Genomic DNA, 107,726 nt, shown 5'->3' on the forward strand with positions numbered 1-107,726 from the left:
CTGAGATTGGAACTTGAGAATAATGTTTTATCTCTTTCTTGGTCAAGTAAAGACCTGGATAGTGCAATGAAGACAATATTGAAGCTGCAAGATAAGCAGCCGATGTCATATTCTGCTAAATTTGAATGGGTTACAGGGTTACTGATAAAGGCCATGGAAAATGGAGAATGGATAGTTCTAGAGAATGCAAATCTTTGTAATCCAACGGTATGTGAAATGTTTTTAAAACTCTTAGCCTTTATCTTCTTAAATCCTGTTTGCACCAACTATCTGAGCATTATCTGATTTGCTTTTTCATTTCTAGGTTCTTGATAGAATCAACTCTTTGGTGGAGCCCAGTGGTTCTATTACAATCAATGAGTGTGGGACTGTTGATGGAAAACCGGTGGTTCTCCATCCGCACCCCAATTTTCAAATGTTTCTCACAATTAATCCAAGCCATGGTGAACTGTCCAGGGCAATGCGAAATAGAGGTGTTGAGATATATATGATGCCTCCATATTGGCTATTTGATGAAGAAAAAGGCTTCACCTTTGAGGATAGTGAGCTGAATGATGCAAAGAAATTTGTTGCTCTTTCCGGTATTCCTTCTACCAAGTTGGTTGAGTCAATGGCTAAAGCGCATGTCTATGCTATTCTTAAAGGTTTGCAATTTAATAAACGGATCACAAATCTAGAGTTAGCACGGTGGGTTCAATTATTTCAGCAGCTTATTGTGAATGGCAATCAGGCTCTGTGGAGCCTCCAAATAAGTTGGGAGCATACTTATCTTTCTTCTTTAGGTGAGGCTGAAGAGAGAAAATATAATTAGCCATGCCAAGAACACATTTTTGTCAATCATTGAATTGTCTGAAACTGATTCATCATTGGGATGTTCTTTGTGTTTGCCTGGAGGATGGCCAATGCCTTTGAATTTAAGAGACTTGGTATGGTATTCAAAAGAGGCATCTGTCAAACAGAACTGTATGTATTTGGAGTTCCTGGGGGCTCAGTATGCATCTTGTGAAGTACAAAATCATTGGAATGATAGTTCTTTGGATCAAGCTTTGTCTTCCAGTGACAGTGCAGTGACATACTTGATAAACATGAAGAATCTTCAGGGGATGTTTCCTATGGTTTCAAATGGGACAATGTCCAGTGGTGGGAAGATAGGATTTAACTCAAATTTGGTTAACAAAATGTTGTTATTTGCTGCGAACTGGGCTATTGAACAAGCGACAGAAAGTGACTTTCCGTTGCATATTATCTGGTTTAGCTGGTTTAATTCTCAATTGAAGCCCTACTGCCCATTTTCAATTTTTTCCTGGCTTCACTCCAGAAGGAGCTGGAGGATCAAATCTGGAAAGATATATTTCACTTCCACAAGGAGCTTACATCAGATCATCTAGTCAATTTAGGTTCTCATCCACTTCCAGTGCTTTCAATGGAGCTAGTTGAATTAACCGCATCAAGTGATATGTCAAAGGTGCAGAGTAACCATCCATAACGCAATTAACTGTGTTGACCTTCTGAGGCTTAGTTATCAGCAGTGGAACGCAGAGAGTGAGCATGACTACACTGATGAAACTTGTTATTTCCAACCATTTTTGAAATCTCTAAGAAATTTGGAGAACTCAGTCCTGAAAACGGTTGTCAATTCTCCTTCATTTGATAAGCTGATACAATTTTACACTGATCTTCTTGAAAATCACATACTATTTTGGAGTGGTGTTACCTCATCTCAGGTTGATTGTTTGCTGATTTCTTGGCGATCTTTGATGAAGAATGTTACCAAGTTGCACAACTTTTGTCCGAGAGAAGTTGACATTGTCCTGGTATTCTCACCATGATATGCTATACTACCCATGTCTTCGAATTTGTTTCTTGTAATGTGAGTAACATATCAAGTTTTTCTTTCTTTCTGTATAGATGGAGGGCAAGAACCTGGGTAAATTTTCTTCTTGGCATTTTCAATCACAAAGGTCTTTACTATGGGTTCATGGTGGTCATCCATTTTTGCCTCGGTCTTCTAAGTTATATCATCAACAGCATCAGCTTTTAAGTTTCTGTGAACTTTTGTGGAAAAAGCAAGGTATGCTCATAATATTCTGATTCTGAGATAGAATGGAAACTAAAAGTTGTAATTTTTGTGTTTTAATCATCTGGTGGGTATAATGTAGAAGATATTGCAACATTGAGTGACCGTCTTGATGTTGTTGCTTCTTCCGATCCTGAACTCCGCTTATTGGCATTGCAAGGTATGGTTTCATCTTTGTGATATTTTTTTGATGTGCTTACTGTATGATTTCGATTATAGGTTTCTTTAGTTTTGACTTGTGTTCATACTTCTAGGTGTGAGTATGTCATCACATATAGCATGCAAATCTGATGAGTATGATGAAAATATTGCCCAAAAGTTGGAGGAGATTTATCAGGTCATTACCCTTGATGTTTCTAAATTTTACTTTCATCTGCACAGTCCATGTGGGATATTCACCAGGTGTAGTTTGGTTTCTTTCAGATGCTTGTAAAGAGGTTTGAATATGAAAAACGCAAACTAGGGGAACAATTGGGACCTGAGCGTGCGACACTTGATGCAAGTGTAATTTCTTGCTGTCTTTTTGAACCTGAAATATTGCATCAGAAGCTTGGCTTTGACAGTTGGTTGGAGTCGCTTCCTATAAATGATAGCTCAAGCTGGTTCCTGGATTTAAATTTACTTGAAGAGTTATCACAGATCCCTATAGTTGATCACAAAGAAATGCAGCTAGTAAGATCAGTCACTTCGTTCTGTGCTTTATTATGGTTTTTCTTGTTATTGATAAACTTTCACTGCATCTTTTTGTGCAAATTGCCTGATTAATAAGTTGTTCAACTGTTCCACTCAGTGTGTATATGGAGTATCGGATTGTGGTTATCTTGCAAATTCCATGCACATTTTTCTTGCTTAATATTTTCTGTTGTAGATTCTCTGATGTCTTTTTCATATGCAAGTTTTGATCTGTTTGCTGATCCTCAACCACAGGAACTGGGTAATGTATCTGGTCTTCTGGAGTCTGCTTTGAAATATTCATTGACTTGTTCAAGAAGACCACCTCAAGCTTTTGTACCGCATCAAAAACTCCTGTGGATGCTAGATGCTTGGACATTAGTGGATGCAGGTTGGTGTACTTGTTAAAATGATCCCTGTATGAAATATTTTAACTCATGAACGTTTATAGACATGCTAATGATCTGTTTCTTTTGAGTTACAGTGAATGTGAAAGTTGCCAGTTTTGTTCTTGAGATGTGGTTTTGGTGGCATTCATTTTTGTGGAGTTATAATCCTGCTGCATTCATGGTTAGCATAGTGAACTCAGTTTTTTAGCACTTTATGTTGTCAGCAAAATGTGATTGTTAAATTTAAAAGATTTTGTTTTTGATATGGTTTTTGACATGTAGAACTTTGCAAAAATCGGCAAACATGATCTTCCTCTTCCTGCTCCGCTTGTCCAGCCAGTGAAAACAGCGGTTGTCTCTCAGATTCTGTAAGATAATTACTCATACTATGTTAGTCATTCATGATCTTCTTCATTCATTTTTCTAATTAAATGAGACATAAATGGATATTTAGATGCATAACTCAATGCATTTATATGTGAAGGCGCACTGTCTTATGTTGAGTTTCATATGCACTCTATTGGTATATCCATGGCCTTGGTTTTAATATGACAATGATATTGGATGAGACCTTGCACCAAGCTTTAAGATTTTTTTTGGTGGGGTATATAATGATACATAAAAATTAGAATCCTTTTTACTGTGAGATGGTAAAAATGAGATATTTCTGTGTCATGGTGCTTTATTGTCCCAAAGTATGTTTCATAAAACAAATGTAAATGAGCTGAATCTTTTGATAGATGTTTCTTATGTATCTAGATTGTGATAAATTATAAAGGAATACATTCTTAACTTTTATTTTGTTGGACTAAATACAGGCAAAGCATATTTGCCATCAAAGATTATACTGTGTACTCCTTGAAGCTCAAAGTGGCTTCTCGAAATCTCTGGCAAAGTCCTCCACATAAAAAAAAATTAACTACTTCTCTCTTATCTGTTGCTTGTTCGCTTTTCCATCAGGTATTTATATTCTTTTTTTATAAATAAATTCTAGTGTATTTAGTGATTCTATAATTTAAAATCTAAAGATATGATGATTCCAGATTGTATACGCACACAAAAATTCATTTGATACTGATGCATTTGCTGAAATCAACTCCATGCTTTGTGCCTTTGAGAAGAACACTGTTACGGTATAATTGTTTTTCTAAATTATATTTCTTTGGCATCACATTTATAGCACCTTACTGACCCTTAATTTATCATAGTTCTATTTGGTCTTCATTTTAAATAAATCTGACTCTTGGGCAGCAAGATAAAATTTATCAATTGAGCTCACTTATTGCATCTTCAAGCCATCAAAGGTTGAAGTCTTCGGTGCGATTGTTTATTGAGCCACTGCTTAGAGAACTCTTTCTACACTGCTTTTCCACTGGTGATGGTATGTCTCTTTGCTTATGCTCTTATGAGTTCTTGGATGTATGACAATATTTCTTTTTTCCGTTTCTTGCTTATTTAAAATTAACTCTTATCTTGTAATTTATTCTATCGTTTTAGCTTTCCACTCCAATCTTGGTTATGCATGGTTAAGGATTGGGGCATTACGTTTTCATCTCTTGATCGGTTGTGATGTTTTGGATCCTGCCATGAAATACTCTTGGAAGTGTTCACAGCTGGAAGAGAAGATATCATTGCTTAAACTTGAAATTAAGGTTCCCTTCTTGACTTACTTTGTTCCATTTCATGATCAATTTAATTGTTGTATGTAATGCTGATGTTGTGATCAATGTTTAGTGTTTTTTTTCCTTCAACTGTTATCTCAGTAGTATATTTTGTGCTCTCAAATTTTATATCCTCTCACTCTTTTCATCTGCTGCACTTTTGGCTATTTATTACTTGTTATTAGTAAGTTGTCAGTTTGCCTCAAGCTTTATACTAGAGACTTTTGAGGTGTGCCTCTTTGTACACGGTACTATGCCCTGCTTTGATGAATGTATTGAAAATTCAGTTTCAATTGGATGACCCCATTCCTTGTTGTCACAAGTTTCCTTCTTTTTGTAGTTTTAAGCCAACTTCCTCTATTTGACTATTTCTAGGTACGACAAGAATGTGAGTATCTAGCTGGTTGGTCATCTTCAAGAGCAGCTGATAAAAAAAGAGCAGTTGCACTACAAAAGCTTGAAGCTGAGTATAAGAGACTACAAAGAAAGGTTTGGAAATATTGACTTTAGTTTATGTAAAATAAGCTTTTTGTTGGAAAAAATGAAACTATTTTACTTGATTTCATTGATAGGTAAACTGTGCAGTACAATATATAGTAGTGAGCCTATTTTTAAATAATAGAAAAAATATTTATGCAATATAAATATAAATGGGAGATATTCTCTATAATAGTCAGAGATATTTTAGGGAATAAATAGGAGATATTCTCTATAATGATAGGAAATATTCTTCGGATGCTAATGAGAGATATTAGTTATTTCAACAATCTCCATCAACTTGGTGAGTGGATGTTTTACAGTCAGTTATCTCTTTAAACCTTGGAGCTGGCAACTCTTTTAGTCGATACTTCAGCCAACTGGTTTGTTGATGACACATAAGGAGTTGTGATAAACTCATTTTCTAGTCTTTCTTTGATGAAGTGTCAGTTAATCTCAATATGCTTGGTTCTATCGTGTTGAATTGGATTACGTGCTATACTAATGGTTGACTCGCTATTACAAAATAACTTCATCGAACTACTCACTCTGATCTATTGGTCATTTAGGATTATTTTGAACTATAAAAGTTCACAAATTTCATACCCATAGCTTGAAATACTGCTTCTACACTTGATCGGGCTACACTGTTTTTTTTTTTTTCTTCTTCAAGTGATTAGATTCTCTGCAGTATAAGTATGATATCCAACTGTAGATATCCTATCAGTTAGAAATCAACATAATTTGCATCAGTGTATCTTTCTATAGTCCTTTTTTAAACAAGATTCCTTTCCTAGGTGTAGACTTTAGGTATCAAATGATTTTCTCAACAGCTTGAAAGTGCTTCTTCTTTGAGCCATGCATGACCTGACTTACTACACTCAAAGCATGTGCACTGTCTAGTTGTGTATGTGAAAGTCACAAGGGGACTAATTTAATCAATATAACGCTTTCCAGAGCTTTTATACTTTTTCAAACTTCTTATTTCCATCAAATCTTAGTGGTATCTCCATGTGGACGGTTTCAATCTTTATAATGCTTTCTAGAGCTTGCATACTTTGCCTAACTTGTTATTTCCATCAAATATTAGTGGTATCTCCATGTACATTTCTTCTTTCAAATCTCCATGAGGAAATGCATTCTTCACATCAAATTGTTGTAGATCCCAATCAAATTGAGTAGCAAGTGATAGGAGGATTCTCACAGTGTTTATTTTGGCCATAGGTGCAAAAGTCTCTTGAGAATCTACTCCATAAGTTTGTGTAAACCTCTTTGCAACAGCTTTGTTTAATAACTTTCTAACTTTCACCTTCTTTAAATTTTATAGTGTATACCCATTTGCAACAAACCACTCTTTTCCCTTATGGTTGGTGACTATGTTCTATACCCATTTGTTATATTTATGTTGGTACATCATTCTTTTGTCTTTGCCTTTGGTGGATTAATGTGTTTATAATTGCTTCGTTGTCTTTCCTGTGTACCTAATTGAAAGAATTTCTTCTTGCATGAAGATTGTATATCGCCCCGATCCTTTGAAGTTCAAGGCATTGAAAAAAGAATGTGACGAGTTTCTTGAACTTGTTAATTCCTCCATGAATTTGGTGCATAATATTGCAGTCATGGACCTTCAACAGGCTATTGAGCAAGTGTGCAACTGGCAGGTACTTATCTTTATTAGTTGCCTCTGATTTGTCTTTGTTGAATGTTTTTGATTGTTTAGAACCTTGTACTTTCCAAATTGTTATCTATTTTGATTTCCTAGGAAACTGCATCCTGTTTTATCAACCGACTGTCAGAGGATTATGCTGAGTTTGTAGATATAGCTCAACCGGTTCAAGTTGCAATTTATGAAATGAAATTGGGTTTTTCTGTTGTGATGTCAAGCACCTTGCAAAATGCATTTCTGGACAGCATCAAGGAGGACAGTATGGATAGAATTTTGGTAAATCTATTTTTTTATTTTGTTTTAATGTTTTGAAATTAACTTATATGCATCTGTGTTTTATTTATTGGATTTAAATGGCTGTCTTATGCCTGGCAGGACTTGGTTTATTCATTTATGAGATTTCCTAGAGGCTATGGATTTGATTCAGTAACAGTGAACCTCAAAAACAGGGTGCCTGAGTATTATTTCTTTGACGTAGATTCTTCTTCAAACCTCTTTGCAATAGATATAAGTTTGCTGGAGAAGTTGGTCACTTCTTCAAGGGATGTCAATACTGCAAGAGTAATTGATCTTGAATAATTTCTTCATAATGATAATTATTGTTCTTTCGAGTTGTCATTTTAGGAATGCCAACTTTCTTGTTGTCTTTTGTGTTCCTAATTTCCATAAACTCATTCTTTATGATGATGGGATTTAACATCTAATAAATATATTTTTTTCTTTTTGCTCCTTGAATGTTTTCCCATTGTAGGAGGGTTCTGTCTTACAGCTTAGAGCTTCTGTTCATCATAATGCTCTTATTCGTATTGCATACTTTGTAGCTAATTCTCAACTTATGGATAAGGCCTCTTTCATGGTTAGATTTCTTTTATTCTTGTTGAGTTGAATTTCATGTGTTCTTATAGTGGATTTATTTCTAATATTTCAATTTATGTTCTGGATCAGTTGTTGGATAAAATTTTCTGTGAGTTTGCAAGCATTTGGATGAACATGAAAGTCCAAGTAAAAACCAGGGAAGATCATGATTCTCAACAATACAAATTCAGAACTCGTGCCTTTACAATTGATAGAGTTTTTGAAGTTGATAAATCAACACTACGCAAGTTGTTTGCAAATGAAACTTTTTCAGAATGGCAGGAGCTTCTTACTGGAGAAGAATTGACTGAAAAGGTGATGCTTTTTGGAAACTGTTCATGCTTGTATATTTTCAATTTAATGTTGTTATTCTGCTTCATGTTTTAACATATTTGTAATGCATTCAGGTGGAAGCTGATGATGAATTTGAAAGTTTGGAGGATGAATGGAACCTTATGCAAGAATCTATCCTGAACAACATCGTCCAAACACACAATCAATTGTTTGGATCTGCTGATCTTGTCTTGAGAGTAAGTCATCTTTGAAAATTACCGTTACACTGTTGACTTAATTTCAGGATAGAATTTTTTATGATAATTTTTTACAGTGAACACCATCTACAGTACTGTCTCTTTCCATTTATTCTGATTAATAAGCCTCAGACATCACATTCTTTATGGCAAGTGTCTTTATTATGTGGTGGATGCTTTAGTTTTGGTGAAATTTAGGAGTTTGACTATAGATGTTTTAGTTTTATAAGTTCTTTGAAATGATGTATCACTGGGCTGTCTATTGATTATATGCTCTATGGAGTAGCTCTCATGACTACTAAATGGAAAATATAACCATCGTATTTTGCTGTATTTTTAAAAATTTTAGTAGTTATCCTCTACACATTTGCATGGTTTGGGGAAACTTGCTTCCTGTCTTTTTCTGTGTATGTGTGTGTGTTGCCTGTCTTGTAAATATCCATGTATTCTGGGTGATCTTTGTGATGTTCTTATACTAAAAAATTGTCCTCCCCCAGCCTGGGACATTCAAAATATCTGATGCAGACAGATTGTATTCTTTCACGAGCTCTTATGCATTGGGAGTTGAAGTGCTGAAAGGTAATTTGTCTTTTTGCTTTCTCAAATTACATAATTGATCCACTGTTAATCTGAGGAATAATAGTTACCATCTCATTGCATTTACAGGTTTAGGGGCTCTAAGTTCTTCCAATTTAGATGCCAAACTTTCCCCTGAGCATTTATTGCGCCTTTGCTTGGAGCACGAGCAGATATTTGTTTCATCAAATCCCTTAGCTTGCAAATACAATTTTTACAAGGTTTTCAAACTTAATCATCATACAGCTTTACTTTTATTTTTTGTTTCATCTTTTTATTTTTATTTTTTCTATTCCCATAACCATTTGTATAGGAGTCAAATGTTCCTGTGATGACAAAAATGGTAAAATTACTTACATCTCTTCAACAACGGGTTCTTACACTTCTGAGCGAATGGGAAGATCACCCAGGTCTGCAGAAGATCTTGGATGTTGTTCAAACGCTGTTGGCTATTCCTATCACAACTCCTCTTGCAAAGGTAGTGACTCTAGATATTTATTCCTCTTTACATGGTTCTTTTTATTAATGATGGTTTTGGAAAGAAAGATTAAGTGTAAAAGGAGAGGATGGTCAACTTGTCTAGTAGCTTGCACTGTGAAGCTGAATGATGAGAGAAACTTTTGCTCCTCCAATATTTGTACATTTAATGTTCTTCAAAACACTGAAATTTTTGTATTTTTCTGTAAAGGCTCTCTCAGGATTGCAAATCCTGCTTAATAGGACTCAGATATTACTGGAAAGTGGCACAAAATTTCCTCTTTCTGGTATGTAAATTTCCAACGCTTTTATGCTGTTTAAACTGTTGAAATTTTATAAAAATTTGTTCTACTATGGCTTACAGAGCTGATGGAACCCATAGCTGCCCTGGTATGTTCATGGCAAAAGATGGAGTTTGAGTCTTGGCCTGCATTGCTTGATGAAGTGCAAGATCAATGCGAGAGTAATGCTGGGAAGGTATATCAATTTGGCTGATAAATGATAGTTCTTACTGAAATAATGAATGTTGAGAGTAAACTTTCTCATTTGTGTATGACCTTGGGATATTAGTGATTATCATACCAGTATTTTTGCCTATACCATAATGAAACTACTAATATGCACACGACAACTTGCATCTATTCCTGTTCTACCCAAGACCAAAAATGCTAATCTTGGGATATAATATATACAAAAGAGATATGCTACACATATAGACCATATTAATTGCATGGATCAGAGAGCCTATAAGGTCTGGGATTTCATTTTTCTCCTATTCTTTTTCATTTGTATATTTTCTTGCAGTTATGGTTTCCACTATTTTCTGTTCTTCATAAACAGCCCCCCACTGATGCTGCTGGATATGATCAATCTACAGTCCAAAGGCATGTGTTAAACTATTTGGTGGTCTGAAGTTTAATTCAAATTTGATTAACAACAGTTTCATGAATGTAGTTAGTTTGGAATTGTTTCTTTAACTCAAAATGAAATGGATCTTTCAGTTTGGAGGAGTTCATTCAAACGTCCAGCATTGGCGAATTTAGAAAACGCCTCCAACTTCTTTTTGCTTTTCTTGGTCAATTCATGATTGGTAGATTGGGAACTTATTCCAGGTAAGTAATGCTAGTTTCTGGATTTTGCTTTTGTATTTTGTGCTTCTTAACAACAGGAAACAATTTAATAGCATTCTTACCTTGTAAAATAGAATAAAAAAACTGGAAAAAAGAGCAATAGGAGTTTTTAGTCGTATAAACATGAATATTAGTTTTAGGAGTGAATACAATATTATTCATGTTTTGTGTGCTCTTTCAAATGTATTTGGATGATCGGGGAAGCTGCTACACTTATTAGGTTTTTTATATATTTTTTATTGAGTTGTGCACTTGTAAACTAAAGTTTATTTTTGAACAAGTTTGAATGGAAAATTATTTTTTTGTTCATATTCATTGTTATAACGATACACGTATATATACAAATTAAGAATCCTATATTAAGAAAACAAAATATTTGATTTCCTATGATTACGATTCTATAATCAAATCCTACTATATTTAAATCTCTATAATCTAGTCCTATATGGTAATACATGATTTACATATTTTGTAACACTACCCTCAAGCTTGGTAATAGGACTGTGATGAAGACCTAATCAAATATCTACAGTAGTCTTGCCTCCTCTTCACAGTCACTCAACACTCTCCCCAACAACATACATAACAAACACAATACATTCCAAATAATTCACAGGATTGTATACACATACAATAAATATGAAATTCTAGTTGCATATATGTATTCAAATAAGGTTTACAAAAGAGTTTTATTACATGATAAAGATTACAATATCACAGCCAGAGATTACAGTAACCAAACAGAACAAACTGCAATTACACTACAAAAGACCAAAAGCACTCAGCTTACAACAGGCTTTGAGAGGCTTGTACTCTCCCTATCAACCTTCTGTTCCTGCTTTTTACCTGCCCTCGTTTTCCTCTGCTGCCTTTCTATCTTTTTTTTTCCATTTGCCAACTGCCTCCCTTCCAATATTGTGCCACGTAGCTTTTCTTTTTCAGATTGGCTTTGCAACAAAATAATTGCTGACTGTTCTGCTTGCTCACTCCCCTGTTACCATCTGTACTAACTCTTGTTCCTTCCTTCCTTTTGCGTGTAGTGTACACGTGGGTTCTAACAAACTGGTTCAAGACATGTATTTGAAGGTTGTTGACGTCTGAAATATACCTTGGCAATAGGCAGTCTAGAGGTTGTACAATCATTATGTGAAGAAACCTTTGAAGAACCATTAGGATTAGGTGGAAACACCTCTAATGAACTAGATGGTGTAACAGTATCTACCGACAAATCATTATCCTCCCTCTGAACTAAATAGACAGGGGAGGTGGAAAAGAAATGAGTGATTTCCAAGAAGGTAACATCAGTTGACACAAGATATCGGTTAAGAGTAGGACAAGAATACTTATAACCTTTTTGAAGACGAGAGTACTAAGAAATACATTTTTAATGATTTTGGATCTAACTTTGTGACATATGGATGAATATCACGAACAAAACAGGTATTACCAAATATTCTAGGTTTAATAAGAAACAAAACTTTGTTTGAAAAAAGAACACTATAAGGAGTTTGACCTTGAAGAACAGATGAACGCATGCGATTAATCAAAAAACAGGTTGTGGAGATTGCATCAACCCAAAATTGTTTGGGAATGTGCATTTGGAATAAGAGAGCTCAAACTGTCTCTAAAAGATGTCTATTTTTCCTCTTAGCTACACCATTTTGAGATGGTGTGACAGCACAAGATGACTGATGAAGCATGCCATTCTGAACCTTGTATGAGTGGAAGGATTCAAAAAAATATTCCTTAGCATTATCAGTTTGTAACGTTTGTATAGAAACATTAAATTGTGTTTTTATTTTAGCATAAAAGACACAAAAATGAGAAAACACTTCAGAACGATTTTTCATTAAATAAAGCTAAGTCATATGAGAATAATCATCAATGAAAGTAATAAAATACTTAAATCTAGTTTTACACATAACAGGACAAAGACCCCAAACATCAGAATGAATTAGTTGAAAAGGAAAACTAGCTCATTTATTGATTCTAAAACCTGAAGACAGACGATGATATTTGGCAAACTGACACGATTCACATTCTAATGAAAATACATGACGAAATTATAACATCTTTTTAATAAAGGTAGAGAAGGATGCCCCAATTGACAATGTGCTTTGAATGGAGCTAAAACATTGAAACAAGCAATGGGTCTTAGTATTTCCATGTCAGGATGTATAGACCCCTAGATTCATGTCCTTTACCAATAATTTGCTTCTTGTAAGATCTTGAAATAGACAATGATCAAAGAAAAATGAGATACAATAATTAAGGGCATGAGTGAGCTTACTTACAGAAAGTAAATTGAAAGAAAATTTTGGTTAACTTAAGGTAGATGAGAGAGATTAATGGAGTTAGATCAACAGTGCCAGAACCAAGAACATGTGATGTTGATCCATCTGTTGAAGTAATACTAGAAGGAGATGCATGAGACTGGAAAGCAGAAAAGAGACTAGGGTTACCTGTCATATGATCTATGACACTAAAATCAATAACCCATTTGGGTAATGAGGAAACAAGACATGTGTTTGGTTTACCTAACTCAATGATAACAGTGATAAGAGTAGATGAAAACTTCAATGATTCCTAGTACTGAGAGAATTTAGCAAATTCATTTGCAGAAATCGTAGTAGTATCATCAGTTGTAGAATTGGTGGTTGCAATTTGTGCTGAATAAGATTTTTGAGTCCAATTCTGCAATTTTCTATAAGTGTGCTTTGTTTGTCCAGACTTATGACAGTAATAACAGACAATCCCTCTTGAATACTAACTGCGATTATCAGCACCTCTTTCACGATTTTTAGGTCCTCCTCTATTATTATTTTTGTTATATGAATGCCTTGTGTCGGATGCACTACTTTGACCAATAAGAGCACTATTATTCTGAAACGATGAGATACTTTCTGTGTGAAGTACCCTAGTAAATGTGTCATGCAATGATGAAATCTCAGGACTAGCAAGAATCTGAAACTTAGCAATTTCAAAGTCAGGAGGGAGACTACCTAGGAAACTCATAATGGCCATCTGTTCTCGTTGAGCTTGTTGAACTTTTACATCTGAATTGAATGATAACAACATATTGAGTTCTTCATAAGTTCTTTTAAAGTCTATAAAGTAAGAAGTAATCGTCTTGTCTTGTTTTTCTGCATGATAAAAGGCTTTGCACACCTCATATACACGAGAAATATTTCCTCTCCCAGAATACAGGAAATCTAGATACTCCATCAATTCCTTAACGAATTCACAGTGATTAATTAAGCTAATTACCTCACTTTTGATGAAGTTTCGCATCTGTAGAAATAATCGGGCATCATCTCTCAGCCATGCCTGTCTAATACCATCCATAGGAGGAGTTTCTATAAGATGATCATCTTTCTCAAGGCTTAACAGATAAAGTCGAATTGTCTTGCTCCATTCAGGTAATTAGAGCCATTAAGTTTGTGCTATATGATTTTTGACATTACAGGAACCATATCCCTCATAATTATAGGTTTATTATTAGTCATCATATGTATTCAAAGCAACAAGAAGTCAAATCTAGTAAGAAAGTGCGTGATCGAATGATTTTTGCATCAATAAAGGATCAAGATGAGCTGTATGAAGAGAGACACAATCGGAAAAGAATGAACTAATGTTGAACAAGGAGAAAATCTGACGTCAACGATTGTTCTGGCAACGGTGACGACACGTGCGATGGTGAACGGCGACAGGCTTCTAAGTTTACGATCGTCGACAGCTTCTAAGTGCAATGGTGTCGGTGGTGAGACTTCACGCTCACCAAAGAAGGAGATCGGCCACTGTCGTTGCCGAGAAAAGAGGCGGTGCGTGCGGCTCACGTGTTGGTTTTCTGATGACCAGATTTTGGGAATTGGCTAGTCTTCAGGCGACGCTTCTTCCTATGCCAACGGTGAGGTGAAAACGTCACTCTACAGGGGTGACCCAAAGCGTTTGCTCACTAAGGCACTAGGACAAGGTGAAGGTTGCACACTAGGGCAAACCTAGCTCTGATACCACGAACAATTTTGAATGGAAAATAATTTTTTTGTTCATATTCATTGTTATAACGACACACGTATATATACAAATTAAAAATCCTATATTAGGAAAACAAAATATTTAATTTCCTGTGATTACAATTTTATAATCAAATCCTACTATATTTAAATTCCTATAATCTACTTCTATATGGTAATACATGATTTACATATTTTGTAACAATTTCAAGATTTCTAATTATTACAAATTATGCAGTCCATGGCAGGAGGAAAAGCAGAAGATCTTATACAATTTATTTGGGTTCTATGTCCAATTCTTGCCAGTGTAAGTTCTATATAAATACTTTCATTTCCATAATATCTGTATATTGGTTTTAAAGTTTCTTACCACTGTGTTTATTCAGAATAATGGAACATATTGGGGCTAGTCGAAAAAAATATTGAGAAAGAGGTGAAAGGGCTTTTGAAGTTGTGCCGGTGGGAGCGTTTTATGCTTGTTGATAATTTGAAAAGGGTCCGACAGAAGCTCCGAAAAATAGTGCAGAAGTATTCTGTAAGTGAATCTAATATGTGATCTTCAGACGATTGCATTGTTAATCAGGTGTAAACTCAAAAGCCAGTCAAACAAACTTGGTTTCTAATGCAAAGTTTGAAGATAATTTTTTGAAGGCTCTTTAATGATCCATGGTAGTGTGGATGATGCATTTTCTTGTTTGATGGCGCTTTCAAACCTTGTTATATGTGTCAATATAGATAATTCATGAGGTGCAAAATTACCACATATAGTTCACCAAGTTGACAGTGTGCAAGTGCATAGATTAGAGCCACTTTACTGTTCATTATTATTCATCTTCTTTTCTTAGTTTGCGATGTAGTTATCTTCCTACTTGTGTTCTTGACACGCTTCTCAGTTATTTGTATGCAATAGGCTGTAACTGTAAGCAATGTCGATATAATTTGTTGAACAGGAACTGCTGCAACAGCCTGTGATGCTTATCCTTAATCTACAATCACCACAAAAAGGTTTGAAAGCTCTGTCAGTGCAAGGTCCAAAGGCCCCTGGTGAGATCTCAGAGGAGAGTCTGGGTTTGTTAAATGCTATTTTAGATCTATCACATTTCAATGATGAAAAGAGGTCAGATGGTTTGTACACTCTCTATCTTTAGAGTTCTATAAATGACTTTGGTTTTTGACTCTAGTTCGATGTTAATGTATAGATCTCCCTGGTACAACAATTGGAGGAAAAAAGTGTGTGATACATTACAAAATTTGGTCCTTGAGGGGACACCAGAGTTATGCTTCCTTGATGCTCAAGGTTTTTCGCTTATGTTATGCTTACTTCTTGTTAATAGTTCATAACTGTTAATTTTTCTCTCTTTCACGGTGATTTTTCTTAAATATTTAGGAGTTGCAGATAGCATTAAACAATGGTTGGCATCCCAGTCAGAGAACCAATTATACCTGGAAGAGTGGAAGGATTTATGGCAAACACTTGAAGTTATATGTAAAACCACAATGGATTGTGGTAATCTGTGGAAGGATGCAAACAAAAGTTTGGGGAAGAGGAGGGCTTTCTCTGAACTTCTAAAACTGTTGGAAAACAGTGGGTTGCACAAGCACAAGTTTGAGATTATGAGGGTAACAGAAATACCACACGTTTTTTTTTGGTTACATTTGTTTTGCAGATTATAATGACTGACTGCTGTTTTTTCTCTTAATAGATATCCAATCAGTCGAATTGGTTGTTCCTTCAGCCTTGTTATGACTTGGAGCATCTGCTGCTGGCTGATAACAGACTGTCTCTAGCTTCTGGAGAATTTCAGTGTTCTCCTAGTGGAGCACTGGATCCTGAATGGAAAGCCATAAATGAATTCTACTTTAAGAGCTTGGCATCTGTGCAGCTTTTGCAGCATATTTGCCTGAAACACCATGAAGATTTTACATCTGAGCAGGTTGGTCATGGTTACATAACAATTTCACATTATATAGTATATATATCCCCTGTGCATTTAGATGAGTTAATGGGCGCCTTAAATCACCAAAATTGTGCTGATATTTTTTCTCATGGTTGCCTTCACATTCTTGTTTATCATATTGTTTTATGCAGATTTGTAGGTCAATCTCTTTTCTGAACCATCTCATAGTTATACAACAGATGCAACGAGATGCTGCCTATGCTTTTTCTAAGAATTTAGTGCTATTACGTGAATGTACATCTGGTTTTGGAAGTTTGTATTCTAAGGGCCCTGATTTAAACAAGAGGATTGGCAATGAGTACGCTTTTGCACAAAGCCAACGCGACACAATCAAGTGCATTTGGCAACAGAAAGTAAGTTCTTTCTGTTGTGATTTCTTTGTTTTGGTGTTTCTTTTACTTTTGAAAGGAATACAAAGTTTATTTTCTCTTTCAATCTGCAGCAATTGTTTGATAGTTTGCATTCCATGCTGGTTGAAGAATCACTCTTACTGAGAAAAGTAGAGAGCACTCATTTAAATAATTGTCAAAGTGTCAGAGCTACAGCACATAATGTTCTTTCTTTCATTGAAAACTTTATTCCTATCATCCAGAAATCCAAGGTGCGCAAAAATATTTTTATTTGTGTTGCTCTCAAACTTTTGTACTGGCTCTTTGCTTATTTCCTTGAACTCTATTACAGGAATTATTGGATAACTATCTTCTTGGCCCCAGTGGAGCTATAACTCTCGTGCCTAGATCCTTCCATCATTTTGCTATTTCAAAGCAAACAGAACAGTTGGTATTTAAAAACTTCCAGGTTATTGATGAATTTCAGGAGCATCTATCTAGTTTCCGTCAGCAAGACTTGGGTAAAAGTTCTGTCATACAGACCCTTCTCAGTCACTTTGACGATTTGTTAAAGAAGGTACCTTTGATATACAATATACTTGTTGCTAATTTGCTAGTCCTAAGACTCTGTTGGATAAATTTTGTAGGACTAGTGTTTTATGTATTCTACCAAATCTGTTTCACTGGGATGGAAATCATCTGGACTTAGCATTTATGCTAGTCTTTGGCAGTAAAATATTGAGCTGAAATTTTCATGTTTTCTTTAAGGGAAATTGATTGCTGAACAGTTCAATTCTGCCCTGGAAGCTCAAAATCACTCAGGAAATCCAAGTGAAGATGCCAGTTATTGCAATGGGGATTATTCTGAAGTTGAAGCTAAGTTTGGTGAAGCCCTCAAAAGTACACGGGCAAATATTATGGATGTGTTGCAAAAGCTAAGTTCATTAAGCAATGATCTTGTTCCTTCAGAAAAGTCTTTCGGGAGTGTTACCTCATGGGAAAGCATACTTAAGTCATCTGTAGGAAGTTTGAGTTTGGACAAATTAAATGATCAACTTCTTGAGATTGTTTCTTGTGCGGTAGGATATAGCATTAGTGAAATTTTTCTTTCCTTAAGAATTTCTTGTGCTATGTAATTTATGGTTTACCTGCTCTGATATTTTGTTTGTTTGCTCAGGAGAAATTGGTGGAACATTCTGGCAAGGGATATCCTGGTCTCTCTTCCCATGTTGGAGCACAATTTTACCATCTTTATTTGCTTTTGGACTTAGTCTTGAGCTTTGCTGTCAGCTTCCTGCAGGATTTCCTTGCAATGCTCAAAACTGTATGCTGTTCACTTTAAATCTGCACACATTTCTTTTTTTTTTTCCCTGTGAACACACTCTATTAGCAGCAATGCAAATTTTTCCATCAGTCATCAATCATTTTGTTATTCTCTTAGGTTTTCCAATAAAAACTTGGTTTCTTATTTGAAGATCTCTATGATATTTTTGCCTGCAGGTATCTGTAATGACTCATACACTTGCCAATGTTTTATCTTCATTGTTTTCAAAAGGATTTGGTATTTCTGCAAAAGATCAACAAGATGATGATAGTCATGATAAATCTCAAGATGCGAGTGGAACAGGTATGGGGGAGGGTGCAGGACTGAAAGATGTCAGTGATCAAATAACCGATGAAGATCAACTCCTTGGGGCTTCAGAAGAGGTGTGTTCAAACAAATTTCTGTTAGATTCTTTCCTGTTGTAGTCCTTGAGTCTAATATATTAATTACCTAAATTATCAACTTTTTCTTCTTGTGCTACAACAGGCAGGTGAAGAGCAAGATGCATCAGATCAATTACCAAGTAAAGATGATAAAGGAATTGAGATGGAGCAGGATTTTGCAGCTGATACATTCAGTGTTAGTGAGGATTCTGGCCAAGAGGATAATGATGAAGATGGTGAGGATGAGCAACTGGAGTCTGCAATGGGTGAAACTGGAGCTGATAGTGAAGTTATTGATGAAAAGCTTTGGAATAAGGAAGAAGAAGAAGAAGAAAATCCTAAAACTGAAAAGGAGAAGTGTGAGCCTGGGCCGTCAGTTAAAGAAAACGATGAAAGTAATAGACAACTTAGAGCCAAGGAAGATTCTGCTTCCATGGCTGATGAATTTGGGGAGCTTAATTCTGATGTAAATGATGGACAAAAGGATGAGAATGGAGATCAGGATGATCTTGGCAGCGATACTGAAAATATAGAGGACTTGAATATGAACAAGGAAGAAGCATCGCTGAACCAACTGATCTGAAATTTGATGAATCAAATGAAAATTTTGATGAAGATATTGACATGGATGAAAAAGATGGCACAGACACCAATACAGAAGTGGATCCAGAAGAGCATGATGAATCTACCGAGAATGGAAACCATGAGGAGATGAATGAGAATCCTATTGATGAAACAATGGAAGAGGCAGAGAATGAACAAGCAGGTGGAACTTCTGAAAAGGATGATGCAAACAGGGATTCTGAAGAGAATATTGAAACAGATTTAATAGCTCCAAGGAAAGACATGTTTGAAGTGGGAATGTCTGACTTCATGCCTAACGCTGAATCTGCAACTCAACCAAATGGTGATTCCCAGTCATCAAATTTGAAATATGTTGCACAAGAAGCAAATTTCTTCAATAACAATGAAATCAGCAATGACATTGTTCCTCTATCAAGCTTACCTTCTGGAAGTGCCTCTCAGATGGATATGATGGTTTCTGGCACATCTGACAGTGGGAAAGTCACTGATGATCAACCAAAAACTCAATTGCCCAAGCAGAAATCTTCTCCTGTTCTGAAAACCCAAGCAAACCCGTACAGAAATGCTGGTGATGCACTTGAGGAATGGAAGGAAAGGGTAAATGTGTCTGTTGATCTTCAGACAGATAACAAAGAGACACAGGGTGATGTTGAGGATGAGAATGCAGACGAGTATGGATATGTTTCTGAATTAGACAAGGGAACTGCTCAGGCTTTAGGTCCAGCTACATCTGAGCAGATTGACATGAACGTTGATGGCAATGAACCTGATTCAGATAATCTTGCAGCACATAAAGAGGATGCAACTGAGCTGGAGTCTGAAAAGAAAATTCCTGAGACAATCACTACCGAGCATCATTCCACAATCCTCAGAAGTAAGACAGAGGAGCAAATACAAATCTCAGACTTAGGGAAGTCGCCCATGGAGGGATCCCCAGAAGCTCGTGGAGATGTTGATGGTGATCCAGAAAGTCAGTCTGAGAGTCTGGTCTCTATGAAGAAGTCATACTTGAGTGAGGATCTATATCAGCTCAGTAGACTATCTGTAAATGACGACAAGATGGGGAAAGCCCTAGAACTTGATGAGGTTTCTGATGATATGAAAAATAATGCTAGTGCTCTTTGGAGAAGATATGAACTTCGAACTACAAGGTTGTCTCAGGAGTTAGCTGAACAGTTGCGTCTCATTATGGAACCCACTCTAGCCAGCAAGCTCCAAGGTGATTATAAGACTGGGAAAAGGATTAACATGAAAAAGGTAAAGCACCATCTATTGCACAGTCGGATGTTCACTTTCTACTCTAAGCTTGCACTTCCATGTGTTGTATATTCTTTTAAATTAGTCTCACTTGTGCTTGGAAAATTATCAGGTAATTCCCTACATAGCGAGTCACTACCGGAAGGATAAAATATGGTTAAGACGAACCAGGCCAAACAAACGTGATTACCAAGTTGTTATTGCTGTGGATGATTCCCGTAGCATGTCTGAGAGTGGATGCGGGGATGTTGCAATTGAAGCCTTAGTGACTGTGTGTCGAGCCATGTCTCAACTGGAAATGGGAAACTTATCTGTTGTGAGCTTTGGAAAGAAGGGCAATATTAGGTCGCTGCATGATTTTGATCAGCCGTTCACTGGGGTTGCTGGCATCAAGGTTAGTCTTCTGATATCACCTGTTTTCTTTGGTTAATGAGGTTGATGGTGTTAATTGCTCTCTCATTTGTCTTTACCTCGGCCTTTTTTTCCTGTACTGAAAATGTCTTTTTGTTTATTTCACAATCAATTGGGTGCAGATGATATCAGGTCTGACATTCAAGCAAGAGAATACCATTGCAGATGAACCAGTTGTTGATCTATTGAAGTACTTGAACAACATGCTTGATACTGCAGTTGCAAAAGCACGATTACCTTCTGGACAGAACCCACTACAGCAACTTGTTTTAATTATTGGAGATGGCGGTTCCATGAGAAGGTACATTTCTTTCAATTTTTGATGAACGCTTGAGAGATTTCGTGATGATAATATGGCAACTTCTTATTGTCTTGATGATACATCCAGTTATTGATTGTGTTTAATTACATCTATGCAGGAGAACTTGAAGCGCTGGGTCAGAGATCTATTAGTAAGGAGGCGAATGGTCGCGTTTCTGCTCATGGATAGTCCAAAAGAATCAATAATTGACCTCCAGGTACTTTCCAATATTATACTTTATCTAGTTAGAGAAGGATTATTAATGCCTCTAAATACATAATTTTAATTTTCTTGACGAGTTATCTGCCTTGCAGGAATTATCATTTCGAGGTAAAGAGATCAAGGTTTCAAAGTATCTAGATTCTTTTCCCTTCCCATATTACATCGTCTTGAGAAACATTGAAGCCCTGCCTAGAACTCTTGCGGATTTACTGAGACAGGTAAATTCATTTCCAAGTGAATCCCTGCTTTTTGTGTTGGTTCTTTACTTGAAGCTGACCTCTCGTTTGCCAATTTCAGTGGTTTGAGCTTATGCAGAATACAAGAGAATAACATAATTTTGAGGCTTGGCATGAGTTGTCTTCACCTTTTCCTTCCAAGAGCACAATGGAATATTCATTCTCGACTTTGAAGAGTGGACTCAGATAGAAGAAAGTAAATTTCTTTGTGCAAGCCTACGTCGGAATATAGTAGCTAAAAAAATGTAAGTCCATCAAGCTCTAGAGTCAGAAAGTGGGATAATGTTGTACAGAAAAATGTTGTATTATAGCTCTCAAATTTTGTTTTGAGAATTGAGTATAATTTTATTGGCCATATTTTACGGCTCTTATGATGACATTTTCTGTTAGTTATTACTGTTTAGGAGTGTATCAACTTTGATAAATGAATTAACTGCTGATTTGATTTAGGGAAATGTTTGAATGCATTAAGTAACTACAGAGAGCAAAAATTTTTGTAGCAGATTAATGACTGATCAAGAAATTTTGATCATTGAACTTTGAAATTTTAATCTGGTTACGCTCATTTGCAGCCCTTATTTAGGGTATGAATATTACTGAAAATATATTAGTTCTCTTATGGTTGGATGTAGTAACTTGTGGTAGGATAGAAACATGCAGTAAAATTAGACTAATGACAGATGTTTTGCACCATTAACTGCACAAAAGTTCCAATTCCGAAGGAGGGAAGTGCATTGCAGTCTCCTTAAACAGTCTCCGCAAGCTGAGGATGTGGCTGTTTGTTCCTACAACAGCAACATTCGACTACATATATCACACCCAGGAACAGCTGCTTCACCACCTGCCAATAAAATCTAAGTAAATGAATCAAAATTATGGCTGCAAGAAACATGCCCAAAGCTCTGGGTACCGGTAAGTGATAAGACCAAATATTTTATCATCTTCCTGTGGCACCACCAAGCTATACACAGCACAGTTGCCCACATTCCTACCTGCAAAATGCACACTGAAACCCTATGCCTGAAAGGTACCTTGCTTATGAGCAACAATATAACTTGCCAGTGTCCACCTGGTGGATTTGTTGCCACTAGGATACTCATGTTGGCAATCAAAGTGGCCACCACCATAAAGTTGCCTCTTGCTTCTTCATAATACTCACTATTGTATTTCAGTGACTTTTTCCAATTTGTTAATGCTGATTCTGCTGCAACTTCAAAATGATATAGGAAGCTTGGATGGATTATCTTGGACCAAAGCGAAACCCTGAATTATGCAGTGAATTAGTTACTGTATCTCAAGGTTTATCTATTTGGTGAAATTGGGCAGATTCCCTGGTCATAAAAGAAATTATATTGTATGCTAAATTGAAGCAAAGCAAAAGACACGGCTGGTACCTCAAATTTCTTCAACATGGCAGAGACTTGCAAGATAGTGTTGCCTAAAGGTTTTCAGAGTTGAGACTCCTCATCATACTGAAGCCACCAATACTTTTAGTGCATCCAAATGATTATGCCTAACACACAAATGTAAACAACTCTTTGACAATCTCCCTGTGGCCCTCAGCAGCAGCCAAATGAAGAGGTGAGCGTTTGAAAGAGTCCAACTCTCTGACAAGTTGAGGCTTTTGGCTCACAACAGGCTTGGTGAACTCAACATGACCAAGAAAAGCTGAGATGTGTAAGGGAGTTTCAGTGAACGCATTGATACAGAATGATCCATTCATTCTCCATAAAATTTCACTCACTCCCTTTTCTGAAACTCCCTTGCACATCTCAGCTTTGCTTGGTCATGTTGAGTTCACCAAGGCTATTGTGCGCCAAATGCCTTGGCTTGTCACAGAGTTGGACTCTTCCAAACGCTCACCTCTTCACTTGGCTGCTGCTGAGGGCCACAGTCAAATTGTCAAAGAGCTGTTAATAGCAAATAAGGATGTGAGTATGGTTGCTGACCAAGAGGGGAGAATTCCTCTCCATTTGGCTGCAATGAGAGGGAGAGTTGAGGTGATACAATAGCTTATGACTGCAAAACCTGAGTCAATTCTTGTGCAAATCCATGGAGAAACAGCTCTACATTTATTTTTTAAGCATAACCATTTGGATGCACCAATGAGGAGTTTCTCAGAAGGAAACTCTATCTTGCAAGTATCTGTTATATTACAGCAATACGAGGTAAATCTTCTTATCTCTTACTTAATTTGTTTAAATTCTAGCAGAATTATCACGTTGCACACTCAAATTTGGTTCAGTTACTAGGTCTATAAGTGTAAAGATTCGAGACCTATATTATACAAAAGCAATTGACTTGTGTTAAGATTTAATTCACTACATTTATATACCACTCACTTATATTGTATTTATTAGATGTGAGATTTTAGTCTCTAATATTATTATATCAATTCGGTTGAATCTTATAATATTTTCTCATCCGTCTTTCTATTATTATAGGAAGATCATGAAAGTTATGCATGTATATGCTTTATGCAGACCGCTACATACTTGCTTTCAGTGCCAAAAATAAGAGTGGATCTGAACTCCTTGACCAAAAATGGCTTTCCAGCCTTTGATGGAATCAGCAGAAATGGCACAATTCAAAGGAATTTACGGAAGAATCCCATCAAAGAAACAAACACCAAAGTTAAAACCATCCAAGCACCTCGAAAATTACAATTCAATTGAGAAAGCTCATCAAGACCATGAGCGGCCGCTATGAAAAAACGAGAGGCAACTTGATGGTGGTGGCCATTTTGATGGCCATCATGAGTTTCCAGATTGCAACAAACCCACCAGGTGGCAACTGGCAAGCAGACACCACTAATCTGTAAGGTGAAGGGTGCCCAGAGGGGGTTTGCAGAGCTGGAACTTCAATTCATGCATACACTAATAAAAATGAGTACCACAAATTAACAATCGTGAGCACAATTCTCAGCATCTCTCGGCATAATTTTGTGGTTCATTAGTGGTGTTCCTCTCAGGAATAAAGTTTCTGTGGGGATTTTGCTGGTGGGAATGTGGGTTACAACCGGTGCATACTATTTGTCAATAAGCTTTGTGGCGCCACATGATGAAATATTTGATAGCATTAGTAATTATTATTACACAGGGATTTGGGCTTCGTTGCTTGTGGCCATACTTTATATACATGCAACTAGATTTTGCTGGTGGGTGTTGAAGAAGCTGTTCATGGGGGTGATTTTTTGCGGCTAAATGTTAAGAAGAAAAACCAGCTTCATCAGCCTGTGGTGACTGTTTAGAAAGATCAGAAGTGGACACATTTGATCAATATGAACAATAAAATTTTATGAAATCTATTGATAGACTTGTTATATTCTATCAGTCAATGTTGCATTTATGAGTTCTTATTTTGGATGGAAATTTAATAAATGTTGGATTAATTATCTATTTGTCTTAAATCTTACTTTTGATTTCTCATATCATATTATATATAAAAACAAAGAGTAACACCATGTGTATAATATTTGTATATATAAATGATGTGTTATCATATAATTAGACATTACTTTATCACTTAATCACTTGATGACACACATTAAATAAATACTATTTTTGTATTAAAAATAGGTACATATAATTTTATTAATAAAAAACACATAGAATTTTGTATTAATCGAAATATTATTATAATGTGTAGGGTCTATTATTCACTATTTTTTTAATGAGAAATTCTTATTTAAGTCAAACTGCTGTTTTAATATTGAATTGATCACATCAAATAAATAAAATTTCAAATTTAATGACTGACTCCACATATGTCTTCTTTATTGTTTGGATGAAAGCATTTTTGCCACTTAAACTATCTATTCGAAGCTATCATTCACTGTTTTTAGTACTCAAAATCATAGAATAAGATATTCTTAAGAACAATGTTATATATATACATTTTGAGTATATAATTATGTATATAAATTGTGTCATTATATAATTAAAGGTTATTTTATCATTAACTGAGTAACACCATACATGTCCGTATGGTGTGGTCGGTGTAACAATCCAAAATTAACATAAACGTATAATAAATTAAATAAATAAAGCCCTGAATACATAGTTTTTTTTTTAATCTCAAAACATTATGACAAAATAATTATCCTTAATAACATAACATATAATCAAATGAATATTAATCTTTCCTTTATTCAGACTCCTCAATTAACTCTTTTTTATTCTTTATTCCTCAATTGCTAAATAGTAGCTCACACTTTATGTCAAACTCTAATTTGCAAAAAGTTAATGATGAGGGGGGTGAGTTGTCAACTCGGTAAGCAGAAACTAGACGTGATATATGCACGCAAAAACATTTAATTCAAATGTTGATAATAGAAATAAAACGAAATAATATATTTAAGCATATGAAATGATGTATAAATGCCAAAATATATCTTCACTTTTCATATACCAATTTTAAGCCAAAAAAAGATTTATGTCACATAGTGTCACCCATACTCTTGATAACTTAGTCAAAATTCAAAAGTGTACATAACAAAATAGATAATCTAACTGAGCCAAATTTATAATTTCAGTTGTTGGGAATAATCAAACATGTCAGGATCAAATTCTATGAATTCTGTAAATAAGGATTTGCATACCATAAGTAATTTTTGATGAAACTTCTTCGAATATGATGCAAGGTATCGACGTTAGTCTATTCCCACGACCCAATTTGCATTATGTATCTCTTTTCAATTAGGGAGACAAAATCTGTGCATTACATTGATAGGAGAATAGGGGAGAAAATTCTGCTCTCTAATAATAAAAATTAGCGTAATCTCTCTTTTGGGGGAGGCAGTTAGGAAAATTTATATATGTCCAACTACCCTCAAACTCCCTCTTATAACTGCCCTTGGCAGTTATATTAAACCAGGTCGGGTCGACCTGTCATAGGTGGACCCGGATCCAATATCTTCCACCCATACATTATGTAAGACCCGAGCCAAATACTTAGCCAAAAATCCTATATAGCAGTACGTTCTATACCTGCAAATGTGTCATGCGACCTCGCAAGTAACCTGTACTTGGGAGCTAAATACTATGCATCTAATAGGAATAACATAATCACTTCAACTCAAATAAAACAAAAATAAAGCGTTAGACTCGTAGCACCACAAACTTACTCGATAACATTAGCTCCCTTTAATCTCTCATTTATCATTGTATTATTTTCTTATGTATCCATGATCAAATTCAATCTCTTATAGAAGTGAATTGATTGGCTGACCAATGGACACATATAACATGTAAGTCTTCCTCTCCTACTTGAAATTCTCAATTTAAAATTAGTTGTTTTTCTAGTCATGTTCTATAAACCGAATTATGCAAGACCATAGGTCCTAAGCTAAGATAAAACACTAAAAGTAAATATCGAATAACAACAAAGAGTGAAGGGTACCAATATGAGGTAATCCTCATAAAGTCTCACAGTGAGGGAGCAGAGATTCTACTTTAACTGGTCGTCTTACTTATGCACACATGGTATGAATCATGTGCTACAGTGTGTATTTTCTTTTCAAATGTCATTCACAATACTGTATATATCTTAGTTCAGTTGCTACACCTAGCGCCTAACCTGAGTTTTTAATCATCTTCACACTTGCAAGTATTTATCTATATTAAGAACTCATATCTGACATTCACAAGTTATTTGAATATGAGGAATCCAAATCGATCATTTTCAAATGTATCTATTCATGACCTCATTTTGATCAATCATTAAGGCAACATTTTAAACTTTAATAAATCTTTTCTTGAGAAATTTGTCTCTCATTGGTATGCTCTCTCAGCATCACATTTTTCAAGAATAATGTCTCATCTTTGCTCGCTCTCTCAACGCTAAAGGCGATTACTCATGTGCGTGAGCTAATTTTTAACTTGTGTGACATTACAATCTTGTTAAGCTAAAAACGATGTGTATGCAATGAAAACCCAAAAATTTCGAGATGTAAGTTCAAAACATAAAATGAACTTGAATTCATGGTTTTCAATATTGTGTTATCAGTACAATATATAAGCTTAACACTTATCAATCATAGTCTACGTAATCCAAGAAATTTAACATATACAAGATATACTTTTCTTAGAACAATCTCGGTCAAAGGATCAGTGATCGTACAATGCGTATAATTACATTATACATTCATTTCCCTCTTGGAAATTGAGTCTCTTATTACGTTGTGTCTAGCGTCGATATGTTTGGTTATCTTATAAAAAATTCAAGATCTTTTATTTAAACAAACAACTATTGCTTCGACAATATCGTCATATTTACTCAGATTCATGAAGAATCTTCTTAACAAAACAGTTTCTTGTACATTTACTGAACATACTATATACTAGGCTTCCGATGTGAATAAGACTACACATCTCTATTTGTTATTGCTCCAAGATATGGACCCTTTTAGAGTAAGAAACATAGCTATTATTTAATTTGCGTTGGTCTAAATTCTTTCTCCAACTAGCATCTCAATAGCCAGTTAAACGTAAGTTGGATCCTTAATCACATAATCAATCATCCACAGAGCCTTTTAAAAATATCAAAAAAAAAAAAAAATTCTACATACAACCTTTCAGTGCTCTTTTCAATATTTATTTATATCGACTAACCAGCCCAATAACATAAATAAATATCTGGGTATGTACGCACCATAGCATACATAATACATATAATGACATCTGAATAGGTAACCTTTGACATTTCTCTACTTCTATCTTAAGTTTTGGAACATATCTCTTTTGGCTCAATAATTCATCATTTGACATAGAAATATCAACAAGTTCACAGTATACCATATTGAATTGTTCTAGAATCTTTTGAATATTATGTTCTTATGACATAGTCAAAAGTTTCTTTGAACGATTCCTCTAGATTTAAATTCACAATATGTAATCTGTTTTATCACATCCTACAAGTCAAAAAAAATATGGACAATCATTCTTTGATGATTATCACTTACTTCAAATCATTTCTAACTATCTATACATCATTACACACATTGATAAAATTACAAATTTATCATCAGACTTCGTCACATAGACATGATGGTCTTGATTAATCATTTCAAAGTTATAAGGTATTAACACTTATGAAATTTCAAATACCACTATCTAGATGACGGTTTTAGGTCATTCAACGTCCTTGAAGCTTACACACTCTGCGCTTCAGATTTATTCATGCAAATTTCTTTGTGAAGTTTTTCACTAAGAAAAATTGTCTTAACATTCATCTGGTGTAATTCTAAATTCAAATGTGTTACTATAGTTAGAATCAAACATATTGAAGTAAATCTTATAATAAAAATATCCTTCTACACAATCTATACTTTCTCATTAGGTATAAGTTTTCGCTATAAAGCGAAATTGTATCCATTTATTGAATCATCCGTCTTACGATTGATTCAGGAAAGCCATTCATTCTCAATGAATTTTTGATTCGGTAGTAAGTCAACCAAAACCTAAATTGGTTTGTTTTCTTTATATTCCCTATCTTCTTCTAATGTATTTCAAAATTTTCTTATCAAAGGATGAGACAATTATTTTAGGTTCTTCATCATCTTGGGGAGTGGTTATGAAAACCTCGTTTTCACTTTAAAACGTCACTTGAATACTTTTGGACATCCACCCTTATGCAATTGAGAATTAATGCTCCCACTATCTAAAATAGATTAAAACTTAATCTCAATGCTCCCACTAGGTTGAGATGAACGAAACAAGCAATTGAGGATCATTACTCCCACTATTCGAAATAGGTTGGAGTTCAATTACATTTGTTCTCACTATCTAGAACAAGTAGAGGTCTTATTTCTTAAGACTCAACTAAAGGTCGCTAAGATATACCCGTTCTCATTCTTTTCTCATCTCATTCAGATGAAACCTTTTATCAACTTCATCTATATTAAAAAATATCATCTATGAATTTAATATCTCATAATACAATTTCAATTAATATTCAAGCAGAATCCTCCCTAATGAACACATACCTTTTAGAGTGCTCAATGTATCTGATATACAAAACATTCATTTTTTCTCAGTCCCAATTGTTCAAACTTATAAGAAAAGTTATGGGTAGACATTGCTAACCAATAAGTTTGTAATCAATTAACTCAGATTTTCTATCTGACTATAACTCATAGAGAGTGGAAGTAACTAGATTAGTAGACAATCGATTAAATATACAAGCAGTAATAAACATCATATCATCACAAAGTGACTTGACGTTTTGCTTGCGTCTTCATTGACTTAACCATTTCAAATAGAGTTTAAATACTCTTCTCCGCTACACTTGTTTGTTACGAAGTTTTTTTGGAATTACTGTTTGCCAAACTATTTCTTTTTCATTTCTCAGTTCCTTGAATTTATTTTGGACAAATGCTCAAGATCTCGGTGAGTTCTTAAAACTCTTATCCATCTTATCTAATTGATTCTTAACCTGAATTATATATATATAGTGTCTAAAGCAGTCTATTGTTTATGACTTATGGGAGATCAAGTAGACAAGACTGAATCGAGTATTGCTATCATCACTAGTAATTAAATATAAGATACATTCTCAAACTTCACATTCATAAGAAAACATATATCTAATTATATATATTGCAAAAGAAGTCAAACTCTTATAACTTTGTCGAATGGTTTTCTAGAAGTTTTTCCAACTATGTATTGCTCACATGTGGACAGTTTTATTTATGTGAAAGTTTATAATAAACTTTTATAGGTCAATTTATTCAACCCATCTTGGCCAACGTGTCTTAATTCAACATGTCATATATTTGTATTTATATCTATACATATAGAGAAATAAATAATGAAAAATTTGACATTATCAGAATGTAAGGTGACAAACACCATATAACCATTCAACCAACAAACCAAAGTTATAGAAGTTAATTCTATCGCATTTCAATAAAACACCCAGAGAAATTCAAATTATATCATAGTTCAAGAAGAACAAGTATTTTGACCAATATTAGTTGAATATTTAGAGTATATTAGATTTCGTGTAGGTATAGGATTTGACCATCTCGCAAAACTCATTTGCGAGTGTCTATTTCTCTTATTACAACCCTGTGTTGTTGCCTACATACATCTAATTAATTTTATTCAAAATTTGACAGGAATCTACTAAAGATCTTCTATCATGAGCTACTTGGTCGGTGGCTTCTGAGTTCATAATCCACGTAAGATAATACTCAGTTAATATCATAGTACTAGAAAATAAAGTTTTATCACTTTATGTTGAATAAGACTATCATTTTCAGCTTCGTTCATTCACAAGCGATATAATTCTTGTTACTTCTATTGCAACTATTAATCTTGTTTCCGTCTCTTCTTCTAGTACTTTTGCCACTTTTCCATTTCAATTCCTTGTTCTTATTCTTTGAGCATTATACGATCTCCTTCCCGTATTAGGACTTAAGCCACTCACTTATAAAACTTGATTCTATAATATATGCACAAATACCAAGTTCAGTTGCCTCAAGGGCGTTTGTCCTTTAATTCTATGTAGCAAGCACAACTAACAAAAGTCATTCTTTATTCATTTTAGGTCATATATACCTTCATATGCTCCTACTATTGGAAAGAGATCGCTTCTCAAAATGAACCTACTATCCATGTATCAGGTTACACGTAGCTGACTTCAGCTCCATAATCAGATTTGACATTCAATCAAATTCAACAATCAACTGTCTTTATTTAGAGACTGCATTTCCTCTAAACTTTCAATTAAAACCATACTTACGACATATATAGTTGAACATTAATGGTACTCATATACCAGATCGTTATTCATGAAACTAATCGAGATATCACACGAAGTGAGTTTTGCTTTTTGCATGCGTGATGTGTGTCCACATCACTTTTGTGTAAGGCACTGATTAAGTTTCTATCCCTTAGTCAGCCATAACTCTATCTTAACCTGATCTACAGCCTCTAAAGCCTTATGCATTTCAAATGCCATACATTGTAATTCTCTCTATTCAGTATCATTCTCATTCAAATTGGCCATCATTTTCTAGGATGTTATGGTTAACTAGATCACAGAGACATATCTATCAGATACAACGCTATCAAATACACATCAATTATCACAACTACGTATTAAAATTTAAATTATCTCACATAAGATATAGAATCGAAAGTTCACTATGTTCCCAGTCATCTTCCATGACACAAATGCTTGACATTTTAAACTTTAATCTAATTGCTCTAATATTAATTCTGGATGAGAATTTCACTAAATTCTATCAATCTCAGAATTTTCACATTTAACAAATATATATGATACAATGAATGTATCATCTATTTTGACTAGAACCATTTCATCAACCCGTATTGATCTTTGAGTCACTTTATCCATAATAAAGTCTCTATTACATTTGCATTAGATCAAATACCTCGCATTATGTTAGTTTTGGGAATAACGTCAAAGTAGTGGATATTCTTTTGTACATTATTAAGCATTGCTTTATAGCAAGCTATAATGAATCCACCTATCCCAAAGATTTCAAATTCTTGTCCCGAACAAGATCATTGATTACAGGGGTCATATTCATGCATGGATATTATCTCTTTTCTAATTAAGAGAATTCAACAGAATATTGATAGTTTCAATATGTAATGTGTTGGTCCTTGTCAACAAACTTGTAAAGTAGAAACATGTATTTCAAAACACCAATATGTGTTTTCGGAGAGTTGGAATGAAGTATTACATGTCTTTATGCACTGTAAGACCCATGGAACACATCTCATATACAGATCCGAGTACTACACCACTTCCAAGGACAGAAAAATAGGTTTCACACTGGAAAGGGTGTTCATGCGTTATCGCACACCGAAATAAATTCATACACTCTTTCACGCGTCGAGTCGAGGTCACAAGCGCTTTCACACGTCGTAAAGTCTTTGCAACGAGCCTTCATGAGCCAGGACGAGACGAACGCACCAACTATGACCGTCACACACTGTCACCCGTCAGATGAAATATGTTATGCTCATCCATGCACGCACATGCATCTGTCAACGGTATGGTCAACCTTTTGACATTGATCGGTCAACTAACCCGATGGGCATTAATCGGTTCGGGTTTAACCTGGATGACTCAATGGGTTGACCTATTGACCGATGGGTCTTGACCAACCCGTTGACTAACCGATCAGGTAATCGAGTTTTTTCAACCTGATTTTGATCCGATTCTATGCAATGAACCTTAGTTTTTTGTCTTTCTAATTCATCATTTTTGGCTATTTTTTGATGATGTCACCATAGGGCTTTTGTAACCCAGTCGACGGCGAGACATATCGTTCCAAGTTCTAGTGCCAATGGCGTTGGAATCCATCGAAATGGCGAGAAAGAAAAACACGCCTTAGGTCTCGTTTTGTGTCAATTTTCATCAATTCCGATGTTAATTCGAGTCATTTTTCAATTTAAAACATGTAATACCATTCTAATTATTCATCCAACATGTTTTCCAACACCAATTTCATGCAAGTTTATTCTAATTAAATTCATGCCCAAAAACAAAATTTTTAAATCAAAATTCAATATACATATTCTAATTTGCACAATCTACGTAATACGATTCATATAAAACATAGCAAATACGCATCCTAGGCTCTGATACCAATGTTGAGAATAATCAAACATGCTAAGATCAAATTCTATGAATTCTGTAAATAAGGATTTGAGCACTCGAAATAATTTTTGATGAAGCTTCCTCAAATACGACACAAGGTATTGACATTAGTCTATTCTCACGACCCAATTTGCACTACGTATTGTTTTTCAATTAGGGAGACATGATCTGTGCATTACATTGCTAGGAGAAGAGGGGAGAGAATTTTGCGCTATAATAATAAAAATTAGCGTAATCTCTCTTTTGGGGAGGTAGTTAGGAAAATTTATATATGTCCAACTGCCCTCCAACTCCCTCTTATAATTACCCTTGGTAGTTTATTTAGCCGGATCAGGTCGACTCATCATGGGTGGACCCGGATTCAATATTAATTTTCAAAGTAGACCTCAAAGACCATAGACAACAAGTCAAAACTTATATATATACAAACTTTCATATCATAAATGAAAAATAGGTCTTTCTTTTCTTTTTGAAAATTTATCAAGAACAATTTTATTTTATTTTGCAAAAATAAATTTATAAATCAATATGTAATTAAATAAAATTTGAGTTAAAAAATAATAACATTTATAAATATATTTTCTAACTTACAAAGCCATTATATATATAAATAAAACGAAATATTTATGTAATTTATAAAAATATTTATATATTATCAAAACGATATATATATATATATATATATATATATATATATATATATATATATATATATATATAAACTCAGGAAAACATTTATTGCCAAAAGACTTATTTCCACCCATGGTTTAATGTTTTACCGAAATCCCACCAGTTAAGTTTTGAAAGCTCAAAATCCCACCCATAGTATTAATTTAAACAGTTGCCATTAGTTTAGGGTTTAAATGACTAATTTACCCTATACCCACTGAAATAACCAAAATGACCCTCTAACGAAAGGGAGGTTTAAAATTTTCCTGATAAAAGTAAATTATCCGTCACCAAAAGCCAGCCCCTTCGGCGGAGAACTTAAACAGCCTCTTGCTGAATTTCTTGCAGCTTGCGAAACCAATTGTGTGTGCGCCCAACAGAACCACCATTTCTTGAGTGCCGAAGCCCCTGTGCTCAAAATATTCAATCATTTGATCTACATTCATGCCTTCATGTGGAAGACTTCCGGTGACATGGGAGGCGTTAGAAAACAGGCCGTCTTTGCGGCCGAGGTGGACGGGGTAATGAGTTCCACCAACAATCACCACAAGGTTACGTGTGGCGGCGGTGAGAACATCAGCACATGAGACAACGCCACGGCAGATCATCTCCAACGCCGTCTTGATTCTAAAGATGATATAAAAAGCGTCGCCGGGGACTGAAATGTTGTCTTCGTGTTTGTTCTCAGCCTGATTGTCAGAAGTTGAGTCGATGAGAATAGATTTATTGTAGCCTCCAGTCATGCAGTCGTGGAAGTAGAGACGGAGGGTGGCGGCGACGGTGACACATTTCATTCATAAGTTAGTCCAAAGACAAAGCAAGATGGAAACAGAGAAGGAAAATTTTGTTAATTTTTTTTTTTTTTACATTATTTTTTTCTCATTTCTCAGGAAGATTAATTTGTATGTTCACTGGCAAAAGAATGTGCTTCTTTTCCATACTTCTCTCAGTTGTTCTCTTGAATCTGATCTTCCATATCTTGATATGATTTAATTTCCTTCCTTGGCATGTTGACCTGCTTATATCTCCTTGTTCTGAGACATCTCCCACCCGAGAAATGGCCAAATGGGTGCTTTCAACTTAATAGAAATCCTTCTATACAAAGTGAAAATCATCAATTTAAGTGAATCAACAATTATTTTTAGTCCAAATTTTATCTGTACGAGACCGAGAATCAACAAAATATTTGCTTAAATAGAGTTGGATATGTCTGAAGCAATTAGCTGGATCCTTTAGTTTGAAAGAGAAGGGCAAGTATAGCTGTTGAAAATAATGGAATTGCTGATGAAGACCCATCTCCATAATTGTGCTCATGGAAAGCCGAAAGCCATAGATTTTCCTGGAATTTGAGATGAAGAAACCGAAATTTTTTTCAAAATGACGTGTGATTGCTTTTCATGGAACAAGTCCAGGACGATGCGATCAAACTCAGCTCATGTAGTTTCTTAGTAGTAAGGATCAAGAACAATCGGATTGAGATATGGGAATATTGAATGAAAGAGAATCAGAAGAACATGTTGGTAAAAATGGATTGACCAAAATACCCCTCTTACTAACAGAAACTGTTCAGGTTAACCTTTGATGGGTGTGACTTTGGGTTTTCAGAACTTAAGGCATGGAAATTTGAGAAAACATCAAATTATGGGTGGGAAAAGTCTTTTGACCAAATTTATATATAAACGAAATGAAACATCTATATAACTTATGAAAACATTTATATATAAACAAAACAAAATATTTATATAACTTACAAAAAATATTTATATATAAACAAAACGAAAATATTTATATATAAATAAAACAAAATGTTTATATAAGTTATGAAAACATTTGTATAAATGTTTGGGTTTAATAGAAAATGTGTATAAAAATATTTTATAATCTACGAAAACCAAATTTTTCGTGTTTAACTATCATTTCCAAACATATAGAAAATCAATATTTATATACATATAAAATGAATAGTTTCTACTTACTTTGATTAAGAGTAAAAATCTACAAAAACTTTTACACATTTCAAGCTATCATGCAGAACTTACTTGAATTCAATTTGTGTCAAGAATCCCTTTCAAATAATCTTAAATTCCACTAAAAACCTCAATTCAAAACAACTTTCACAAATTCTAAAGGTACTAAAATGGACAACCCTCTCCCTAGCTAGCTAACATATGTTTACATTATATAACCTTTGCTCCATGAATTTTATAAATTCCTATATAAATTGAAATATTACTAGACTTGGCAAGGACAAAGAAGACATATAAATACTTCACCAAAAAAATATTCAGATTAAAAAGGAAATAAAACCTCTGCAATAATTAATTTCAGATTTGATAGCCCAAGCTTCTAGTAATTTTATAAAATTCCATATAACTCATAAAATCACAAAATTTTTCAGAATTAAAGTAAACATATTTATGGTTTAATAAAAAAAATCAACCTAAAATAATTTAATAAGTCAGGTAAAACAAATTTCTTTCACCGATCACTAACATCGCCAAAGATCTTCCAGAGTTAACAGTCAATATTGTAACAATTTTAATAAATTTTATATAATTTGCAAAATTACGAAAATTTGCAGAATTAAATTAGACATACTAATTTATTTATAAATAAAATATTAAAGTTAAAAAATGATTTAGAAATCTTTAAAACCTAAATTCCTTTAAAGGTCACAAACTTTGCCAAAGAAACTTCAAGTTTAACACTTAATCTTATAATAATTTTAATAAATCATATCTAATTTAAAAAATTAAAAAAAAATTTAGAATAGTCATGCTTGTGTGTCGTCCTTGTGATGAACATGAGGAAGGCAAAGGCTGAAGAACACTCGTGTATGAACTAAGAAATGGAAAAGACTATTTTACCCCTAGACTATACACGAGGGGAAGAGGAAAGAAAGGGAAACATATAGGCTTTAGCAAGCAACTTAAGGCAGTCAACCAAAGTAAAGGTGTCTGATTATGTAAAAGACGACAAAGGCTTTGGTCAAGTTGAATCCAAGTAAAAAATAGGACAAGCCAAGGAAAGAGGTGTACACCTAGTTAGCCACCAACTATGTCTGTAAGTGACAAGATAAGTGAAAGTAATAAGGTTATATAGGAGATAGATACTCATGAGATGCATAATATACTCGACGGCAAGGCACACTAGCCATATAGTTCAATTTAGGTGTGTTTGGTAAAGGACAGTGGCACTTCAGTTAGTTCCTTATGTGGCTAGTGGGATGCATCACATAAGTGCTCGTAGTAGGAGTCATCCAAGGATGGTATTTCAATTAGCAGTCTCATAGCTATGTGTATGTGATAAGAGAGAGACTATGACTAGTTTCCCTGTATGACCAAGGTATCTTAGCTAGTTAGCCTGATAGTCTAGGTGATATGTACGCGAGGCACAATAGTTTGTAGACATTTGAGATGTTGATTGTTTTCACTAAGACATTAGATATGTCAATATTAGCTCAAGTTATAGTAGTTTATAGTGATAAATATTTTCATCTTAGAAAGTCAAAAATTCACTCCAAAAAGTCAGTCTTGATAAAAGATAAAATCATCACAAAAATGTGTTATCAAAGGGTAATACCCATGAAAAAAAAAAACATCTTTAATAACTACTTATTGTGAACGAGATGGTGTTTCATCATAAAAGGATATATGTTTTGGGATGAAATTTTTGTCTATAAACAAATTAGATTTTATCTCAAATGACTTTATTTCATCCCAAAAAAAACACATTTAAGGACCAAATTTTTCGTCCCCTAAAATTATTATTTGGGACAAAACTAAAAATGCTCATAAAAATGAATCTTAAGTTTTTAAGGGACAAAAGTAAAATTTTGTCCCCTAAAATTATCATTTTGAGGCAAAAATAAAAATCGTTTTGACATATAGCTTTATTATTGTACATATATTGTTTTGACATTCATCAATAAAAATCCAGGTGGTTCATAAAAAAATTTACGTCTCTTTACTATTAAGATAAAATTTTGGAATTAAGTAATTGTATATATATCAACAAGAATTGTCGTTTCTTTCTATGTGAACTAGACATGTCGAGGTGTCATTCATCGACAGTAGACTGACTCTTCAATCAGAGTCACGTTTGGTTTTTTCCGGAGGCAGTTTGTAAGTATGTTTGTGAATTATTTAGCAATCAAACATGCCTGCTCAATTGAAAGTGAAATACCCATTATTGAGAGTGCCTTCAGACTCATCTGGTTGATATTCTTTCTTTATCTTTTTACAACTCTTGGAGATAAAAGAATTCAAAGAGAAGAAAGAAATGGAGATTAGTGCTCAGGAAGCATCTCAAAATGACACTCAAATGCTTTATGAAGCAAGCATGAGGGGATGTGTAGCAACCCTAAACACATTGATACAGAATGATCCACTAATTCTCCATAAAATTTCACTCACTCCCTTCACTGAAACTCCCTTGCACATCTCAGCTTTGCTTGGTCATGTTGAGTTCACCAAGGCTATTGTGAGCCAAAAGCCTCAACTTGTCAGAGAGTTGGACACTTTCAAACGCTCACCGCTTCACTTGGCTGCTGCTGAGGGCCACAGGGAGATTGTCAAAGAGTTGTTAATAACAAAGAAGGAAGTAAGTATGGTTGCTGACCAAGAGGGGAGAATTCCTCTCCATTTGGCTGCAATAAGAGGGAGAGTTGAGGTGATAAAAGAGCTAATAAGTGCAAAACCTGAGTCAATTCTTGTGCAACTCCATGGAGAAACAGCTTTACATTTGTGTGTTAAGCATAATCATTTGGATGCACTCAAAGTATTGGTCGCATCAGTTGATGATGAGGAGTTTCTCAACTCCAAAAACCTTGAAGGAAACTCTATCTTGCAAGTATCCACTATGTTGCAGCAGTATGAGGTATAAACCTTTTTATCTCTTGCTTAATTTGCTTAAATTCTAGGTACGATTAGATTCAAACCGAGTTTGTTCAAGTTTGAGCTTGGCTAGAATGAGTCTGAAACGAGCTCAACTCGAGTGAGTTCAAACTTAAGTCTGCGAGTTAAATATTTTCAAGTTTGAGTTTTAGAGGTGTTCAACTTGTTAAATTCGTAAACTTAAAAAAATTTGACACAAATTGGCTAAAAAAATGTTGTTTTGATATAGAGTCGAGTTCAAAGCTCAATTTGAGTTCAAACTCAAGTCAAACTCAAACTCAACTCCTCTCAAACAAGTCAAATTCGAACACTTTTGAAGCAAGATCAAGCTTGGATCTACGTATACTGAACCAAGCTCCAGACCCAAGAAGCAGGCAGGCACTTCATGTTTGCTAGTTGTATAACACAACATATGTAGTGAATTATCATTTTGCTCACTCTATTCTAGTATTATTTCATTTTGGTTGAACTTTATGCAGACCACTAGCTACTTGCTTTCCGTGCCAAAAATGAGAGTGGATTTGAACTCCTTGATCAAAAATGGCTTTCCAGCCTTTGATGGAAGCAGCAGGAATGGCACAGCTCAAAGCAATTTACAGAAGAATCCCATCAAAGAAACAACCACCAAAGTTCAGACCACTCAATCACCCCAAAAGTTAAAATCAATAATAACATCATTCTTCAAATGGAGAAGGCCCATCAACTACAAGAACGACCACCATGAAAAAATAAGAGGCAACTTGATGGTGGTCGCCAGCTTGATTGCCAACATGAGTTTCCAGATTGCAACAAACCCACCAGGTGGCTACTGGCAAGCAGAAACCACTAATCTGAAAGAAGAAACCTGCCCAAAGGGGGTTTGCAGTGCTGGAACTTCAATCCATGCATACACTCATGAAAATGAGTACCACTTATTAACAATCGTGAACACAGTCTCATTCTCAGCATCGCTCAGTATAATTTTGTGGCTCATTAGTGGAGTTCCCCTCAGGAATAGAGTTTTTGTGGGAATTTTGCTGGTAAAAATGTGGGTTACGGTGCTGTTTATCGCCGGTGCATACTATTTGTCAATAAGGTTGGTGATGCCACATGAAATGCTTGATAGTATTAGTAACTGGTACCCATGGGTTTATGTTTGGTCGCTTATCGCTATAATTTTTATACATGTAATAAGATTTTGCTGGTGGGTGTTGAAGAAGCTGTTCGTGGGGGTGATTTTTGTGGCTCAATGGTGCTGTTTTAAGAAGAAAAACCAGCTTGATCAGCCTGTGGTGAGTGTTTAGAAAGATCAGATTTAATCTTAACTATTGAAGTGGACACATCTGATCAATAAATTCTATATGAACAATAAAATTTTATGTAATCTATTGATAGACTTGGTATATTCTGTCAGTTAATGTTGCATTATGAGTTCTTATTTTGGATGGAAATGGGGTGGAATAAAAAGTTGAAAAAATTAAATTCAATAAATGTTTGATTTATTATCTATTTGTCTTAAATCTTATTTTTGATTTCTCGTATCATATTATTGACAAAATAAACATATATAATTTTACTGACAAAATACATGCATAATTTTACATTGATCGAAATATTATTATAACATGTAAGGTTTCTTTATATATCATCTCATAAAATTTACAAAAAATTTCCTAACACGTTAACATATCATTCACTATTTTTTTTAATGAGAAATTCTTATTTGAATCGAATTATCTTTTTAATGTTAAACTAACCACATCAAATAAATAAAATCCTAAATTTAATGACCAACTACACATATGTTTTCTTTGTTATTTGGATGCAAGCATTTTTGCCACTTAAACTATCTACTTGAAGCTATTTTCACTATTTTTAAGACTCGAAATCATAGAATGAGATATTCTTAAGAGCAATATTGTATATGTACACTTTTAAATATATAATTATGTACATATTATGTGTCATTTTATGATTACGTATTGTTCTATCTGATACCTGATATAATTATGTACACAATTTTGAATATATAATTAAACTTTTGATTATATAATTGAGCACCGCCAGACATGCCCGTGTGTTATTTTTGGTAGGAAAAATAAAAAGGGGTGCAAAGGCTTGATATGCGTATTTTTGCATCCCTATTCTTTTCACAACCAAAACAATAGCCGCCAAGAAGAAAATTGGACTGACTAAAGGAGTTTGAGTCGAGTTTGGACATTGGAAATCCTTCAACCTTGCCATGATTAACAAAAACTTCGAAGGACAAGTAATTATCGTGTGGCTTTGGCGAAACAATTTTTGTTTTGATGAATTTCTAAACTTTATTCTTGAGTTTAAGATTTATGGGTTATGGATTGATGTTGAGATGATTATATAAAGGTTTTTATGTTTAAAGCATGTGGAAATAGTGTAGAGTTATATGAATGTGCTAATTGTGTTAAGATTAAAGAGATATGATAATGTGGTTCTTGATTTGAGATGGATTTTGGTTGGTTGTTATTGGATTGCCGGAAGTTGGCCAGAATTCATAGAAACCAGTGTGGACAATTTTCAAATTGTAGTACATGGCCATGTGTGATAGCTCACATAACCCATGTATCCCTTTGTAAAGAAATAACTGGCGAGTAGCAACACATTTGTCCTGAGGAAAACCTCACATGATCGTGCAGTATAGGACACACATCTATGTTTGGCTTCCCCACTAGTGGATGCATGTGTTATAGTATGATGAAATGCCCATGTTGAGTTGGTGAGGAACATGGGGATGTAAAACTATAACACGCCCATGTGTCATCCTTGTGAAGAACATGGGGAAGGCAAGGGTGAAGAACGCCCATGTATGTACTAAGAAATGGAAAAGACTATTTTATCCCTAGGCTATGTTCAAGGAGGGGAAGAGGAAAGAAGGAGAAACAAAAAGGCTTTAGTAAACAACTTAAGCTAGCGAACCATAGTAAAGGTGCCTGACTATGTGGCAGACGACACAAACCTTAACCGAGTCAATTCTTGATCGAAAATAGGAAAAGTCGAGGAAAATGATGTACACCTAGTTATCCATCGACAATATGTGTAAGTGGTGATATAAGTGAAAACAATAGGGTTATACGAGAGGTAGATACCTATGAGATGCATCATATAGTTTGGTTTAGGTGTTCATGTTAAGGGGTAGTGGCACTTCAGTTAGTTCTTCACGTGGTCAGTAAGATGCAACACATATATGCTCGTGGTAGGTGTCATCCAAAGATTGTACTTCAATTAGCATGCTTGTAACTAAGTGTATGTAGTAAGGGAAGGACTTCGACCAGTTTCCTCATGTGACCAGGTTATCATAGCTAGCTGACTTGATAGTCTGGTCGACATGTGTGTGAAGCACAGTAGTTAATAAGCATTCGAGATGTAACTTAGGATATAGTGGTTTATGTGAGAGAGCCTATGTATTTAAGGCATGATGGTGTCGAAAGTGGATGGATGGGCAAACGAGAGTGCTAGAAAACATCTGTTTTAACAACATAGAGACTTAGTAATGGAACATCAATTATAAGATTTTATGTTATATGCAAGGTGTCGAGAGGTTGCCTACTTACTAAGTGTTTTTTACTGGTGAATTTCTTTGTGATTTTGCAGGTAAACGTAAGAAGTGACGCATGCGGGTGAGCAAATGATCCAGTCAATTTGTTGCATGAAGCTGAGGGGAAAACCGTTATTTGCACATTTTATGTTATTTATGTTATGTTTTCTATATGGATTTTGTGATTTGTATTTATGCACTTATTTGAGTTTTAGATTTTAGACACAACATTTATTCAAACGATGGTTACTAGTTATAGGGTGGTGAATGTGGAACAAAATTTTTTGTCCTTAATTGTATAGTGCATTAAAAGCAAATTTTTCTTCCTTAAATGTACAATGAATTTAGGACAATTTTTTTCATCATGGATTGTGCAATGAATTAAGGATAAAATTTTCCATCCTTAATTGTATGATGAATTGGGGACAAAATTTTGTCTTTGATTTTGTGAAAAATTGAGGACAATTTTTTGACAAAATTTTTTGTCATTGATTATGTGGTGAATTGGGGACAATTTTTTATGTCCTTGATTGTGTTATAAATCAATGACAAAAAATTTGTTCTGGATTATGTGGTAAATTAAGAACACAAATTTCTGTCATTGTTTATTTAGAGAATTTGAGAAAAGAAATTCGATGATAAATTAAAATTAGTAGTTATATTAATCTTCGAAATCGAACAAATCATATAAAACATCTTTTATCAAATTTTCAGCTTGTAACAGATGCCATTCTCTTCGTGTAGCATGTCAAGCTGCAATTTATAAATTTACATTTGTTTCAAACTTTCTGCTTCAGCACATATTATTGCACCCAGTTAAAAATTAAAATTGTTGGAAACAATAAATAGCTTCTTCCAATGTATTTCAAAGGTCATACGTGTCTTCAATAAGACATAAATCTATGGGTGAAGCGTGACATACTTCATCAGGAAGTGCAGAGGCTTCACACCGATCTCCTGAATCTTTTATATTGAGGAGTGGTATATCAAATGAGAACCTAAAGCAATTAACATTTTTTCCAGCGGTTAACCAAAACTAAAACATTTTTTCTTATTATTCTAAGCGAAAGGTTAATTAACTGCTTAGCAGGGAAAGTAAAAAGTTGAGACGTCTTAATGGTGAAAAAAAGATTCAAGAATTAACCAGCAAAATTTTGGATCAAATGACATCCAAAGAAAAACGAAATTTCAAATTATTGTTCTGTATTAATAATATGTATTGTATCATATTATATGATACATCTACTACATCATATTAATTCAATACACCTCATAATATGTATCATTTTATATTTATATTGTATTGTATTGTATTGTAGTATATGTATCATATATCATAGAATACTGATATCTATAAATATATCAATAGTCCATATAAATGAGAAGAAGTTCGTAAAAGAGACAGTCATATAGGTAAGAAATATATATGGAAAGCTAACTTTACTAAGAAATTCATACGGTTGCGTCTAATGACTATACAAGTTTATGAAAACAAACTGTGTAAAGGAAAAGGCGACCTCATTGCATGGATAAAGGAAAATTATCAGAAGTGAATAAACCAAAAAGGTCATAACCCAATTATCTTTAACCATAGTATACAAAGTTCAAAGTGAACATCCATTTCTATTTCATCAGTAACATTTTAGAAGGAAAGTTAAATTTTGTTCTTAAAAATGAATCATAAGTTTTAGAGAACCAAATTAAAATTTGGTCTTCTAAAATAACAATTCTATGACGAAATTAAATTTCATCTTTTAAAGAAACATTCTTAGATGAAATAAAAATTTTATCTCTAAAATTGTCATTTAAGAATGAAACGATAATTGTTTCTAAAAAATGAATCCGAAGTTTTAAGGAACAAAATTAAAATTTATCCTTAAAAGTAACATTTTAGGAACAAAGTCAAATTTCGTGTCGGAAAATGAATCCTAAGTGTTAGGGAATGACATTAAAATTTCATTTTTTAAAAGTAATATTTTGGATAAAACTAAAATTATCTTAAAAAATAAATCCTAAATTTTAGACGATAAAATTAAAATTTCATCTTTAAAATTAATATTTTGTGATGAAATTAAATTAAAATTTTGTTTCTAAAAATAACTTCTTGGGACAAAATTATAATAAGGCCAAAGAACTATTTCCCACCCAAACTATGCTAAATTCTTAAAGTTCTCCTTGTTAACTTTGAAAATACCATTTACCCACCCATGGGCAGTTAAATTTAACGGAACCCTAACCTCTAAAAATTTAATCTCATTTCCCCCCCTTAAAAGTTTAAAAACTAGCATTTTATTCTCTAAGCCAAGTTTGAAAAGATCGCATTACCCCCTAGGATTTATTTCAAAACCCGTTCACTTTCTCCGGTGTCATCGCCTGCCGTCTCTCCCTCCCAATGGTTTCTCTTCCACCGACGGCCCTCCTCAACTCCACCCCAACCCATCTGATACCGAGAGATGTCGTCTAGGAAAAGAAATCGTCTTCCCATATGAAGACTACTCATTTTCCCACAGGATGATGAGTCGTCTCATCTTCGTCTGGGAAGATGATCGTCTTCCTAGACGATGTCTCTCAACGTCGGATGGGTTGGGGTGGAGTTGAGGCGGGCCATCAGTGGAAGAGAAACCGTCGGGAGGGAGAGACGGCCGGTGATGGCGTTGGAGAAAGTAAACGAGTTTGGAAACTAAACCCAGGGGAGAAATGTGATCTTTTCAAACTTGGCTTAGGGGAGAAAAGTTAGTTTTTTAAATTTAGGAGGGTGGAAATGAAATCATATTTAAATTTATTTTTAATATTATATAAAAAATAACAATTTTATCTATAAAATTAATAGATTTAAACGGTCATGGGTGAGTAAATGAGATTTTCAAAGTTAACGGTGGAAACTTTGAAAATTCATCATAGTTTGGGTGAAAAATATTCCTTGGCCTTATAATAACGAAGCTTGTTAATTATATATATGTTAAAAAGAATTTCTCTAAGAACGAGACATATAAAGCTGTCATTCGTCGTACAGACTTCTAAACCACAAACACGTCTGCTTTTTTAAAAGTGAAATATCCATTATTGAGAGTGCCTTCAGGCTCATGTGGTTGATATTCTTTCTTTCTCTAATTACAATTCTTGGAGATAAAAGAATCCAAAGAGGAGAGAATTTCAGCAAAACCAAGAGAAGACAGAAATGGAGATTCAAGCTCAGGAAGCAGCTCAAAATGATACTCAAATTCTGTATGAAGCAAGCATGAGGGGATGTGTAGCCACCTTGAACACATTGATACAGAATGATCCATTCATTCTCCATAAAATTTCACTCACTCCCTTCACTGAAACTCCCTTGCACATCTCAGCTTTGCTTGGTCATGTTGAGTTCACCAAGGCTATTGTGAGCCAAAAGCCTCAAATTGTCAGAGAGTTGGACACTTTCAAACGCTCACCGCTTCACTTGGCTGCTGCTGAGGGCCACAGGGAGATTGTCAAAGAGCTGTTAATAACAAATAAGGAAGTAAGTATGGTTGCTGACCAAGAGGGGAGAATTCCTCTCCATTTGGCTGCAATGAGAGGGAGAGTAGAGGTGATACAAGAGCTAATAAGTGCAAAACCTGAGTCAATTCTTGTGCAACTCCATGGAGAAACAGCTTTACATTTGTGTGTTAAGCATAATCATTTGGATGCACTCAAAGTATTGGTGGCATCAGTTGATGATGAGGAGTTTCTCAACTCCAAAAACCTTGAAGGAAACTCTATCTTGCAAGTATCTATTGTGTTGCAGCAGTATGAGGTATAAGCCTTTTTATCTCTTGTTTAATTTGCTTAAATTTTAGATACGATTAGATTCAAACCGAGTTTGTTTAAGCTTGAGTTCAGCTAGAATGAGTTCGAAACGAGCTCAACTCAAGTGAGTTCAAACTTAAGTCTGTGAGTTAAATATTTTCAAGTTTGAGTTTTAGAAGTGTTCAACTTATTAAATTCGTAAACTTAAAAAAATTTGACATAAATTGACTAAAGAAATATTGTTTTGACCAATACATATCAAAATGATGTTATTTTGGTATAAAGTCGACTTCAAAACTCAATTTGAGTTCGAATTCAAGTCAAACTCAAACTCGACTTCTCTCAAACAAGTCGAACTCGAACACTTTTGAAACGAGGTCAAGCTTGGATCTACTTAAATTGAACCGAGCTTGGGACCCAAAGAGCAGGCAGGCACTTCATGTTTGCTAGTTGTATAACGCAACATATGTAGTGAATTATCATTTTGCTCACTCTATTCTAGAATTATTTCATTTTGGTTGAACTTTATGCAGACCACAAGCTACTTGCTTTCCGTGCCAAAAATGAGAGTGGATTTGAACTCCTTGATCAAAAATGGCTTTCCAGCCTTTGATGGAAGCTGCAGGAACGGCACAACTCAAAGCAATTTACAGAAGAATCCCATCAAAGAAACAACCACCAAAGTTCAAACCACTCAATCACCCCAAAAGTTAAAATCAATAATAACATCATTCTTCAAATGGAGAAGGCTCATCAACTACAAGAGCGACCACCATGAAAAAATAAGAGGCAACTTGATGGTGGTGGCTAGCTTGATTGCCAACATGAGTTTCCAGATTGCAACAAACCCACCAGGTGGCTACTGGCAAGCAGACGCCACTAATCTGAAAGAAGAAACCTGCCCAAAGGGGGTTTGCAGAGCTGGAACTTCAGTTCACGCATACACTCATGAAAATGAGTACCACTTATTAACATTCGTGAACACAGTCTCATTCTCAGCATCGCTCAGCATAATTTTGTGGCTCATTAGTGGAGTTCCTCTTAGGAATAGAGTTTTTGTGGGAATTTTGCTGGTAAAAATGTGGGTTACGGTGCTGTTTATCGCCGGTGCATACTATTTGTCAATAAGGTTGGTGATGCCACATGAAATGCTTGATAGTATTAGTAACTGGTACCCATGGGTTTATGTTTGGTCGCTCATCGCTATAATTTTTATACATGTAATAAGATCTTGCTGGTGGGTGTTGAAGAAGCTGTTCATGGGGGTGATTTTTGCGGCTAAATGGTGCTGTTTTAGGAAGAAAAACCAGCTTGATCAGCCTGTGGTGAGTGTTTAGAAAGATCAGATTTAATCTTATCTATTGACGTGGGGACATTTGATCAATAAATTCTATATGAACAATAAAATTTTATGTAATCTATTGATAGACTTGTCATATTCTATCAGTTAGTGTTGCATTATGAGTTCTTATTTTGGATAGAAATGGGGTGGAATAAGAAGTTGAAAAAATTAAATTTAATAAATGTTTGATTTATTATTTATTTTTCTTAAATCTTACTTCTGATTTCTCCTATCATATTAAATATATAAAAAAAATTCATGTTATGTATGCAATTTTTTATTATATAAATAATATGTTATTATGTAATTATGTGTTATTTTTTCTTTAATTTAAAATCATACAATTACATGATGACACTCATCAAGTGTGTATCAATATTTGTACTCAAAGTGACCACGTATAGTTTTATTGATAAAATATATACATAATTTTGCATTAATCGAACTATTATTATAGGATGTCGGGCTTCTTTATATATCATCTCACAAAATTTACAAAAAATTTCCTAACACATTACATATCATTCGTTGGTTTTTTTTAAATGAGGAATTTTTACTTGAATCGAATTGTCCTTTTAATGTTAAACTAATCACATCAAATAAGTGAAATCCCGAATTTAATGACCGACTACACATATGTCTTCTTTGTTATTTGATGCAATCATTTTTGTTGCTTAAACTATCTACTCGAAGCTATTTCCACTGTTTTTAAGACCCAAAATCATAGGATGAGATATTCTTAAGAGCAATGTTATACATACACACTTCTAAGTATATAATTGTGTACATATTATGTGTCATTTTATGATTAGGTATTGTTCTACCCTATGCTTGATATAATTATGTACACATTTTTGAGTATATAATTACACTTTTGATTATATAATTGAGCAACACCAAAAACGTCCTTGTGTTATTTTCAGCAGGAAAAATAAAAGGGATGCAAAAGCTTGATATGCGTATTTTTGCATCCCTAGTCTTTTCATAGCCAAAACAATAGCTGCCAAGAAGAAAAATAGACTAACTAAAGGAGTTTGAGTTAAGTTTGGACATTGGAAACCCTTCAGCCTTGCCATGATTAACAAAAACTTCGTAGGACAAGTAATTATGGTGTGGCTTTGGCAAAACTATTTTACGTTTTGATGAATTTCTAAACTTTATTCATGAGTTTAAGATTTATGGGTTATGGATTGATGTTGAGATTATTATATAAAGGTTTTTACATTTAAAGCATGTGGAAATAGTATAGAGTTATATGAATGTGCTGGTTGTGTTAAGATTAAAGAGATGATAATGTGGTTGTTGATTTGAGATGCATTTTGATTGGTTGTTATTGGATCACTAGAAGTTGGCCAGAATTCATAGAAACCTATAGGGACAATTTTCAGATCGCAGTATACGATCATGTGTGACAACTCACATACCCATGTATCCCTTTGTAAAGAAATAGGTGGCAAGTAATAGCACATTTGTCCTGAGAAAAAGCTCAAATGATCATGCGGTATAGGACAAACATTTGTGTCTGGCTTCTCCATTAGTAGACGCATGTGTTAGAGTATGATGAAATACCCGTGTTGAGTTGGTGAGGAACATGGGGATGTAAAGCTATAACACACCCATGTGTCATCCCTGTGAAGAACACGGGAAAAGCAAGGGTGAAGAACGCCCGCATATGTACTAAGAAATGGAAAATACTATTTTATCCCTAGGTTATGTTCAAGGAGGGGAAAAGGAAAGAAAGAGAAACAAAAAGGCTTTAGCAAACAACTTAAGCTAGCCAACCGTAGTAAAGGTGCCTGAATATGTGACAGATGACACAAACCTTAACCAAGTCAAATCTGGATTGAAAATAGGAAAAGTCAAGGAAAGTGGTGTACATCTAGTTATCCACAAGTAGTATGCGTAAGTGGTGAGATAAGTGAAAGCAATAGGGTTATACGAAAGATGAATACCTATGAGATATATCATATAGTTCGATTTAGGTGTGCATGGTAAAGGATAATGACACTTTAGTTAGTTCTTGACGTGATCAGCGAGATCTAGCACATACATGCTCGTGGTAGGTGTCATCCAAAGATTGTATTTCAATTAGCATACTCGTAACTAAGTGTTTGTAGTAAGGGAGGGACTTCGACTAGTTTCCTCGTGTGACCAGGTTATCATAGCTAGTTGACCTGATAGTCTGATTGACATGTGCGTGAGGCACAATAGTTCGTAGGCATTCGAGATATTGATTGCTTTCACTAGGGCATCAAACATGTTGAGATCAACTTAGGCTATAGTAGTTTATGTGAGAGAGCCTATGTATTTAGGGCATGAGGGTGTCGAAAATAGACAGATAGGCAAATAAGAGTGCTAGAAAACATCTATTTTAACAACATAGAGTCTTAGTAATGGAACGTCAATTATAAGATTTTATGTTATATGTAGGGTGTCGAAACGTCACCTACTTACTAAGTGTTTTTCATTGGTGCATTTCTTTGTGGTTTTGCAGGTAGATGTGAGTAGCGAGACATGTGGGGGAGCAAACAATCTAACCAGTTTGTTGCATGAGGCTAAGGGGCAAAACCATTATTTGCACATTTTATGTTATTTATGTTATGTTTTCTGTATGGATTTTATGGTTTGTATTTATGCATTTATTTGAGTTTTAGATTTTAGACACAACATTTATTCAAATGATGGTTATAAGTTATGAATATCAGTTATTTTAGTTACATCTTTATGTGCACTTTGAATGAAGTTTGAATGCATGCTCTTTTATTCCGTTGTTTTAGTTAAGAGGTTAAGTTGTACACGTCTCCTCAAGTCATATTCCCTGTAAGGGTATATATTTGAAGAAGGATGTCATAGTGATGAATATTTTCGTCTTAGAAAGTCAAATATTTATCTTCAAAAATCAATATTGACGAAAGATCAAATCAATACAAAAGGTGTGTTGCCAAAGAGTAATACCTATTAAAAAAAAAAAGAAATTGTCCTTAATCACTATAACAAATTTCATAAAAAGGTGACAAAATTTTTCATCCCAAAAAGTCATTTGTGACTAAAGATCAAACATAAAAAAAGACGCACTACCAAAAGACAATACCCATGAGAAAAGAAATCGTTCTTAATAACCAATCATTGTTAACTGTTTGCGGAGAATTCCTCTCCATTTGGCTACAATGAGAGGGAGAGTTGAGGTGATACAAGAGCTAATAAGTGCAAAACTTGAGTCAATTCTTGTGCAAATCCATGGAGAAACAGTTTTACATTTGTGTGTTAAGCATAATCATTTGGATGCACTCAAAGTATTGGTGGCATTGTTGGTGATGAGGAGTTTCTCAACTCCAAAAACCTTGAAGGAAACTCTATCTTGCAAGTATCTACTATGTTGCAGCAATATGAGGTACAAGCCTTTTTATCCCTTAATTTCCTTGAATTTTAAATAGGGTTGGATTGGGGTCAAGCTTGTTTAAGCTCAAGTTTAGTTTGAACGAGTTTAAAATAAACTCAACTTAATCGAGTTACAGCTCAAACAAGCTTGAGCTTGAGATTGAGTCTATGAGTTAAATATTTTCAAGTTTGAGCTTTATGAAGGCTGCCCAGAGGGGGATGGCAGAGCTGGAACTTCAATTCGTGCATACACTCATAAAAATGAGTACCGCACATTAACAATCGGGAGCACAATCTCATTCTCAGCGTCTCTTGCCATAATTTTGTGGCTCATTAGTGGTGTTCCTCTCAGGAAAAGCGTTTCTGTGGGGATTTTGCTGGTGGGAATGTGGTGCTGTTTATAGCCGGTGCATACTATTTGTCAATAGGCTTGGTGATGCCACATGATGAAAATTTTGGTAGTATTAGAAAGTGGTACCCGTGGGTTCATGTTTTGTTGCTTATCCCTATAATTTTTATACATGTAATAAGATTTTGCTGGTGGGTGTTGAAGAAGCTGTTCATGGGGGTGATTTTTGTGGCTAAATGTTGCTGTTTTAATTTTTTTTAATTTTTGTTGGGAAGATGAATTTAAGAGCAGCGGAAGATGAAGAATCGGTCTCAGTATCAGTATCCGGTCAAGAAATTGATGTACCGAGCGATATCGATTGGTAGACACGTCAATTGCACTGGGTTGAATAGAGGCCCGACTTGAAATACAAAGAAAAGCTCGGGTATGACAAAGCCCGGCTTGGTACTATAGAGTGTCGGGCCGGGCCTTAATATTAGACCCACGGGCTGGCCCGGCCCAGTATGATACTGTTCATAATATAAAAAAAAATTTTTTTTTTCCTGGCGCAAGGCAGAAGAAGCTGCTTCTGCTGCCTTGCGGCAGAAGCAAATTTTTGCTTCTGCCAGCTTCTGAAATGTTGAGTTGAATTAGAAGAAATAAAAATATATATTGATCAAAAAATTGAATGAAAATAAATTGCATTAAAAAGCGAGATCATGATAGCAGTGATCTTTTGTTAATATAATTTTAGGCCTGTATTTATTTTTTATATATAATTTATATATTTGATTAAATAATTAAATATTATTTTATTTTTAACTTAAAATTATTCTTTTATCATTTATTTAAATTATATTTTTTTATTGATATATTTTTATAATAAATTTATAAATATATATTATTGACATAAAATTGATATATTTTTATATAATTAAATAATTTTAAATAAACAATAATAATTAATTATATAATATTTTTTTTTTATATGAACAGAAATTATGTTAACCCTCACTTCCTAATTCAATATTATTACAAAGGAATGGGAAATCTTATGAAAATTTGATAACTGAAAAATTGTTTTTCTTTTCTTTTCTTTTCAGTGTAAAATATTTTATGTAAAAATCACTGATTTCTTACAAGTTATTAAGTTACATAAGTTATCCATTAACCCATAGAACTTTTTTTCCAAGCCATTAAATATATTAAATTTCAAGTATAACTCAAGAGGGAAATTAGATTAAAGCCCGATCAGAATAAAGTCCGATCCGACCCATTTAAAGCCCATTAGTATATGAGTCGGGCTTTAAGTCATTATATTTTAATTGGCCGGCTTGACCCGAAAGCTTATTACTGTTTAAGTTTTGAGCCCAACTCATTAATCTAATAGGCCAAATTGAAATCGACCTGACCTGCCCGTTCCATTGACATCTTTGTCTATTGGCAAATGTTAGACATGTGGAAGTTTTTCTTAGACGGGGTGGCGCTATTTTCGGGGGTTTCGGCAGCCCTTTGTCCTGTAGTTGTGTTAAAAGACAAAACAAGTTGGGTGGAAAATAGTCCCTTCCCCTTTAAAAAAATGTTCTTTTGTCGTCACATGTCGGCGCCTTGTATAATTTTTGTGCTGTATGTCATGCTTTATTTTTCACGTGTAAGCTCCACAATGTATCTATATTAAAAGACAAAACAAGTTGATAAGTGTCGAGTTTCATGTCTCATATTAATCATCAGAACTGACACTCCATCATCACCATTGCCATCACCCGCCAATCGTCACCACAGGTAACTATTGTCGGAAAGAAAAACAATTAAACTGGCAAGAGCAAAATTAAATGTGGTAATAAATAATTAACTAAAAATAATTTTATTATACTAAATAATTAAAAAAATAAAAAAGTATAATAATTTAACGTAAAAACTTCCTAAATAAAAAAATTAAAAAATTGGATATTATCTAAATAAACCAATTTATTATATCAAAAATAATAATTTATTATTTTCAGTTTGCTAATAAGTCTACAACCTTTCAAAATAACAAAACAAAAAAATAACATAACGATAAAAAAATAATAAATATCACAATAAACTTATAAGTTTATATCTCACATTTTGGGCATAAAAAAATGACTTCACTATCCAAAATATAAAACCAAATGTACCTAAAATATTGTTAAAATTTGACAATAATCTAATAATAGATAAAAAAGAAAAATGTGTATTTATAAGAACTATCTAAACTAAATTACACAATACAATTACTCACTTTTCAATACAGATAACAGTTTACCTGAGAAACAAATACGATCTCCATTGTTCAGAACAAATAAAAATAAGTTTTTTATCAACAGTTTATAAATCAGAACAATCTAATAATGAAATTGAAAACAAATGAAAATCTCCTACAAACATATATTAAAAACTCAAGATAACATTTTTGTCTCTTCTTCTCTCTACTTTTATTTTACTTTTGTGTTATATATATTTATTTTATATAATATATATATATTACATAAAATAAATTTGAATTTCTTCGAATAACCAAACAATTATTACCATTTTTTTTTAGCACTTATTGATTATTGCATAAAATAAAATTACGATTGCGTCAACATTAACAATCGGGAGCACAATCTCATTCTCAGCATCGCTTGCCATAATTTTGTGGCTCATTAGTGGTGTTCCTCTCAGGAAAAACGTTTCTGTGGGGATTTTGCTGGTGGGAATGTGGTGCTGTTTATAGCCGGTGCATACTATTTGTCAATAAGCTTGGTGATGCCACATGATGAAAAATTTGATAGTATTAGAAAGTGGTACCCGTGGGTTCATGTTTTGTTGCTTATCCCTATAATTTTTATACATGTAATAAGATTTTGCTGGTGGGTGTTGAAGAAGCTGTTCATGGGGGTGATTTTTGTGGCTAAATGTATCTGTTTTAAGAAGAAAAGACAGCTTCACCAGCCTGCGGTGACTGTTTAGAAAGCTCAGATTTATTCTTATCTATTGAAGTGGACACATATTATTAATAATTAACTAATTGGTTAAAAGTTAAAAATGACTTGACTGAGAGAAAAAAGAGCAGTTTATCATACTTGACTGGTTGATTTTTTATTAGAAGGAGTGGTCTCTTTGTTGACAAGACTTTGTCAAGTCCCCATTCAAACACGTGTCTGTTTTGTAGTTTTGTAACAAATTAGTGAGAAGGATCGAAGAGATTACCGAAGAAAATATGAGAGTCTACGATTTGCGTCAACATTATTTTTATTAATTACAGTGACTGTATTAAGAATCATTTTTATCATATCAATTTTATTTACCACATAACTTTTTCTGCAATATAATAAGTCAAGCACAACTTGATACTCGTGTTTTATTTCTATAAAAATGAAAATTCTTGCAAAATATCGGTTATGATTAATGTTTTTAAAATTGATTAATAATTAAATCAATTATTTTATTAGATTATTATTTAATTTACTCGATTGATTTAATTAGATAATTCAATTAATTTTTAAATTATAATATATTTCTTAAATATTATTAAATATTTATCATATTTTTTAAATATAAATAATATATATTTAAACATAATCATCTAATATCACTCATTTAGTTTTTTTATATTAAAAATATTTATATAAATAATTAACTTATTTTAACCTATTAAAATTAATTCAATTTAATTATCCTCTCTAATTAAAGTTTATGTTAGATAAGTGGAAGTTTTTCTGACATGAGGCGGCGCTATTTTTGGGGGTTTCGGCAGCCCTTTATCCTGTAGTTATGTTAAAAGACAAAACAAGTAGGTCAGTGTCAAGTTTCATAGCTTTTCAATTTGATTACTGATTAACCGATTTTAAAAAAGATAAATGAAAATTGAGAGTACTTACCAAAAAAAATTAATAAAATAAGATGATTATTTGATTAATCAGTATTTTAGGTTTAATTCAAAATCGATTAATCTTTAAATCAGTTTTGTTTCAGTTTATAATTTTTCTCAAATCAAAAATCCAGTCCAATTTAAAAGATTAACAAACCTATTTGGTTTTGAACACCCCTAGCGGGTGCAAATCCCATCACTAACAATACACAATTATTTATTTTTTTTTTTTAGCACTTATTGATTATTGCATAACATTATGATTGACTTGTCAATCACAAACATGTTTTGTTTTTTTCTCAAGGGAGTTTGTTAATTGTCAATATTACCAATCAGGGGTGCCTACTTTTTTGAAAGTGAAATCTCCAATATTGAGAGTGCCTTGATTTTCGCATGTGGTTTAGGGACTGACTTGTCAATGTTCGAAAGGCACTCTCAATAAAAAAAAAATTTCAAAGATGTGGCTGCGTATTTGACCACAACAAACGCAAAAGTCTACTTTGGTTGAAGAATTTTTTGCGGTATAGGCAATTTCGTTGAAATTTCAATTAATAGACAAGAGGTTGTGGTTTATATTCTCTCCTACCCTGAGATTACAGGTACAGAACTGGCAGAGAAATTACAGAAAAGAAAAACTAAGTCAAGGGAAATGGAGATTTTCGCTGAAAATGCCACTCAAAAGCTGTATGAAGCAAGCATGAGGGGATGTGTAGCCACGTTGAACACATTGATACAGAATGATCCAATCATTCTCCATAAAATTTCACTCACTCGCTTCACTGAAACTCCCTTGCATATCTCAGCTTTGCTTGGTCATGTTGAGTTCACCAAAGCTATTGTGAGCCACAAGCCTCAACTTGTCACAGAGTTGGACTCTTTCAAACGCTCACCTCTTCACTTGGCTGCTGCTGAGGGCCACGGTGAAATTGTCAAAGAGCTGTTAATAGCAAATAAGAATGTGAGTATGGTTGCTGACCAAGAGGGGAGAATTCCTCTCCATTTGGCTGCAATGAGAGGGAGAGTTGAGGTGATACAAGAGCTTATAAGTGCAAAACCTGAGTCAATTCTTGTGCAAATCCATGGAGAGACAGCTCTACATTTATGTGTTAAGCATAATCATTTGGATGCACTCAAAGTATTGGTGTCATCAGTTGATGATGAGGAGTTTCTCAATTCCAAAAACCTTGAAGGGAACTCTATCTTGCAAGTATCTGCTATATTGCAGCAATATGAGGTACAAGTCTTCTTATCTATTGCTTAATTTGCTTAAATTCTAGTAGAATTATCACATTGCACACTCAAATAGCAGGCAGACATTTCATGCAGGAGTGTTAAAAAATATTCAGTAACCGAACCAAACTGATTTTCAAACTGAAAAGTAGATTATTTAAAAATAGCTTGAAATACCAATTCAAAAATACAAAAAAATTAGTTTTTTTTTATTTGGTTACCAATTTGTCAATTTTTTAAAGTCAGTTCAAACCTGTTTTTAAAAAATTGAAAAAAGATAATAAAATAGGATTATATCGCTATATAATGAATTGTCACTTCGTGTTATATCAATTCGGTTGAATCTTGTAATATTTTTTTATCCGTCTTTCTACCGTTAGTAGTAGGAAGATCATGAACAATCTTGAAGTTATGCATGTATATGCTTTATGCAGACCACTAGGTACTTGCTTTCAGTGCAAAAAATAAGAGTGGATCTGAACTCCTTGACCAAAAATGGCTTTCCAGCCTTTGATGGAATCTGCAGAAATGGCTCAATTCAAAGGAATTTACAGAACAATCCCACCAAAGAAACAACCACCAAAGATAGAACCACCAAAGTTCGAATCACCCAACTACTGCAAAAATTAAAATCACTATGGAGAAGGCTCACCAAGGACAAGAGGGACCGCTATAAAAAAACAAGAGAGAACTTGATGGTGGTGGCCATTTTGTTGGCCACCATGAGTTTCCAGATTGCAACAAACCCACCAGGTGGCAACTGGCAAATAGACACCACCAATCAGGGCTGCCCAGCGGGGGAAACTTGCATAGCTGGAACTTCAATTCATGCATACACTCATAAAGATGTGTACCACACATTAACAATCGTGAGCACAATCTCATTCTCAGCATCTCTCGGCATAATTTTGTGGCTCATTAGTGGTGTTCCTCTCAGGAATAGAGTTTCTGAGGGGATTTTGCGGGTGGGAATGTGGGTTGCAGTGCTGTGTATAGCCGGTGCATACATTTTGTCAATGAGCTTGGTGGTGCCATATGATAAAGTATTAGATGACATTAGTACGTATTACGAACAGACTTGGGTTTACTTGCTTATGGGTATTCTTTTTATTCATGCAATTAGATTTTGCTGGTGGGTGTTGAAGAAGCTGTTCATGGGGGTGATTTTTGTGGCTAAACGTTGCTGTTTTAAGAAGAAAAAACAGCTTGATCAGCCTGTGGTGAGTGTTTAGAAAGATCAGATTTAATCTTATTATCTATTGAACTGGACACATTTGATCAATAAATTATGTATGAACAAGAAAATTTCATGTAATCTATTGATAGACTTGTTGTATTCTATCAGTTAATGTTGCATTATGAATTCTTATTTTGGATGGAAATTTAATAAATGTTTGATTAAATTATCTATTAGTCTTAAATCTTACTTTTGATTTCTACTATTATATTATATATATATATATATATATATATATATAAACAAAGAGTATACTATGTGTATAATATTTAAGTATATAAATAATATATTATCGTATGATTAGATATTACTCTATACTCAAAATTGGTGCATATAACTTTATCGATAAAAAAATATATAAAATTTTGCATTGATCCAAATATTATTATAATCTGTAGGGTTTATCTATATATCATCTTATAAAATTTACAAAAAAAAAATCCTAAAACATTAACATATCACTCTCTATTTTTTATTTCCTTTTAATGAAAATTTTTTATTTAAGTTGAACTATCCTTTTAATATTGTATCTCCCACATCAAATAAATAAAATTTTAAATTTAATAACTGACTCCACATATATTTTCTTTGTTGTTTAGATGCAAGCATTTTTTTTCTTGAAGCTGTCATTCATTGTTTTAAAAAGTTGAAATTATAAAATGAGATGTTCTGAAGAGCAATATTATGTATACACACTCTTAAATATATAATTTTATACAAAAATTATATATCATTATGTAATTATATATTATTTTATTCTTATTTTAAAATCGTTTAATCATATAATAATGTATAATTTATATATCTAATTATATATACATAATTTTATTATATTCTTAAGTACCACTACTTAACAATCGCAAGCACAATCTCATTCTCGGCATGGCTCAGAATAATTTTGTGGCTCATTAGTGGAGTTCCTCTCAGGAATAGAGTTTCTGTGGGAATTTTGCTGGTAAAAATGTGGGTTACGTTGCTCTTTGTTGCCTGTGCATACGCTTTCTCAATAAGCTTGGTACATTATGAAATATTGGATAGTTTGAATAGCCCGTGGCCTCAGGTCCCCCAGCAAATTTGGGCTTTGTCGCTTATCGGTATAATTTTTATGTATGTAATAAGATTTTGCTGGTGGGTGTTGAAGAAGCTGATTTTTGTGGCTAAATGGTGCTGTTTTAAGAAGAAAAAACAGCTTGATCAGCCTGTGGTGAGTGTTTAGAAAGATCACATTTAATCTTAACTATTGAAGTGGACACATTTGATCAATAAATTATGTATGAACAAGAAAATTTCATGTAATCTATTGATAGACTTGTTATATTCTATCAGTTAATGTTGCATTATGAGTTCTGATTTTGCATTATGAGTTCACATTGTATATAGAAAATTTCTCATATATTATATATATATAAATAATGATAATAACATCTTATATATTTTTGAGCTTATAAGTGCAAAACCCGAGTCAATTTTTGAGCCAATCCGTGGAGAAACAGCTTTACATTTGTGTGTTAAGCATAATCATTTGGATACACTCAAAGTATTGGTGGCATCAGTTGATGATGAGGAGTTTCTCAACTCCAAAAACCTTGCAAATATCTACTATGTTGCAACAGTATGAGGTATAAGCCTTTTTATCTTATGCTTAATTTGCTTAAATTCTAGGTACGATTAGATTCTAATCAAGTTTATTTAAATTTCAGCTAGGCTAAAATGAGTCTGAAATGAGCTCAACTCAAGTGAGTTAAAACTTAAGTCTGTGAGTTAAATATTTTCGAGTTTGAGTTTTAAAGGTATTCAACTCGTTAAATTTATAAACTTAAAAAAATTTGACACAAATTAACTAAAAAATGTTGTTTTGACTAATACGCATCTAAATGATGTTATTTTGGTATAGAGTCGAGTTCAAAGTTAATTTAAGTTAAAACTCAATTCAAACTCAAACTCGACTCCTCTCAAACAAGTTGAACTCGAACACTTTTGAAGTGAGGTCTTAAATCGAACTGAGCTCGAGACCCAAAGAGCAGGCGGGCACTTCATGTTTGCTAGTTGTATAATGCAACGTATGTAGTGAATTATCATTTTGCTCACTCTATTCTAGTATTATTTCCATTTGGTTGAACTTTATGCAGACCACTAGCTACTTGCTTTCCGTGCCAAAAATGAGAGTGGATTTGAACTCCTTTGATAGAAGCTGCAGAAATGGCACAGCTCAAAGCAATTTACGGAAGAATCCCATCAAAGAAACAACCACCAAAGTTCAGACCACTCAATCACCCCAAAAATTAAAATCAATAATAACATCATCCGTCAAATGGAGAAGGCTCATCAACTACAAGAACGACCACTATGAAAAAATAAGAGGCAACTTGATGGTGGTGGCCAGCTTGATTGCCAACATGAGTTTCCAGATTGCAACAAACCCACCAGGTGGCTACTGGCAAGCAGACACCACTAATCTGAAAGAAGAAACCTGCCCAAAGGGGGTTTGCAGGCCTGGAACTTCAATTCATGCATACACTCATGAAAATGAGTACAACTTATTAACAATCGTGAACACAGTCTCATTCTCAGCATCGCTCAGCATAATTTTGCGGCTCATTAGTGGAGTTCCCCTCAAGAATAGAGTTTTTGTGAGAATTTTGCTGGTAAAAATGTGGGTTACGGTGCTGTTTATCGCCGGTGCATACTATTTGTCAATAAGCTTGGTGATGCCACATGAAATACTTGATAGTATTAGTAACTGGTACCCATGGGTTTATGTTTGGTCGCTTATCGCTATAATTTTTATACATGTAATAGGATCTTGCTGGTGGGCGTTGAAGAAGCTGTCCATGGGGGTGATTTTTGTGGCTAAATGGTGCTGTTTTAAGAGGAAAAAACAGCTTGATCAGCCTGTGGTGAGTGTTTAGAAAGATCAGATTTAATCTTAACTACTGAAGTGGACACATCTGATCAATAAATTCTGTATGAACAATAAAATTTTATGTAATCTATTGATAGACTTGTTATATTCTATCAGTTAATGTTGCATTATGAGTTGTTATTTTGGATGGAAACGGGATGGAATAAGAAGTTGAAAAAATTAAATTTAATAAATGTTTGATTTATTATCTATTTGTCTTAAATCTTACTTTTTATTTCTCCTATCATATTAAATATATAAAAAAAACCGAATAATGTTATACATACAATTTTTTATTATATAAATAATATGTTATTATACAATTAAATGTTATTTTTTTAATTTAAAATCATACAATTATATGATGACACTCATCAAGTGTGTATCAATATTTGTACTCAAAGTGAGCATGTATAGTTTTATTGATAAAATACATACATAATTTTGCATTGATCAAAATGTTATTATAACATCTATGGTTTCTTTTTATATCATCTCATAAAATTTACAAAAAATTTCCTAACACATTACATATCATTCACTATTTTTTTTAAATGAGAAATTCTTATTTAAATCGAATTGACCTTTCAATGTTAAACTAACCACATCAAATAAATAAAATCTCGAATTTAATGACTGACTACACATATGTCTTCTTTGTTATTTGGATGCGATCATTTTTGCTGCTTAAACTATCTACTCGAAGCTATTTTCACTATTTTTAAGACCCGAAATCATAGAATGAGATATTCGTAAGAGCAATGTTATATATACACACTTCTAAGTATATAATTATGTACATACTATGTGTCATTTTATTATTAGGTATTGTTCTACCTTATGCTTGATATAATTATGTACACATGTTTTAGTATATAATTACACTTTTGATTATATAATTGGGCAACACCAGAGATGCCCATGTGTTATTTTCGATAGGAAAAATAAAAAGGGGTGCAAACACTTGATGTGTATTTTTGCATCCCTATTCTTTTCATAGCCAAAACAATAGCCACTAAAAAGAAAAATGGACTGACTAAAGGAGTTTGTGTCAAGTTTGGACATTGGAAATCCTTTAGTCTTGCCATGATTAACAAAAACTTCGGAGGATAAGTAATTATGGTGTGGCTTTGGCAAAATAATTTTCTGTTTTGATGAATTTCTAAACTTTATTCAAGAGTTTAAGATTTATGGGTTATGGATTGATGTTGAGATGATTATATAAAGGTTTTTATGTTTAAAGCATGTGGAAATAGTACAGAGTTGAATGAATGTGTTGGTTGTGTTAAGGTTAAAGAGATATGATAACGTGTTTCTTGATTTGAGATGCATTTTGGTTAGTTGTTATTGGATTGCTAGAAGTTGGCCAGAATTCATGGAAACCTATAGGGACAATTTATAGATCGTAATGCATGGCCATATGTGATAGCTCACATACCCATGTATCCCTTTGTAAAGAAATAGCTGGCGAGTAATAGCACATTCGTCTTGAGGAAAAGCTTACATGATCGTGTGGTATAGGACACACATCTATGTCTGTCTTCCCCACTAGTGGGCGCATGTGTTAGAGTGTGATGAAACGCCCGTGTTGAGTTAGTGAGGAACATGGGGATATAAAACTATAACACACCCATGTGTCGTCCTTGTGAAGAACACGGGGAAGGCAGGGGTGAAAAATGCCCGTATATGTACTAAGAAATGAAAAAGTCTATTTTATCCATAGGTTATGTTCAAGTAAGGGAAGAGGAAAGAAAGAGAAACAAAAAGGTATTAGCAAACAACTTAAGCTAGCTAGCCATAGTAACGGTGTCTGACTATGTGACAGATGACACAAACCTTAACCAAGTCAAATCTGGATCGAAAATAGGAAAAGTCAAGGAAAGTGGTGTACATCTAGTTATCCACCAGTAGTATGTGTAAGTGGTGAGATAAGTGACAACAATAAGGTTATACGAGAGATAAATACCCATGAGATATATCATATAGTTCGATTTAGGTGTGCATGATAAGAGATAATGGCACTTCAGTTAGTTCTTCACGTGGTCAGCGATTTGCAACACATACATGCTCGTGGTAGGTGTCATCTAAAGATTGTATTTCAGTTAGCATACTCGTAACTAAGTGTATGTAGTAAGGGAGGGACTTCGACCAATTTCCTTATGTGACCAAGTTATCATAGCTAGTTGACCTAATAGTCTGGTCGACATATGTGTGAGGCACAATAGTTAGTAGGCATTTGAGATGTTGATTGCTTTCTCTAAGGCATCAAACACGTTGAGATCAACTTAGGCTATAGTAGTTTATGTGAGAGAGACTATGTATTTAGGGCATGACAATGTTGAAAGTGGACAAATGGGCAAATAAGAGTGCTAGAAAACATTTGTTTTAACAACATAGAGACTTAGTAATGGAACATCAATTATAAGATTTTATGTTATATGTAACGTGTCAAGATGTCACCTATTTATTGAGTGTTTTTCACTGGTGCATTTCTTTATGGTTTTACAGGTAGACGTGAGTAGTGAGACATGCAAGGGAGCAAACAATCTAACCAGTTTGTTGCATGAGGTTGAGGGGTAAAACCGTTATTTGCACATTTTATGTTATTTATGTTATGTTTTCTGTATGGATTTTATGGTTTGTATTTATGCATTTATTTAAGTTTTAGATTTTAGACACAACATTTATTCAAACGATGGTATATATTTGAAGTTAAGAGGTTATGTTTTCTTTTATTTCGTTATTTTAGTTAAGAGGTCAAGTTGTACATGTCTCTTTAAGTCATATTCCCTGTAAGGGTATATATTTGAAGAGAGATGTTATTGTGATGAATATTTTCATCCTAGAAAGTCAAAAATTTATCTTAAAAAATCAATATTGACGAAAAATCAAATCATTACAAAAGGTGTATTTGCCAAAGATTAATAACTATTAAAAAAAAAAAAGAAATTGTCCTTAATCACTACAACAAATTTCATGAAAGGTGATCAAAATTTTCATCCCAAAAAGTCATCGTGATGAAAGATCAAACACAAAAAAAGACGTGTTACCAAAAGACAGTACCCACGAGAGAAGAAATCATTCTTAATAACTAATCATTATTGACAGAATAGTGTTTTGTCAATACGCATTTTGGGACGAAATTTTTTCTCCATAATTGCATTAAATTTTGTCCCAAAAGGTACACAATTATGAACAAAATTATTCGTCCTTGATAGTGTGGTGAATGTGGAACAAAATTTTTCATCCTTAATTGTATAGCGCATTAGAAGCAAATTTTTCTTCCTTAAATATATAATGAATTTAGGACAATTTTTTCATCTTTGATTGTGCAATGAATTAAGGACAAAATTTTTCGTCCTTAATTGTATAATAAATTGGAAACAAAATTTTTCATCCTGATTATGTGAAAAATTGAGGACAATTTTTGACAAAATTTTTTGTCATTGATTATATGGTGAATTGGGGACAATTTTTTATGTCTTTAATTGTGTTATAAATCAATGACAAAAAATTTGTTCTTGATTATGTAGTGAATTAAGAACACAAATTTTTGTTCTTGTTTATTTGGAGAATATTGGATCCGATCCACCCATGATGGGTTGATCTGATCCATTAGGTTAACAAATTCAATATTAACCCATGATATGCAATATTCCAATTTTGCCCTTGGTAGTTATTAAAGATAATTGTCACTCTCTCTCTTATTTAATAATGCGTAACTTCCATTGAAAAAAAAAGGGAGAACACTTACGCTAAAAACATAAAAGAAATACAGAACTCTTTTTATTCAATTCTCTAGAAGAATTCTTATAGAAACGAGGAAGCAAATTAGCAAAATGTATTGTGGATACTCCTAGGAATGCATCAAATCACCAAATCATCATCAATTGTCAGATTCAGTAAACCGAGTATGTTTTCTGTGATCCTAGAATTGGTATTATTTATACTTATATTGGTATCAGAGTCATGTTATATCTGTGCAATTGTGATGCTAGCGATATAAACATGATTAGGAAGCATGTTTAAAGATTAAATTTATGTGAACAGTAATTTGTTTTTTAAATAATGCGTACAGACATTTTTGCTTATTGATGGATTCGTTGCAATTTTTTTGAAATTGATGCTTAGAATCATATTAGGATGAATTCTGGATATTAGTTGCATGTTTAATTAGAAAAAATTGCACCAAAACCGCATGAAATTGGATGAAATTCAGTGATCTATGTTTCACCTAAAAACTGTGACATTCTTGCATGTAATTGGTCAAAATCTGGCGACAGATGAAACTTAATCTGCATATCACGGGCTTCAAAAGCCCTATGAAATCGTCATCGGAGGGTGTCTAAAAGACGGCTAATTTTGCTGTCAAAATGTTAGGGTTCATACTGTATCGCGGGTCAACGGATTGGTCAAACTCAACGATCAATGGTTCAACCCATTTAATCAATCAAGTCGATCCAACCCGGATCCTGACCCATGTGTAACCAGGTCAATTATTAACCGATCAATGGTCAAATAGTTAACTAGTCAACGGTCAACATTTGACCATATGTGAATGTGCATGGTAACGTGTGATGACCTAGTTCGGTACGTGGAGGCACGTGAATTGAGTTGTTCATCATGTGGAAGCGTGTGAACTAGTGTTTTAGCGAGTAGGAGCGTATGCATGCTTCTATTTATCCTCGACAGCTTATATTAGCTCAAATTCTATTCTGTGTGGTTTGTTTATGCATGAATTGAACACTTATAGGTGTTATTTTGATCATGGTTTTGAATTATACATTGCTAAACATGTGAACATGTGTTGTTTATATTATTATGTATGTATAATTTATTATTGTCCATTTGTTGGTCATATATAGGGTGAACATGTTGACTAAAAACTACTATATGAACTATAAGATGAATCCAATGCATAATCTTTTCACTCACCTTGGTGTCATGCATGAGAGATATTATGATTTAAAAGACAAGGGCATAAAACTAATTAAAAATGAGAGGATATCTGGATTACTAAGGTCATTGCCAGATTATTGGACTTCAATAATTTTTAATCTTGTTCGGGATAAGAAATTCAAGAATTATTGGCAATGTGTGGATGAATTACAGCTCGCTGAAGAACATAAAATTGTAATGAATATAAGAAAATCTACATCACTCTCTATTTTCTCAAATCAACGAAGTACGAGGCATGTAGGCTTAGATAAAGTTACTCATAATATTGTTAGAAATAAAGAAAATGTTTTTTCTCAATCTAATTGGTAGAGATCAAATCTCTATAAATATGGAGAGCATTTGATTAACAAGATGTCCTGTTTTAAATCGTACAAATCTCAAGCCATAGATTGTTCAGAAGTTAGTTATAGTCATTGAATTTCATGTCCATATTTATTTTCATGTGTATTTGTTTATTTATTAATTATGTTTATGTTGAACTCCATGTTGATATGATATAATATATTTTATGATTATTTATGGGAATTCTGAGACTTGTAGAATTTAATTATTCTCGTCTAGAACATATATTGACGCAATTGAATTAATTGTTAAAATATGAAACATTTGTGTCATAGACGATGATTGGGAACATAGTGAACTTTTGACTTTATGTCTTATATGACATTTTAATTTTTAATGCATAATTGTGACAATAAAATGTGTATATATCTTATTGTTGGTGTTATGTTGCGTATCTCTGTAGTTATATATTGAAATGGCTTCGAAAAACATAATTGCTTATTTGAATAAGAGAGAAAGATTGAATGGGGACAATTATAAAATATGGAGAATGAGAATGCACTATATCCTAGATGAACAGGATACCTTGGAAGCTGTTAATCAGGTCATGGAAGAGCCCCAGTTGAATAAGGGGCAAAATCCTAATAATGTCTAACATAAGCGTGATATGGATACTTATAATTCTTGGAAAAAGAAATATTCGACCGTCAGAGGTATACTCATCAACTCAATGAATGATGATATTGCTTATTAGTATGAGCAATTTGAAACTGCAAATGCTATGTGGGTGGCATTCAAAGAAAAGTTTGTAGGAACAACCGTCTCTAAACTAAGGCAGTTAACCACCAAGTTTGATACATATAAAGAAGTTCCCAATAAGCCGATGAAGCAACATTTGAGGGAAATATTGAACATGATAACTAAGCTGAAGAAAGCTAGGCATGAATTGACTATCTTAGCTTGGAACCTATGGCCATGAATGATTCGATCTATGAAACATGACTAGAAAAGCAACTAAGTTTAATTGAGAATTTCAAGTAAAAGATGAAGACTTATATATTACGTGTGTCCATTGGCCGGCCGGTCATGTCACTCATACAGGAGATTGGACTTGATCATGGATACATAAAAATATAACACAATAATAAATGAGGGATTAAAGGGCGCTAGTATTATCAAACAAGTCTGGGGTGTTGTGAGACTGACGCTTCATTTTTATTTTTATTTTGGGTTGAAGCAACTATGTTATTCCTAATAAATACATAGTAAATTAGCTCCCAAGTGCAGGTTGCTCGCAAGGTCGCATGATACATTTGCTAGTATGAATTGTTCTGTTCTGTAAGATTTTTATAGAAGAGTATTATTATTCGGATCACCCCCATCATGTGTGAGTGGGAGATATTGGAGTCGGTCCACCTATAATGGGTTGACCCGATCCATTAGGGTTACAAATTCAATATTAACCCATGATATGCAATATTCCAATTTTGCCTTGGCAGTTATTAAAGATAACTGCCACTCTCCCTCTTATTTAATAATGCGTAACTTTCATTGAAAAAAAAGGGAGAACACTTACGCTAAAAACATAAAAGAAATACAGAACTCTTTCTATTCAGTTCTCTGGAAGAATTCTTGCAAAAACGAGGAAGCAAATTAGCAAAGTGTGTTGTGGATACTCCCAGAAATGCATTGAATCACTAAATCATCATCAATTGTCAGATTCAGTAAACCGGGTATGCTTTCTGTGATCCTGGAATTGGTATTATTTATACTTACAGAGAATTTGAGAAAAGAAATTCAATCATAAATTAAAATTAATAGTTATATTAATCTCCGAAATCGAACAAACCATATAAAATATCTTTTATCAAATTTTCAGCTTGTAACAGATGCCATTCTCTTCTTGTAGCATGTCAAGCTGCAATTTATAAATTTACATTTGCTTCAAACTTTCTGCTTCAGGACATATTATTGCATTCAGTTAAAAATTAAAATGGTTGGAAACAATAAATAGCTTCTTCCAATGTATTTCAAAGGTCATATGTGTCTTCAACAAGACATAAATCTACAGGAGGAGCGTGACATAATTCATCAAGAAGCGCAGAGGCTTCACACTGGTCTCCTGAATATTTTATATTGAGGAGTGGTATATCTAACGAGAACCTAAAGCAATTAACATTTTTTCCGGCGGTTAACCACAACTAAAACATTTTTTCTTATTATTCTAAGCGAAAGGCTAATTAACTGCTTAGCAGGGAAAGTAAAAGGTTGAGTCGTCTTAATGGTGAAACAAAGAATCAAGAATTAATCAGCAAATTTTTGGATCAAATGACATCCAAAGAAAAACGAAATTTCAAATCGAATGAAAATAGCGCAAGAAAGTGAGAGAATTAGCTACATACCATAACATGAACTATAGAAGATGAGTCCGCGACTTAGCTTTGCCGAGAAATCAAGATACACCAAAGAAATATAACCAAGATTTGAATAAATATAGCTAGTGATTTCAACAGGAAACAAACATAAAAGCTAAGTAGATATATCATGGTAGTTGAATTGTATATTGTATCATGTATCGAAACCTAGTTTTTTTGTATCGTATATCGAGTATCATATCATATTGTATTGCATGATACAGTTTTTAAAAAATAAATTATTAAAAAACCTAGTTGACATGTCATTATTTTAAAAAATATCATAAATATCTTTAAAAATTTAAAATTTCTCATGTACACTCTTACTATATTATCATTTTCTTAAAAAAAAGTACATTGTTTTGTGCAATAATATATATTATATCATATTATATAGATCATATTATATAATACATCCACTATATCATATTAATTCAATGTACTTCATTATATATATCATTTTATATTTATATTGTATCGTATTATATGATACATATCATATATCATAGGATACTGATATTTATAAATATATCAATAATCCATATAAATGAGAAGCAGTTTGTAAAAGAGACAATCATAGAGGTAAGAAATATATATGGAAAGCTAACTTCACTAAGAAATCAGAACATACAGTTGCGTTTAATGACTATGCAAGTTTATAAAAACAAGCTGTGTAAAGGAAAAAGCGATCTCATTGCATGGATAAGGGGAAATCATAACCCAATTTTCTTTAACAATAGTATCCAAAGTTCAAAGTGAACATCCATTTCTATTTCATCAGTAACATTTTTGGAGGAAATTTAAATTTCGTTCGTAAGAATTAATCATAACAATTTTATGACAATTTGATCCTTTAAATGAACATTCTGGGATGAAATTAAAATTTTATCTCTAATATTTTGGATAAAACTAAAATTATCTCAAAAAATAAATTTTAAATTTTAAGGGATAAGATTAAAATTTCATCTTTAAAAGTAATATTTAAAATAAAATTATAAAATTTTGTTCCTAAAAATAATATCCTAGGGTAAAACTATAATAATGAAGCCTGTTAATTATTTATGAGTAATACTATGTGTATCTATTTTTGGTACACAATTCATATATACAGTGATGTGTCATCATATAATTAGGTGATTTTAAAACATGTATCATCATATGATAAAGAAACATTCAATCACATAATAACACTTTATCTATATATATAAATTGTGTACTAAAAATAGGTATCTATACTTTTATTGATTATTTATATGTTAACAAGAATTTCTATGAGAGCGAGACATGTGAAGCTGTCACTCATCGTACGGACTTCTAAATCACAAACACGCCTGCTTTTTTTAGAAGTTAAGTCTCCATTATTGAGAGTGCCTTCAGACTCGTAGTTGATATTCTTTCTTTCTCTTATTACAATTCTTGGAGATAAAAGAATTCAAAGAGGAGAGAATTTCAGAAAAAATGCAAAACCAAGAGAAGACAGAAATGGAGATTCAAGCTCAGGAAGCAGCTCAAAATGACACTCAAATGCCGTATGAAGCAAGCATGAGGGGATGTGTAGCCACCTTGAACACATTGATACAGAATGATCCTTTCATTCTCCATAAAATTTCACTCACTCCCTTCACTGAAACTCCCTTGCACATCTCAGCTTTGCTTGGTCATGTTGAGTTCACCAAGGCTATTGTGAGCTCGGTTAGAATGAGTCCAAATCGAGCTCAACTCAAGTGAGTTCAAACTTTAGTCTATGAGTTAAATATTTTCAAGTTCATGTTTTAGAGGTGTTCGACTTATTAAATTCGTAAACTTGAAAAAATTTGATATAAATTGATTAAAAAGAAGATGCTTTAGTATAGAGTCGAGTTCAAAACTCAATTTGAGTTTTAACTAAAGCCAATCTCAAACTTGACTTCTCTCAAACAAGTTGAACTTGAACACTTTTGAAGCGAGCTCAAGCTTGGATCCACTTCAATCGAACCAAGCTTAAGACCCAAAGAGCAGGCAGGCACTTCATATTTGCAAGTTGTATAACACAACATATATAGTGAATTATCATTTTGCTCACTCTATTCTAGTATTATTTCAATTTGGTTGAACTTTATGCAGACCACTAGCTACTTGCTTTCCGTGCCGAAAATAAGAGTGGATTTGAACTCCTTGATCAAAAATGGCGTTCCAGCCTTTGATGGAAGCTGTAGAAATGGCACACAAGTCAAAGCAATTTACAGAAGAATCCCATCAAAGAAACAACCACCAAAGTTCAAACCACCCAATCACCCCAAAAATTACAATCAATACTAACATCATTCTTCAAGTGGAGAAGGCTCAGCAAGTACAAGAGCGACCACCATGAAAAGACAAGAGGCAAACTGATGGTGGTGGCCACTTTGGTTGCCACCATGAGTTTCCAGATTGCAACAAATCCACCAGGTGGCTACTGGCAAGAAGACACCACTCATTCGAAGCTGAAACCTGCCCAAAGTGGGTAATTTGCAGAGCTGGAACTTCAATTCATGCATACACAGATGGGTACTACTACTTAACAATCATAAGCATAATCTCATTCTCAGCATCGCTCAGCATAATTTTGTGGCTCATTAGTGGAGTTCCTCTCAGGAATAGAGTTTCTGTGGAAATTGCGCTTGTAAAAATGTGGGTTACGGTGCTCTTTATTGCCAATGCATACGTTATCTCAATAAACTTGGTAATGCCATATGATGAAATATTTCATAGTTTGAATAGCCCGTGGCGTCAGGTCTTCTCGAGGATTTGGGCTTTGTCGCTTATCGCTATAATGTTTATACATGTAATAAGATTTTACTGGTGGGTGTTGAAGAAGCTGTTCATGGGGGTGATTTTTGTGACTAAACGTTGCTGTTTTAAGAAGAAAAAACAGCTTGATCAGCCTGTGGTGAGTGCTTAGAAAAATCAGATATAATCTTATTATCAATTGAAGTGGACACATTTGATCAATAAATTATGTATGAACAATAAAATTTTATGTAATCTATTGATAGACTTGTTATATTCTATCAGTTAATGTTATGAATTCTTATTTTGGATGGAAATAGGAGGGAATCAAATGATGAAAAAATTAAATTTAACAAATGTTTGATTTATTTTCTATTTGTTTTTATTATATAAATAATATATTATTATGTAATTAGATATTATTTTTTAATTTAAAATTATACAATTACATGATAGCACTCATCAAATGTGTATAAATATTTATACTCAAAGTGAGTATATATAATTTTATATGTATATAAATTTGAATTTCTTCGTATAACCAAAAAACTATTACCATTTTTTATATAGCACTTATTGATAATTGCATAAAATTATGATTGGCTTGTCAATCACAAACATGTTTTGTTTTTTTATCAAGGGAGTTTGTAAATTGTCAATATTACCCATCAAAGGTGCCTACTTTTTTGAAAGTGAAATCTCCAATATTGAGAGTGCCGTGCCTTTCGCATGTGGTTTAGGGACTGACTTGTCAATTTTCAAAAGACACTCTCAATAAAAATCAACCACCCACTATGTTATCTATGAGGACGATCAAAACTCCCCATTCATACTTGTTGATACCCAAGGTCAAGTGAAAATGCAGACAATGCATAATCTCGTTTAAAAATTATTATAAGGAATATGAGTTACTATTTGCCATGGCTTCCACAATCTCTCGAATTTAAATAATAATTTTATGTTGTCTTGGACCCATTTTTCACATTTTTAGTAATTGTAATCAATGTAATATCACTGCTTTTCTCTTCAAATTATTCAAATAATATCACTAGGCTCTTGGTTTTTTTTTTTAACCACATTAAAAATCAATCATATCTTAATTTTTTTGTGTCTCTTCCACTTCTTATATTGAATTTTATAACCATTCAATGTACTTCTTGTGGGTGTTAGGAGTGTTCAAAATTATCTGGTAATCGAATCAAACCAAATTTTATGATTTTTCTCAAATCGAAAATTCGGTTCAATTTAAAAGATTAACAAACCAATTTGGTTAAATGGTCTAAAGACCCCTAGCGGGTGCAAATCTCATCACTAACAATATCAAAGATGTGGCTCGAAATTTGAACACAATAAATGCAACGTCTATTTTGGTTCAAGAATTTTTTGCGGTATAGGCAATTTCGTTGAAATTTCAATTAATAGACAAGACGTTGCGGTTGATATTCTCTCCTACCCTGAGATTACAGGGGCAGAAACTGGCAGAGAAATTACAGAAAAGAAAAACTAAGTCAAGGGAAATGGAGATTATCGCTGAAAATGACACTCAAAGGCTGTATGAAGCAAGCATGAGGGGATGTGTAGCAACCTTGAACACATTGATACAGAATGATCCATTAATTCTCCATAAAATTTCACTCACTCCCTTTACTGAAACTCCCTTGCACATCTCAGCTTTGCTTGGTCATGTTGAGTTCACCAAAGCTATTGTGAGCCAAAAGCCTCAACTTGTCACAGAGTTGGACTCTTTCAAACGCTCACCTCTTCACTTGGCTGCTGCTGAGGGCCACGGTGAAATTGTCAAAGAGCTGTTAATAGCAAGTAAGGATGTGAGTATGGTTGCTGACCAAGAGGGGAGAATTCCTCTCCATTTGGCTGCAATGAGAGGGAGAGTTGAGGTGATAAAAGAGCTTATAAGTGCAAAACCTGAGTCAATTCTTGTGCAAATCCATGGAGAAACAGCTTTACATTTATGTGTTAAGCATAATCATTTGGATGCACTAGTATTGGTGTCATCAGTTGATGATGAGGAGTTTCTCAATTCCAAAAACCTTGAAGGGAACTCTATCTTGCAAGTATCTGTTATATTGCAGCAATATAAGGTACAAGTCTTCTTATCTCTTGCTTAATTTGCTTAAATTCTAGCAGAATTATCCCATTGCACACTCAAATAGCACACAGGCACTTCATGCAGGAATGTTAAAAAATATTCAATAATCGAACCAAACTGATTTTCAAACTAAAAAGTAGATTATTTAAAAATCGCTTGAAGTACCAATTCAAAAATACGAAAAAACTAGTTTGTTTTTTATTTGATTACCAATTTGTCAATTTTTTAAAGCCAGTTCAAACCTGTTTTTTAAACATTGAAAAAAAATAATAAAATAGGATTATATCGCTATATAATGAATTGTCACTTCGTATTATATTAATTCGGTTGAATCTTGTAATTTTTTTTTATCTATCTTTCTATCGTTAGTAGTAGGAAGATCATGAACAATCTTGAAGCTATGCATGTATATGCTTTATGCAGACCACTAGGTACTTGCTTTCAGAGCAAAAAATAAGAGTGGATCTGAACTCCTTGACCAAAAATGGCTTTCCAGCCTTTGATGGAGTCTGCAGAAATGGCTCAATTCAAAGGAATTTACAGAACAATCCCACCAAAGAAACAACCACCAAAGTTCGAATCACCCAATCACTGCAAAAATTAAAATCAATATGGAGAAGGCTCAGCAAGGACAAGAGCGACCGCTATGAAAAAACAAGAGGCAACTTTATAGTGGTGGCCATTTTGTTGGCCACTATGAGTTTCCAGATTGCAACAAAGCCACCAGGTGGCAACTGGCAAGCAGACACCAATCATTCGAAAGATAAAACCTGCCCAGAGGGGGAAACTTGCATAGCTGGAACTTCAATTCATGCATACACTCATAAAGATGTGTACCACACATTAACAATCGTGAGCACAATCTCATTCTCAGCATCTCTCGGCATAATTTTGTGGCTCATTAGTGGTGTTCCTCTCAGGAATAGAGTTTCTGAGGGGATTTTGCGGGTGGGAATGTGGGTTGCAGTGCTGTGTATAGCCGGTGCATACATTTTGTCAATGAGCTTGGTGGTGCCACATGATGAAATATTATCTTACATTAGTATGTTTTACGAACAGACTTGGGTTTACTTGCTTATGGGTATTCTTTTTATTCATGCAATTAGATTTTGCATGTGGGTGTTGAAGAAGCTGTTCACCGGGGTGATTTTTGTGGCTAAACGTTGCTGTTTTAAGAAGAAAAAACAGGTTGATCAGCCTGTGGTGAGTGTTTAGAAAAATCAGATATAATCTTGTTATCTATTGAAGTGGACACATTTGATCAATAAATTATGTATGAACAAGAAAATTTCATGTAATCTATTGATAGACTTGTTGTATTCTATCAGTTAATGTTGCATTATGAATTCTTATTTTGGATGGAAATTTAATAAATGTTTGATTAAATTATCTATTAGTCTTAAATCTTACTTTTGATTTCTATTTTTATATTTTATATATATATATATAAACAAAGAGTATACTATGTGTATAATATTTAAGTATATAAATAATGTATTATCATATGATTAGATATTACTCTATACTCAAAATTGGTGCATATAGTTTTATTGATAAAAAAATATATAAAATTTTGCATTGATCCAAATATTATTATAATCTGTAGGGTTTATCTATATATCATCTTATAAAAATTACAAAAAAAAAAAAAAAATGCCAAAACATTAACATATCACTCTCTATTTTTTTTTTCCTTTTAATGAAAAATTTTTATTTAACTTGAACTATCCTTTTAATATTGTATCTCCCACATCAAATAAATAAAATTTTAAATTTAATAATTGACTTCACATATATTTTCTTTGTTGTTTAGATGCAAGCATTTTTATTCTTGAAGCTATCATTTACTGTTTTAAAAACTTGAAATTATAAAATGAGATGTTCTGAAGAGCAATATTATGTATACACACTCTTAAATATATAATTTTGTACACAGATTATATGTCATTATGTAATTATATATTATTTTATTCTTATTTCAAAATCATTTAATTATATAATAATATGTCATTTATATATATCTAATTATATATACATAATTTTATTATATTTTTAATTATTTGTAGATGTCCATGTAGATATTCATACACTCTCCCACACCTGAACCCACCTTAAAATGTATAGGATTTACATGTCACCTTACATCAGCTAGACAAAGAGGTTAGGATCATCTAGACACGTCAATTGGGCGGGCCCAAATGGAGGCCCGACCTAGAGCACGAAAAAAATCCCGGGCACGATAAAGCTCAGCCCGGCACTGTAGAATGGCAGGCCAAGCCCATGGGCCTACTGGGTCAGGCTTTAATATTAGGCCCATGGGCCGGCCCGACCCAACCCGACCTGGTAGGTTCGATACTATTTATAAAATAAATTTTTTTTTCTAGGCAGCATAAGCAAAAGGCAACAGAAGCAGAAAATTTGCTTCTTCTGCCTTGGTCTGCTTCAGCTAGGCAAAAGGGCAGCCTCTGCATAATTTTTTTTTAAATAAATCTATTTTATTTTCCTTTATTTTCACTTTTATTTATAAATCTTGTAATCACTCAATTTCAATTATTTCATTATATTTTCAATCTCATTAACTCTCTTTCGAAAAATATCTAAATTCATAAATAATAATTCTTTATATTTACAATTTCATTTTTATTTTAATTTTATAATTACAAAATATTATAAAATATCTAAATTCACAAATAATAATTATTTATCTTTGAAGAATTCAGAGATTTAAATATAGAAGATAAGTAGATAAATATCATATAGTAGATATATTTTCTGCTTCTGCCAGGCAGAAGGGCAGCCTCTGCATAATTTTTTTTAAATTTTATTTTTTAAAAATAAATTTATTTTATTTTCCTTTATTTTCACTTTTATTTATAAATCTTTTAATAACTCAATTTCAATTATTTCATTATATTTTCAATCTCATTAACTCTCTTTCAAAAAATATCTAAATTCGTAAATAATAATTCTTTATTTTCACAATTTCATTTTTATTTTAATTTTATTATTACAAAATATTATAAAATATCTAAATTCACAAATAATAATTATTTATCTTTGAAGAATTCAGAGATTTAAATATAGAAGATGAGTAGATAAACATTATATAGTAGATATATTTTATTTATGTTTTGTAATTTATACTGTATGTAAATTAATTTATTTGTACTATGTTATCAATTTATAATATTTTTCATCATATAACCATGGTGTTTCTCCGCCACAAGTGAGGGATTATAAATAAAATATTTGGGATACTGTTATCGGTTTTAATAATTGAAAAAAATTTATGTTAAAAAATTTTAATTGAAATTTTTTTTTTAAAACTGATTAAATGGGCCGGGCCAACCCGATTAAAGCCTAACCTGACCCGGCCCGATTAAAGTCTGGCCGGCCCAATTAAGGCCCGTTATTATATGGGTCGGGTCTTGGGCCTTTATATTTCAATGGGTTGGCCCGGCCCGAAGGCCCATTACTGTTTGGGCCTTGGGCCCAGCCCGACCCATTAGCCCAATGGGCCAAGCCAGAGCCAGCCCGATCCATTGGCATCTCTGGGATCATCTATTTCACTTTGCCACTTGAACAAATCAAAAATCGTCGGATGGTCACTTCTCTCAACCAATCAACGGTTGATCATTCTCCAATTTCTTCTTCACCCTCAAACAAAGCCACCTGACAACCGAACATTAAAACGAAACCTTCTGCCACGTGTCGGTTTCCCTTAAGCCATTTTAATCTAAACTCACCTTTTATTCAGGGCACCCACACATTGGGAAATTAATTAAAATAGGCACTCGATTCGTTGCTTAAATCTTTTTTGGCAATAATTACTAACTTAAACATTTTTAAGCAAATGATATTTTTCATTCCATGAATACCCTTCATCTTATTTCTCTCTGTTTACAGTAACTTTCACATATTAATCTCTTATATTTCAAAGGATATGCATTAAGCTTAATTTTTCTGTAATGAATAAGATTTACAGAAGAAAACAAGATATAATAATGGATACTTATATACTTTTACACATTTATAAAATGATGGACATAACTAATACAGAATGTGTGGGTTGTGTCAGATGAAAAAGGGTGTCCATCTCTTCGAAATGGTTGGAAACGTTGTGAAAATGAGTGAAAGGGTGGGCATATCCTCAAAACGGTGTGTTTTTTTGAGCAGATGCGAAAATGTGCGAAAGTGTAATAGGGTGCGGCAATGATGAAAGGGTGCATGGAAGGGTGCGACAATACTTAAGGGGTGCGTGACAGGGCGTGGCAATGTTGAAGGGGTGCGTTAAAGGGTGCGACAACGCTGAAGGGTGGCTGAAAGGTGCGACAACACTAAAGGGGTGCGTGGAAGGGTGCGACACTTTGAAAAGGTGCATTATAATCTCAAGGGGTGCGTGAAAACCCTAAAAGGTGTGTCATTCTATCTATAGGTGCATGGATGGTGTGTTATTCTCTCCAAGGGCGTGTGCATGCATGCATGCACAATTCATCAGCTGTAATGAAAACACTTTCATACAAAGGGGTGTGTGAAAATACAAATAGATGCCTGAAAATATAAATAGGTACGAAAAAAATAAAAACGGGTGGGTGAAAATACAAACAGGTGGGTGAAAATATGAACGGGTGCATAAAAATACAAAACGGGTGAGTAAAAATACAAACGGGTGCGTGAAAATATAAACGGGTGCGTGAAGATACAAAATCAGTGTGTAAAAATATAAACGGTGCATGAAAATACAATCAGGTGTGTGAAAATGTAAAAAGATAAGTGAAAATATAAACGAATATATGAAAATACAAACGAGTGCATGAATTATAAAAGGGGTGCAGGAGATATTATAATATATATTATTAATAAAATATAATATATATTATAATATACATATTAATATAATATATATTAATAATATATATTATAATCTCCTACACCACTTTATAATTCCCACACCCCTTTTATAATTCATGCGCTCATTTTAAAAATATAAACAAGTGCGTGAAAATGTGAAGTGGTGCGTGAAAATACAAAACGAGTGTATAAAAATACAAACAGATACATAAAAATACAAACGGATGCGTGAAAATGTAAAAGGGTGCGTGAAAATACAAAAGAATGCGTGAATTATAAAAAGGGTGCGGGAATTATAAAAGGGTATGAGAGATTATAATATATATTATTAATATATATTATATTATCACATATTCGTTTGTTTTTTTACATACTTGTTTATATTTTCACACATCTGTTTGTATTTTTACGCACCACTTTGTTTAAAAATGTTTTCATTATAGCCGATGAATTATGCATGCATGCATGCACACACCCTTGGAGAGAATAAAGCACCATCCATGCACCCATGGATAGAATGACGCACCTTTTAGGGTTTTCACGCACCCCTTGAGATTATAACGCACCCTTTCAAAGTGTCGCACCCTTCCATATACCCCTTCAGCGTTGTCGCACCCTTTCACACACCCCTTCAGCGTTGTCGCGCCTTTTCACCCACCCCTTCAGCATTGTCGCACTCTTCCACGCACCCCTTCATCATTGTTGCACCCTTTCACACACCCCTTTACACTTTCGCACATTTTCGCACCTACTCAGAAAAACGCAACGTTTTGAGGATACGCCCACCCTTTCACTCATTTTCGCACCGTTTCCAACTGTTTTGAAGAGACAGGCACCCTTTTTCATCCTACACAACCCACATATCTTGTATTAGTTATGTCCATCATTTATAAATGTGTAAAAGTATATAAATATCCATTATTATATCTTGTTTTCGTCTGTAAATCTTATTCATTACAGAAAAATTAAGTTTAATGTATATCCTCTGAAATATAAGAGATTAATCTGTGAAAGCTACTGTAAACGGAGAGAAATAAGATGAAAGATATTTTTGAAATGAAAAATATCATTTGCGCAAAAAGGCAAAAGTTAGTAATTGTTGCCGAAAAAGGTTTAAGCGGTGAATCGACTCCCTATTTAATTAATTTCCCCCCACACGATGCTTTTTCCCTTTGTAAAATGTGAACTTTCTTTGATGTTCTTTCGTATCTCGGTCTCTTTATTCTAGTAAGTTAAACTCTCCGATGAGTTATGCGGTCACCGGCCTCTACCTTGCATGGCAGGATCCACCCATCGATCTGGGTCTCCCTTGGTTTTTTTATTTGAAGCCCAGAAAAAGGACCAAAAAAGAAAAAAAAGGAAACGAATTGTGTTGTTATAATAGCTGTTTATTGTAAGTATTTTGAGTTTTTTTTGGGGGGTGAAAATTTTTTTAATTTTTGTTGTGAAGATGAATTTAAGAGCAGCGGAAGATGAAGAATTGGTTTCGGTATCGGTATCTGGTCAAGAAATTGATGTAATGAGCGACATCGATTGGCAAATGTTAGATACGTGGAAGTTTTTCTTACATGGGGCGGCGCTATTTTATCGGGTTTTGACAGCTATTTATCCTGTAGTTGTGTTAAAAGACAAAACAAGTTGCCTATATCCATGTGAAACAAGATAAACTGAACTCTAGAGCCTTAAAGGCTACCTTCTTAGGATACCCTACAGGGACTAAGGGTTATAAAGTTTGGTTAATTGATGAATTAAAATGTGTGGTTAGCAGGGATGTTGTGTTTAATGAATTTGCTTTTTATAAAGATCTGTTTATCTCTAACCAATTTCAGTCTAAACAGGTTCATATTGAGGTGGAGAATTCTGACTTGAGAAATTCAGCTAGTGTTGAGTCAAGTGATGGACCTAGTTTAGGCTCAGATCCAATTCATGCTTTAAAGTATGAAGATAGGGGTTTGAACCAGCAACCATCACAGAGTCAGAGTCAAAGTAGTTTAGACAATGATTTTTCTGATTATCAATTGGCTAGAGATAGGACTAGAAGAGCTACTAAACTGCCATCTAAATATGCTCATGCAGATCTTATATCATATGCATTTAATATAGGTGATTGCATTGAATTGAATGATCTTTTAAATTTCAAACAAGCCTATATGAGTAAACACAAAAAGGAATGGTTAAATGCCATGCAAGCTGAAATTGATTCTCTGCATAAAAATAACACATGGATTCTTGTTAAAAGACCTAAAAATAAAAGGGTTATAGGTTGTAAATGGGTTTTTAAAAGAAAACTTGCTGCTCCAGGCTTTGAAAATGGAAGGTTTAAGGCTAGAGTTGTTGCAAAGGGTTTTTCCCAAGTAGAAGGAATTGACTATCATGAAATTTTTTCACCTGTTGTTAAACATATATCAATAAGGCTTATTTTATCTGCTGTGGTGTTATTTGATTTAGAACTTGAACAGCTAGATGTTACTACTGCCTTCCTTCATGGTAATCTAGAAGAGCAGATTTATATGGAGCAACCAGAGGGTTTTGAGAAACCTGGATCTGAAGATATGGTTTGCTTACTAAAAAGGTCATTATATGGCCTAAAACAGTCACCAAGACAATGGTATAAAAGGTTTGATGACTATATGCTCTCCATTGGCTTTTCTAGAAGTAACTTTGATAATTGTGTTTATTTTTTAAAAACTGAAACAGGCAGCTATGTTTACTTGTTGATATATGTGGATGATATGCTTATTGTTTCAAAGAAAATAAGTGATTTAACTAGGTTGAAAAAATTGTTAAAAGATGAATTTGAAATGAAAGATTTAGGACATGCAAAAAGAATCTTAGGAATGGATATTAATAGAGATAGAATTAAAGGTATTTTAACTTTGTCTCAATCTGAATATGTTAAAAAGGTTCTTGAATTGTATGGTATGCATGATGCTAAATCTGTGAATACTCCTATAGGTGCTCATTTCAAATTGATGTCTGTTTTGCATGATTTACCTACTGATGAATCTGAATATATGAAAAAGATTCCTTATGCAAATGTGGTAGGTAGCTTAATGTATGTTATGATAGGATCCAGGCCTGATATTGCTTATGCAATTAGTTTGGTGAGTAGGTTTATGGGAAAACCTTGTAAAGCACATTAGAATGCTGTGAAATGGGTATTAAGATACTTGAAAGGGTCATGTGATTTTGGTCTTGTATATACTGCATCTGATACTAACAGTTACATGTTAAAGGATACTGTGATTCAGATTATGCTGCAGATTTAGACAAGAGGAGGTCTCTAAATGGCTATATTTTCACATTTGGTGAAAATGTGATAAGCTGGAAGAGTTGTCTTCAACATATTGTTGCTTTGTCTACAACAGAAGCTGAATATGTTGCATTGACAGAGGCTACAAAAGAAGCTTTGTGGCTGAAAGGTATAACGGAAGAGTTGGGGCTGCATTGTGGTATTCCTGTGATCTATTGTGACTCACAAAGTGCAATACATCTGTCTAAAAATAGTGCTTTTCATGAGAGAACAAAGCATATAGATGTTAGGTTGCATTTTATAAGAGAAATTTTGTCTAGAGTCAGGTAATTCTGTAGAAAATTGCTTCAGAGGTGAATCTTGCTGATATTTTGACAAAGGTAGTTCCAATAAATAAGTTTAAGAGTGCCTTAGACTTATTGCAAATTGGAAAGTTGTGAGTCTGTCTTGCAGAGGTGTTTTTTGGCTAGTTAAATTCATGTTTGAGTCTTGTAGTTTTCAAACAAGGTGGAGTTTGTAATATTTGTTTAAAAACTATAAGGGCAGTAGCGTAATTAGAGCTTAAGGATGCATGGGTCTTTTCATTTATAAGTGAGGGCAGTTTGGTAAACTTGCTGGGTGGTCACTTTGTTGACCTAAGTATATAAACATAATTTTGGCCGACTAAAGCAGAAAGAATATTGAGAGAAAGTGAGGCGTGAGCTGCTGTGTTTTCTTTCTCTGGTTTATGTGTCTTGTGGCTTCTTGTGGCTGCTGTGTGGCTGAGTTTGCTCTCTGAGTTCGATGTGCGGTGTCTCTACGGTGAAGTCAGGTGCTCTTTGACTTTGTATTGCCGTGTATTTTGCTTGTATATTGCTTTGATGTACAGTGAAAGATCCGTGTGTTTGTATATTGTAAATCGAACTTGATATTAGTGGATTTGACTAGAGGAACATCTCTGCCTTGGATGTAGGATTTCGTTTACGAGATCCGAACCAAGTAAATCGTGTTATTCTATTTTTTCCTGTTTTTCGCGTTTATATTGTTCGGATCGGATTATCTTTGGGTTCGGTAATATAAATCTATAACAATATATAATATAATATATATTTATATATATAATATATTATATTATTAATATAATATATATTAATAATATATATTATAATCTCCCGCACCACTTTATAATTCCCGCACCCCTTTTATAATTCATGCACTCATTTTAAAAATACAAACAGGTGCGTGAAAATGTGAATGAGTGCATGAAAATACAAAACGAGTGCGTAAAAATACAAACGGATACGTAAAAATACAAACAGATGCGTGAAAATGTAAAAAAGTGCGTGAATTATAAAAAGGGTGTGGGAATTATAAAAAAGGTGCAGGAATTATAAAGGGGTGTGGGAGATTATAATATATATTATATTAATAATATAATATATTATATTAATATATTATATTATTAATATATAATATAATATATTATTAATATAATATATATTAATAATATATGTTATAAAGGGGTGCGGGAGATATTAACATATCTCCCGCACCTCTTTTATAATTCACGTATTCGTTTGTATTTTTATGCACCAGTTTATATTTTCACACACTTGTTTGTATTTTTACGCACCATTTTGTATAAAAATGTTTTCATTATAGCTGATGAATTGTGCATGCATGCATGCACACGCCCTTGGAGAGAATAACACACCATCCACACACCCATGGATAGAATGACGCACCTTTTAGGGTTTTCACGCACCCCTTGAGATTATAACACACCCTTTTAAAGTGTCGCACCCTTCCACGCACCCCTTTAGCGTTGTCGCACCCTTTCACCCACCCCTTCAGCATTGTTGCACTCTTCCACGCACCCCTTCAGCATTGTCGCACTCTTCCACACACCCGTTCATCATTGTTGCACCCTTTCACGCACCCCTTTACACTTTTGCACATTTTCGCACCTACTCGGAAAAACGCAACGTTTTGAGGATACACCCACTCTTTCACTCATTTTCACACCGTTTCTAACCGTTTTGAAGAGACGGGCACCCTTTTTCATCCGACACAACCCATACATCTTGTATTAGTTATGTCCATCATTCTATAAATGTGTAAAAGTATATAAGTATCTATTATTATATCTTGTTTTCGTCTGTAAATCTTATTCATTACAGAAAAATTAAGCTTAATGCATATCTTCTGAAATATAAGAGATTAATCTGTGAAAGCTACTGTAAACGGAGAGAAATAAGATGAAGGGTATTTTTGGAATGAAAAATATCATTTGCGTAAAAAGGTAAAAGTTAGTAATTGTTGTCGAAAAATGTTTAAACGGTAAATCGACTGCCTATTTTAATTAATTTCCCCCCCACACATTGCTCTTTCCCTTTGTAAAATGTGAAATTTCTTTGATGTTCTTTCGTATCTCAGTCTCTTTATTCTGGTAAGTCAAAACTCTCCGGTGAGTTATGCGGTCACCTGCCTCTACGTTGCGTGGTAGGATCCACTCGTCGATCTGGGTCTCCCTTGGTTTTTTTATTTGAAGTCCAGAAAAAGAACCAAAAAAAAAAAAAACGAGTTGTGTTGTTATAATAGCTGTTTATTGTAAATATTTTGAGTTTTTTTGGGGGGTGAAAATTTTTTTAATTTTTGTTGTGAAGATGAATTTAAGAGCAGCGGAAGATGAAGAATTGGTTTCGGTATCGCTATTCGGTCAAGAAATTGATGTACCGAGCGACATCGATTGGCAAATGTTAGATACCTGGAAGTTTTTCTTGCATGGGGCGGCGCTATTTTCTGGGGTATCGACAGCCGTTTATCCTGTAGTTGTGTTAAAAGACAAAACAAGTTGGTAAGTGTCAAGTTTCATGTCTCATATTAATCATCAGAACTGACACTCCATCATCATCATTGCTAGCACCCACCAGTCATCATCACAGGTAACTTTTGTCGGAAAGAAAAACAACTAAACTGGCAAGAGCAAAATTAAACTCTTCACGATGTGGTAATAAATAATTAACTAAAAATAATTTTATTATAGTAAATAATTAAAGAAAAATAAAAAAGTATAATAATTTAACGTAAAAACTTCCAAAATTAAAAAATTAAAAAATTGGATATTATCTAAATAAACCAATTTATTATATCAAAAATAATAATTCATTGTTTTCAATTTGCAAATAAGTACACAACCTTTCAAAATAACATAACTATAGAAAAATAATGAATATCACAACAAACTTATAAGTTTATATCTCACATTTTGGGCATAAAAAAAATGTCTTCATTATCCAAAATATAAAACCAAATGTACTTAAAATATTGTTAAAATTTGATAGCAATCTAATAATAGATAAAAAAAAATGCGTATTTATAAGAATTATCTAAACTAAATTACACAATACAATTACTCACGTTTCAATACAGATAACAGTTTACCTGAGAAGCAAATGCAATCTCCATTGTTCAGAACAAATAAAAATAAGTTTTTTATCAGTAGTTTATAAATTAGAACAATCCAATAATAAAATTGAAAACAAATAAAAATCTCCTACAAATATATATTAAAAAATCAAGATAACATTTTTGTTTTCTCTTCTCTCAACTTTTATTTTACTTTTGTGTTGCATATATTTATTTTATATAATATATACACCTGATTTGACTGAAACAAAAAAAAAAAAAGGAGAGAGAGAGAGACGAAGAAAAAAGCAAAAGGGTGTTGAGTCACCTAACTTTTTTGATTTCCGGAGCAGCCACGCCCCAATTTTATTTTTCTATTCAACCCAGCAACTCTAAATTAATTTCATCTAATTTTACCTTTCAATTATTGGGCCAAATGATTATTTGTTTCAAGCCTTATCCAAGTACCTTAATTAATTTGCATTTAAAATGTGGAAAACACGATGAAAATCCTGTAGAAGACAGTGTAATTTGCTTGATGCATGTTTTCTGTTTCATTTTTCCTTCAATTTTTGACTTATTTGCAAGTGGGTTGTAGAGTACAATATTAAATTAAATTAAATTAATATTCTCCATGAAAATATCATTTCACCGTCGATTAAAGGTTTTCAAAATCCAAAAATCAGCAAATGGGATTTGGTGGGTCATCGTGGTAGTAATAATAGGAGGCTTCCGTACCGTGTCTGTGGAAAACACATTGAAATGCACTTGCGTAATTAATAATATTGTTGAATTCAATGAAGTAAAGTAACCATTAAGTCTAAAGGTGGGAGGGAGTTTAACTTTAATATGTCGTCCTTGTTTAGGCATTCTTTATTTGATATTGACATAGTTGACCTGAACCAGTTTTTAAAAAATTGAATAAAAATTGAGAATATTTACGAAAAAAATTAATAAAATAAAATAATTCTTTAAAATTCGATTCAAAACTGATCAACTAAAAATTCGATTTGATTAATTGATATTTTTGGTTTAATTCAAAATCGATTAATCTTTAAATCAATTCTGTTTCGATTTATGATTTTTCTCAAAACGAAAATTCAGTTCAGTTTAAAAGATTAACCAACCAATTTGGTTAAATGGTTTTGAACACCCCTAAAGGGTGCAAATCCCATCACTAACAATATCAAAGATGTGGCTGCGTATTTGAACACAATAAATGCAGCGTCTATTTTGGTTCAAGAATTTTTTGCAGTACAGGCAATTTCGTTGAAATTTCAATTAATAGACAAGAGGTTGAGGTTGATATTCTCTCCTACCCTGAGATTACAGGGACGGAACTGGCAGAGAAATTGCAGAAAAGAAAAACAATGTCAAGGGAAATGGAGATTATTGCTGAAAGTAACACTCAAATGTTGTATGAAGCAAGCATGAGGGGATGTGTAGCCACCTTGAACACATTGATACAGAATGATCCAATCATTCTCCATAATCGAAGTTTTAAGGAACAAAATTAAAATTCATCCTCAAAAGTAACATTTTAAAAATAAAGTCTAATTTCGTGTTAAGGAACGACATTAAAATTTCATCTTTTAAAAATAATATTTTAGACAAAACTAAAATTATTTCAAAAAATGAATCCTAAATTTTAAAAAATAAAATTAAAATTTTGTCTTTAAAAATAATATTTTGAGACAAAATTAAATTAAAATTTTGTTTCTAAAAATAACTTCCTGGGACAAAGTTATATATATGTTAAAAAGAATTTCTCTAAGAACCAGACAAGTAAAGCTGTCATTCATCGTACAGACTTCTAAATCACAAACACGCCTGCTTTTTTGAAAGTGAAATATCCATTACTGAGAGTGCCTTCAGGCTCAAGTGGTTGATATTCTTTCTTTCTCTAATTACAATTCTTGGAGATAAAAGAATCCAAAAAGGAGAGAATTTCAGCAAAACCAAGAGAAGACAGAAATGGAGATTCAAGCTCAGGAAGCAGCTCAAAATGACACTCAAATTCTGTATGAAGCAAGCATGAGGGGATGTGTCGCCACCTTGAACATATTGATACAGAATGATCCATTCATTCTCCATAAAATTTCACTCACTCCCTTCACTGAAACTCCCTTGCACATCTCAGCTTTGCTTGGTCATGTTGAGTTCACCAAGGCGATTGTGAGCCAAAAGCCTCAACTTGTCACAGAGTTGGACTCTTTCAAACGCTCACCTCTTCACTTGGCTGCTGCTGAGGGCCACAGGGAGATTGTCAAAGAGTTGTTAATAACAAACAAGGAAGTAAGTATGGTTGCTGACCAAGAGGGGAGAATTCCTCTCCATTTGGCTGCAATGAGAGGGAGAGTTGAGGTGATACAAGAGCTAATAAGTGCAAAACCTGAGTCAATTCTTGTGCAACTCCATGGAGAAACAGCCTTACATTTGTGTGTTAAGCATAATCATTTGGATGCGCTCAAAGTATTGGTGGCATCAGTTGATGATGAGGAGTTTCTCAATTCCAAAAACCTTAAAGGGAACTCTATCTTGCAAGTATCTGCTATATTGCAACAATATGAGGTACAAGTCTTCTTATCTCTTAATTTGCTTAAATTTTAGATAGGGTTAGATTTGGGTCGAGCTTGTTTAAGCTCGAACTCAGTTTGAACGAATATAAAATGAACTTAACTCAATTGAGTTATAGCTCAAATAAGCTTGAGCTCGAGATTGACTCTGTGAGTTAAATATTTTCAATTTTGAGTTTTGTGAGTGTTTAGTTTGTCAAGTTCATTACCCTCAAAAAATTTGACTTGAATTGACTAAAAAAAATTATTTTGACTAATACACATCAAAATGATATCATTTTAATACTGAATCGAGTTTAAAGTCTGAGCTCGAGCCAAACTCAAACTTGACTACTTTCAAACAAGTCAAGTTTGAGCACTTTTGAAGTGAACTCAAGTTTAAATATCGAAGCGAGCTTGAGCTTGAATCTGTGTAAATCGAACCGAGCTCAAGTCCCAAATAGCAGGCAGGCACTTCATGTTTGCTAGTTGTATAACACAACATATATGGTGAATTACTGAATTATCATTTTGCTCACTGTGTTTTCTCGTGTTATTTCAATTTGGCTGAACTTTATGCAGACCACTAAGTACTTGCTTTCAGTGTCAAAAATAAGAGTGGATCTGAACTCCTTCACCAAAAATGGCTTTCCAGCCTTCGATGGAATCTGCAGAAATGGCACAATTCAAAGGAATTTACAGAACAATCTCATCAAAGAAACAACCACCAAAGCTAAAACCATTCGAGCACCCCAAAAATTTAAATCAATAATAACATCATTCTTCAAATGGAGAAGGCTCAGCAAGCACAAGAGCGATCGCTATGAAAGAACAAGAGGCAACTTGATGGTGGTGGCCACTTTGATTGCCACCATGAGTTTCCAGATTACAACAAATCCACCAGGTGGCTACTGGCAAGAAGACACCGATCATTCGAAAGATAAGACCTGCCCAGAGGAGGCAGATTGCAGAGCTGGAACTGCAATTCTTGCACACATTGATGCGTACCACTCCTTAACAGTGGCGAGCATAATCTCATTCTCGGCATCGCTCAGCATAATTTTGTGGCTCATTAGTGGAGTTCCTCTCAGGAATAGAGTTTCTGTGGGAATTTTGCTGGTAAAAATGTGGGTTGCGTTGTTATTTGTTGCCTATGCATACGTTATCTCAATAAGCTTGGTAATGCCATTTGAGGAAAGATTTGATAGCTCGAATAGACCGTGGCTCCAGGTCCCCTGGTGGATTAGGGCTTTGTCGCTTATCGGTATAACTTTTATACATGTAATAAGATTTTGCTGGTGGGTGTTGAAGAAGCTGATTTTTGTGGCTAAATGGTGCCGTTTTAAGAAGAAAAAACAGCTTGATCAGCCTGTGGTGAGTGTTTAGAAAGATCGGATGTAATCTTATTATCTATCGAAGTGGACAAATTTGATCAATAAATTATGTATGAGCAATAAAATTTTATGTAATCTATTGATAGACTTGTAATATTCTATCAGTTAATGTTGCATTATAAGTTCTTATTTTGGATGGAAATTTAATAAATGTTTGATTAATTATGGATTCTTAGCGCCCTATCTAAGAGTCTCGATCCTAATTTTGATTTCTCATATATTATATATATATAAATAATAATAATAATAATATCTTATATATCTTTTTTTAATATATAAATAATATGTTAATATATGATTAAGTGTTATTATTTTTTTAATTCAAAATTATTTAATAATATACATAAAATATACATATATTCTTGTATTTAAAGTAGGTAAATATAGTTTCATTAATAAAAAAACATATAGAGTTTTGCATTGATCGAAATATTATTATAACATGTAAGGTCTATTTTTATATCAACTCATAAAATTTATAGTAAAATTCCTAATACATTAACATATCACTCATTGTTTTTTTTTTTTTTAATGAGAAATTTTTATTTAAATTGAATTGTTCTTTTAATATTATACCGTTCATAACAAATAAATAAAATTTTAACAATATTATATATATACACACTTTTAAATATATAATTATGTATATGATTATGTGTTATTATGTAATTATATATTATTTTATTTTTAATTTAAAATCATTTAATTATATAATGATATATGATTTATGTATTTAATTGTATATGCATAATTTTATTGTGCTCGGGATTGTTTATGGATGTCTATGTGGATATTCATACACCCTCCCACACCTGAACCTACCTTAAAGTGGATAGGATTTATATGCCACCTTACATCAACTAGACAAAAATGTTTGGATCATCTATTTTATTCCACCATTTGAACAAATCAAAAACCGTCGGATGGTCACTTCTCTCAACCGATCAACGGCTGATCATTCTCCAATTTCTTCCTCACCCTCAGACAAATCCACCTGACAACCGAACTCCTTTGTAGAATGTAGACTCTCTTTGATATTGTTTCGTATCCCGGTCTCTTTATTCCGGTAAGTCGAAACTCTAAGGCTAGTTATGCGGTCACCGTCCGCTACCTTGCGTGGTCAGATCCATCCGTCGATCTGGATCCCCCTTGGTCTCTTTATTCCGGTAAGTCGAAACTCTCCGGCGAGTTATGCGGTCACCGGCCGCTACCTTGCGTGGTCAGATCCATCCGTCGATCTGGTTCTCCCTTGGTTTTTCAATTTGAAGTCCAGAAACAGAACAAAAAAAAAAGAAACAAAACAGAGTAAACCAGAGCAAATTTTGTGGTGCTGTCTATGTAACACGGAAACGAAAACGGAGAAACGTGGAATCGCGAAGACAGAAACATGGAAACATATTTTCTAAAAAATATAGAAAACAAAAACGTGGGAAACTTATAAATATTAAAAATATAAGGGTTTTTATTGTGGTGGCCAGCTTGATGGTGGTGGCCAGCTTGATTGCCAACATGAGTTTTGCAGATTGCAACAAACCCACCAGGTGGCTACTGGCAAGCAGACGCCACTAATCTGAGAGAAGAAACCTGCCCAAAGGGGGTTTGCAGAACTGGAACTTCAATTCGCGCATACACTCATGAAAATGAGTACCACTTATTAACATTCGTGAGCAGAGTCTCATTCTCAGCATCGCTCAGCATAATTTTGTGGCTCATTAGTGGAGTTCCTCTAGGAATAGAGTTTTTGTGGGAATTTTGCTGGTAAAAATGTGGGTTACGGTGCTGTTTATCGCCGGTGCATACTATTTGTCAATAAGCTTTGTGATGCCACATGAAATACTTGATAGTATTAGTAACTGGTACCCATGGGTTTATGTTTGGTCGCTTATCGCTATAATTTTTATACATGTAATAAGATCTTGCTGGTGGGTGTTGAAGAAGCTGATTTTTGTGGCTAAATGGTGCTGTTTTAAGAAGAAAAAACAGCATTCTATTGATAGACTTGTTATATTCTATCAGTTAATGTTGCATTATGGGTTCTTATTTTGGATGGAAATAGGAGGGAATAAAAGGATGAAAAAATTGAATTTAACAAATGTTTGATTTATTGTCTATTTGTCTTAAGTCTTACTTTTGATTTTTCTTATCATATTAAATATATAGAAAAAACCGAACAATGTTATGGGTATAATTTTTTATTATATAAATAATATATTATTATTTAATTAGATATTATTTTATTTTTAATTTAAAATCACACAATTACATGATAACATACTCATTTTTGTACTCAAAGTGAGTACGCATAGTTTTATTGATAACTTTATTTTATCCCTAAAATTATCATTTGAGACGAAACTTAAAATGTCCTTAAAAATGAATTCTAAGTTTTTGGGCATGAAAGTAAAATTTTGTCCTATAAAATTATCATTTTCAGACAAAATAAAATCGTTCTTAAAATTATCATTATGAGACGAAATTAAAATTGTCTCTAAAAATAAATCTTACATTTTTTTTATATAAAATTAAGATTTTGTCCTCTAAAATTATTATGCTAGGGCAAAAATAAAATCACTCATAAAATTATCATTTTGAGACAAAACTAAAAATGTCACTTAAAATAAATCCTAAGTTTTTTTAAGACCAAATTAAGATTTTGTTCTCTAAAATAATCATTATGGGACTAAATTAAAATTTTGTATCTAAAAATGATATTTTGGGATAAAATTTAAATCGTCATTAAATATTTCACACCTAAAATTCTCATACTGAAACGAAACTAAAATTATCCTTAAAAATAAATCATACATTTTTGGGACGAGATCTTAATTTTGTCTTATAAAATTATTATTCTAGAACAAAAATAAAATCACCTCTAAAATTATCATTCTGTGATAGAACTAAAAATGTTCCTAAAAATAAATCCTAAGTTTCTTAGGGTGAAATTAAGATTTTATCTTAAAAGATAATCATTTTGGAATAAAAGTAAAATATCATCCCTAAATGAAACATTTTAAGACAAAATTAAAATCTCCCTTAAATATTTCATGCCTACATTGAATATTTGTCGTATTGAAGGCTAACACTTGCCATTAATCATCACATATAACTATTACCATTTTTAATATAGCATCCCTTGATTGTTGCGTGAGATCAAATTGTAATCATTCCCTTCTTTCTTATTATCTACCGTCAATTATTTAACTGCGGATACTCCCATTGCATATATAACGACGGCAGTTTGTGAAGGGATATTTAAATTTTTGCCACAGAATGGGTTGACTTATTGATTATACCATATTTTTTATTGAATAAACATTTTTACCACTTTGTCTATAAAATACTTAAATTACCCTTATTTTTAACTATCATAGAATATTGTTGTTGCTGCTTTTCATCACCACTGATTAAATTTTCTCCACCAGTAATGAATATGCACAGAAAGGCTCTGAAAGATGTACGGTATAAAGGCGAAGATATAAAATTAATGTCCAGAGCAGGTTGGCATTCACGCCGACGCTTGGCAGGAACGCAAAGCTTCGGCGTCCCATCAAGTAGTGTTTTGCTGTTTTTTATTCAAATCTAGATTTTTGGCAACTCATTTTCAGTTTAATTATTAATACATTAACTATATTATAATAATATTAAACAATATGGTAACATAAAATCATATCATTAAATAATAATAAATTATTTTTCACATGTAATCATAAATATAAATCTGTCATATAAGATTAAAGATAAAGGTAATTTAGGTATTTTAATAAATAAAATGGTAAAAATATTTAAGCAATGTAAAGTATGATATAATTATATAAGTGGACCTATTTAATGACAAAAATTTCAATATCCCATTTGCAAAGAGGAGAGAATTTCGGACAAATGCAAAACCAAGAGAATTTCTCATGACACATCATCTATATCACAAACAATCTTAAAAATTTTAAATTTCTCATTTACACCTCTATTATATCATTATTTTTTCTTAAAAATGCATCATTATGTATTAATAATATAGATTATATCATATTATATAATATATTTATTATATCATATTAATTTAATATATCTCATGATACGTATCATTTTACATATATATTATATTATATTATAAAATACGTATCATATATTACAGGGTACTAATATCTATAAATATATCAATTTTGCTATCTTTATGGTAGGATGTATTTAAGCTATCTTTAAGGTCCCTAGGTGAGTGATCTTTGAAAAAATACACACCCCATATTCTGTAAAAAAAAAAAAATCACCTAGAAGATAGCACACAAGCATGTTTCAAAGGTATATTCTGTAACAAATCATCTAGCAATAGCGGGAGGTCAAATTTTATATTCCGCAATTATAAATATTTTAGTTTTTATCTTGTATATTTGTGACTGTGCATAGATAGAAACACATATTTATGTGTTACATTTGGTATCAGAGTTTTCTATGGCCTCTGCCTTGTTTTGTTGTTGAATTGTCTTAAATTTTGTGTTTAATTCGAATTTGTTATAAAGAGAGAAAATTTATTTTTGGCATTTTCTGTTTAAAATTATTGTTTACATGAATTTTACATGAAAAACTAAGAATTTTGATATATGAAACATCAAAATCGGAGTTTTATACGCTGATTTAGGGTATTTTTAATATTTGGGTCTGAAACCGAATTGATCAATCCGAACTATGACCCGGCTGGAGGTTAGGGACGGCATTCAAATGACATGTCAGCTTCATATGGTTTTAGTAACCGACATCTCATACACATTTTCAACCTCTTACGTACTAAACCGATTCAGCCGACATGTAATCTGCATTTAGAATACTGGTACGTGCTGTCGTGACACCCAAATTAAATCCTAAATTTCTGTAACAAAAATGTAGTAAAGGAAAGTAGGGATCGATCCCTCGAAGAGCCTTGATTAGTACGTCGTTACAAATAATCGAAACAAAGAAATAAAAGGGGGGGTTTTGAAGTGAATGCAAATTATAATGAAAAACAATAAATAAAAATTCAGTAAAATAATCTAAAAGAAATAAATCAATTTAACAAACCTTGGTCTTCGGTCACATCCACCAATGGAACTACGATCGATCATCGAAACCATAAATATCAAATTAATTAATTGAATATTCGTTGTGGTATTAAATTAACCTGTCCTTCCTTACGATTAGTTAACCAAAAACATGTATTTCAATTAACCCTTATTGATTAATAATTCGGATACGATCTCGAATTTAATTAAACAATAGCATTACGAATTAGAAAGACCAACGAAGCAAGACAACACAAACGTACGACGTTGCATTTAATCTAGTTGATTATTTCCCTAGGATTATCGTTTCTGACGCAGCAAACGATAAACTTAGTTGCCACTTCGATTAGGTGGACTGAACAATTACGGATTCAGCACCTAAACTAGCAATAGATTATATTAATTGATAAACTAATTGCGCACCTTAGAAATCAACCAACACAATCATGAAAAATAATTCAGAAAGATAACCAATACTCAAATAATTAAAAGATGCATTAAAGAACAAAAATAAATCTCACAATCATTGTAGTTCCATGGTTTCAGATCCCTTCAACCAAGATAGCACACAAGCATGTTTCAAAGGTATATTCTGTAACAAATCATCTAGCAATAGCGGGAGGTCAAATTTTATATTCCGCAATTATAAATATTTTAGTTTTTATCTTGTATATTTGTGACTGTGCATAGATAGAAACACATATTTATGTGTTACATTTGGTATCAGAGTTTTCTATGGGCTCTGCCTTGTTTTGTTGTTGAATTGTCTTAAATTTTGTGTTTAATTCGAATTTGTTATAAAGAGAGAAAATTTATTTTTGGCATTTTCTGTTTAAAATTATTGTTTACATGAATTTTACATGAAAAACTAAGAATTTTGATATATGAAACATCAAAATCGGAGTTTTATACGTTGATTTAGGGTATTTTTAATATTTGGGTCTGAAACCGAATTGATCAATCCGAACTATGACCCGGCTGGAGGTTAGGGATGGCATTCAAATGACATGTCAGCTTCATATGGTTTTAGTAACCGACATCTCATACACATTTTCAACCTCTTACGTACTAAACCGATTCAGCCGACATGTAATCTGCATTTAGAATACGCAAACAACATGTCATCCATCTCCTGCTGATTCAAAAAAAGGGAAAACGGAGTAATGCATGGCTTGAACCTGAGACTCAAAAACTTGATAGAACAGGGGTTAACGCTTAAACAGTTAGGGTCTCGCTGGCTGTTGGTGCAATATATTTGCTATTATATTATTCTTTTGCAGAATACTAATTAAAAATTTTGCAAAACTCAAACCTCTGCCATTTTGATTGTCATCTAAACCGATAAACCAGCAAGCCATTTATTAATCTTGTTTTATAAATCTTCAATTGTGGGAAATGGTACATTGTCTTATAGTTTGTTTCAAATTCACTTACAAAACAATGTTTCATTTAATTTGATGCATACTCAAAATAATGTTGGTATTAAAAGAAACGTTATGAATGAAAATTCCTCTATGTTATGGCATTGAAGATTGGCACATATCTTCATAGAAAGAATTAAAAGGTTAGTGAATAATGGGGTACTAGATACTCTAGATTTTACTAACTTTAATACTTGTGTTGATTGTATAAAGGGAAAACAAACCAACAAATCAAACAAGGGTGCCAAGAAGAGTTTGAACATATTAAAAATCATACATACGGATATTTGTTGTTTGGATATAAATGCTTATGGTCAAAAATACTTCATCTCATTTATTAATAATTATTCACAATACATGTATCTCTACATGCTTCATAACAAGAACGAATCACTAGATGCCTTTAAAGTTTTTAAGTTAGAAGTAGAGAAAAAATATGGAAAACAAATTAAAATCATGAGATTAGATAGAGATGGAGAATACTATGGTAGATACACTCAAGATGGACAAACACCTAGTCTATTTGCAAGGTTTCTTGAAGAAAATGGGATTATTACCCAATACACTATGTCTAGTTCTCCAGACCAAAATGGTATAGTAGAAAGAAGAAATTGAACTTTATTAGACATGGTGAAGAGTATGCTTAGCTGCTCCAAACTTCCTAAATCATTGTGGGCTGAAGCTTTTAAAATGGCAACGTATATATTAAACCGAGTGCCAACCAAGGCTGTTTCTAAAACACCATTTGAGTTATTTAAAGGTTGAAAAACAAGTTTGTGACATATACATGTTTAACGATGTCTATTTGAAGTAAGAGTTTATAATCCATATGAGAAGAAATTAGATCTAAGGACCATTAGTAGGTATTTCATTGGATATACCAAAAAGTCTAAAGGTTATAGATTTTACTATCCATCACATAACACTAGAATTGTGAAATCTCGAAATGCAAAATTTCTTGAGAATGACTTGATCAGTGGGAGCGATTAATCTCAAGACTTAGTTTTTGAGAAAGATCATTCAGATGTTCAATCACTTATTTCAAGTAACAAATTGGTTGTTATTCATAACACCCCTTAAGTCCAAATGGATGTTGAACAACCAATAATTGAAATTCCACAAACTGTTGATAATAGTCTAGTAGATCAAGTTGTTCAACAATTTCTAGATACTGTTGAACCACCAGTTGTACAATCTACTTCACAGGATGATGGTGTTACAACATTACGAAGATCAACTAGAATAAGGAAATCAGCTATTTCTAGCCTTTATATAGTGTATTTACAAGAAGTTGACCATAATTTAGGAGTCAAAGATGATCCTATCACATTTTCACAAGCAATGGATTGCAGTAAATCTGTTTTATGGTACAATGTCATAAAAGATTAGATAAAATCTATGAAGAGTAATAGAGTCTGAGATCTTGTCGAGTTACCTAATAGGGCCAAGGCCATTGGGTGTAAATGAGTCTTTAAAACAAAAAATGACTCATTAGGTAACATTAAGAGATATAAAGCAAGACTCATTGCTAAAGGTTTCACTCAAAATGAGGGAATTGATTATACGGATGTTTTTTCTCCTGTATCTAAGAAAGATTCTTTCTAAATAATTATGGCATTGATGACTCATTTTGATTTAGAATTACGTCAGATGGCTATGAAAATGGCATTCCTCAATAGAGATCTAGAGGAAGAAGTATACATGAAACAACCTTTGGTGATGGTGAACATTTGGTGTGTAAGCTTAAGAAGTTCATATATGGATTGAAACAAGCCTCTCGTCAATGGTATTTGAAATTTCATGAGGTTATCTCTTTATTTGGGTTTGTAAAGAACATCATGGATCAATGCATATACCAAAAGGTTAGTGGGAGTAAGATTTGTTTCATTTTTCTATATGTGGATGATATTCTACTTGCAACCAATGATAAGGGGTTGCTTTATGAGGTGAAACAATTACTCCCTAAAAATTTTGATATGAAAGATACGGGTGCAGCATCTTATGTTATTAGCATTAAGATTCGTAGGAATAGACCTCAAGGTATTCTAAGTTTGTCTCAAGAACCTTATATCAACAAAATTTTAGAGAGATTTTGGATGAAAGACTGTTCACCAAGTATAACACCCATTGTAAAGGGTGATAAGTTCAATTTGAACCAATGCCCTAAAAATGAACTTGAAAAGGAACAAATGCAGAATATTCCCTATGTTTCAACTGTTGGAAGTCTTATGTATGTTCAGGTCTATACAAGGCCTGACTTGCATTTACTGTTGGGATGTTAAGAAGATATCAGAGTAACTTAGGTATGGACCATTGGAAAGCTACAAAGAAAGTGATGTAGTACCTTCAAGAGACCAAAGAGTACATACTTATATATAGACTGATTAATAATTTAAAGGTGGTTGGTTACTCCGATTCAGATTTTGCTAGTTATGTTGATTCAAGAAAATCAACGTTTGAATATATTTTCATGTTTGCAGGCAGACCTATATCTTGGAGGAGTGTCAAACAATCATTGATTGTCACATCTACTATGGAGGTTGAGCTCGTTTCTTGTTTTGAGGCTACGTCACATGTTGTATGGTTAAAAAGTTTCATATTTGGGCTTAGGATTGTGGATTCTATTTCCAAGCTAATAAAAATTTATTATAACAATTCAGCTGTTGTTTTCTTAGTCAAAAATAATAAAAATAGTAATCGAAGTAAACACATCAACACTAAGTATTTAGCCATTAAGGAGTGTGTAAAAAAGAATAAGATGAACATTAAACATGTCAACACTAAATTGATGATTACTGATCCTTTAACAAAATGCATGCCACTAGAGAGTTTTAAGGATCACGTTAAACGAATGAGAGTTGGTCTCATATTGTAAATGTGATAGAAATTGGTTTCATCGTATGAATGATGTAAATACATTTTATGAATAATAAAATTTTTATTCAATATTCAATTGATTTGTTTTTCTCATTTTCATATGCACAATTTTGTTGAGAATAACAATCAATTTTGGGTCTAGAATAAACATTATGTTTATTCATTAAGTAATTAAGAAATAGATGCATCGTGATGCATGGAAGATAATACTTGTTCTTAAAGGACTTATCGTCATAATTCGTGTATTTTATTTCTTTACTTCAGTATATGAATTCATGGATTATAGACCCAGTGGGAGAATGTTAGTTTCTTCTTCCTGGTAACTGTTTCATGCAGTAAATAAAAAACTGTTAAGAGTAGTGATGGTTTGTAACTCCCATGTTTAATGGTTTGTAACTCTCATATCATAACTCATCCACAAATGCTTCAGTTTTTCATCCTTTATGGTAGGATGTATTTAAGCTATCTTTAAGGTCCCTAGATGAGCGATTTTTGAAAAAGTACATACACCATATTCTGTAAAAAAATCAAATCACCTAGAAGACAACACACAAGCATATTTCAAGGGTATATTCTACACCAAATCATCTAATAATGGCGGGAGGTCAAATTTTATATTTCACAATTATAAATATTTTAATTTTTATCTTATATATTTGTGATTGTGTATAGATAGAAACACATATTTATGTCTTACATAATCTATATAAATGAGAAAAAGTTTGTAAACTAGACAATTATACAAGTGAGATATATATATAGAAAAGGAAAAAGACTATTTCCCACCCAAATTTTAGGCCATTCTCAAACTACACCCACGGGAGATGAAAAACCTCAATTTCCACCTACAGCCAAACTTTCGTTAATTTTTTTTGTTAAAGGGAAGGACGAAATAGTTATTTTATTGTTTATATTAAAAAATTATAAAGTTTATTACTCCCTGTCTCAAGAAAAAAAGCAATATACCGTAATTAATCAGTTCTGATTTCTGAGTAAGAAATCATAACACTACCTGGCGGGACGCCAAGGCTTCGCGTTCCCGCCAGGCGTTGGCGTGAACACCAACGTCTCCACTTGCCTTTATACCGTACATCTGTCAGAGCCTTTCGTGCACATTTATTACTGCTGGAGAACATTTAATTAGTTGTGATGAATAGCAGCAACGACAATATTCTATGATAGTTAAAAATATGGATATTTTAAATATTTTATAAATAAAATAGTGAAAATGTTTAATCAATAAAAAACATGGTATAATTGTATAAATTAACCCATTTTGTGGCAAAAATTTAAATATCCCGTCTTTCTTTCTCTTATTACAATTCTTGGAGATAAAAGAATTCAAAAAGGAGAGAATTTCAGAAAAATGCAATACCAAGAGAAGACAGAAATGGAGATTGAAGCTGAGGAAGCAGCTCAAAATGACACTCAAATGCTGTATGAAGCAAGCATGAGGGGATGTGTAGCCACCTTGAACACATTGATACAGAATGATCCAATCATTCTCCATAAAATTTCACTCACTCGCTTCACTGAAACTCCCTTGCATATCTCAGCTTTGCTTGGTCATGTTGAGTTCACCAAAGCTATTGTGAGCCACAAGCCTCAACTTGTCACAGAGTTGGACTTTTTCAAACGCTCACCTCTTCACTTGGCTGCTGCTGAGGGCCACGGTGAAATTGTCAAAGAGCTGTTAATAGCAAATTAGAATGTGAGTATGGTTGCTGACCAAGAGGGGAGAATTCCTCTCCATTTGGCTGCAATGAGAGGGAGAGTTGAGGTGATACAAGAGCTTATAAGTGCAAAACCTGAGTCAATTCTTGTGCAAATCCATGGAGAAACAACTCTACATTTATGTGTTAAGCATAATCGTTTGGATGCACTCAAAGTATTGGTGTCATCAGTTGATGATGAAGAGTTTCTTAATTCCAAAAACCTTGAAGGGAGCTCTATTTTGTAAGTATCTATTATATTGCAGCAATATGAGGTACAAGTCTTTTTATCTCTTGCTTAATTTGCTTAAATTTTAGATAGGATTGGATTTTGGCTGAGTTTGTTTAAGTTCAAGTTCAGTTTAAACGAGTCTAAAATAAACTCAACTCAATCGAGTTATAACTCAAACAAGCTTAAGCTCGAAATTGAGTCTGTGAGTTAAATATTTTCAAGTTTGAGTTTTGTAGGTGTTTAGTTTGTCAAGTTCATTACCCTGAAAAAATTTGACATGAATTGGCTAAAAAAAAATCATTTTGATTAATACGCATCAAAATGACATCGTTTTAGTACTGAATCAAGTTTAAAGTCTAAGCTCAAGCCAAACTCGAACTTGACTATTTTCACACAATTCAAGTTCGAGCGCTTTTGAAGCGAACTCAAGTTTAAATATTGAAGTGAGCTCGAGCTTGAATCTGCTTAAATTGAACCACACTCAAGTCCCAAATAGCAGGCAGGCACTTCATGTTTGCTAGTTGTATAACACAACATATATGGCAAATTACTGAATTATCATTTTGCTCACTGTGTTCTACAGTTCTACTATTATTTCAATTTGGTTGAACTTTATGCAGACCATTAGCTACTTGCTTTCCGTGCCGAAAATAAGAGTGGATCTGAACTCCTTGACCAAAAATGGCTTTCCAGCCTTCGATGGAATCTGCAGAAATGGCACAAATCAAAGGAATTTACAGAACAATCTCATCAAAGAAACAACCACCAAAGCTAAAACCATCCAAGCACCCCAAATATTTAAATCAATAATAACATCATTCTCCAAATGGAGAAGGCTCAGCAAGCACAAGAGCGATCGCTATGAAGGAACAAGAGGCAACTTGATGGTGGTGGCCAATTTGATTGCCACCATGAGTTTCCAGATTGCAACAAATCCACCAGGTGGCTACTGGCAAGAAGACACCGATCATTCGAAAGCTAAAACCTGCCCAAAGGGGGAAATTTGCAGAGCTGGAACTGCAATTCATGCATACACTGATGAGTACTACTACTTAACAATCGCGAGCACAGTCTCATTCTCGGCATCGCTCAGCATAATTTTGTGGCTCATTAGTGGAGTTCCTCTCAGGAATAGAGTTTCTGTGGGAATTTTGGTGGTAAAAATGTGGATTTCGGTGCTCTTTATTGCCAATGCATACTTTTCCTCATTTATCTTGGTAATGCCAAATGTTGTGAGTTTAAGTCACCCGGCGTTTGAGGCCTTCTCGCAGGTTTGGGCTTGGTCGCTTGTCGCTATAATTTTTATGCATGCAATAAGACTTTGCTGGTGGGTGTTGAAGAAGCTGATTTTTTAGGCTAAATGGTGCTGTTTTAAGAAGAAAAAACAGCTTGATCAGCCTATGGTGAGTGTTTAGAAAGATCAGATTTAATCTTATTATCTATTGAAGTGGACACATTTGATCAATAAATTATGTATGAACAAGAAAATTTCATGTAATCTATTGATAGACTTGTTATATTCTATCAGTTAATGTTGCATTATAAGTTCTTATTTTGGATGGAAATTTAATAAATGTTTGATTAATTATGGATTCTTAGCGCCCTAGCTAAGAGTCTAGATCCTAATTTTGATTTCTCAGATATTATAATTTTTATTTAAGTTAAATTGTTCTTTTAATATTATATCGTCCACATCAAATAAATAAAATTTTAACAATATTATATATATACACATTTTTTAATATATAATTATGTATATGATTATATGTTATTATGTAATTATGTATTATTTTATTTTTAATTTAAAATTATTTAATCATCTAATGATATGTCATTTATGTATTTAATTATATATGCATAATTTTATTATACTCGGGATTATTTATGGATGTCCATGTGGATATTCATACACCTGAACCCACCTTAAAGTGGATGGGCTTTATATGCCTCCCACCTTACATCAACTAGACAAAAACGTTAGGATCATCTATTTTATTCCACCATTTGAACAAATCAAAAACCATCAGATGGTCACTTCTCTCAACCAATCAACGGCTGATCATTCTCCAATTTCTTCCTCACCCTCAGACAAAGCCACCTGACAACCGAATATTAAAACGAAACATTCTGCCACGTGTCGGTTTTCCTTAAGCCATTTTAATCTAAACTCACCTTTTATTCAGGTCACCCACACATTTCTCTTATCCTTTGTAGAATGTAGACTCTCTTTGATATTGTTTCGTATCTCGGTCTCTTTATTCCGGTAAGTCGAAACTCTCCGGCGAGTTATGCGGTCACCGGCCGCTACCTTGCGTGGTCAGATCTATCCGTCGATCTGGGTCTCCCTTGGTTTTTTCATTTGAAGTCCAGAAACAGAACAAAAAAAAAGAAACAAAACAGAGTAAACCAGAGCAAATTTTGTGTTGTTGTAATAGCTGTTTATTGTAAATGTTTTTATTTTATTTTGGATGGAAATAGGAGGGAATAAATGGTTGAAAAAATTAAATTTAACAAATGTTTGATTTATCGTCTATTTGTGAGTATGTTTACTGACCAAGAGGGGAGAATTCCTCTCCATTTGGCTGCAATGAGAGGGAGAGTTGAGCTGATAAAAGAGCTTATAAGTGCAAAACCTGCGTCAATTTTTTAGCCAATCCGTGGAGAAACAGCTTTACATTTGTGTGTTAAGCACAATCATTTGGATGCACTCAAAGTATTGGTGCCATCAGTTGATGATGAGGGGTTTCTCAACTCCAAAAACCTTGAAGGAAACTTTATCTTGCAAGTATCTACTATGTTGCAGCAGTATGAGGCATAAGCCTTTTTATCTCGTGCTTAATTTGCTTAAATTCTAAGTATGATTAGATTCAAACCGAGTTTATTTCAGTTTGAGCTAAGTTAGAATGTGTCCGAAATGAGCTCAACTCAAGTGAGTTAAAACTTAAGCTTATGAGTTAAATATTTTTGAGTTTGAGTTTTAAAGGTGTTCAGCTCGTTAAATTCGTAAACTTAAAAAAATTTGACATAAATTGACTAAAAAATGTTGTTTTGGCCAATACGCATCAAAATGATGTTGTTTTGGTATAGAGTCGAGTTCAAAGCTCAATTTGAGTTCGAACTCAAGCCAAACTCAAACTCAACTCCTCTCAAACAAGTCGAATTCGAACACTTCTGAAACGAGGTCAAGCTTGGATCTACTTAAATAGAACCGAGCTCAAGACCCAAAGAGCAGGCAGGCACTTCATGTTTGCTAGTTGTATAACGCAACATATGTAGTGAATTATCATTTTGCTCACTCTATTCTAGTATTATTTCCACTTGGTTGAACTTTATGCAGACCACTCGCTACTTGCTTTCCGTGCCAAAAATGAGAGTGGATTTGAACTCCTTGATCAAAAATGGCTTTCCGGCCTTTGATGGAAGCTGCAGGAACGGCACAACTCAAAGCAATTTACAGAAGAATCCCATCAAAGAAACAACCACCAAAGTTCAAACCACTCAATCACCCCAAAAGTTAAAATCAATAACAACATCATTCTTCAAATGGAGAAGGCTCATCAACTACAAGAGCGACCACCATGAAAAAATAAGAGGCAACTTGATGGTGGTGGCCAGCTTGATTGCCAACATGAGTTTTCAGATTGCAACAAACCCACCAGGTGGCTACTGGCAAGCAGACGCCACTAATCTGAAAGAAGAAACCTGTCCAAAGGAGGTTTGCAGTGCTGGAACTTGAATTCACGCATACACTCATGAAAATGAGTACCACTTATTAACATTCATGAACACAGTCTCATTCTCAGCATCGCTCAGCATAATTTTGTGGCTCATTAGTGGAGTTCCTCTCAGGAATAGAGTTTTCGGCGGGAATTTTGCTGGTAAAAATGTGGGTTACGGTGCTGTTTATCGCCGTTGCATACTATTTGTCAATAAGCTTGGTGATGCCACATGAAATACTTGATAGTATTAGTAACGGTGGGCGTTGAAGAAGCTGTTCATGGGGGTGATTTTTGTGGCTAAATGTTGCTGTTTTAAGAAGAAAAAACAGCTTGATCAGCCTGTGGTGAGTGTTTAGAAAGATCAGATTTAATCTTATCTATTGAAGTGGGCACATTTGATCAATAAATTCTAGATGAACACTAAAATTTTATGTAATCTATTGATAGACTTGTCATATTCTATCAGTTAATGTTGCATTATGAGTTCTTATTTTGGATAGAAATGGGGTGGAATAAGAAGTTGAAAAAATTAAATTTAATAAATGTTTGATTTATTATCTATTTGTCTTAAATCTTACTTTTGATTTCTCCTATCATATTAAATATATAAAAAAACCAAATAATGTTATGCATACAATTTTTTATTATATAAATAATATGTTATTATACAATTAAGTGTTATTTTCTCTTTAATTTAAAATTATACAATTACATGATGACACTTATCAAGTGTGTGTCAATATTTGTACTCAAAGTGGTTATGTATAGTTTTATTGGTAAAATACATACATAATTTTGCATTGATCGAAATATTATTATAAGATGTAGGGTTTCTTTATATATCATCTCATAAAATTTACAAAAAATTTCCTAACACATCACATATCATTCAGTGTTTTTTTTTAAATGAGAAATTCTTACTTGAATCGAATTGTTCTTTTAATGTTAAACTAACCATATCAAATAAGTAAAATCCTGAATTTAATAACCGACTACATATATGTCTTCTTTGTTATTTGGATGCAATCATTTTTGCTGCTTAAACTATCTACTCAAAGCTATTTTCATTGTTTTTAAGACCCAAAATCATAGAATGAGATATTCTTAAGAGCAATGTTATATAACACACTTCTAAGTATATAATTATGTACATATTATATGTCATTTTATGATTATGTATTGTTCTACCCTATGTTTGATATAATTAAGTATACATTTTTCAGTATATAATTACAATTTTGATTATATAATTGAGCAAAGCTAGAAACACCTGTGTGTTATTTTCAGCAGGAAAAATAAAAAGGGGTGCAAAGGCTTGATATGCATATTTTTGCATCCCTATTCTTTTCATTGCCAAAACAATAGTTGCCAAGAAGAAAAATGGACTGACTAAAGGAGTTTGAGTCAAGTTTGGACATTGGAAATCCTTCAACCTTGCCATGATTAACAAAAACTTCAGAGGACAAATAATTATGGTGTGGCTTTGGCAAAACTATTTTTTGTTTTGATGAATTTCTAAAATTTATTCATGAGTTTAAGATTTATGGGCTATGGATTGACGTTGAGATGATTATATAAAGGTTTTTACATTTAAAGCATGTGGAAATAGTATAGAGTTATATGAATGTGTTGGTTGTGTTAAGATTAAAGAGATGATCATGTGGTTCTTGATTTGAAATGTGTTTTGGTTGGTTGTTATTGGATTGCTGGAAGTTGGCCAGAATTCAAAGAAACTTGTAGGGACAATTTTCAGATCGCAGTATACGGTCATGTGTGATAGCTCACATACCCATATATCCCTTTGTAAAGAAATAGTTGGTGAGTAGCAGCACATTCATCTTGAGGAAAAGCTCAAATGATCATGCGGTATAGGACAAACATCTGTGTCTGGCTTCCCCATTAGTGGACTCTTGTGTTAGAGTACGATGCAATGGGGATGTAAAACTATAACACGCCCATGTTGTTAGACACTCTTGTAATGGATAACATAAACCTGGGGGGGGGGGGGGGGGGGGGGGGGGGGGTTGGGGTGTGTGGGTGAATAGGTTCTTAAAAATAAATTTAATGATACATTGTAAAAAATTCTAGAGCGCACTTTACAAACCACACAACCGAAATACCAATAATAAATTCAACAGCAATAAACTTTAAAGCAGGAATAAAAAATAATAGCAATTGAGACAAATAACAAGCTGAAATAAACTAATAACACAGTAATAATAAATGTAAATATTAACTACAACAATAAATATCAATAATAACGACAATAAATAGAATTAAATAACAATAATATCAACAATAAATATCAAAAAATATCAATAATAATAGATAATATTTAGGGAGATAGAGTTGAAGAAATGCTCATTTAGAATGGTTCAGAGCTTTCTCTTGCAAGCCTCCTGCGTCCACTTCTCCAAGCAAACCGTTTTGGAGTTTCATTATCACTTGAAGAATTTTCTATAGGTAGTATATTCGGGATTTTGCCAATTACACTAATTGATATGGGATAATGCCCACAATATTTGCTTACAAGATATGAATAAGTTTTAAGTGAACAGAACTCTCAAAAATTAAAAGTTTTAAGCTCACGAAGAGTTTCAAAAAAATCAAAGTAAAATGTTTTTAGCTTTTCCCTTTTTTTTTTTTTGCTTCTTTCGATTTTTCTTCTCCCTATTTTTCTTATCACCTTGCTCTTCCATTTGAAACCAAATTTATAGAGATATTTGGTTCCGTTGGGTTGAGTTCCCATCGATAGTCTTCTAAAAAAATTCGATGAAGAAAAAGGACCTCGATCAGAGCTCAACAGGTAGATTTAAATGCTTCAATGGATAACTTTCAGCACGAGCAACAAAATCGTGTCATAGGTGACTTGCATTATTTTTGCGTTGAAAAAACAATCAAGAAGCTTGAACAGGTATATATCGGGTTGTGCATGATTGACGTACAGGTTTAATTTTAAGAATGGCACGACTGGAAAACTTTTAAAAAAAATTGCACGGGAGCGACAAACTTTACACCTATCGCACTTATATTGGATTTTGCGTTACAGTTGAGATAATTTTTAGAATGGTCCAACAACGCAATAAATATTTTGATATATGGCAATGACGCATTGGACAAGTCTGACAATAATTCAAATAAAAATGTCACAGTTGGGATAATTTTCAGAATTGTCTGAGTAAGACAATAAATATTTTGACACATGGCGATTACAAATTGGACAAATTTGTCAACAATTCAAAGGAAAATGTCACAGTTGAGATGGTTTTCAAATGTCCCAACTAGGACATTTAATGGAATTAGAAGAAAAAGCTTTCTTGGGCACATGGAAGCAAGCAATTTGTTGGAGATGACACTTGGCAAGAAAATGTGAGGAAAGAGGTTATGGATGGGACAATTATCAAATGTCTCTTTCCCCCCCCCCCCCCCCCCCCCGGGACATTTAATGCTTAAAGAAAAATAAATTTTAATTTAGTTGATTTGGGTCAACTAAATTTATATTTAAATAACATGAATATTTATTTTGGGATATGGCTAGAAGATATCATTTTATATCCAAAAGGTTGAACGGTTGATGCATAGTTTGATCCCAGTTTGGTCATGGGCTATCAATTTTCACAAATATTTTTCTGATCTAGAAGGTTGAACGGTTGATACACGATTTGATCCTGGTTTGGTCACAGGCTATCAATTTTCACCAATATTTTTTTATCTAAATGTATCTGCAAATTTCATATTTTGTCCATTTGTAATGCGTTTTAGCATTTTTTGGACATATTAATAAATTAAACTTAGATTTTTATCATCATCAAAATATTAAGATTCAGCAATCTCCCTCTTTTTGATTAATAACAAAAATTTAGTTTAAAAATATAATATACAGTAAAAAAAATTTAAATATAAATCACAGTTACTCCCCCTCACTTTAAGCCATAAATATATTTCTTTTACTAATTTCTCCCTTTTTTTGTTAGCAATAAAAAAAAGTGGATATTAGAATTAGCAACAATTAACAAACTCATATAACAATCAAGTAGAAATATGAGCAGGCAATACCAAACGGATAAATTTCTTACAAATTCAGTAAGTTATTGGCTCAATCTTTCCCCCTTTCTATTATAAAAAAAAAAAACTTGACAAAATTTCCTTGATTTTTTGAGTAGCTCAAATGACTAATAAAAGAAACACACTTCCAATATCAATCGACATCAATCAACCAATTGCACAATATCAGCATCAATAATAAAGCTAATCCATACCATTCACAATATCATCACTAGGAATCATATCAGAAAAGCATAAACAACAGCATGCAATAGTAATATTAATATCAATATATAAGAAATGAATGTCATCATCAAAACATAGCAAAAATAATAAACTAAGATTATGATTGCAAAAAATATGAAATGCATGATCACGGATGACAATAAAATCATGTCC

General features: G+C 33.3%; 7 protein-coding genes and 1 long non-coding RNA gene across 11 annotated transcripts in view; 7 read left to right on the forward strand and 1 right to left on the reverse strand.

Annotated features, from left to right (window-relative positions):
• Positions 1 to 21,978, forward strand: part of LOC123217950 (midasin-like) — a 41,031-nt gene extending 19,053 nt beyond the window's left edge. The window contains 51 exon segments of the mRNA XM_044639049.1: positions 1 to 207; positions 305 to 793; positions 795 to 1,281; positions 1,284 to 1,476; positions 1,478 to 1,814; positions 1,909 to 2,071; positions 2,160 to 2,237; positions 2,332 to 2,414; positions 2,501 to 2,749; positions 3,005 to 3,140; positions 3,234 to 3,319; positions 3,421 to 3,506; positions 3,957 to 4,098; positions 4,182 to 4,271; positions 4,390 to 4,519; positions 4,636 to 4,790; positions 5,175 to 5,288; positions 6,788 to 6,937; positions 7,039 to 7,218; positions 7,318 to 7,503; positions 7,694 to 7,798; positions 7,888 to 8,112; positions 8,205 to 8,327; positions 8,825 to 8,906; positions 8,994 to 9,124; positions 9,217 to 9,381; positions 9,592 to 9,667; positions 9,745 to 9,857; positions 10,185 to 10,264; positions 10,382 to 10,492; positions 14,762 to 14,830; positions 14,910 to 14,943; positions 14,945 to 15,058; positions 15,474 to 15,640; positions 15,723 to 15,820; positions 15,911 to 16,143; positions 16,227 to 16,457; positions 16,613 to 16,834; positions 16,924 to 17,082; positions 17,163 to 17,387; positions 17,554 to 17,889; positions 17,988 to 18,134; positions 18,311 to 18,517; positions 18,621 to 19,077; positions 19,080 to 20,359; positions 20,472 to 20,753; positions 20,893 to 21,055; positions 21,058 to 21,071; positions 21,190 to 21,288; positions 21,386 to 21,511; positions 21,591 to 21,978. The exon segment at positions 1 to 207 is cut by the window's left edge and continues 686 nt beyond it. Of these exon segments, the coding sequence (XP_044494984.1) occupies positions 1 to 207; positions 305 to 793; positions 795 to 1,281; positions 1,284 to 1,476; positions 1,478 to 1,814; positions 1,909 to 2,071; positions 2,160 to 2,237; positions 2,332 to 2,414; positions 2,501 to 2,749; positions 3,005 to 3,140; positions 3,234 to 3,319; positions 3,421 to 3,506; positions 3,957 to 4,098; positions 4,182 to 4,271; positions 4,390 to 4,519; positions 4,636 to 4,790; positions 5,175 to 5,288; positions 6,788 to 6,937; positions 7,039 to 7,218; positions 7,318 to 7,503; positions 7,694 to 7,798; positions 7,888 to 8,112; positions 8,205 to 8,327; positions 8,825 to 8,906; positions 8,994 to 9,124; positions 9,217 to 9,381; positions 9,592 to 9,667; positions 9,745 to 9,857; positions 10,185 to 10,264; positions 10,382 to 10,492; positions 14,762 to 14,830; positions 14,910 to 14,943; positions 14,945 to 15,058; positions 15,474 to 15,640; positions 15,723 to 15,820; positions 15,911 to 16,143; positions 16,227 to 16,457; positions 16,613 to 16,834; positions 16,924 to 17,082; positions 17,163 to 17,387; positions 17,554 to 17,889; positions 17,988 to 18,134; positions 18,311 to 18,517; positions 18,621 to 19,077; positions 19,080 to 20,359; positions 20,472 to 20,753; positions 20,893 to 21,055; positions 21,058 to 21,071; positions 21,190 to 21,288; positions 21,386 to 21,511; positions 21,591 to 21,623 (9,648 nt within the window). The 3' untranslated portion in view covers positions 21,624 to 21,978.
• LOC123217951 lies at positions 12,677 to 14,126 on the forward strand. Its single transcript, XR_006502591.1, has 2 exons — positions 12,677 to 13,929; positions 14,092 to 14,126. It is a non-coding gene; the product is annotated as an uncharacterized LOC123217951 (long non-coding RNA).
• A 1,224-nt stretch (positions 21,979 to 23,202) lies between the features above and the next one.
• Positions 23,203 to 24,204, forward strand: LOC123219624 (ankyrin repeat-containing protein BDA1-like). Its single transcript, XM_044641629.1, has 2 exons — positions 23,203 to 23,529; positions 24,013 to 24,204. The coding sequence occupies exons 1-2, from the start codon at positions 23,203 to 23,205 to the stop codon at positions 24,202 to 24,204; spliced, it is 519 nt and encodes a 172-aa protein (XP_044497564.1).
• A 9,918-nt stretch (positions 24,205 to 34,122) lies between these two features.
• On the reverse strand, positions 34,123 to 34,629 carry LOC123219625 (peroxidase 41-like). Its single transcript, XM_044641630.1, has one exon. It carries the CDS (start codon positions 34,627 to 34,629, stop codon positions 34,123 to 34,125), a length of 507 nt encoding a protein of 168 aa, XP_044497565.1.
• Positions 34,630 to 38,032: 3,403 nt separating this feature from the next.
• Positions 38,033 to 40,122, forward strand: LOC123218478 (ankyrin repeat-containing protein BDA1-like). 2 transcript variants are annotated; one of them, XM_044639942.1, is made up of 3 exons: positions 38,033 to 38,713; positions 39,210 to 39,805; positions 39,905 to 40,122. In XM_044639942.1, exons 1-3 carry the CDS (start codon positions 38,117 to 38,119, stop codon positions 40,011 to 40,013), a joined length of 1,302 nt encoding a protein of 433 aa, XP_044495877.1. In that variant the 5' UTR covers positions 38,033 to 38,116; the 3' UTR covers positions 40,014 to 40,122. The 2 variants fall into 2 exon arrangements, with proteins under 2 accessions (XP_044495877.1, XP_044495876.1); XM_044639941.1 differs by having other exon boundaries at positions 39,210 to 40,122.
• Positions 40,123 to 45,326: 5,204 nt separating this feature from the next.
• On the forward strand, positions 45,327 to 47,601 carry LOC123218479 (ankyrin repeat-containing protein BDA1-like). The gene is made up of 2 exons (XM_044639943.1): positions 45,327 to 46,055; positions 46,582 to 47,601. Exons 1-2 carry the CDS (start codon positions 45,459 to 45,461, stop codon positions 47,383 to 47,385), a joined length of 1,401 nt encoding a protein of 466 aa, XP_044495878.1. The 5' UTR covers positions 45,327 to 45,458; the 3' UTR covers positions 47,386 to 47,601.
• A 7,949-nt stretch (positions 47,602 to 55,550) lies between these two features.
• On the forward strand, positions 55,551 to 74,241 carry LOC123218406 (ankyrin repeat-containing protein BDA1-like). 3 transcript variants are annotated; one of them, XM_044639859.1, is made up of 3 exons: positions 55,551 to 56,207; positions 56,638 to 57,049; positions 73,682 to 74,241. In XM_044639859.1, exons 1-3 carry the CDS (start codon positions 55,623 to 55,625, stop codon positions 74,065 to 74,067), a joined length of 1,383 nt encoding a protein of 460 aa, XP_044495794.1. In that variant the 5' UTR covers positions 55,551 to 55,622; the 3' UTR covers positions 74,068 to 74,241. The 3 variants fall into 3 exon arrangements, with proteins under 3 accessions (XP_044495794.1, XP_044495793.1, XP_044495795.1); XM_044639858.1 differs by lacking the exon at positions 73,682 to 74,241 and adding an exon at positions 58,645 to 58,664 and having other exon boundaries at positions 55,552 to 56,207; positions 56,638 to 57,423; XM_044639860.1 differs by lacking the exons at positions 55,551 to 56,207; positions 56,638 to 57,049 and adding an exon at positions 72,186 to 72,844 and having other exon boundaries at positions 73,276 to 74,241.
• Positions 74,242 to 86,239: 11,998 nt separating this feature from the next.
• LOC123219419 (ankyrin repeat-containing protein BDA1-like) lies at positions 86,240 to 88,364 on the forward strand. Its single transcript, XM_044641379.1, has 2 exons — positions 86,240 to 86,914; positions 87,481 to 88,364. Exons 1-2 carry the CDS (start codon positions 86,318 to 86,320, stop codon positions 88,282 to 88,284), a joined length of 1,401 nt encoding a protein of 466 aa, XP_044497314.1. The 5' UTR covers positions 86,240 to 86,317; the 3' UTR covers positions 88,285 to 88,364.
• The last annotated feature ends 19,362 nt before the right edge of the window (positions 88,365 to 107,726 follow it).

Source organism: Mangifera indica, chromosome 6, assembly GCF_011075055.1.
Source record: "Mangifera indica cultivar Alphonso chromosome 6, CATAS_Mindica_2.1, whole genome shotgun sequence".
In the NCBI taxonomy this organism is placed as follows: Eukaryota; Viridiplantae; Streptophyta; class Magnoliopsida; order Sapindales; family Anacardiaceae; genus Mangifera; species Mangifera indica.

Coding starts and splice junctions, on each gene's coding strand:
- LOC123219624 (XM_044641629.1), top strand. CDS start 23,203: ATGTGTAAGGGAGTTTCAGTGAACGCATTGATACAGAATGATCCATTC. Junction 23,530..24,012: donor CAATGAGAGGGAGAGTTGAG/GTGATACAATAG, acceptor TGCTTTATGCAG/ACCGCTACATACTTGCTTTC.
- LOC123219625 (XM_044641630.1), bottom strand. CDS start 34,629: ATGAAATGTGTCACCGTCGCCGCCACCCTCCGTCTCTACTTCCACGAC.
- LOC123218478 (XM_044639941.1), top strand. CDS start 38,117: ATGGAGATTAGTGCTCAGGAAGCATCTCAAAATGACACTCAAATGCTT. Junction 38,714..39,209: donor CTATGTTGCAGCAGTATGAG/GTATAAACCTTT, acceptor AACTTTATGCAG/ACCACTAGCTACTTGCTTTC.
- LOC123218479 (XM_044639943.1), top strand. CDS start 45,459: ATGGAGATTCAAGCTCAGGAAGCAGCTCAAAATGATACTCAAATTCTG. Junction 46,056..46,581: donor TTGTGTTGCAGCAGTATGAG/GTATAAGCCTTT, acceptor AACTTTATGCAG/ACCACAAGCTACTTGCTTTC.
- LOC123218406 (XM_044639859.1), top strand. CDS start 55,623: ATGGAGATTTTCGCTGAAAATGCCACTCAAAAGCTGTATGAAGCAAGC. Junction 56,208..56,637: donor CTATATTGCAGCAATATGAG/GTACAAGTCTTC, acceptor TGCTTTATGCAG/ACCACTAGGTACTTGCTTTC. Junction 57,050..73,681: donor TCATGCATACACTCATAAAG/ATGTGTACCACA, acceptor ACACTCATAAAG/ATGTGTACCACACATTAACA.
- LOC123219419 (XM_044641379.1), top strand. CDS start 86,318: ATGGAGATTCAAGCTCAGGAAGCAGCTCAAAATGACACTCAAATTCTG. Junction 86,915..87,480: donor CTATATTGCAACAATATGAG/GTACAAGTCTTC, acceptor AACTTTATGCAG/ACCACTAAGTACTTGCTTTC.